General features: G+C 43.6%; 4 protein-coding genes and 1 pseudogene across 6 annotated transcripts; 3 read left to right on the top strand and 2 right to left on the bottom strand.

Moving 5' to 3' along the window:
* Positions 1-10,135: 10,135 nt before the first annotated feature.
* Positions 10,136-11,459, bottom strand: LOC121553254 (annotated as a pseudogene).
* A 30,366-nt stretch (positions 11,460-41,825) lies between these two features.
* LOC121553326 (TBC1 domain family member 12) lies at positions 41,826-63,287 on the bottom strand. 2 transcript variants are annotated; one of them, XM_041866355.1, is made up of 14 exons: positions 62,933-63,287; positions 61,540-62,674; positions 58,126-58,258; positions 52,398-52,519; positions 52,094-52,176; positions 49,879-49,996; positions 47,865-47,971; positions 46,491-46,571; positions 46,231-46,325; positions 44,350-44,421; positions 44,030-44,158; positions 43,826-43,935; positions 43,381-43,639; positions 41,826-42,385 (listed from the first exon to the last, which is right to left on the bottom strand). In XM_041866355.1, exons 1-14 carry the CDS (start codon positions 63,000-63,002, stop codon positions 42,317-42,319), a joined length of 2,583 nt encoding a protein of 860 aa, XP_041722289.1. In that variant the 5' UTR covers positions 63,003-63,287; the 3' UTR covers positions 41,826-42,316. The 2 variants fall into 2 exon arrangements, with proteins under 2 accessions (XP_041722289.1, XP_041722288.1); XM_041866354.1 differs by having other exon boundaries at positions 61,540-63,287.
* Positions 63,288-77,611: 14,324 nt separating this feature from the next.
* LOC121553748 (D(1C) dopamine receptor-like) lies at positions 77,612-78,949 on the top strand. Its single transcript, XM_041867112.1, has one exon. It carries the CDS (start codon positions 77,612-77,614, stop codon positions 78,947-78,949), a length of 1,338 nt encoding a protein of 445 aa, XP_041723046.1.
* A 9,191-nt stretch (positions 78,950-88,140) lies between these two features.
* On the top strand, positions 88,141-93,704 carry fgfbp3 (fibroblast growth factor binding protein 3). Of its 2 annotated transcripts, none has more exons than XM_041866463.1 (2): positions 88,141-88,226; positions 92,564-93,704. In XM_041866463.1, the coding sequence occupies exon 2, from the start codon at positions 92,671-92,673 to the stop codon at positions 93,307-93,309; it is 639 nt and encodes a 212-aa protein (XP_041722397.1). In that variant the 5' UTR covers positions 88,141-88,226; positions 92,564-92,670; the 3' UTR covers positions 93,310-93,704. The 2 variants fall into 2 exon arrangements, with proteins under 2 accessions (XP_041722397.1, XP_041722396.1); XM_041866462.1 differs by lacking the exon at positions 88,141-88,226 and adding an exon at positions 91,635-91,736.
* Positions 93,705-112,372: 18,668 nt separating this feature from the next.
* LOC121553406 (protein phosphatase 1 regulatory subunit 3C-B-like) lies at positions 112,373-115,080 on the top strand. The gene is made up of 2 exons (XM_041866485.2): positions 112,373-112,703; positions 113,120-115,080. The coding sequence occupies exons 1-2, from the start codon at positions 112,690-112,692 to the stop codon at positions 114,051-114,053; spliced, it is 948 nt and encodes a 315-aa protein (XP_041722419.1). The 5' UTR covers positions 112,373-112,689; the 3' UTR covers positions 114,054-115,080.
* The last annotated feature ends 29,099 nt before the right edge of the window (positions 115,081-144,179 follow it).

The following is a 144,179-nucleotide window of genomic DNA, read 5'->3' as shown; positions in this document are numbered from 1 at the left end:
TCTCTGGAAAGAAATCCTTGCCCGTAGTTCGTCGACTTTGTTAACCAAAGATTGAACATTAGCGAGTAGAATATTTGGAAGCGGTGGGTGGTGTGCGCGCCTCCTAAGTCGGACCAGCAGGCCGCTCCGAGTGCCTCTCCTCCGCCGGCGATGTTTTGGGTCAGCCACTGGAATCAGTTCAGTTGCCCTGGGGAGAGCAAACAAAGGATCTGCTTCGGGAAAGTCGTATTCCTGGTCGTAATGCTGGTGAGTTACCGCCGCTCTGATATCCAATAGTTTTTCCCGGCTGTATGTAATGATGCAAAACACTTTCTGTGCTAATAATGTAAAAAATAATACATAAAAAAACAAAATACTGCAAAGTTTCCTAAGAGGAGGCCGCCATCTTCGTCGGCGCCAGTACTAGTACAGAGTTCATTCAAATGTGTTCTAAAATGAAGATTAAACAAAGAACACTGGAATCTCCTTGGAAACTGCATAGATGGCTTGTCAATACTGTCACTATTCACAATAATTCACAATTACTTGTGAATACTGCAGAGTAAGGAAATCGGTGGTCCAAACTAAATTGACAGGAACAGATGAGCTGCTAAAAAGAAATGCCTGGAACAATGCAGGGTCAGCATGCATGGAGTACCCTTGGCTCCCCTTCATCTCATGGTAATTATATTGGGAGAGCCATGCCAGCACACCACCCAAGAGGGCCACCATCAATATGAAAGGAGAGAGGAAGTTTGGCCAGAGAAATAATGGGTGATTAAATGAGGAAGTAATAGGTTGGAGATACTTAATTAGACAATGTTGTCTTAATCTAATGGATGACATAGGGGTGCCCCTCTCTCCCTCACCTCTCTCTCTGTTCTGATTCATTCTGCCTCTCTGTAATGCAATAAGAGCACAGCCAGATTCATCGTCTGTCAGGGAGAGTTCAAACAACCATTACATCTGGGTGTATACACACACAGAAGTGTGCTTTAAAGGGATTGCTTGAAGTGGCCACGGGTGGTCAGTGTGTGTGTGCGTGTGTGTTTGTGTGTATGTGTGTTTTTCTATACCGAGTGGAGGACACATATTCCATCTTTCTGAAGTTATACTATAAATAAGAAATGAATACTTTAAAAAGTTTGATATTCATTAGGGTGGAGGTCATATAAAACTTAAAGAAAGGAACCCTGCCTTGTAGACCTTTGAGGTGACCTTTGTTTGAATGGATTCTGCAAGACGTAGGTATTAGATCTGGTGGAACTGGGACACTGACCACTAAGCATTTCCAGGGAGTTCCAAGCCTTCTTGAATTACCAGGGGCTACGCTCAAGACTTCACACTTTGCCATCAGCAATGTGCACGTTAACCCTTCGGCAGCAGCAGGCTACGTGAAGAAGAGAACCCCTTAGTAAACAACTTATATTTCAAAAGGAGATCTGCTGACACAGTCAATCCTTTCTTGGGCCTAGTGAAAAGCTTTTTAAAATGGAAGGACAATTGCAACAAAGATACATTTCGCTCTTGTGAAACATTCCCGGTGGGGTTAATCATACTTCCATTCAATGCATTCTTTCCTTTTTTTTGGTTTCTTGAGAAAACAAAGACGAACGAGCAGAAGACAGGTTTTCTGAACTGCCACAAGTTGAGCCTGACAGGGAGCTTTCATCATTGAGGGCAACGTCAGTCAGTATGATTTTACATCTTGCATTGGGAGAAGTGGGAGCTCCCTGAATGAGAAATATGACTACTATCTGCTCATTTCTTTAGCATTGATCCACTTAGGGAGAAAAGAGCGGCCACTCTGGGGCCTTGAAGCAGCGGCACCATAACCAAGCCCCTGTGACAGCTCCATCCATCCTCCTGCTCCGGCCATGCCAATCAAACCCAGCGTGAGGTGACATCAGCATGGTCAGGCCACTAGGCCCATTCTCCCAACCCCAGGCCAGAATGGACCCCTGATTGACATCCTTTCAAATTCACTGGTGGGGGATGTGACACGGGATAGTGGAGGGGGATGCTCTGTGTGTATGTGTGTGTGTGAGTGTGAGAGTGAGTGTGTGTGTGTAGGTGTGTGTGAGTGTGAGAGAGTAAGTGTGTGTGTGTGAGTGTGAGAGAGAGTAAGTGTGTGTGTGTGTGAGTGAGTGTGAGAGAGAGAGAGTGAGTGAGAGTGTGTGTGTGTGTGTGTGTGTGTGTGTGTGTGTGTGTGTGTGTGTGTGTGTGTGTGTGTGTGTGTGTGTGTGTGTGTGTGTGTGTGTGTGTGTGTGTGTGTGTGTGTGTGTGTGTGTGTGTGTGTGTGTGTGTGTGAGAGTGAGTGAGTGTGAAGCCAGGGGTTGTGGTGTGGGGGGACTCTCCTACGATGGCTACTTCAGTGCCAGCTGGTGTCCCGAACTGCCAATCACACCAACAACGAACAACAGTGCGCCCCCCCCCCCCCCCCATCCCTCCAGCTGAGTAATGGCCCCTCCTCCTCCTGCTCCACACACACTCACACAGATGTGCGCAAATGCATGCATGCAAATGCACTCTCTCAGGCACGCACACACATACTTTTAAATCAATTAAAATGTCTTGCTGATTTCTGGAGACAGTTGACAAAATAAGTATTCAAGTACTCAGATCCCAAATAGTTGAACGTAAAAAGCAAAAACTATAACAAGCAGGCAAACAAATGAAGACAGAGGACTGGGATCATAGGATGAGAAACCCTTTGAAACCAAACCCTGTAAAAACAATTTGTGATTAGCTGTGTTTGGTTCTTTAAGCCCTGTTTCTACCCTGTTTGGGCAGTTAAATCTGCTGCAGGAGCAGACCTGTGAAGTGAACCAGTCTAAATAAGTGTAATTGTCTCTTTCCCCTTTTCATGGAATTCAGTAATAGGATTAAATGCCACCTAGAAGGGCCATTGAACCGTTCAGTGAACTGCTACGGTACCTTCTGCAACCATAATCATATCAACCAGCAATGCTTCCTGTTCTGACCGAGGCTATTCAAATGAAACCGGTAACTGTCTTTCCGGGATAAATCAAAAATAACATTCTTATACATGTTTGACTTAACAAGCTGTTTGTGGAGTTTCTTTTTGTCTGTCTGTAAAAACATTGTTTTGGAAGGTACATGAACTGAAAACGTGTACTCTTACAGTGCAAGAAGTAGTTTCAGACTCATCCCACAAACATGGTTAGCGAGTACATGATTGGACTGAGTGTGACAAAAAGCTCTGGTTTCAGCCAATAGGCCTACATCTAACAGGCTTCTCTCATAATTTAAGTTGAAATGATCTCAGCTCAGACACAAGCATTCTGAACTTGATATGATAATTGCATAGAGCCATAATAACCCTATTGAATGATGTTATAAATTAAACAGGTGATGAATGAAGCATGATGACCTAATAGGACAGATAAACAGTATTCTACTGTAAGGGTATTAGATCTTCTCATGGTTCTTAGAGAACAGCCAGAGGATACCTTATGCAACATATGCCCAGCAGCACCTCAGTGCAGCCCACACCCCACCCCACCTCAAGCCTTTGTCTGAGCGATAGCAGACTTTTGACTGGATGCCAATGTCTCCGTTGAAGACCACAGACATTCACAACTACTTGGAGTTCAAAACACATCCTACGCACTCACTCCACCATTTAAATGTTCACCTTCACGCTGCACCATTTAATTGCAATAATTACAAACAATTACACAATGTATATTCACTCCCCCAGGCTTCAGCATCAGTTGATTTAAAGATTCCTTGAGGAGACATGGAGGTCCTGTCCTTTAATGAACACTAAAAACCCCTCCTTCTTATTCTTCGTCTTCGTCTTTGTCGGCACATCATTTCCAATATGCAAATGAATTTGACATAAGATCAAGTTCACCATAATTCATGTCTGTGTGGTTGTAATAACATTATTGTAAATCTAATACAAACGTTACCAGTAAGCAATTTAGATGGAAGTTCAGTTGTGTGAACATCCAAGAGTACAGTAGATTGTTTTTCTGGTTCAGTCAAAGGTTAAATCACAGGTTAAACCCCCTATCAACACAACTATCAATGATTTAAATTAGCTGCTAAATCACTTGATATAATCTAAACCATTATAAGTTGTTGTCTACTGACTTAATCTAATTAGTTTGTTTGTATTAGCAGTGGTTTAAACAAACACCAATTACCTGGCTAATGACCTGACTGTTAGAGAGCTGCCTGTGGTTGCTCTCTCCAGCTCAGTTGATTGACTCCTCTCACGGCCAGAGCCACTAAGCAGCTTCTACTGAGCTGCGTGGGGCAGACATTTGCGAATCAGCCTAGTCGTGATCAAATGTTGACACAACAAAGCAGCAATTAGCAGGCGACGAAAGGCTTATTTTCATTAATTGTCACTATGGGTGGTTAATGCGTTTGTAATAGATAGAGGATGTTTAGTTGATTAATACAACTTTTGTGCTTGAACCAAATATTTGAGTGCTTGGTCAATATTTGTGCGTCAACAAAAGGAAAATGTATGTTTCCTTTTTGTAAGCCAGTAATAGGAACATGAGGTGATTTAATGTACTGAGAATCCTTCTCATAACAAGAGAAAGAATGCGAAGGATTCTCTCACCGGTGTAAATCTCCTGTGTTACCCTCTAAAGATTTGTCCTTAGCTGTTCCTATTGCAGAAGACACATACTTAGTCTATGGCATGTATTTTGAAAACAGGTATACTTCAGCATGCTATACACACTGTGCTATTTACTCAATAGCGCTCCAAAACCACAGAATTTGTAGGCACATGCACAGTCATCATCAGGTTGAAATAACGGCAAATGCCTAGTAAAGACATCCGTCCACTGTGTCCGCAATGTGACCAGATTTCCTGGTCCCTCCCTGTATGCAAATGATTTGACAAAAATAATATGTATTTATTTAAGACACATCATGATGCCATAAGTCAATGGTGCGACCTGTCAATGATTTTAGGGGTGGGATAATAATTATTTAAATGGTTTCTCTGTCCAGATCCGTCTACACTTGTAAGATTTTCAGACTCAATGTGTACCTGACTAACTCCTGAGGTCACAATGAGTCTTTTAATCATCTACACTTGTCCAAAAATGTGTGCACAATCAGAATGTGGACAAGATCAGGACAAATAATGTATGTTAGCACCAGTTATACACAGGGCTAAGAACAAGCATGGTTCTCATCAGGTAAATTGAGCTGGAGCTACCTAGAGCCAGTAGCCTGATGACTCACACTAACTTTTTCCGGTGCTCTGTCGTTCGCTACATACTTTAGTCTGAGACTGCCCTCATTGAAGTCGTTTGTGGTGACGAGGGGCATGATGGGCGTTGTATAAAACAAAGTAATCAGCGATTGGATCGTCTGTAACCAATCAGAGTATCAAAGCCAATGACTAATTTTCAAAGATGGCCCCAAATGTGTTCGCATTCAGTGAAGGGTTGGGGAGGTACTCAGATGCATACTCATTGCAGAGAAGAAACTAACGTCCGTGGGCGTGACGTAGCGTTTGGCCGGCGCAAGGAGTCTGGGTAGCCAGGCAACAGAGCCAGGCTCCTGCACCTTGAATCAAAGGGAGAGCCAGGCAGAGCTGAGACCCAGAACCTTATGAGTCTAAAGAGAAAAGTAGAATAAAAGTAGGATAAATCAAGGTTAGGGTTAGGGTTAGGATTAGGGTTAGTGTTAGGGTTGAGCCTGGGTGTGGACATGAAGCAGTTTTGGGGAAGCTACTCTGAAAATATAGTTTTCCAAGCTACCAATTACTTCACACAGGAAGAAGTTGAGCTACAGTAAAGCTACACCTTAAGAGAAATATAGTTTGTTTAACTAAAGTTTCTTTGAAAAAGTAGTTCACTACATCAAAACTACAGTACCTCATGAAAAATGATCATATCTAAATCTGAAATGTCATATAATACAAAGTTAAGAAACATAACTGCAAGAACATCATTCTGGAGTCAGATGTTATCAGTGTATTGAGAGCTTTGTGACAGATAGAGAGTGTTATCAGTGTAGTGAGAGCTGTGTGACAGCTAGAGAGTGTTATCAGTGTATTGAGAGCTTTGTGACAGATAGAGAGTGTTATCAGTGTAGTGAGAGCTGTGTGACAGCTAGAGAGTGTTATCAGTGTAGTGAGAGCTGTGTGACAGCTAGAGAGTGTTATCAGTGTAGTGAGAGCTGTGTGACAGCTAGAGAGTGAGTGGGTCAGCTTAGCTCAGTGGTCAGGGAGCCCAAAAAATAACAGGGGGAGTTTTTTGCAAAGAAATGTTATATATACAGTATTTATATATATATATATATATATATATTTTTTTTTTATGTAGTTGGTAGTTCTAGTAGTTAGCTACACCACTACATGGCAAAAAAGTTATTAACTACTGAAAATCCTACTAAGATTTTAGTTGAGTTAAACTACCATCAAGCTACTTGCTAACCCTATTTGCTTGATAAACCTATTTGCTCCTGTAAATCGCAATAGATAAGAGCATCTGTTAAATGACTAAAATGTCTACATTCGTAATTTAACCCCAGGGTCCCTTGCTTACATGGGGAGAGAACATTGTGAAATGTACGGGCTGGGAAAAAAACCCTGTTTATATATCTGAAGGGATGAGTTTATTGACTAGAGGTTGTTTTTGGATGGAATTTAAGTAAACTTCATATGGACCTTCAGATAAACAACCAATGTCCTAAAGTCTCAGTACCTATTATAAACAATTTGGCAATGCTGCATGACCTGGTTTCTTTAGTTTTCATGCTAGAGTTGAATTGCCATCAGCACTTTTTTCTTAGCAATATGCAATTAGCGAAGGGGTCAAAGGTTAGACAAAATTTAAGCCTGAGCCTTACTAGTCACTCAACAGATCCTTCCACTCCCCCGGATTACAGAATGGAAACCCACTGATGATGGATTTGACCCCCCCCACCCACACCCCAACTCTTCGTCCTCCCTCTCCTCAGGGACCAGACTGCTGCTGTGTCATGTCTTCTGTCGTGTCTCCGTGTCTCCATCTCTCCTCTCCTCTGTGTAAAACACAAACATACGTCCATTTCCTGTCACTCTGCTGGGTATTATGCAATGACGGAGTACCTCAGTTCATGCCAAACGATTACCTGGTGCTGAAAGGTGCTCAACAACTGCATTGTAGTTGACGAAACAAACACCGGCCCCGCAAATTCCAACATGAAAGCTCACTGTGCCACACACCAGGCTCACAAACATGAAAGGCTATAGTTTGATCACCATAAAAAAGAGTCCACCTTGAGTTCAGCGCAGTTCAACAACACACCTTCCCTCCCTTTAAGTACTTGTAATACCTGACATAGTTCACTCAGGGGGCTTGATCTGTGGATGAAAACTAGGCAGTGAACCTGGGTCCATGTAGTCGAGGAGGCGGCCCCCAAACATTAAGTGTGTGATAGGTCAAGTCCCACGCAGTGTGTCCTAATAAGAAAGGCCCCATGAGCAGAGCAGACTACAGAGAGAGAAAGAGAAAGTCCTGCCTGTCAATTAGAATCTCCCTTCGACTATTCCGCACCAGTAATCTCCTGCGTTAATATAGAGTGGCTGGGTTCTGGGGCCACGTAACCGTAGAAACTTGTCCCAGGGACTGCTTAAGGCACTGCTTGGGTCCTTAGCATCAGGGGATGGTGCAAGAAGTCTAATGGGGCAGCTTCTGGGGTGTTTGGGACCTAATGTTCAAGGAGAAGACTCCACTACATGGCTGGGGCCATGCCCTATATACCTGGGTCATGGGGTGGAATTAAAAGTGGGGAAAGGGGGAATACCATAGAAGAACGGTTAGAAGGAAAGGGCTAGACAGAAGGAGGTAGAGGGGGGTATGAGTATGAAAGCAAATCTGTCATCAAACAGACCACATCATGAGAGTCTATGAACTTAGGTAGTGTGGGTATGTGACCAGTGATGACTCATTATAACAGGGCTTTCACATTGAACAAAAAGTACACCAAAATATTATTAAGGATTTTTGTGTTATCCTTCTGTTGAGAGAACACCTGTAATGATGATCTTCCTCACATATGTTTTATAACTTTTATTATGGCAATGTAACTATTTATAGTAGAATAAGTAATCTGACAGCATTATTAAAACAAGTAATTAAAACGGAATACTGCAGCACAAATGTATTAATAGAGTACATAGCACAGGTCTTAGAAATTAAACTTTGGAACTCAGTGTGTGTTTGAGGTTCTCAAACGAATCTCCAAAATAAGTTTATGGTCTGAACCAGTGTTCATTATTCTTAACACAGGGAGCAAAGCCTCCAATGTGTCCCAATCCTCAGTGATCACTTTCAAAAGAGAAAAGAACACAAAGAAAAACCCTAACAGGAGCAAGGATAAACAACGGGGAAGAGAGAGCGAGAGAGAGCAAGCAAGAGAGAAAGAGAGCGTGAAAGAGAGAAAGAAAGAGAAAGAGAGAAAGAGAAAGAGAGAAAGAAAGAAAGAGAGAAAGAGAGAGTGAAAGAGATTCTGGGGTGAGGGACACACACACACTGCTATCCTTTCCACTAGATACAGCCCACCCTCATCAATGCTGCAGCCCTCACTGCAACCCCTACAATATGCATACAAGCCATGGAGTTATTAATTAATGTAGAAGGAAGTAAAAACATATGTGGAAATGTTTTTCCAAACCTCCTGACATGATAGCTTCAATAAGCCAGTGCTCTTCCCACTGTCTCTGACAACGCTCCGCAAAAGCCTCCCTTTACCACAGAAGCGTCTGTGGGTTGATTTGCGACTGTGGGGCCTGTGTGTTTGTCTTGTTAAACATTGACACCCAGACCTGCTTTCTGCCCCCCTCCCCCCCACACACAACCTGCCTGGGAGGCAGACAGTGTGGGAGAGTGTGTAAATCACTGAGCTGAATAGGGAAAGGTCTGGCTGTGACAAGTCGCAGCAACTCTGGGCGTAGGTCTCTCCACTGACCGCAATCACTCCCACCGTTAACAGTCCACATGCTAAATTCTCACTAACACAGCATAGACTAGATTGGTATTCCCTATCCTGGATTTGAGCTATTGTTGGGGCCAGGGCATAGCCTTTGTGCAGCTTCCACACATTGGGGATCTGTATGACGCAGTGATCTTTTTACTGTATGTGATTAAATGTTCTTCATTAATAATAAATGTCAGGTAAACGTGATACCAGTTTCAAACATTTAGTTTTAAGGTCTCAGAACATTCTCCATTCAGATTCTCTTAATTATTTAAGTTGTATGAAATGACTTCTTACTTTAGTAACCATGAAACCATATGTTAATTAAAACAAAAAGCAAAAGAAGTGATCAGCCCAGCAGGAAGGCGGCCATTATATTTCCAGTTTCCATGGGCCTCTTCTCAATTAGATTTCGTTGACTCCTTGCGACCTCTTCTCCCGTCCTCTCATCGCTTCCTTTTGAAAAAGTCAGAAGAGGAAACATGGAAACAACTGAGCTTGTACGAAATGTATAGATGTGTGAAGTGGTGAAAATAAATGTAGGACTGGCAACAGCAGGGTTGGTAACAGTAGGGTTGGCAACAGGAGGAGTTTATTTTGTAAAAAATGTGTTTGGAGAACTTAATGAGCCAGCGGTGATCCATCCACAGAGATCTCCTGATCTAATAATGAGCTCAGTCAGACCCTTATGAACACTGACTACAACAATGATTGTATGTGAGTGCGTGCATTTCAAGGTTGGGGTCAATTGAATGTCATGTTTTTTAATGGCAGACGTGCATAAAGATGGCAGCCTCTATACACTTACCACAAATGCCTCGTTTGCTAAGTTTACTGTATTGTAGCTTGTTCTCTGTATTTTTGTATCTGTATTAGCACAGTATACATTATCCCAATTCTAGCTCCAAGCAACAATTTGAAAAAACTAAAATTAGATTCAACATGAACTTTAACTCAGGTCATACAATCAAAATAATACTTCTCGTAGCATAACCAAGGCATACAAAATAAATGCTACCTCTCAACACAAACGTCAGCTTCCGGGTCACCTGCACCTTCCCATGGGCGGCCGCACTTCAAACAAAGGAGTTTGGAATCAGGGAGCGCATCACATTTCTCAAAATAATACGCAATTAACAAGCTCTCAATTAGGAGCACATGGGCCAGCATACACACTCTGACCAGCGACCGCTCAGCCTGGCATAGCTGCAGCGATTTTAAGTGGCGGGGAAAACCTGGATGAGGTGGTTTCATTCCTCTGTATGTCCAGTAACTGCTCATCCAGGATGCTATAGAAACAGTGGTTCTGGGTGCCTGTAACCTCCTGAAAGAAGGCAACACTGGGGCCAGTGGAGGGGTCAGTAGGTGGGATGCCCAGGTGTTTCATACACTGTCCCATATAGACATCCTCTAAGAAGAGGGCTTGAACATGCCTGGACACCTCCACAAGCTTCCTGGGGAGGTCCATGGAGAAGATATAGCTGTGGCCCACAGTATTAGTTGGGAATAAGGCAGAGGAGGCTGGTGGGGGGAGTTAAAGGAGGACAGGCTCATTGTAAAGAAACGGTATCAAACATAGGGCCAGTAACCGAAAGGTTGCTGGATCGAATCCCCGAGCCGACAAGGTAAAAATCTGTTGTTCTGACCCTGAGCAAGGCAGTTAACCTCCAACAACAACTGCTCCCCGGGGGCCGATGACGTGGACGTCGATTAAGGCAGCCCCCCGCACCTCTCTGATTCAGAGGGGTTGGGTTAAATGCGGAAGACACATTTCAGTTGAGTGCATTCAGTTGTACAACTGACGAGGTATCCCCCTTTCCCTTCCCTTTGTTTGATTGTTCCATTTATTCCATTCCAGCCATTACAATGAACCTGTCCTCCTTTAGCTCCTCCCACCAGCCTCCTCTGATACACAGTCTCAAGAAAATCCTCCTTGGGAATGTATTATTTATAACAGGGTTTGAATAGATCACCTGTCCAGTCATGTAGTTCAGCTTTGAAGTGTTAAGCAGCATGTTGATCAGGTTGTGCACCTTGAGGAACACCACGGCGTCGATCTTCATGGCACAGGAGGTGTTGGGGCAGCAAGAGCTCAGCCACTCCAGCATCACCATGGCCTTGATGGTCAGGTTTTTGTAGCAGTTCTTGATATCGCTCTGCAGCAGATCCTAGTGCTCTTTGCTCTCTTGCTGCACTTTCTCCTGAAGCTGCCCCGTTCCCTCTCCATTGTGCATTCTCAGCAGGAAGAACAGACCCACCTCTTTTCCCAGTACCTGTCTAGCACTACCCCAAGTACTGCAGGCAATGTCAAGCGCCACCCTGTTGTAGGGTGCCACTGGCATTATCAGAACCAGAAAGGGGTTCTGCTCCAGGCATTTCTCCGGCTCATCCAGGATGAAGTGGTACTCATTTGGGTTTTCTACATGGTACAGTCCTGGGGACACATACTGGGCTGGAGTGGTCAGTACTGCCTTGATTTCTGAGGTCAGATTAGTGATGATGATCAGTGCTGTCATGATAGTTCTGGTTTCGTTATTTATGAAGTTTCTAAATTGAGGTTTCTGACCTGTTGAATGGCTGAGTGGAGTCGGTTGCACTGTTGAACTGGCCCATTCTGCAGAGAGATTGGTGTAGATGATGACAATCACTGTGGAGGAGTATGAGTAAATAATTGTGGAAGCGGGACAACCAATAGTATCTCCCACCTTCTGGCATCTCCTGACTGGGAGGAGAGTGGGAGATAGGGCTTAATGGATTATTGTTTTTTGGGAAGAGATTTTACACTTTAAAATGTATGTCAGACAAAAACCAATGATTGCAAAGTTAAACAAACCATACACCTATATGCACAAGGACTACTTTTAATAATTTTCACAGAGAATTTAACAAAAACACATTTACTTGAAGAACAGTGCAGATGCAAAGTTTGGTAACAGAATGACGACACAAACAGCACAAACTGTCATTCAGTTACCAAACTTTGCATCTGCACTGTTCAAGTAAATGTGTTTTTGTAACATTTTCAGTGTAAATTGTTAAAAGTAGTCATTGTGCATAGAGTTGTATGGTTTGTTTAACTTTGCAGTCATTGTTCTTTGTTTGACATACATTTTAAAGTGAAAAATCTGAGTTTGTCACTCTGTTACCGTGGAATTGCCCTCCTATGTGTGTGTCTGTTTTGTGCTGAACCACCAATGACCTCTTAATCTCTGCCTCAGGTGAGCTTTTCACAGGTAATGGGTTTTACATAGGGACATATTAATACTATAATTAACATGGAAACAAAGGGAAATAATATGTTAATAAAAGTAACAAATGCACCTGTCACACATTGACCTTAGTCACACGTACTGTGGAAAGACTACATCACACATTGATGAAGGCCTAATTAGGTGTGCTATGAACGGATAAATGATTATGAACTAAGCTAATGGCTAACAAAGGCAGTGGTAGGTGGAACACATGGCAAAACAAATCACACTAACAAAGGAAATACATACAGTAGGTAAAGGTCAAGATTGAAGGACTATAAATTACATATCAAAGATTTCTACAAACACTACACATTCACTAAGCATGCTTCCAGTCCATTAGGTAAACTGCTCCCCCTACACTGGTTTCCCTCCTCTTCTTAAACGTAGCAGTCACTGCATTGTGCCTCCCCCTTGATGCTTGTCATTTGCTCTAAGAGTTCATCTCGCTTTCTTTGGAAGTAGGCCTACAGCCGGCTTGAGTGGGCTGCTTTAACCTTGCCTTTGCTCTAGAAATCTCAGGGCTATAAACATACATTATTGGATACAGAGTGAGTGAAGCCCTTTACAATGGCTCTTAACCACATCAGCCTCTCTTTGAGGTCAACTGGGATCTGCCAACACAGGCAAGATATGTTGTCCTTCTCCTCTACTGAAACACATGGATGGGTACTGGAGAAGACAAAAACTTTGTTGAGCTGTATGTCCATGTTAGATTGAGTGGAATGATATGTATACCCAACATGCATACAAACGCACGATAACATACGCACTATACACACACACGTACACATGGATTTTGTGTTGTAGATATGTGGTAGTAGAGTAGGGGCCTGAGGGCACACACTTAATGTGTTCTGAAATCTGTTGTGAATGTATTGTAATGTTTTAAAAATTGTATAACTGCCTTAATTTTGCTGGACCCCAGGAAGAGTAGCTGCTGCCTTGGCATCCATAATAAATACAAATACAAATACACATATGATAATGTGCTCACAATTTCTAATGGTAAATCTAATCAAGTAATCTATCAAATCTTTCTCTATTTTCACCAGAAGCTTCTTTACCCTTACAGATACCCAACTCTAACCATTTGTTGCTTAGTAGCAAACACTTACATGTTAGATACTAAGCAACAAATGGAGCTTGGTATGGTACGGAAGCCAAACCATTCCTTCTCCTGCCTAGTGCTCTTTTTCCATAGAAGCGTAATTTACTATTTTTCGGCTTTGGGGTGAAAAGTTCCCAGACCTTGTTTGGCTTGGAACAGAGCCTGCTAATCGACAGGAAGTTTCACTTTTTACCATAGAGAGGGTGTGAGAGAAAGAGAGAGAGAGCGAGAGAGAGCGAGAGAGAGCGCGAGAGAGAGAGAGAGAGAGAGAGAGCGCGAGAGAGAGAGAGAGAGAGAGAGAGAGAGAGAGAGAGAGAGAGAGAGAGAGAGAGAGAGAGAGAGAAGAAGAAGAAGAAGCCTTGAGACTGAAGGAGAGGGTCAGGAGTTGACATTTGTCAGAGGTGGCTGAAATATAAACCCTAGTGCTGGACCACACCACACAGAATTTAAGGAAAGTCGTGAGGCCTCGGTCAGGCCATGATGTCTCTGACAGATGTCTGGAGCTCCATGTCTACCTTCAGGAGCCCTTTTAACCCTCAGCCATCAACAGAGTGAGGACAGACAGAAATGGGGCCTAAAAGTTACATTTCACCTCGGTTGGAATGAATTTTCTCTCTTGCAGAAATATTTTTTGCTGCAGAGTTCAAGTAGACTCACGTGAGAATCCAGGACCCAGCCATGCCCAGGGTGCAACAATGAGGAGAGTATTATTTGATGCACACTCCACAACAGCAGCTGTAATTAAACTGGTGTCATACTCTATCCATTACCTCATGGTTAATTAAAATTGATGAATAGTTAGACGTCTTTTCTGCCCAGATCTGGTATGAGTGTGGCTATTTGGGGAACAACAACTTTCTAAACCACAACAAAAGTAGTTTGCCACCTTGTAGATGCATGTCCAATATTTATCCGGTTGGTTTCTTGACTAGTCTAGTAAATGCAGTTTAACTCTCAGTAGGGGTGCCAGGGTTTTGTGTGTGGTGGCCTCTAGTGGTTTAAAATGAAGAGTAAACTCTGACCATCAACTTACTTCGTAAAGACAAGTGAAAACACAATTTTTTCCTAATCATTAGTATTTGTCTGTTGCAGCCTCGCCCAAATGTTACACTAGCAACAGGTATTATTTTATTACTTTTTTTGTAGTGGGTTGACTGCCACACCCTTACTTCAGGCTCATGTTGCTGACGGAATATAAATTGAGCAGGGTTTATTAAGCTTCAACCCAAAACAGACAGTGGTCATCACACCCTGCCCCTGTTTTGAGCATAGTTATACCTTAGTGCCACTTGAAATTATGTAAAAAATGTGATTTAACTTGTGACCTCCTTCTTCTTATTCACCTTTTCTACCTCATTGGTTTGTCCCAGACTTTCTCCTGTTCTTCCTTTCTCACTTTCTCCCTCTGTCTCCTATCTCCTTCAGTCGCTCTCTCATGCATTCTACTGGTCTCTTGAACTCTTTCCCTCTCTCGCTCTGTATTCTCATTAATGGCTCTATTGAGGGGAGCCCCCGCCCCTTCCCCTATTACCCCCTTTTTCACCGAAGCACAACGCTGACTCATCTGCCGCACAGTGCAGTTCGTGCACAAGATGAATACAGAAGCTTTTTTTTCATTCTTTATTTTTTACTGCCAGAGGTTACTGACGGGTCAAACCTATTAGACTCTGAACTGTTTGCAGTCTTAAAGAACACGTTTCAATAATTCACAACAGTCACTGGGCCTAGAGGATGGCATGAAACAAAGAGTAAAGTCCTGTGCTGAATAAAGGTTTTATTTCAGCCTTACAGCACAGTAAGGATGCTGAGACTTCTGTCAACACAGTGGAACGCCGCAACTTATGTAACGTAATGACCTTATACAATGTGCAAATCAAAAGGGGTCTTCTAAACAATGGCTGGTAATTATATTGATCGGGAAGAGTAAGGGGTCAACTGTAGTGTCAATGTATTTAGAAAATGTTCCATACCTATTTGAGAGTGTGACAGTGTTTTATTACTTTGGTAGAACAAAGAACTAGCTTGCCATGAAAGGTCTTGATTGTCATAAAACATATGGAATATGTGTTTTCAAAGGCATTGAAAACATATTTTACCTATATGATCTATTTAGTAAAAACAGCTACAGAAACTATTCTCTCCATACCTAGCAACACCTCTGAAGATTTTATACAATGTCTTTAGAGTGTAAATGTCACATGCATTTGCAATCTGATTTTTGCTGCTGACATACCTGACAACAAAGAAAAGGGGTCAATTGGAAACACCAGATGAAAAAATTTACCACTTTCTCTGGAAAGCGTGTCAGTGCTTTCCCACACAGGGCCTAAACCTTAAACCCACTTAGAGAAAAAAAAAAAGTTCACTCTGAACTTGCAGAGGATTTGATTCTGGTTGAACTGAAAGACTCTTATCCCTCACCAATGTAGGATGTAATACACCCGCCCCATGCCCACCCCTACCCCACCGCCCTCAGCCCCCGACCCAGACACCCCATGCCCACCCCTGCCCCACTGTCCTCAGCCCCTGACCCAGATGCCCCATGCCCACCCCTACCCCACCGCCCTCAGCCCCGACCCAGATGCCCCATGCCCACCCCTACCCCACCGCCCTCAGCCCCCAACCCAGAAGCCCCATGCCCACCCCTAACCCACCGCCCTCAGCCCCCGACCCAGACGCCCCATGCCCACCCCTACCCCACCGCCTCAGCCCCCGACCCAGACACCCCCATGCCCACCCCTGCCCCACTGTCCTCAGCCCCTGACCCAGATGCCCCATGACCACCCCTACCCCACCGCCCTCAGCCCCCGACCCAGACGTCCCATGCCCACCCCTACCTCATCGCCCTCAGCCCAAGACCCAGACGCCCCATGCCCACCCCTACACCACCGCCCTCAGCCCCCGACCCAGATGCCCCATGCCCATCCCTACCCCACCGCCCTCAGTCCCGACCCAGATGCCCCATGCCCACCCCTACACCACAGCCCCCGACCCAGAAGCCCCATGCCCACCTCTACCCCACCGCCCTCAGCCCCCGACCCAGACGCCCCATGCCTATCCCTACCCCACTGCCCTCAGCCCCCAACCCAGACACCCCATGCCCACCTCTACCCCACCGCCCTCAGCACCCGACCCAGACGCCCCATGTCCACCCCTACCCCATCGCCCTCAGCCCAAGACCCAGACGCCCCATGCCCACCCCTACCCCACCTCCCTCAGCCCCCGATCCAGACGCCCCATGCCCACCCCTACCCCACCGCCCTCAGCCCCCGACCAAGACGCCCCATGCCCACCCCTGCCCCACTGTCCTCAGCCCCTGACCCAGATGCCCCCATGACCACCCCCTACCCCACCGCCCTCAGCCCCCACCCAGATGCCCCATGCCCACCCCCTACCCCACCGCCCTCAGCCCCCAACCCAGAAGCCCCATGCCCACCCCTAACCCACGCCCTCAGCCCCCGACCCAGATGCCCCATGACCACCCCTACCCCACCGCCCTCAGCCCCCGACCCAGACGCCCCCATGCCCACCCCCTACCCCACCGCCCTCAGCCCCCGACCCAGACGCCCCATGCCCACCCCTACACCACCGCCCTCAGCCCCCACCCAGATGCCCCATGTCCACCCCTACCCCACTGCCCTCAGCCCCACCCAGATGCCCCCATGCCCACCCCTAAGCCCCCGACCCAGAAGCCCCATGCCCACCCCCTACCCCACCGCCCTAAGCCCCCACCCAGACGCCCCATGCCCACCCCTAGCCCCCGACCCAGAAGCCCCAAGCCCACCCCTACCCCACCGCCCTAAGCCCCCGACCCAGACGCCCCATGCCCACCCCTACCCCACCACCCTCAGCCCTCGACCCAGATGCCCCATGCCCACCCCTACCCCCACCGCCCTCAGCACCTGACCCAGACGCCCCATGCCCACCCCCTACCCCACCTCCCTCAGCCCCCGACACAGACGTCCCATGCCCACCCCTACCCCATCGCCCTCAGCCCCAAGACCCAGACGCCCCCATGCCCACCCCTACACCACCGCCTCAGCCCCCCGACCCAGATGCCCCATGCCCATCCCTACCACACCCCCCTCAGCCCCGACCCAGATGCCCCATGCCCACCCCTAAGCCCCCGACCCAGAACCCCCATGCCCACCCCTACCCCACCCCTAAGCCCCCGACCCAGACGCCCCATGCCCACCCCTAAGCCCCCCGACCCAGAGCCCCATGCCCACCCCTACCCCACCGCCCTGGCCCCCCATCCAGACGCCCCATGCCCACCCCTACCCCCACCGCCCTCAGCCCTCGACCCAGATGCCCCATGCCCACCCCTACCCCACCGCCCTCAGCCCCCGACCCAGACGTCCCATGCCCACCCCTACCCCATCGCCCTCAGCCCAAGACTCAGACCCAGACGCCCCATGCCCACCCCTAACCCAACGCCCTCAGCCCCCGACCCAGACGCCCCATGCCCACCCCTACCCCACCGCCCTCAGCCCCCGACCCAGACACCCCAAGCCCACCCCTACCCCACCTCCCTCAGCCTCCAACCCAGATGCCCCATGCCCACTCCTACCCCACAGCCCCCGACCCAGATGCCCCATGCCCACCCCTACCCCACCGCCCTCAGCCCCCGACCCAGATGCCCCATGCCCACCCCTACCCCACCGCCCTCAGCCCCCGACCCAGATGCCCCATGCCCACCCGTACCCCACCCCCTCAGCCCCCGACCCAGATGCCCCATGCCCACCCCCTACCCCACCACCCCTCAGCCCCCGTATTACTCTGCATACAGGTTGAGCTCTTATCGCTTCTTACAAAGACGCACAGCTGAAAGCGTTCCACAAGAGGAACTTTAAATCCGCAAGAAGGCATCATTTTCTTTATCAATATCAAAGGTTTTAATTTGAATGATACGGATGGGCTTATCTATGTGAGTTGTGTCAAGTAGGCTAATCAGTAGTATTATTATCCAGCTCAGATTCACAGTAATTATATCTATCTGAAGGCCGGGTCCTTGCCCAAAATATGTGGGTCAGCGATAGGTCAGGATTTAAACAGTGTACATTTTGCTAAATGCTTTTTTGGCTCTGAGTTTGAATTCTTAGCAATCGGATAATTCAATTAAAGCAGGCTGCTTAAGATTTAGTGAAAACATAAACTATAAATTAATCAATGCAATTAAAGACAAAAAAGTGTCTGAAAACATTACAGCTGATCATTCCTTTGAGGTTGATCTTGCGCTGCTTTATGTCACAACACTGAATATGCAATACTACAATATTTACAGCAAGTGAGTAATGCGCAATACCTGTCACAAAATACACCAAAATATCATTACATTGTGATATTTAAGGACGATAGTCTAATCATAAAGCCATGCTAATCAACATGTATCATAATGATTTTCTGTTTCACTACTACACAGATTTAGACTATGGCAACTAACAATCAAGTTCTAATAAGAGGGACTTGACTTGATTCACTGAGGCCAGTCCCTTATTGTCCCAGCCAGGTGTACCAGTGTCTATCTCTAAAGGGTGGAGTCATATATGGAGTTGTATTATGGTTGTTGTTAACCCCTACTCCTTCAGACATACAGGAGACAGTGGCGGTCCTACCCAGCAGGCAGAGGGGAACCTTACCTTGCCCCGACCTTGTTCCGCCCTTGTGGCCCAGACAGACAAATCCCCAAAGATTACATGTATAAAGCAAGAGGGTGTGTGCCTGGTTCAAAAGTACACCACCACACCAGATCACAAGAGTGTGAGGCCTACTGTCAAAGCAGTGTTTTTCAGCTGGGGTTTAATGACATATTTCCTTGGTTGGTTCATTCTTGGTTCATCCATTCTCTACACTTTGTCAACAGGATGCTCTCAGAAAAATTGTGGGAAAACACTGTTCCCAAACAATTTACATTAAACTGTGAATGACAAGACTTGAAAACTCATGGAGGCTACTGGCTCAGTAGCTAAACTAAATACAACTTAAAATGCCAAAAGTCCATTAGGGGCTCTTACACAAGCTTACAGCACTGAACTACTTGCTGCCCTGGCCTGAATGGGCTGGATGCTGTGAGAGCGGTATGCTTGGCCCCTCTCTCAGCCAGTCAGAGATGGTTGTGAACTCTGGGGGAATCCGAGACTGATTAGGCCATGTCCCGGCGCCGTCATTAGCGCACAGTGGAGACTCAGCTTAATGGAGAGACACATCGCCGCTAATTGCCTCAATTTGGATGAAGCCTTGTGACAGCTCTATGGTGAAGAAGGGCACACACAAGGTCAATTGTCTTGCGATGGAATAGTAAACTCATTTCTGATGTGTTATGATTGACTAAGCAGACGCTTATGAAGAAGGAAGGGTCATTATTTTAGAGTTCAGAGTGTACTTCACAACAGAAGGCTCTTTCCCCCTCAACGAACCATTTTAATTTATCAAATCATATCATTTCAACTTTCTCAATCTTGACGTCACGCTTTGTCAATTTGACTACATAAAACCTTGACAATCTTCTATACACATTAATTGTTTATGAACAAGCAACATGCAGAAAAGTACAAGATAAGCAATTTACGAGTTCACGATCAAACAAAAATACCGCCAACTCAACAAATGGAATAATAATGATTCCTTTAAACAATACATTTTTATACATAAAGAACACCAAATAAACTTCACCTCTAATACTACAGAAATATATATATATATATATATATATATATATATATATATATATATATATATATATATATATATATATTTATTATTAGAATACAAGATAGTAAGGTTATTATATATATATATATATATATATATATATATATATATATATATACACTACCAGTCAAAAGTTTGGACACACCTACTCATTCAAGGGTTTTCTTTATTTTTACTATATTTTACATTGTAGAATAATAGTGAAGACATCAAAACTATGAAATAACACATATGGAATCATGAGGTAACCAAAAAATTGTTAAACAAATCTAAATATATTTTACATTTAAGATTCTTCAAATAGCCACCCTTTGCCTTGATGACAGCTTTGCACACGCTTGGCGTTCTCTCAACCAGCTTCATGAGGTAGTCACCTGGAATGCATTTCAATTAACAGGTGTTCCTTCTTAAAAGTTATTTTGTGGGATTTCTTTCCTTCTTAATGCGTTTGAGCCAATCAGTTATGTTGTGACAAGGTAGGCGGGGTATACAGAAGATAGCCCTATTTGGTAAAATACCAAGTCCATATTATGGCAAGAACAGCTCAAAAAAGCAAAGGGAAACGACAGTCCATCGTTACTTTAAGACATGAGGGTCAGTCAATACGGAACATTTCAAGAACTTTGAACATTTCTTCAAGTGCAGTCGCAAAAACCATCAAGCGCTATGATGAAACTGGCTCTCATGAGGACCGCCACAGGAAAGGAAGACCCAGAGTTACCTCTGCTGCAGAGGATAAGTTCATTAGAGTTACCAGCCTCAGAAATTGCAGCCCAAATAAATGCTTCACAGAGTTCAAGTCACAGACACATCTCAACATCAACTGTTCAGAGGGGACTGTGTGAATCAGGCTTTCATGGTCGAATTGCTGCAAAGAAACCACTATTAAAGGACATCAATAAGAAGAAGAGACCTGCTTGGGCCAAGAAACACGAGCAATGGACATTAGACTGGTGGAAATTTGTCCTTTGGTCTGGAGTCCAAATATGAGATTTTTGGTTCCAACCACCGTGTCTTTGTGAGACGCTGTGTGGGTGAACGGATGATATCCGCATGTATAGTTCCCACCATAAACCATGGAGGAGGAGGTGTTATGGTGTGGGTGTGCTTTGCTGGTGACACTGTCTGTGATTTATTTAGAATTCAAGGCACACTTAACCAGCATGGCTACCACAGCATTCTGCAGCGATACGCCATCCCATCTGGTTTGGGCTTAGTGGGACTATCATATGTTTTTCAACAGGACAATGACCCAACACACCTCCAGGCTGTGTAAGGGCTATTTTACCAAGAAGGAGAGTGATGGAGTGCTGCATCAGATGACCTGGCCTCCACAATCCCACGACCTCAACCCAATTGAGATGGTTTGGGACGAGTCAGACGGCAGAGTGAAGGAAAAGCAGCCAACAAGTGCTCAGCATATGTGGGAACTCCTTCAAGACTGTTGGAAAAGCATTCCAGGTGAAGCTGGTTGAGTGAATGCCAAGAGTGTGCAAAGCTGTCATCAAGGCAAAGGGTGGCTATTTGAAGAATCTCAAATATAAAATATATTTTGATTTGTTTAACACTTTTTTGGTTACTAAATGATTCCATATGTGTTATTTCATAGTTTTGATGTCTTCACTACTATTCTACAATGTACAAAATAGTAAAAATAAATAAAAACCCTTGAATGAGTAGGTGTGTCCAAACTTTTGACTGGTACTGTATATAAATACACACACACAGTACCTTCAGAAAGTATTCATACCCATTTACTTATTCCACATTTTGTTGTGTTACACCCTGAATTCAAAATTGTGGCAATTGATTTTTTTCTCACCCATCTACACACAATGCCTCATAATGACAAATAAAAACATGTTTTTAGAAATGTTTGCAAATTAACTGAAAACGAATACAGAAATATCTAATTTAAATAAGTATTCACACCCCTGAGTCAATACTTTGTAGAAGCACCTTTGGCAGTGATTACAGCTGTGAGTATTTCTGGGTAAGTCTCTAAGAACTTTCCACACCTGGATTGTGCAACAGTTGACCATTATTATTTTCAAAATTCTTCAAGCTCTGACAAATTGGTTGTTGATCATTACTAGACTACCATTTTCAGGTCTTGCCATAGACTTTCAAGTAGATTTAAATCAACACTGTAACTCAGCCACTCAGGAACATTCACTGTCTTCTTGCTAAGCAACTCCAATTGTAGATTTGGCCTTGTGTTTTAGGTTATTGTCCTGCTGAAAGGGGATTTAATCTCCCAATGTCTGGTGGAAAGCAGCAGGTTTTCCTGTAGGATTTTGCCTGTGCTTAGCTCCATTCCATTAATTTTTTTATCCAGAAAACCTCCCCAGTCCTTAATGATTACAAGTATACCGATAACATGATGCAGCCTCCACTATGCTTGAAAGTATGGAGAGTGGTACTCAGTAATGTGTTGCATTTTATTGGCCCCAAACTTAACACTTTATATTCAGGACAAAACGTTAATTGCTTTGCCACATTTTTTGCAGGATTACTTTAGTTTCTTGTTGCAAACTGGATGCATGTTTTGCAATATTTGTATTCTGTACAGGCTTCCTTCTTTTCACTCTGTCAATTAGGTTAGTAACTACAATGTTGTTAATCCATCCTCAGTTTTCTTCTATCACAATCATTCAACTCTATAACTGTTTTAAAGTCACCATTGGCCTCATGGTGAAATCTCTGAGGGGTTTCCTTCCTCTCCGGCAACTGAGTTAGGAAGAATGCCTGTATTTTTGTTGTGACTGGGTGTATTGATACACCATCCATAAGGTAATGAATAACCTCCATGCTCAAAGGGATATCTATGTCTGCCAATAGTTGCCCTTCTTCGCGAGGCATTGGAAAACCTCCCTGTTCTTTGTGGTTGAATCTGTGTTTGAAATTCACTGCTCGACTGAGGGACCTTACAGATAATTGTACGTGTGGGTTACAGAGATGAGGTAGTCATTCAAAAATCATGTTAAACACTATTATTGCACACACACTGAGTCCATGCAACTTATTATGTGACTTGTTAAGCACATTTTTACTCCTAAACTTATTTAGGCTTGCCATAACAAAGGGGTTGAATACTTATTGACTCAAGACATTTCAGATTTTCATTTGTAATTGTTTTTGTAAACAAATTTGTTTAAAAAATATGTCAAAAAAAAGAAAAATATAATTCCACTTTGATATTATGGGGTATTGTGTGTAGGCCAGTGACAAAACATCTACATGTAATCCATTTTAAATTCAGGCTGTAACACAACAAAATGTGGAAAAGGTCAAGGGGTGTGAATAATTTCTGAAGGCACTGTACAGTATATGTTGAAGGAAAACACAAATATGACATATATCATTTCTCTCTTAGCCATCCTAAGTGGTAAAATGAGGAAACGACTGAGTTTGAGAAATACAAATGACAGCCATGTAAAAGAAAACTCTGTAGACTACAGTCCCTCCAAAAATGACAATTGAACAAATGTACATTTACTAAAATGTATTTAAGAAAATGCATGGTAATTTCATTAGTGTTCTTTTTTATGTATAATCCACCATTTAAAGGCTTTCTTGATTGTACCCAATACAATAATGTGATACATTTGCTGTAATTTAACCATAAATGTTAAATAATTATTGTCATTTTATTGTGTTACTTGTTTTTTATTTTATTTAGTAAATATTTTCTTAAAACTGCATTGTTGGTTAAGGGCTTGTAAGTAAGCATTTCACAGTAAGGTCTACACACCTGTTGTATTCGGCACATGTGACAAATACAATTTGATTTGAGTTGTGATGGGACTGGGGCTGGCCCTAGCCGTTTGGGGGCCCTATTCAAGATTTGGTTGGGGGCCCCACCACCTCGCGGGCAAAACATTTTATTTCCCCCCCTCTTGATGGTGAAGAGAACATTTTTAGGTTTTAAAGTTAATTTCCTGCAATTCTACAGATTTTGCCATGGGGCGTAGAGAAAATGTTGCCTTGGCACATGCTCTTTGTGTTCAGTCGGTAATTCGGTAATGATTACTATAAGTTTAGATAGCTGGCTAGACTCATTTATCAATCAACATTTCTGGTGCTGACATGGGCTAATTGAGTGACTGTCAGTGACTGACATAACTAGAAGAAAACTGCTGATGCACAACCAAATTTCGAAATTGCACCTTGTGTATTGTATTCTTACTCTCAACAGTAAGTTGAGACCCAGAGTGAGTTCCTAAAAAGTGGCCAGGGGGCCTAAGCTACGGCTTATGTGCTCTATTGCCTAGGGCCGGACCTGGATAGGACAAATCTGCTTTTTTCCCAGAAATGCGGTGGAAAGGACCATGGATAAGCTGTTTTCGCATGAGGAGCGCTGGAGGACCATGGAATGAGTGGATCTGACAACGGAGAGGAGGGCTGTATGTTTTTCTCTTCGGAGACACCAGTGGTGGCACGTTCAACCGCTGAACCTGCTGGCCAATCACCTCCTCCCGTTTGGCCTGTCACCCTACATCAGCAAGGTCAGAGGGCTAGGCGCCTCGCAATTAATGAGGCGGCACTGTCTCCGCTACGTAACAAACTCAACTAACTTCACTAAAAGTTAATGTCACATAAAAGAAAACTACATGTAAACCAATGTAAAGTGTATCTAACCATGCCCTCTGCTTTAGTGTTAATAGTTTTTTTAAACTTTGATTGGTATCTGTAACATGTCTCTAAAAAAATAAGATCAGTTTTATTAGACAAATAAGCACACAATTCCCTGTTGTAACTGTTCACCCTTGTAATCAGATCATGCTTCATGAGGAGTCAGGAACAAAGGGATGCAAATTCAAATTAAATCTGCAGCGGGGTACTTGGCCGTTTGATCGCTGGGCCCTTTCATGCACTTTAATCACTCCTGACAGCCCTTTCTAACAGATTCTGTGACAAACTTCTCAATTTTACTTGGGATTTTTGAACTTTACTTGCTCCTCCGGGTCTGTCAAACAATCCAAATCAATGACCCAATTGACCAGTGGGCCCCTTGTTGATAACCTCAATGAGCTCTATGTGCCATTCATTGTGTGAGGCAAAATGCTGATAGCCTTTTCTGGTAATTAAACATTCATTTCCCGCTGAATACAAACACTGGGTGGCTGATTCACATCAAATGTGGGGACCTCCACTGCACTGTAGCAGCGTGGAGCAGAGCTGCAGGTGCAGGGGGGACTGCGCGACCCCAGACTTTCCCACATACTGGACAACTCATTAGGTCATCGTAATAAGGAAGCACATTTTGTTTTATCAAAAAAATCTCATTATTTCTTCAACAAAGACGCCCAGTGACCTAATTGATGCCGTAGCTGCCCCCTTGTTATCTGAATATCCTTTATATAATGCCGTCTAATTGCAACTTTGAGCTAACTACATCCACGCCATTCTGTGCACATATTTTACCCGTGCAAGTGTAAGGGGAGCTAAAGAGAACTGGCCTGGACCTCACCCTCTCTTCTCCCCATGATATGTGTGCGAGTGAAGCAAATATTCCGCCATGTTTTGCTGCTCAGTGGTGCATTCTGTATTCCACAATAAAGTATGTATCTGAATACCAATTTTGTCAAGGAAATTATTTCTAAATGATGGATTTAAGGGGTTGCAACTGTGTTTACTTTTTTAAATCGTCCACACTTCCACCCGACAATGCCCCACCACTACCCCTTGTTCTCTGTCGGCAGTCTGCCTCTGTGCGTGTCAGCGTGATTTTGGGAGGACCCCCTCTCTCTCTCCCATGGTAATATGAATGCTAATCCTACGGAGGCCTTGGCTGGTCAACCCCGTCCTTGAGCAGGGGGTCAGGGGGAGCCGAGGGGGCAAGTGGACCCGTGTATGGGGAGGAATCTGATAGCACCTCTCTGGTAGGGGCTCAGGGTATTGAAGCAGGAGGATTAAGAGGGTTAGTCTGAGGAAAGATAGGGCACAGTGCCCCCCACCCTCAGCGTGAGAGGTATGCTGAGATCTCAAGTCTCACATGGTTACCATTCAGATTAGGGAAAGACTCCTAAAAGCGAGGATGGAAAGGGGGAGAAGAGAGGGGAGGAAGGGGAGGCTGTTCTGACCTCTAGGCCCTACAACAACCACCTCATCATCTGCTCTCTGATTCACACCAGTCAGTCCGTCAAAGCCCAGAGCTGGCCCAGAGAGCTGTCTGTCTGACTGTCTGTCTGACAGTCTGTCTGTCTGTCTGACTGTCTGATAGTCTGTCTGCCTGTCTGACAGTCTGTCAGGGCACAAAGAAGACTGATGGAACAAATAAAGACACAGAGGACATATACATAGAACTCCCCAACTAATGATGAATTGCATTGAAAACAATGCATAGAAAATTCCTTGTTGCACCAACTTTTGTGTTCAAACTTAACTGTGTGTGTGTGTCTGGTTGGTATGACAGAGAGTAAAGGATAAGCTGATTAAAGCCTTTAAAGCGGCAGGTCTGAGTGCTACTCGGCCGATGCCTCCTTGTCAGGAGTGGAGTGTAGTGGGATGTGGAATCACACGCAGGACACAGAGATATAAATCCAAAGCTCTTTAGTGAAGTCCTTAGTGCACGCCAAAACCGGCAACAGGCCACAGGCGAAAACAAACGCACACTAGACAGTCAAAGTACGTATGCACAAAGTGCAGGTCTCTCTATTACAACCCGAAAATGAGAGAGAGAACAAAATACAGAGGACAAACAACCACACGACAGCAGAACAATTACACACAACCCCTGACCTAACACAAGGAACTAAATAGGGTGCCTAATGAAACTAAACAACGAACAGGTGTGACAAACAGACAAAACCAATCAAACAAGAAACATCGAACGGTGGCAGCTAGTACTCCGGAGACGACGACCGCCGAAGCCTGCCCGAACAAGGAGAAGGGGCCGCCTCGGCCGAAACCGTGACAGTACCCCCCCCTTGACGCGCGGCTCCAGCCGTGCGCCGCCCCCGGCCTCGGGGACGACCAGGAGGATGCGGAGCAGGGCGCGTAGGATGACCACGATGGAATTCGGTCAGAAGAGACGGGTCCAGGATGTCCCTCCTCGGCACCCAGCACCGCTCCTCCGGGCCGTACCCCTCCCACTCCACGAGATATTGGAGACCCCCCATCCGGCGTCTCGAATCTAAGATGGCCCGAACAGTGTACGCCGGAGCCCCCTCGATGTCCAACGGGGGCAGAGGAGTCTCTTCTATCTCAAAGTCCTGGAGTGGACCAGCTACCACCGGCCTGAGGAGAGACACATGGAACGAGGGGTTAATATTTTTGTAATCAATGGGCAGTTGTAACCTGTAACACACCTCGTTCAATCTCCTCAGGACTTTAAAAGGCCCCACAAACCGCCGACCCAGCTTCCGGCAGGGCAGGCGGAGGGGCAGGTTTCTGGTTGAGAGCCAGACTCGATCTCCAGGTGCGTACACTGGCCCTTCACTGCGGTGGAGGTCGGCGCTCGTCTTCTGTCGACGGATGGCTCGCTGCAGATGGACGTGTGCAGCGTTCCACGTCTCCTCCGAGCGCCGCACCCACTCATCCACAGCAGGGGCCTCGATCTGGCTCTCATGCCAAGGTGCCAGAACCGGCTGGTACCCTAACACACACTGGAAAGGGGTTAGTTTAGTGGAGGAGTGGCGTAGAGAGTTCTGTGCCATCTCGGCCCAGGGCACATATCTCGCCCACTCCTCCGGCCGGCCCTGACAATATGACCTCAGAAACCTACCCACATCCTGGTTGACACGTTCGACCTGCCCATTACTCTCCGGGTGGTAACCCGAGGTAAGGCTCACCGAAACCCCCAACCGTTCCATAAACACTCTCCAGACTCTGGAGGTAAACTGGGGGCCTCGATCAGACACTATATCCTCGGGTACCCCGTAATGCCGGAAGACGTGAGTAAATAGAGCCTCAGCGGTCTGTAGGGCAGTAGGAAGACCCGGCATGGGAAGGAGACGACAGGCCTTCGAGAACCGATCCACAACGACCAGGATGGTGGTATTCCCCTGTGAGGAGGGGAAGGTCGGTAACAAAATCCACCGAGAGGTGAGACCAGGGTCGTTGTGGAACGGGCAGGGGTTGTAATTTACCCCTGGGCAAGTGTCTGGGCGCCTTACACTGGGCACACACTGAGCAGGAGGAGACATAAATCCTCACATCCCTGGCTAACGTTGGCCACCAGTACTTTGTACTAAGGCAGTGCACTGTCCGGCCAATACCTGGATGTCCAGAGGAGGGTGACGTGTGAGCCCAATAAATAAGCCGATCCCGGACCTCGAGCGGGACGTACGTCCGACCCACCGGACACTGTGGAGGGCTAGGGTCGGTGCGTAATGCCCGCTCGATCTCCACATCGACCTCCCATACCACCGGTGCAACCAGACAAGACTCAGGTAGTATGGGAGTGGGCTCCACGCACCTCTCCTCTGTGTCATACCGCAGAGACAGGGCATCTGCCTTCCCGTTCTGGGACCCAGGGATGTAAGTGATCTTAAACACAAACCGGGCGAGAAACATAGTCCATCGAGCCTGGCGAGGATTCAGTCTCCTAGCTGCCCGAATGTACTCCAGGTTACGGTGGTCAGTCAGAATGAGAAAAGGGTGTTGAGCCCCCTCAAGCCAATGCCTCCACACCTTTAGGGCCTGTACCACGGCTAACAGCTCCCTGTCCCCTACGTCATAATTCCGCTCCGCCGGACTGAGCTTCTTAGAATAAAAGGCACAGGGGCGGAGTTTAGGTGGTGTGCCGGACCGTTGTGAAAGAACAGCCCCGATACCGGCTTCCGACGCGTCCACCTCCACTTGGAATGGTAAAGTGGGATCCGGCACTGGAGCCGAGGTAAACAGGTCCTTCAGTCTCCCAAAAGCCCTGTCCGCCTCAGCTGACCACCGCAAGCGCACCGGACCCCCCTTCAGAAGGGACGTTATGGGAGCTGCCACCTGTCCAAAACCCCGGATAAACCTCCGGTAGTAATTCGCAAAACCCAAGAACTGCTGCACCTCTTTAACCATGGTTGGGGTTTGCCAATTACGCACGGCTGACACACGGTCAACCTCCATCCTCACCCCTGACGCAGACAACTGATAACCCAAAAAGGAGACCGACTCCTGGAAGAACAGACATTTCTCGGCTTTGACATACAGGTCATGCTCCAACAATCTCCTCAATACCCTGCGCACCAGGGCTACATGCTCGGCACGAGTAGAACTGTACACCAGAATATCGTCTATGTACACCACTACTCCCTGCGCCTGCATGTCCCGGAAAATCTCATCTACAAAAGATTGGAAGACTGATGGAGCATTCATTAACCCGTATGGCATGACGAGATACTCGTAATGACCGGAGGTAGTACTAAATGCTGTCTTCCACTCATCGCCCTCTCTAATGCGCACCAAGTTATATGCGCTCCTGAGGTCCAATTTTGGGAAGAACCGTGCCCCGTGTAATGACTCCGTCATAGTCGCAATCAGCGGGAGTGGATAACTATATTTCACAGTCACCTGATTGAGACCGCGGTAATCAATACACGGACGCAAACCTCCATCCTTTTTCTTCACAAAAAAGAAGCTCGAGGACGCGGGAGAAGTGGAGGGCCGTATGTATCCCTGTCTCAGAGACTCGGCAATGTATGTCTCCATTGCCCTCCTCTCCTCCTGTGACAAAGGATACACATGGCTCGCTGGGTGCGCAGCTCCTGCCTGGAGGTCTATCGCACAATCCCCCTGTCTATGAGGCGGCAACCGTTCCGCTCTAGTCTTGCTAAACACGAGTGCCAAATCCTCATACTCAGGTGGAATGTGCAGTGCGGCCATCTGGTTCGGACTCTCCACCGAGGTCGCCCCTACGGAAACACCCAGACATAGCCCCTCACATTGAGCAGACCACCCTTTAAGAGCCTTCTCTCGCCACGAAATCGTAGGATCATGGGTAATCAACCAGGGAAGCCCCAGTACCACCGGATACGCAGGAGAGTCGATCAGATAGAGTTGAATCGTCTCCTCATGACCCCCCTGCGTCTTCATCCTAAGTGGCGCTGTGACCTCCCTAATCAACCCAGATCCTAACAGACGACTATCTAGGGCATGTACAGGGAAAGGATTATCAACCGGAAGGAGGGGAATCCCTAACTCAACACAGAATTTACGATCTACAAAATTCCCAGCTGCGCCTGAATCTACTAGCGCCTTATGCTGGGAACGAGGTGCAACCTGTGGAAAACAAACAGGTATGGTTATGTGTACGACAGAAAGCTCTGGGTAAGTGGGGCGCCTACTCACCTGGGAGGACTCCCCAATGTGTGGTCTGCCGTCTCCTCCACCAGGGGACCCTCCCCAGCACCTAACCGCGGTGTGCCCTCCACGGCCACAGTTGGTGCAGGGGACGGCCCCCCTTGGGCTCCTTCTTCTCCCTCCTCTAGCGCCAGCACCTCCGAGCTCCATCGGGCTCGGCTCGGAGGCGCTGGAGGGTGAAATGGGCGACCCCCACCTGGGACGTCCGCGGTTAGCGAGCAGGGTGTCCAGCCGAATGGCCATGTCCACCAACTGGTCAAATGAGAGTGTAGTATCCCTGCACGCCAACTCTCTGCGGACGTCCTCCCTGAGGCTGCAACGAAAGTGGTCTATGAGGGCCCGCTCATTCCACCCTGCATCTGCCGCTAGAGTCCGGAACTCCAGCGCAAACTCTTGAGCGCTCCTCATCCCCTGCCGGAGGTAGAATAGACGCTCCCCCGCCGCCTTCCCCTCTGGTGGATGGTCGAAGACCGCACGGAAGCGGCGGGAGAACTCTGCATAGGTGATAGTGGCGGCGTCTATTCTCCTCCATTCGGCGTTGGCCCACTCCAACGCCTTGCCGGTGAGACAGGAGATGAGGGCGGAAACGCTCTCGTGTCCCGAGGGCGCCGGGTGTACGGTGGCAAGGTAGAGTTCCACTTGTAACAGGAACCCCTGACACCCGGCAGCGGTGCCGTCGTACGCCCTCGGGAGCGAGAGCCGAATCCCACTGGGTTCCGGTAGTTGGACGGGCGGGCTGACCGATGGTGATGGTGCGGTAGGTGGGGGTGTGGGTACCCCGCTGGTCTCCCATCGATGGAGGGTGTTCATCACTCGGTCCAGGGCGTGCCCGATTTGGTTAATCCGATCTTCTTGACCACGAAGGCGCTCCTCCATGATCTCGGTGGGTGCGGGTGCTCCTGCTGATTCCATCAGATGGTGTGTAATTCTGTCAGGAGTGGAGTGTAGTCGGATGTGGAATCACACGCAGGACACAGAGATATAAATCCAAAGCTCTTTAGTGAAGTCCTTAGTGCACGCCAAAACCGGCAACAGGCCACAGGCGAAAACAAACGCACACTAGACAGTCAAAGTACGTATGCACAAAGTGCAGGTCTCTCTATTACAACCCGAAAATGAGAGAGAGAACAAAATACAGAGGACAAACAACCACACGACAGCAGAACAATTACACACAACCCCTGACCTAACACAAGGAACTAAATAGGGTGCCTAATGAAACTAAACAACGAACAGGTGTGACAAACAGACAAAACCAATCAAACAAGAAACATCGAACGGTGGCAGCTAGTACTCCGGAGACGACGACCGCCGAAGCCTGCCCGAACAAGGAGAAGGGGCCGCCTCGGCCGAAACCGTGACACTCCTCTTAAACCGATGCCTCCTCTTAAGCCTCTGCCTCTCACTCAGCCTCATGCTCCTGAGCACAGAGGGAAGACATGCACCATCTCTGAATCATCTACCTATTGATCCCCCATCAGAGGAATAGAGGGGTATCCATGACAACTGAAATGCACACACAAACACACAGCAACCCTGTCTCATTTTCTTCAACCATTAACATCAGCGCTGACTACCAGCTTTGCGATGGTGTCAACAACAGCTTTGATGGCTGTGACATATTTCCTGCATTTGTGCGTCACACTGTGGATTGGTATCGTATGCATCAAGTTTCTCAATTAAACTGCGTGTTTGTACTGGAAAAGATGTCACTTATGACATAATAAAACAGGAAAGCGATTCACATAATAGAACTCATCGAACAAATTACACATGCAAAACCCTTGTCATAACAAGTGACATAGTTAAGTAATAGCCTAGTCAATGTAATGTCTACAGCCCAAATTGTGACATAAATAAAATACAAATTATAGTAGTGCAATGATCTTTGATTCTACAGGAAATTGAGAATCAGATTCTCAAACTATTCCACATTAGCCACATGGGTGGTTCCAAGAACAGACTTTATTTTTCAGTCATGGACATCAACTTGTCTGGTCTTTAACAAACACCTTGATGTCAACTCACAGGCCTTGGCTGGGGATCACCTCCACTCCTGGAGTTGACGTCCGACTTCAAAGTAATACACTGAAAGGCCAAACCTCTCAACCATGAGATACGACAATGAAGCTGATCACTGCATAAGTCAGACCACACACAACTATGTGAAGCCTGAGGAGGAGGAAAAGCCATTCCATTATGGGGGGCCTCAGCCAATATACCTACAGTGAGGGAAAAAAGTATTTGATCCCCTGCTGATTTTGTACGTTTGCCCACTGACAAAGAAATGATCAGTCTATAATTTTAATGGTAGGTTTTTTTGAACAGTGAGAGACAGAATAACAACTAAAAAATCCAGAAAAACGCATGTAAAAAATGTTATAAATTGATTTGCATTTTAATGAGGGAAATAAGTATTTGACCCCCTCTCAATCAGAAGGATTTCTGGCTCCCAGGTGTCTTTTATACAGGTAACGAGCTGAGATTAGGAGCACACTCTTAAAGGGAGTGCTCCTAATCTCAGTTTGTTACCTGTATAAAATACACCTGTCCACAGAAGCAATCAATCAATCAGATTCCAAACTCTCCACCATGGCCAAGACCAAAGAGCTCTCCAAGGATGTCAGGGACAAGATTGTAGACCTACACAAGGCTGGAATGGGCTACAAGACCATCGCCAAGCAGCTTGGTGAGAAGGTGACAACAGTTGGTGCGATTATTCAGAGGAGAACTGGGTGAAAGTGTTGTGGTCAGATGAGACCAAAATCGAGCTCTTTAGCATCAACTCAACTCGCCTTGTTTGGAGGAGGAGGAATGCTGCCTATGACCCCAAGAACACCATCCCCACTGTATATTCTGACTGTGTTCTTACTGTGTGTTGGAGTCGTCGGGTGAGGTTGTGTCTCTCTCTGGCGGGAGGTAAGCTTGGCTTATATGGTGTCGAGTAAAGCTTAAACCATGTATCTAGATTGTAGTTAGGTTTTGTAGGTAGTTTATCTAGGTAGTTATCGTAGGTTATTGTAGGTAATTATTGTAGGTAAGTATTGTATTCGACTGAGCCCGGTGAAGCACGAGGCTAGCTAACCCACTACCTGGACTAGCTAGCGGGTAGCTACTGGTAACTATTAGCAACTGTGGATAGTTGTTTCCAATGTTATTTCACGCTTAAGAGTACCTGTAATTATGCCAGCTAGCTGCCTACCATTCAGCTGTTTTTCTAACCTCATTATCTGAAGCGTTAACGTTAGGTAGTTAGTAGCTACTGTACTCGAAATGTAGCTAGCTTGTTGCTACCTGGATAGCTAACTAAACAATAGCTGGAACGACCTAGCGAACAGACGCGAACTGGCTGAATCGATTCAGTGGCTAGCTTTGCACTTAACTGGCTAACAGTAGCTACTAAGGGTAAGTTATAACCTACATTTGTGTTTTGTTTTTACATACTGGTAACCAGAGTCGTTCAAGGGTTAATTCGGGACATGGGTGACTAGTTAACGTTAGCTTGGCTCTCTCTGTGTGTTCGTGCCGTGGGAGGAGGGGTATTTCGTTGGCAGAGAGCAATGGCTAGCTAGTATGCTAACTATTCTAGCTAACTAACTGGCTGAATAAGTTGACGATGGACTCACTCAAACTGTCAAAACTAAACCAAAACTTTACACAACGTTAGACACGGACACGAATGATCTGCTTGGCGTGTTAACACACTGGTGGTTTGTTGTAACCGAGTATTGGTGCTAAACCGTGTTATTGGAGGCTGGCTAGTTGGCTATGGCGTCATAGGATTCGGTGCCCTGGACGGTTTTCACGGAAGAATACTGTACCAAGTTAGCTAGCTGAATAAACTAAGTTAGTCTATTCCTAGAAAACATTGAACCGCTGTAGTTTACAACAATTATAATTTCAAAACTGGAAGTTGGGAGACTTATATTTGAGTGTTTCAGTGAAACGTAAGTGAGGGAGGCCCCGCTCTCTCGCTTTCCCAGATGTTTAGTTCATTTCATTCCGATCTCCTTTGCATTATTGTAGCCATTTTCTGTAGCCTGTCAACTATGTGTCTGTCTATCCCTGTTCTCTCCTCTCCGCACAGGCTATACAAACGCATCACACCGCGTGGCTGCTGCCACTCTAACCTGGTGGTCCCTGTACGCACGACCCACGTGGAGTTCCAGGTCTCCGGCAGCCTCTGGAACTGCCGTTCTGCGGCCAACAAGGCAGAGTTCATCTCAGCCTATGCTACCCTCCAGTCCCTTGACTTCTTGGCGCTGACGGAAACATGGATTACCACTGAAAACACTGCTACTCCTACTGCTCTCTCCTCGTCTGACCACGTGTTCTCGCATACCCCGAGAGCATCTGGTCAGCGGGGTGGTGGCACAGGAATCCTCATCTCTCCCAAGTTGACATTGTCTCTTTCTCCCCTGACCCATCTGTCTATCTCCTCATTTGAATTCCATGCTGTCACAGTCACTAGCCCATTCAAGCTTAACATCCTTATCATTTATCGCCCTCCAGGTTCCCTTGGAGAGTTCATCAATGAGCTTGATGCCTTGATAAGTTCCTTTCCTGAGGATGGCTCACCCCTCATAGTTCTGGGTGACTTTAACCTCCTTATGTCTACCTTTGACTCATTTCTCTCTGCCTCCTTCTTTCCACTCCTCTCCTCTTTTGACCTCACCCTCTCACCGTCCCCCCTACTCACAAGGCATGCAATACGCTTGACCTCATCTTTACTAGATGCTGTTCTTCTACTAATCTCACTGCAACTCCCCTCCAAGTCTCCGACCACTACTTTGTATCCTTTTCTCTCTCGCTCTCCTCCAACACTACTCACTCTGCCCCTACTCAGATGGTAATGCGCCGTCGCAACCGTCGCTCTCTCTCTCCCGCTACTCTCTCCTCTTCCATCCTATCATCTCTTCCCTCTGCTCAATCCCTCTCCCTCCAATCTCCTGATTCTGCCTCCTCAACCCTCCTCTCCTCTCTTTCTGCATCCTTTGACTCTCTATGTCCCCTATCCTCCCGGCCGGCTCGGTCCTCCCCTCCCCTCCTGCTCCGTGACTTGACAACTCATTGCGAGCTCACAGAACAGGGCTCCGGGCAGCCGAGCGGAAATGGAGGAAAACTAGACTCCCTGCGGACCTGGCATCTTTTCACTCCCTCCTCTCTACATTTTCTTCCTCTGTTTCTGCTGCTAAAGCCACTTTCTACCACTCTAAATTCCAAGCATCTGCCTCTAACCCTAGGAAGCTCTTTGCCACCTTCTCCTCCTTGCTGAATCCTCCTCCCCCTCCCCCCCTCCTTCCTCTCTGTGGATGACTTCGTCAACCATTTTGAAAAGAAGGTTGACGACATCCGATCCTCGTTTGTTAAGTCAAATGACACCGCTGGTCCTGCTCACACTGCCCTACCCTATGCTTTGACTTCTTTCTCACCTCTCTCTCCAGATGAAATCTTGCGACTTGTGACGGCCGGCCGCCCAACAACCTGCCCGCTTGACCCTATCCCCTCCTCTCTTCTCCAGACCATTTCTGGAGACCTTCTCCCTTACCTCACCTCGCTCATCAACTCATCCTTGACCGCTGGCTATGTCCTTTCCGTCTTCAAGAGAGCGAGAGTTTCACCCCTTCTCAAAAAACCTACACTCGATCCCTCGATGTCAACAACTACAGACCAGTATACCTTCTTTCTTTTCTCTCCAAAACTCTTGAGCGTGCTGTCTTTAGCCAACTCTCTTGCTATCTCTCTCAGAATGACCTTCTTGATCCAAACCAGTCAGGTTTCAAGACTGGTCATTCAACTGAGACTGCTCTTCTCTGTGTCATGGAGGCTCTCCGCACTGCTAAAGCTAACTCTCTCTCCTCTGCTCTCGTCCTTCTAGACCTATCTGCTGCCTTTGATACTGTGAACCATCAGATCCTCCTCTCCACCCTCTCCGAGTTGGGCATCTCCGGCGCGGCTCACTCTTGGATTGCGTCCTACCTGACCGGTCGCTCCTACCAGGTGGCGTGGCGAGAATCTGTTTCCGCACCACGTGCTCTCACCACTGGTGTCCCCCAGGGCTCAGTTCTAGGCCCTCTCCTATTCTCGCTATACACCAAGTCACTTGGCTCTGTCATATCCTCACATGGCCTCTCCTATCATTGCTACGCAGACGACACACAATTCATCTTCTCCTTTCCCCCTTCTGATAACCAGGTGGCGAATCGCATCTCTGCATGTTTCAGCAGACATATCAGTGTGGATGACGGATCACCACCTCAAGCTGAACCTCGGCAAGACGGAGCTGCTCTTCCTCCCGGGGAAGGACTGCCCGTTCCATGATCTCGCCATCACGGTTGACAACTCTGTTGTGTCCTCCTCCCAGAGTGCAAAGAGCCTTGGCGTGACCCTGAACAACACGCTGTCGTTCTCCGCTAACATCAAGGCGGTGACCCGATCCTGTATGTTCATGCTCTACAATATTCGCTGAGTACAACCCTGCCTTACACAGGAAGCGGCACAGGTCCTAATCCAGGCACTTGTCATCTCCCGTCTGGATTAATGCAACTCACTGTTGGCTGGGCTCCCTGCCTGTGCCATTAAACCCTACAACTCATCCAGAACGCCACAGCCCGTCTGGTGTTCAACCTTCCCAAGTTCTCTCATGTCACCACGCTCCTCCGCACACTCCACTGGCTTCCAGTTGAAGCTCGCATCTGCTACAAGACCATGGTGCTTGCCTACGGAGCTGTGAGGGGAACGGCACCTCCGTACCTTCAGGCTCTGATCAGTCCCTACACCCAAACAAGGGCATTGCGTTCATCCACCTCTGGCCTGCTGGCCCCCCTACCTCTGCGGAAGCACAGTTCCCGCTCAGCCCAGTAAAAACTGTTCGCTGCTCTGGCACCCCAATGGTGGAACAAGCTCCCTCACGACGCCAGGACAGCGGAGTCACTCACCACCTTCCGGAGACACTTGAAACCCCACCTCTTTAAGGAATACCTGGGATCGGAGAAAGTAATCCTTCTACCCCACCCCCCCCAAAAAAATACATACATTGTAAAGTGGTTGTCCCACTGGCTATCACAAGGTGAACGCACCAATTTGTAAGTCACTCTGGATAAGAGCGTCTGCTAAATGACAAAAATGTAATGTCAAACATGGAGGTGGAAACATTATGCTTTGGGGGTGTTTTTCTGCTAAGGGGACAGGACAACTTCACCGCATCAAAGGGACGATGGACGGGGCCATGTACCGTCAAATCTTGGGTGAGAACCTCCTTCCCTCAGCCAGGGCATTGAAAATGGGTCGTGGATGGGTATTCCAGCATGACAATGACCCAAAACACACGGCCAAGGCAACAAAGGAGTGGCTCAAGAAGAAGCACATTAAGGTCCTGGAGTGGCCTAGCCAGTCTCTAGACCTTAATCCCATATAGAATCTGTGGAGGGAGCTGAAGGTTCGAGTTGCCAAACATCAGCCTCGAAACCTTAATGACTTGGAGAAGATCTGCAAAGAGGAGTGGGACAAAATCCCTCCTGAGATGTGTGCAAACCTGGTGGCCAACTACAAGAAACGTCTGACCTCTGTGATTGCCAACAAGGGTTTTGCCACCAAGTACTAAGTCATGTTTTGCAGAGGGGTCAAATACTTATTTCCCTCATTAAAATGCAAATCAATTTATAACATTTTTGACATGCGTTTTTCTGGATTTTTGTTGTTGTTATTCTGTCTCTTACTGTTCAAGTAAACCTACCATTAAAATTATAGACTGATCATGTCTTTGTCAGTGGGCAAACGTACAAAATCAACAGGGGATCAAATACTTTTTTCCCTTACTGTAAGCTCTATCTTACAGTATAGCTTATGGTACATGAGTCATGAATCTACACACCGTATACACACCAAATACAAAACCAAAACACATTTATATCAACAACAGATTGGTGGCTGGTCAGAGGTAGAAAAGAGAGCAGCAGTGTGTGAGAGAGAGAGAGAGAGAGAGAGAGAGAGAGAGAGAGAGAGAGAGAGAGAGAGAGAGAGAGAGAGAGAGAGAGAGAGAGAGAGAGAGAGAGAGAGAGAGAGAGAGAGAGAGAGAGAGAGAGAGAGAGAGAGAGAGAGCGAGAGAGAGAGAGAGAGAGAGAGAGAGAGAGAGAGAGAGAGAGAGAGAGTGGGGTAGCAGACTAACTGATGGTCAACATTCTCCTTCCTGTCCCCAGGGGTTGGGTGGATCACTCATCTCCAGGCTCTCCCCAGGGCAGGGCAGCGGGCTGTGACCTTGCCCCCCTACCCTACCCTAGTCTACCCCACCTCACTTGAGAGTGAGCGTATGACTGCTACTGTAAGAAAAAGAAAGAGGCTAACATTACACTGTACGTGGTATCACTTTATTTTCTATTTTATAGTGTACAGTTTTGCCAATTACATTTACTCAACTGAAAACCAACCACAGAGGGTAAGAAGTGCTGAGAGATAAGCGCGGGTATGCACATACAGTACCTTCAGAAAGTATTCACACCCCTTAACTTATTCCACATTTTGTTGTGTTACAGCCTGAATTCAAAATGTATTCAATTGATATTATTTCTCACCCATCTACACACAATACCCCATAATGACAAAGTGAAAACATGTTTTTAGATTGATTTCAAATGTATTGAAAATGAAATACAGAAATATTTAAATTACATAAGTATTCACACCCCCAAGTCAATATTTTGTAGAAGCACCTTTGGAAACGATTACAGCTGTCTTTCTGGGTAAGTCTCTAAGAGCTTTCCACACCTGGATTGTGCAACATTTGCCCTGTATTCTTTTCAAATTTCTTTAAGCTCTGTCAAATTTGTTGTTGATCATTGCTAGAAAACCATTTTCAGGTCTTGACATAGATTTTAGTAAAACCTGTAACTCGGCCACTCAGGAACATTCACTATCTTCTTGTTAAGCAACTCCAGTATAGATTTGGCCTTCTGTTTTAGGTTATTGTCCTGCTGAAAGGTGAAGTCATCTCAGAGTGTCTGGTGGAAAGCAGACTGAACCAGGTTTTCCTCTAGGATTTTGCCTCTGCTTAGCTCCATTCCGTTTCTTTTTTATCCTGAAAAACTCCCCAGTCCTTCACGATTACAAGCATACCCATAACATGATGCAGCCTCCACTATACTTGAAAATATGGAGAGTGGTACTCAGTAATGCGTTGTACTGGATGTGCCCCATGCATAACACTTTGTATTCAGGACAAAAAGTGAATTGCTTTGCCACATTTTTTGCAGTATTACTTTAGTGCCTTGTTGTATGTTTTGGAATATTTGTATTCTGTACAGGCTTCCATCTTTGCACTCTGTCAATTAGGTTAGTATTGTGGAGTAACTACAATGTTGTTGATCCATCCTCAGTTTTCTCCTATCACAGCCTTTAAACTCTGTAGCTGTTTTAAAGTCACCATTGGCCTCATGGTGAAATCCCTGAGCGGTTTCCTTCCTCTCCGGCAACTGAGTTATGAAGGATGCCTGTATCTTTGTAGTGACTTGGTGTATTGATACACCATCCAAAGTGCAATTAATAACTTCACCATGCTCAAAGGCATATTCAATATCTGCTTTTTTTATTTTTACCCATCTACCAATAGGTGCCCTTCTTTGCGAGGCATTGGAAAACCTCCCTGGAAATCATGTTTAACACTATTATTGCACACAGAGTGAATCCATGCAACTTATGTGACTTGTTAAGCAAATTTTTACTCGTAAACTAATTTAGGCTTGCCATAACAAAGGAGTTGAATACTTATTGACTCAAGACATTTCAGATTTTTCATTTTTGATTAATTTGGAAAAACATGATTCCACTTTTACATTATGGGGTATTGTGTGTAGGCCAGTGACCCAAAAAAAAAAAAAAATATTCTGTAACAAAATGTGGTGTGAATATGTCCTTCCTTTGGTCATGCAGGGGATGTTCAGTGATAGTGGCCGGCTCTTATGTTATACTCCCCCTGGTGGATGTATCCAAACCCTACATGGAATTGCCTTAATACCTTGTACTTACATGGCCTTTCCATTTCCTTGGCAACAGTAACCAGACCTGAGGAAAATGCATGGTCTAATACTCATGCAATTTCCTGTGTATTGGATTTTTTTTTCAAATAAATTAGATCAGATAGTGTAGTTCCTTCAGAAAAATATCATTTTGCAAAAAAAAAGTAAGTAAAAACAAACCCGACACAGCAATTCTGTTGCCCAGATATTTATTTACACATTTAACTAGTGGCCATTTACGAAATAGATCTTTTTTACATTACATATACAGTACCAGTAAGGCATATGAAAACTGTACAATTGTAAATTGGACAAAAACAAGCGGAATTATTATTTTACATGAAGCAATGCTACAACTCAAATAGTATGGATACAGACCAGTCAATCTTAAAATAAAGTAAATCATTACACATATCTGTAAAATAAACCAAACATCTTGCAAGAATTTTGTTCTCCTTCTCCACTACTTTCTAAATATTTCATCAAAGCACTGTACTGTTACTAGGCGAGACAATCAGACATCACCAACGCGTCAACTGTAGATTTAACAAAGCAGTTATTCAAACGTTTCTCCAAAAACACTGCATCATCATGTGGCCCTTGAGATTCATATTACACTTTTATTTCAAAATTATTTTTCCCCCTCCTCTTCAGGGTTTTATTTAAAGGCCCAGTGCAGTAAAGAAACTTGATTTTCCTGTGTTTCATATATATATATACACACACACACACACACATACTTCCACACTATGAGGTTGGAATAATATTGTGAAAATTATAATAACGCCCTTTTAGTGTAAGAGCTGTTTGAAAAGCCAGCCTGAAATGTCAGCCTGTTTTGGTGGGATGGAGTTGTGGCCTGCCTGGTGACATTACCAGGCAGTAAATTAGTTAATACACCAATAAGAAAGAGAGTTCCAAACCCCTCTGCCAATAACAGCTAGTTTTCAGTTTTCCCCTCCCCACTCAGACCACTCCCAGACACTGCTAGCAAAATTCTTGCTTGAAAAATTGCTCTTTGTTAAGAAGCTATTTTTTGTTTCTTTTTGACTATTTTAATTGAAAACAGGTACTTAATTGTTACCCAGAAATGATTTGATATAGAGATAAAAACGGCTGCATTGGACCTTTAAACTGACATAAGAGCGCTCAGATTCACTAGCTTTTCAAAAGATTTCACCAAGTCTCTCCTTGATTTACCGTTGGTATTTCTAATTCCAGAATCACTATATGCCAAGGGTCCTGTTGAATTAGTGTATACGAGGAAAATACTGTATGTGTATACCATACATTAATACATACAAATATAGGTACATATGTTTAAGTTCATATTTACAAACACTTAGTCGTGGAGGAATTTGGTATAACCTAAAAACAAAAAAGACAACAAGTACATTTAACAGCTGTACAATCTGATTGTATAACATATTTCTGACCAGACTGTATGGGTGAGTCAGTGGTTTCATGGTCCACCTAAGGCCTGTTTATAATGCTGTTATTTTGTGTGTGTGTATATATATATATATATATATATATATATATATATATATATATGGAGAGATATGTAGGGATGAAAATGGACATATAGTTAATGTGTGTAGTGTACACAAACCAATGGAGTGTTGATAGGAGTTTTGGGAACTCCTTATAGCCACTTGCCATATGCTCAATAACAGAACTCTCCCAGCCTAAAGTTTTTTCTACCCAAGCCAAGCGATGCACCAGATTTCATCATCCACAGTTGCTAATGGTTCTCTGATGCATCGACATTCATTTCAGTTACACTTCTGATGCAATCTTTAAGTGTATGTGTGTGTGTGTGAAGAGATATGTAGGGTGTGTTGCCACCTCCTAGTATTACATCCACTTGGTGTCCATTTCATTACCAAGCAAAGCATTCCTGTTGCCTTAGTAACAGTCTCCAGAGGAAATCCAAGTGGGCGTGCCATAGATTCAGAAACACATTGGGTACTGGGGTTAGCGTGTCTAAACCGTTAGCTTCTTGGAGCTGGACTGTGGTTGGCTATTTCCTTATTGCCATCTTTCATCAACGCAGAGAAGACCTAGAGGAAAGATGAACATGTAAAATGAAATACATACAGTAGTTCTACATGTCCAACAGAAGGCACTGTTGATACAAAAACACAGCAAAAAACTAAACATACTTCCCTCTCCTCATCCCTTGTTCTCCAAAACCACTGATCTTTAAAGACTTCAAGAGAAGAAGCAACGCGAAAAAAAAAACTACCCAGCGGTCCTCTCCCCTATAGAGCGCGCCAGCTTGTAATCCTAAAAAATTGAAATGAGTTACCTCTGGTTCGTTCAGCCATCCCTATGGGGGAAATTAAAATGTGGCAAGAATGGGGTTTTGGGATAAATGCCGAAAATAAGGTTTGAAGTTAACACAAGCTTAGGAGATCTTATACGTTTTGTTCTATGAGATAATATCAGTCAGTTATCATGACCTTTATGAATTATGACGCCTTTATGTGCTTGTTTTCATTACATCAATGCATAAAAATTCACAAAACGTAACGTTAGCTGATGAAGATTATCTCTAGAACCAAAACGTATAAGATCTCCTAAGCCTGTGTTTACCACAGACATTTTCTGCCTTTTTCCCAAAAACCCATTAATTTCCCCATAGACTTTGGCCAACAAGCCATGGCGGAGTTGGCCTCCGTTAGTGCCTACAAAAAGACGCCATTACTATTGCTCTCTATAGGTTGTCATGAAGGGAAGATGAAGGGGAAAGGAAGCCATTGGAGAGCACTGATACCACCCCCTGTCTTAGCGCTGATAAAACTCACTCCACAGCAGGGTTGAGTTCAAGTCGGGAAGTGATTTGAATATAAATCCCAAACAGAAAACTTCTGACATAATTAGCTTCTCCTTTTCAGTTTATTGATAAGTCATTGAAAATAGATGCCCACTTTTCAAATATTGAATTGGAATTACAGTTTACTTCCTGAATTGAATGCTTTCAATATGAATTCACCCCATCTCTGCTCCACAGGTCAGACCATAGAATCAGAATCATACAGTGGGTCTAACTGACCTGGCCCCACTTGCGGTTGCTGCTGAGCATCTGTGTGGCAGTGATGCAACTGAACAGGTTGTCAGCGGCCATGTCATCAGGCAGGCGGGTGAGGAACTGGGCCATATGGATGAAGTCCATCTGCAGTAGGACCTCCTGGTAGAGACGCAGGATGCCCAAGCCGGTCCGGAACAGACACTCCTCCCCGTCCCGACAGAACACATCCCACACGCGACACGCCACGTCCAACGGCAAAGACTTACTGTACAGGGTGAAGATCCTGCAGGAATGGACCGAGACACACTGAGGTCAACAAGGGTTCATTGGGGAGGTGAAGCGAATCACATGCAAAGGTCACTTTATGAACTGACAATGGAACAATGAATAGAAATTGAGAAAGTCTTGAACCATTTTACTTTAGTTCAATGAGGGCAAGCACTGAAGTCTCATGTTGTCCTGCACTCACCAGTCTATGAGATAGAGGTCAGGGGTGAGGTTGTTGATCTGAAAGTGATTGAACAGCCGCGGGAGGTTCTCTTCAAAGAACACCTCGAAAGCAGCGAAGTATTTCATCATCTGAAAACAAGAGGAAAAAGGTTTACAACATGGGTATAACATTTATTTATTAAGCATTCTTTCAGCACAAACGTGTGTGTGTGTGTGTCAGTACCAGGTGGTGGTCCACTCTAAAGAAGGCCATCTGACAGGGCTTGTTGAGCAGGTTGGCAAAGGCAATGAAGGCCTCAGCTTCCTCCAGATTCAGGATTAGCACTGCAGCGATGAAGGACATCCCCTGGACCTGGAAAAACACAGGGAACGCAGGTCTCAGATCAATTCATATTTCACCAAAAATCAACATTTCCATTTAGAACAGAATCCAATTTAATTGCAGACGTAGTGAGAAATCAGTTCATGAGACAAACATAGTCAACGTGGATTGAGAGAAAACACTTTAAATGATTTAGGATAAATGAAGGGTTTGCTACTTACATAGCCTACATCTGGTCTATAACACGTGTACGCCCCCAGAACACTGTGCAAGAGGTCATGATAGGGCCCACCCTATAAGGAGAGTATTACAGTCAAATTAACTTCTTATCTTTTTACTTGAGGTTTATATTGCTTTTGCATATATGAACCAAGATGTTCAAATAAACCTAAACCTAACATTGACCAAATAACAGTGGCACATTCAATGGCAAGACCAGCAGATCCAACAACACAATGAGAAGAATACATTGAAGAACAAAAGCTTCCACACACCACAGGTATATTTATAGTAACAACCACAGAGATATTAAGCCTCTGAGATCAGGTACTGTATTGGTGATGAGAGGAGAGACCTACAGTACCAGTTAAAAGTTTAGACACACCTACTCATTCAAGGGTTTTTCTTTATTTTTACTATTTTCTACATTGTAGAATAATAGTGAAAACATCAAAAACTATGAAATAACACATATGATATCATGTAGTAACCAAAAAAAGTGTTAAACAAATCAAAATCTATTTTATATTTGAGATTCTTCAAAGTAGCCACCCTTTGCCATGACAGCTTTGCACACTCTTGGCATTCTCTCAACCAGCTTCACCTGCAATGCTTTTCCAACAGTCTTGAAGGAGTTCCTACACTTTTCCTTCACTCTGCGGTCCAAACTCATCCCAAACCATCTCAATTGGGTTGAGGTCGGGTGATTGTGGAGGTCAGGTCGTCTGATGCAGCACTCCATCACTCTCCTTCTCGGTCAAATAGCCCTTATACAGCGTGGAGGTGTGTTGGGTCATTGTCCTGTTGAAAAACAAATGATTGTCCCACTAAGTGCAAACCAGACGGGATGGCGTATCGCTGCAGAATGCTGTGGAAGCCATACTGGTTAAGTGTGCCTTGAATTCAAAATAAATCACAGACAGTGTCACCAGCAAAGCACCCCCACTTCCATGTTGGGAACCACACATGCAGAGAACATCCGTTCACCTACTTCGCGTCTCACAAAGACACGGCGATTGGAACCAGAAATCTCAAATTTGGACTCATCAGACCAAAGGACAGATTTCCACCAGTCTAATGTCCATTGCTCGTGTTTCTTGGCCCAATCAGGTCTCTTCTTCTTATTGGTGTCCTTTAGTAGCGGTTTCTTTGCAGCAATTCGACCATGAAGGCCTGATTCACGCAGTCTCCTCTGAACAGTTGATGTTGAGATGTGTCTGTTACTTGAAGCATTTATTTGGGCTGCAATTTCTGAGGCAGGTAACTCTAATTAACTTATCCTCTGCAGCAGAGGTAACTCTGGGTCTTCCTTTCCTGTGGCAGTCCTCATGAGAGCCAGTTCCATCATAGCGCTTGATGGTTTTTGTGACTGCACTTGAAGGAACTTTCAAAGTTCTTCACATTTTCCGGATTGACTGACCTTTATGTCCTAAATTAATGATGGACTCTCGTTTCTCTTTGCTTATTTGAGCGGTTCTTGCCATAATATGGACTTGGTCTTTTACCAAATAGGGCTATCTTCTGTATACCACCCCTACCTTGTCACAACACAACTGATTGGCTCAAACGCATTAAGAAAGAAAGAAATACCACAAATTAACTTAACAAGGCACACCTGTTAATTGAAATGGATTACAGGTGACTACCTCATGAAGCTGGTTGAGATGCCAAGAGTGTGCAAAGCTGTCATCAAGACAAAGGGTAGCTACTTTGAATAATCATATTTTGATTTGTTGAACACTTTTTTGGTTACTACATGATTCCATATGTGTTATTTCATAGCTTTGATGTCTTCACTATTATTCTACAATGTAGAAAACAGTAAAAATAAAGAAAAACCCTGGAATGAGTAGGTTTGTCCAAACTTTTGACTGGTACTGTACCTTCTGAAAAATAAAGAGAGAGGGGAAGGTCCTGGAGATGTCCAGCTTAATCAGGTCCAGACTTGACTCTCTATCCGCCTGCAGTGATCCAGAGTCTGTTTTGGAAGAAAAAAATGACAAAATTGACTTTTTTCATGCAAACATACAATTAGCTGTTTTATAATGATCGATAAACAAAGCACAAAAAGTGCTTCTAAATTGTTTTAAATAATGATGGGGCTTATTCTTGCTCTGGGTCTTTGTGTTGCCATGGTACCTACCCTCTGTTTCGTTTTCAGAGCTGGTCTCACTGAAGGTCCTCCACCTCTCCTTGGCCCGAGACAGAAATATCTCAAACAACTCTACAGTAGCAGACACAATCAACAATACTAGGGTTAATTAGCTTAATTATAGCTTATCCAGATGAAATACTGCTACTGGTCGTTCAACAGACTGTGTGGGCAGTAGGATGGTCGTCATTGTTACAGTAGGCAACTGCTTTGATTGTATACAGTGCCTTGTAAAAGTATTCATCCCCCTTGGCGGTTTTCCTATTTTGTTGAATTACAACCTGTAATTTAAATTGATTTTTATTTGAATTTCATGTAATGGACATACACAAAATAGTCCAAATTGGTGAAGTGAAATGAAAAAAATAACTTGTTTCAAAAAATAAATAACGGAAAAGTGGTGCGTGCATATGTATTCACCCCCTATGCTATGAAGCCCCTAAATAAGATCTGGTGCAACCAATTACCTTCGCAAGTCACATAATTAGTATTATAATTATAATAATACATACACACACCTGTTCTGAAAGGCCCCAGAGTCTGCAACACCACTAAGCAAGGGGCACCATCAAGCAAGCGGCACCATGAAGACCAAGGAGCTCTCCAAACAGGTCAGGGACAAAGTTGTGGAGAAGTACAGGTCAGGGTTGGGTTATAAAAAAATATCAGAAACTTTGAACATCCCACGGAGCACCATTAAATCCATGGCACCACAACAAACCTGCCAAGAAAGGGCCTCACCAAAACTCACGGACCAGGCAAGGAGGGCATTAATCAGAGAGACAACAAAGAGACCAAAGATAACCCTGAAGGAGCTGCAAAGCTCCACAGCGGAGATTGGAGTCTGTCCATAGGACCACTTTAAGCCATACACTCCACAGCGCTGGGCTTTACGGAAGAGTGGGCAGAAAAAAGCCATTGCTTAAAGAAATAAATAAGCAAACACGTTTGGTGTTCGCAAAAGCCATGTGGGAGACTCCCCAAACATATGGAAGAACTACTCTGGTCAGATGAGACTAAAATTGAGCTTTTTGCCCGTCAAGGAAAACGCTATGTCTGGCGCAAACCCAACACCTCTCATCACCCCGAGAACACCATCAGTGAAGCATGGTGGTGGTAGCATCATGCTGTGGGGATGTTTTTCCATCGGCATGTTGCGTAAATGAAATGATACAAACCCCCCAAAAATCAATTTTAATTCCAGGTTGTAAGGCAACAAAATAGGAAAAATGTCAAGGGGGTGAATACTTTCACAAGCCACTGTACATTAAAAGCTGCTGTAATAGTGAATATCAGCAGACCGGCTGTGAGAACAGCGAGGGGGTTTGGATAGACAGTGTTAAGCAGAGTGTGATGTATTTTTACCGGGGGTGATGTTGAGCTCGTTGCCGATGGCCAGGCTCCAGACTCGTCCTCGGACGCTAGGAGGAAGGCCCTGCCACCACAGCTCTCTGACCCGACGCGTGTTATGCCTGCCAGGGGACACAACAACACACGCCACTTTAACAGTGTTAAAACTATGGTAGAGTATCTGAATAGTCTATATATGTCAGTGGAGGCTGCCGAGAGGAGGACGGCTCATAATAATTGCTGGAATGGAGAGCATGGAACGTTATCAAACACATGGAAACCATGGAAACCACGGAACCCACGTGTTTGATACCATTCCATTCCATCCATTACTATGAGCCGTCCTCCCCTCAGCAGCCTCCACTGATCTATGTACATTTGACACCACAACCTCTTTCAGCATCTGGTAGTCATTTGTCTCAAATGAAGATAATGTTCAGTAGGATTATTTGTGATAAATCAAGTGGTCTTCTGTAGCTCAGTTGGTAGAGCATGGCACTTTCAATGCCAGGATAGTGTGTTCGATTCCCGGGACCACCCATACGTAAAATGTATGCACACATTACTAAGTTGCTTTGTGTAAAAGCGTCTGCCAAATGGCATATATGATATAGTATCAATTGTTTGTGCTGGAAGATAAAAAAAAACATTAAAACGTTACTGAACCCCTCAGTGTAGTGAGCAGTGGCGGCTCCTGAAAAAATTCTCAGGGGGGGCAATTTTTCTGATGATTTAGGTGACCTACACACATTTTAAAAAAGATATGTCCAGCAACAACATGAAGACAGGGGCAGCATATAAGTCAATACCAGAAGCATTTATTGACTGATCTCAAAAGTGTTGGCTTACCAGGGTTGGTGGAGCCCTCAGTTTCATCTTTGCCTCGCAGCTAACTCAAACACTCCGCAAAAACTTCACACACTGGATTAGCCGGCTGAGGATGTGGCGGTTCTTGCTAATGTCGTAGTAAATATATTTGTTATAGTGAATATGGAATATGATATGTTGAGTAAAATGTTGTGCTAAGATCTATTTAGGTCAGGAGCTGGTTATAAGTTCTGTTCCTATCCAATAACAATGGACAAAAGGGTCCTATCTTGTCAGCCTTGTCAGTTTCAGTTCTCCAGTAAACTTGTGATTATCAACACTAACCTCATCGTTGTGGCGGCGGACAGCTAGCCTGTATCCCTCATCCAGTTGAGTGGGAATGTTCACTCTCCCCAAAGCAGACAATCTCAAACAGCTATCCATGTGGGTCTTTGACAGCTCATGTTTCTTAATCTTTCCTGAAAGATGGTGCATGTCCGTTACACACCAGTCGCTGTCCAAGCGGTGCTGTCTGCCGTGCCGCCTTCAGGGTGAAAGAGTAAGCAGGGGGTAGCAGAAGACTGCATTAGCTACATCGCAGCCTGCTAGCCAGGTTTTTCGTTCGTACCAATTTTTGGAAAATCCTCGGGTGTAGGACTTCCCCCTTTAGTAGAAACCTGTTGAATTATTAAATTTGGTCTGGGAGGTCCTAATTGTTTCGTTGCCAATTTATCTTGATTTGTTCGCCGACAAAAAGTAACTTATTTCAAAGAGACAATCGAGTTGCACTGAACGCTATAGCCATCTTGATAGTAGTACGTGAATTGATTGATGAGGCTACCCGCTCTTTTCTTAGTTACGTTCATGGTTACGTTACGTATGACGAAAGCGCGTAAGTGCAAGCCCTCAGAAACCCATAGAGATTGTATTGAAAGCTCTGATATTTGAAAAAATAGATTTTACATGGGAGTCTATGACAGACTTCTGGGCGATTTTCAACCTGACTGAAATCGCCCCCAAAAGGGGGGCATTTGAAGCACGACTTTAGCCTGATTGGACATTTAGTGGCACTGTGGCAGATCAGACGTCTAGATTACAACACTGATAACTACTGTTGCCGTGATATAATTGATTAGAAAAAAAATCCCTTCCTTTTCCCGTTTGGCAGTGCGTCGCCCATATCGCCCTATTGAACACACCGCCCCTGGTAGTGAGTACTGACATGCAGTCCCAGTTGGGCAGGACGTCATTGTTCCAGATGACCATGGCGTTGGCGATGATGTCCTCCTGTTTAAACCTCTCCTTCATCTGACGCTTCTTCCTCTGGGCCTCCTTCAGCTCTGACAGGGCAAAGAGAGAGAATGGGTTAAGTGTGTAAAGTTTAAGTTTAAACTTTATTGTCCCAATTGGTTTTGCAGCAAAGGAGCATAAAAACATTGAACATATAAAATCCACATGGATCACAATGACACAGTTCTAGTGAATACAATGAGCTAGCTAGTACATCAAGTCATAGGGCTGACAGCCATCAATACTAATATATACAGTACGTCTACTAGTGATTCACATTAGCAGCAGCAAAAAGTATAACAAGCCAAAGTTGCTTAATAAGTAAAGCACTGTGTGCATTCTTAGATAATCTCATCAACATATTATCAACGTGCTGACAAAAACATCAACAATATATTACCACCGCCATACTCATCCCTAGCCTACCTCAATCTCTTCCCTGTATTTAAAAGGGCAATGGCCATAGGGGTGAAGGAGTGCTTGTACCTGTTAGTCTTAACAGTGGGGCTCTAAATGGGAGCCAGAGGGTAGGACCTGGGCCCAGTTGCATAAAACATAAGTTAACGTCCCCCTTATCTTTTCCCTTAAAGTTTCCTTAACTTTAAGTCAGTTGCACAAAACATTTAAAGGTGAATTTCCCCCTTAATTTAAGTGAAAAAGTTAAGGGTGCCCATTAGGTCCCTTAAATGCTTCATTCAGTATGGATATCAATGTAAACAGCATTTGTGGAGGTGAATGTTGCTTTCATCTGCCCTGGTTACAAAAGGAAAACATCCACCAGCAAGCTAGCTACTTAGCTATACAATGGAAGGTGCGCAATCCATGGCTACCAAGCTAGCTAGCTACCTACCCTGTAAGTTAGCTTGCAATGCTAGAAAGTAATAAAACAACTTGAGAAAAAGGTAACTAAAAGAAACTTGCGTTATTATCTTCTGAATCAATTTGTTTCGCTTGTCTTAAATGTAGAAGTTCTATTTTTTCGATCTCCCATAGTAAATGCGATCTCTTCAATGAGACCTTCAGTCAGTGAATCAGGTCATCTCCATAGTAACCAGTGACTCTTTCTGCAGTACCTTCCTTCAAACTACCATAAATCCCTTAAGTTATGCTCTTACTTAAAGAAATGCTTGAGTGGCTCTATGCAACACCCTTACACAATTCCCTTAGGTAAGAGAAAATTATTCCTTAAGGTAAACCCTGTTTGAGTGGCTCTATCAAACACCCTTAAACAATTCCCTTAGGTAAGGGAAAATTATTCCTTAAGGTAAACCCTTAACCCTTACATCTGCATTGCTTGCTGTTTGGGGTATTAGGTTGGGTTTCTGTATACGCACTTTGTGACATCTGCTGATGTAAAAAGGGCTTTAAGTACATTTGATTTTGATTTCATGTTTTATGCAACTGGCCCCTGGAACTCATGGTGTGTGTGTGTGTGTGTGTGGGGGGGGGGGCACGGTCAGACAGGATGGATTCCGTCTTCCTCACCACTTGTCAGTTGTGCAGATCAGACTGACTACTCTGCTGGACTCCTGTCATCTTACTGCCCACTTTCACTATTCTAGCTAGATATTTTTTGCTTTTACACCAAGGTTGCCATACCAGCAAATCATAGAAAATGTTAAGACAGACTATGTATGAATTATAAAACAGAGTCATCAAGGTCCTGTCGACCGGGAACTTTTCCAGTTTCCTGAGACAAAAAATGCATTGCTGGCCTTTCTTACACAACATGTCAGTGTTACACTCAAAGTTACATGTATTATCAATCACTTTTCCAAGATAGTTGTAGTTGTCTACAGTGTCTACCACCTGGCACTTGATGATAGTGTTCTGAAATCAATACACATACTGTATCTTTGGTTGTCACATTCAGTTGTAAGAATGCACTGTCACAGCAATGTACTAAATCATCAACAACAGGGCCATGGGCAGTTTCATTGGCATGAAGGAGACTGACTATTACAGAATCATCTGCAAACTTCAGGATGTGTTGGTTCTCTATCTGGCTAGGACAATCAACAGTGTACAGGATATAGAGGAGCACTGAGAGGACACACCCCTGGGGTGTTGATGACAGCTCCACTGACAGGCACCCATTCACCCTCTGGGTGTGTGTGTAGACGGTTAAAACCGTGGTTAGCACATACCTCTCCTCTTGGCTCCTGCCACCATCTCTTCATACTCCTGTTTGTGACGCATGGCCTCCTCAACAGACTTGGCAGGAAGGTTCCTGAACAGACGGGACGAGATGGACGCCTTCAGAGAGAGGTGTGTGGTTTTGGGCATACACACTGGCCATACAGAGTACATTTGCACGGTGTTTAGATAAGAGTAGTGTGCATTCCAGGAAAACAGGCCAATCCCCCTGTATGAGGGCTCTGCACTACACACAAACAGATGGGATGTGTACCGAGGGAGCAGCCAACCAGAGTATTTTTTTAAGACACTCACGCTGGCCTGTCCTCTAGTATCAGAGCTGTGGTGGACAACGGCTCAAACTCCAGGTTCTTCCTCCGCGCTGCAGAGAGCTGGACCTGGGGGCCTGGAGCTGGTCCAACCTTTACCTGGTACTCCTTTACATAGAAACACAGGAAACAAGGGGACAAAAACATGTTTACAATGAGGTTTAAAACCCATGTGTAGGCTGTTCTTCACTGGAGTCTACAATCAAATCAAATTGTCACATGCTTCGTAAACAACAGGTGTAGACTAACAGTGAAAAGCTTACTTCCAACCCTTCCCAACAATGCAGAGAAAAAATATAAATAATTTAAACATTTTTAAAAATAACACGAAGAATGAGTAACGATAACTTGCCTATATACACAGGGTACCAGTACAGAGTCCGATGTGCAGGGGTACGAGGTAATTGAGGTAGATATGTACATATACAGTGGGGAGAACAAGTATTTGATACACTGCCGATTTTGCAGGTTTTCCTACTTACAAAGCATGTAGAGGTCTGTAATTTTTATCATAGGTACACTTCAACTGTGAGAGACGGAATCTAAAACAAAAATCCAGAAAATCACATTGTAAGATTTTTATGTAATTAATTTGCATTGTGATTTTCTGGATTTTTGTTTTAGATTCCATCTCTCACAGTTGAAGTGTACCTATGATAAAAATTACAGACCTCTACATGCTTTGTAAGTAGGAAAACCTGCAAAATCGGCAGTGTATCAAATACTTGTTCTCCCCACTGTAGGTAGTGATATAGTGACTAGGCAACAGGATAGACAAACTGTAACAGCAGCGTATGTGATGAGTCAAAAGAGTTAGTGCAAAAAGGATCAATGCAGATGGGTAGCTATTGATTAACTATTTAACTAATAGCTACCCCGGACTAACTATTTATTCCCACAGGTGGCCAGTATGAAAAATGTATGCACTCACAAATTGTAAGTCTGCTAAATGACTAAAATGTACATGTAAATTTAGCAGTCTTATGGCTTGGGAGTAGAAGCTGTCCAGGGTCCTGTTGGTTTCAGACTTGGTGCATCGGTACAGCTTGCCGTGCGGTAGCAGAGAACAGTCTATGACTTGGAGGAGGATCTTTAGACACTGTTTCATGCCTCTCTTCATGATAAATGTGTAACGTCTGATGGGCCTGATGCAGATCACAAGTATGATGGGAACAAAAGGTCTGGAATTCATGTAGTGAGATAATACCTGTGACTCCCCTGTAGCTGAGTTGGTAGAGCATGGCGCTTGCACCGCCAGGGTTGTGGGTTCGTTTCCCAGTATGAAAATGTATGCACTCACTAACTGTAAGTCGCTCTGGATAAGAGCATCTGCTAAATGACTAAAATATAAATGTATTTAGTCGTGTTTACTTAGTGAGTAGTGTATCAGATGGAATTTGATCGCCCCCTGTGTGTGTGTGTGTGTGTGCTAAAAACCGCATTCATAAACCCGGGATAACCATGGGACAACAGATATTTTATGGGGTTAGTCTGAATGAGACATGGTTATCAATCATCGCCCCCACCCCGATGGAGTTGGTTCATCTATGCGTGATGTTGTCCCTCTCCCACCCTCCACAGTTAGTGTAGTCATGGATCATGTTTCTATGGTCATGTGAAGCAGGTAGGCAGAAGTACAGCTGGTGGACTGATGGGTGAAACATATTTTCTATAGTTCCATGCAAACAGATGGATTAGGTGTCGATTCAGGCTCAAGACTGTTGTTTTTGTTTAATCAGGATCATAATCCAGACAATCTCCTTTTGTCAGTGTATTGCAGTTTACTACTTCACGACTGAGAATAGTCTAAGTGTAACATCCTACTGCTTGCCCTCATCATTATTCTTCATTGAGCTTCAGTCTCAGTTGACCGCTGCTATAAACAAGTGCCCAGTGTGTCTGTCTCCATCTCCTTTAGAGGAGCATAGACAGAGCAGCTCAGAGTCCCACCTAACAAGAGCATGGTAGGAATGCTAACCCACTCAGCGCAGTGCCGTGGTGCACCTCCTCCATAACAGCCAGAGGAAGAGGGCCAGTGAGGAGTGGGGGGCGAGCTGTCAGAGACAACGCCACACAGCATGCAGAAGTGGGGGTGGGGGGCAGAGAAGCCAGCTGGGGCCTCAGCTGCAGACTGCAACAGCAGAGCAGAGGGTCAGCTACACACCGTCCCCCGCCACCCCCAGCGGTTTAACCAATAACACCAACCGCCCTTTCATCCAGACACCCACTCCTGTTTCTTTGGCTCAATTCCAACCTGTTGCAGACATATACACCATCACCAGAAGCAGCATCATCACCACACAGACATTACATTGACATTTCCATCCCATTAGTTTGAGTTGGCAGTTCCTACAATGTTAGAGTTCCAGAGTTTGGATACCAGATCATTTACATGACACCAGATCAACACAAATACCGCTACGGAAAAAATGAAGAGACCACTGCAAAATTATCCGTTATTCTGGTTTTACTATTTATAGGTATGTGTTTGGGTAAAAATAACATTTTTGTTTTATTCTATAAACTACTGACAACATTTCTCCCAAATTCCAAATAGAAATATTGTCATTTAGAGCATTTATTTGCAGAAAATGACAACTGGTCAAAACAACAAAAAAGATGCAGTGTTGTCAGACCTTGAATAATGCAAAGAAAATAAAGTTCATGTTCATTTTTAAACACAATAGTAATGTTTTAACTTAGGAAGGGTTCAGAAATCAATATTTGGTGGAATAACCCTGATTTTCCAATCACAGCTTTCATGCGTCTTGGCACGCTCTCCACCAGTCTTTCACATCGATGTTGGGTGACTTTATGCCACTCCTGGCGCAAAAATTCAAGCAGCTCGGCTTTGTTTGATGGCTTGTGACCATCCATCTTCCTCTTGATCACATTCCAGAAATTTTCAATGGGGGTCAGGTCTGGAGATTGGGCTGGCCATGACAGGATCTTGATCTGGTGGTCCTCCATCCACACCTTGATTGACCTGGCTGTGTGGCATGGCACATTGTCCTGCTGGAAAAACCAATCCTCAGAGTTGGGGAACAATGTCAGAGCAAAAGGAAGCAAGTTTTCTTCCAGGACAACCTTGTACGTGGCTTGATTCATGCGTCCTTCACAAAGACAAATCTGCCCAAATTCCAGCCTTGCTGAAGCACCCCCAGATCATCACCGATCCTCCACCAAATTTCACAGTGGGTGCGAGACACTGTGGCTTATAGGCCTCTCCAGGTCTCTGTCTAACCATTAGACGACCAGGTGTTGGGCAAAGCTGAAAATTGGACTCATCAGAGAAGATTACCTTACTCCAGTCCAATCCTTATGGTATTTTGCAAACCTCAGCCTGGCTCTTCTTTGCTTCTCATTGATGAAGGGCTTTTTTCTAGCTTTGCACGACTTCAGCCCTGCCCCTATGAGCCTGTTTCGAACCATCCTCGCCGTGCACTTCACCCCAGCTGCCGTTTGCAATTCTTTTTGTAGGTCACTTGATGTCATCCTACAGTTGTTGAGTGACATTCAAATGAGTTGGTGGTCATCCCGGTCAGTAGAGTCGTTTTCGCCCTCTGCCGGTCTGTAGCTTTGTTGTCCCCAATGTCTGCTGCTTGACCTTGTACTTATGAACTGCCGTCTTTGAAATTTTAAGGATGGAAGCAACCTGACGCTCACTGTATCACTCTGCCAGTAAAGACAGAATTGAACCCTTCTTTTCTTCACTAAAAAATGTTGGCATGGTCAACAGTTATTTTTTGATTAATATTACTTTTGAGGTACTATTAGCACTGTTTTTGCCATCCAGCTGGTCCTATTGCAAGCGGATAGTGATGACCACAGCAGTGGTTTTTATACTTTTCCTCGTTAAATAAGATTAGGTTAATGTGATCACCTAATCAGTACCTAATTCAGTAGAATGAGGTGTGCCTGTGTTGGAATTCAACAGACACTGGAATGGAATGGCTGTCATACATGTAGAGATGCTGATTTAAGAAATATTTGCAGTGGTCTCTTAATTTTTTCCGCAGCTGTACAGTGGGGAAAAAAAGTATTTAGTCAGCCACCAATTGTGCAAGTTCTCCCACTTAAAAAGATGAGAGAGGCCTGTAATTTTCATCATAGGTACACGTCAACTATGACAGACAAATTGAGAATTTTTTTTCCAGAAAATCACATTGTAGGATTTTTTATGAATTTATTTGCAAATTATGGTGGAAAATAAGTATTTGGTCACCTACAAACAAGCAAGATTTCTGGCTCTCACAGACCTGTAAATTCTTCTTTAAGAGGCTCCTCTGTCCTCCACTCGTTACCTGTATTAATGGCACCTGTTTGAACTTGTTATCAGTATAAAAGACACCTGTCCACAACCTCAAACAGTCACACTCCAAACTCCACTATGGCCAAGACCAAAGAGCTGTCAAAGGACACCAGAAACAAAATTGTAGACCTGCACCAGGCTGGGAAGACTGAATCTGCAATAGGTAAGCAGCTTGGTTTGAAGAAATCAACATTTCCTAATAACTGGGAGCAATTATTAGGAAATGGAAGACATACAAGACCACTGATAATCTCCCTCGATCTGGGGCTCCACGCAAGATCTCACCCCGTGGGGTCAAAATGATCACAAGAACGGTGAGCAAAAATCCCAGAACCACACGGGGGGACCTAGTGAATGACCTGCAGAGAGCTGGGACCAAAGTAACAAAGCCTACCATCAGTAACACAATACGCCACCAGGGACTCAAATCCTGCAGTGCCAGACGTGTCCCCCTGCTTAAGCCAGTACATGTCCAGGCCCGTCTGAAGTTTGCTACAGTGCATTTGGATGATCCAGAAGAGGATTGGGAGAATGTCATATGGTCAGATGAAACCAAAATAGAACTTTTTGGTAAAAACTCAACTCGTCGAGTTTGGAGGACAAAGAATGCTGAGTTGCATCCAAAGAACACCATACCTACTGTGAAGCATGGGGGTGGAAACATCATGCTTTGGGGCTGTTTTTCTGCAAAGGGACCAGGACGACTGATCCATGTAAAGGAAAGAATGAATGGGGCCATGTATCGTGAGATTTTGAGTGAAAACCTCCTTCCATCAGCAAGGGCATTGAAGATGAAACGTGGCTGGGTCTTTCAGCATGACAATGATCCCAAACACACCGCCCGGGCAACGAAGGAGTGGCTTCGTAAGAAGCATTTCAAGGTCCTGGAGTGGCCTAGCCAGTCTCCAGATCTCAACCCCATAGAAAATCTTTGGAGGGAGTTGAAAGTCCATGTTTCCCAGTGACAGCCCCAAAACATCACTGCTCTAGAGGAGATCTGCATGGAGGAATGGGCCAAAATACCAGCAACAGTGTGTGAAAACCTTGTGAAGACTTACAGAAAACTTTTGACCTGTGTCATTGCCAACAAAGGGTATATAACAAAGTATTGAGAAACTTTTGTTATTGACCAAATACTTATTTTCCACCATAATTTGCAAATAAATTCATAACAAATCCTACAATGTGATTTTCTGGATTTTTTTTCTCATTTTGTCTGTCATAGTTGACGTGTACCTATTATGAAAATTACAGGCCTCTCATCTTTTTAAGTGGGAGAACTTGCACAATTGGTGGTTGACTAAATACTTTTTTTCCCCCACTGTATATCCTTATCTTCATTCATTTCTATGGGTAGAACTCAAAAAGGTTGTGGTTGAGTCCGATTTAGAGTGATACTAACCTGCTGGATGGTGAAGGAGTCTTTGGGATCTTTAGTAGTGTTCTCCCTCAGGGGGACCTTTCCAAACAACCTCCACCCAGGAGCATTCTGGGAAGGTGGCTTGGGCTCTTTGGGCTTCCTAGAAAACAGGTTCCTGGAGAGGGAGAGAGAGATAAACATTTAAAAGAAGAGACAGACAGAGAGAGAGATCTGGAAGGAAAATGTACATGGTGAAAGAGGGTGGTACAAATCTCAGGGGAAGTAGAGCGGATGGAAAGATGAGTGTTGAGCAATGAAAAGATAACATGTACACACACACACGCTCGCACAAACACACAGTCCCCTGAGGTTCCCAGGCTTTTATCCTGCCCTGTGTACCGTAGGTGTGTGAAGAGGACTGGGAGATGAGGAAATGTTGGACGGACAAGGAGGCATGGCTGAGTCAAATAGGAATCCTGACTTAATGAAGTGGTGATTAAAGAGCTCAGCCATGTGTTCTTTGTCATTAACAACCATATCAACATTAAGGGACACGGGCAGCTGTGAGGAGGAGGGTTTATTCTCCAGGTCTTTAACCGTTTTCCAGAACTTCTTGGGGTTAGACCCACAGAGAGAGAACTGCTCCTTAAAGTAACTAGCTTTAGCCTTCTGGATAGCCTGGGTGCACGTATTTCTAATTTGCCTGAACGAGAGCCAGTCAGCCTGAGTAAGCGTGTGCCGATCCTTTCGCCAAATGGAATTCTTGAGTTGGAGTAACTCTGCCAGATCACGGTCGAACCAGGGGCTGAACCTGTTTTTAATTCTCATTTTCTTTATGGGGGCGTGTTTGTTAACAATACCACTGAAAATATCAAAAAATAATGTCCAAGCATCTTCAGAGGGGATCAAGCTGATTCTATAACAATTTACATAGGCCAGGTCATGAAGGAAGGCTTGCTCACTAAAGTTTTTTAGCGTCTATGACAAATCAGGACAGGTCGTTTCACAGAGTAGCCATTACGAACACAGGCTGTAAAACAGTGATCACTAAGGTCATTTCAGAAAACACTAGACTGATACCTATCAGGATTATTTGTGAGGATAACATCAAGGAGAGTTGCCTTTTCTGAGTGTTTGGAGTCATACCTTGGGGGATTGGTAGTAATAATCTGAGAAAGATTTAGGGAGTCCCTTTGCTTTAGGACTTGGTCAGGTGGTTTAAGCATTTCCCAGTTTAGGTCACCTAACAGGACAAATTCAGACTTCGTGTAAGGGGCCAGGAGAGAGCTTAGGGCAGGTAGGGTACAGGCCGGTGCGGATGGTGGACGATAACACACAGCAACAGTCAATAAAGAGCTGTTTGAAGGTTTAATGCTTAAAACCATCAAATCAAATTGTTTATGTTAAGACTTGGTGGAGACAACCGAGCACTGAAGGCGTTCCTTGGTTAAGATTGCTTCTCCACCACCTTTGGAAGATCTGTCTTGCCCAAAACAGGTTATAACCAGAAAGGTTAACATTGGTGTTCAAAACACTCTTTCTTAACCATGTCTCAGTAATGACCAACACATCTGGATTGGAGCTGTGAACACACACTTTCAATTGATCCATTTTAGGTAATAAGCTTCTTGTGTTAACATGCAGAAAGTCCAGGCTTTCACGAGACCAGAAATCAGTGAAGCAAATATCAGAGCACAAGTCAGAATTGGGGCTAGCAACAGTAGATGGGCCAGGGTGTACATGCACATTTCCAGACATCATCAGCAGTAATACAATCAGGGCATGGCCGAGGACAGGGAGTGTTGATTTTTTATGACATTTGAACGTGCATCAGATGGCAACAAGATCATATTGTACAGCAATTTCATCAGGTAACATGAATAAAAAGCAGGTGAGTAAGCTTTAATGGAGAACTGCTACAAAGGCCTATCCTATATAGCTAGGCCTAGCAGTGTGACTTTCTAGAATAAGAGTCTGTGTCCCCGGCATTGCAACCAACTCAAAATCAATGCCCTGAAATTGAATTGACTCAGCTCCAATCGTACAGTACTTTTACAGGGGTGAGAGTGGGGTAGGCAGGGGGAGTAGCAGAGAGAAAGAGACAGATAGAAAACATTTTCTCTGTAGTCTCATTGCTTGTTGAAGTATGAAATCCAGGCAATAAAAGGGAGAACACTGCAATTCTCTCCACATTACCCTGGGCTGCAGGAGAAACTGGAGGCCTGCAAATCTCATTAAGTCAACACAGGGAGGGAATAGTGTTACAGGTAGACTTTGTGTTGTACAGGATGACTTATCCAGCTGTTAGACTTCAGATGGTATTTATCCTAGCTGACATTAAAATGCATTCTGCATTTAAAACCTCTTTGCTGTTCAAGCATGTTTTCTTTAATGGAACTGAAGTAACAGAACAATGAACCAGCTGCCTTGTGCTTAATCAACCTGTTCATCTGTAGAAGTTGGATGACATGGGCTAATCTAATTGACAAGCTACATATCCACCCTCCTGTCAAACCCACATTAGCAGGATGATGATCACGAGTCATGGTGAGTGCTTTCTCCAGTCTGCTGTCTTGCACTGTAACTAACATGAAGACGCACCAGATAAACAATGACATTGACCAGGCCTGCAGGTGCTTGAATAGATACTCACAGTAATCACGCATTGGCCTAAGGATGCAATATTCCAGTAACTTTCCAAAAATATGGGATTTCCTGCTTATTCCCTCGTAATTCCAGGAATCTTCACACCAGGATTTCTGGAAAACCGGTTATCTGGGGAAAGTTAACAGAATTTTGCAACCCTACAGTCAAATCAAATCCAATTGTATTTTTCACATGCGCCGAATACAACAGGTGTAGACCTTACAGTGAAATGCTTACTTACAAGCCCTTCAGCAACAATGCAGTAGCTATTTGATTTGATGTTCAGGAGTCTTATGGCTTGGGGGTAGAAGCTGTTTAGAAGCCTCTTGGATCTAGACTTGGCGCTCCGGTACCGCTTGCCGTGCGGTAGCGGAGAGAACAGTCTATGACTAGGGTGGCTGGAGTCTTTGACAATATGGGCGTAGTCACTACAAAACATGGTCATTATGGATAACCAGCTACAGTAATGAGCTGCTAGAATAAGGTAGCTGGCTGCTAGTAGGGTAGCCCATCAGTCTCATGATTAACTATAAATGGCACTGTGGATGCCATTGGAAGTTTAACCACTAAGGAGATAGACTAAGCAATAGTTCAGTGAGACCTACAATATCCCTTACTACCACAATAACTGACTAATAGCCATTAGTAATCACAACACATGCTCACTGTGGGAATTCTGCATGGAGCATTGACAAAGGAGAGGGTTTCCAACACGTGTATGCGTGGGTTGGTTGTAGTGGTGGTGAAGGAGTGTGTGTGTGTGTGTGTGAGCGTGAGGAAATGCAGTGATGGTTATGCTTTTCATATTACCTGGTGAAAAAATCTGAGATTCCAAACTTCTTAGAAGAGGAGGACAGAGCTGTCGACCCGTCTGGGAGTTTTTCTGGGGCACTTTGACGACGACCGATATCATAAGTGTTTCTAGAGCCGCCAGCGCCCCCCTCATCTCCGAAAAACATGTCCCCATCTTCCGGGCTGAGAGGGGTGGCGTCACAGCTGAGAGAGACTGTGATGTTTGGGTTGGTCCTGAGGCTGAGAGGCCTAGCTGTGAGACTGCACTCACTCAAATCCTCTCTCGTGCTGGGCTCTGTGTTTGGACTTTTGCTGGTGTTTTCAGAAAGTGTTGATGGACAGGGAGATGGGAGTTTGGCACTAGATTCTGAGGGGACACCCTCAGAGTCCGGAACACTGCTCGCTGCGTCGGGGGGCTTGGCAGCACCTGGGGGAGCTCCCTCTGGGCTGCCATGCCTCAACCCCCCGCTGTTTCTCTCACATACCGCAGGTGATGACTGGGTGTTTTGGCGCTGCAAATTAGAAGCGTGCACCACAACGACATCGAAAGGAACATTTGTGGTTCTTTCTGAGGAAACAGCATCAAAATCACATGTTGCTTCACTGTTTAGCAAATGGTGGCCTGCATATTGTACACTTACTTCCGTGACAGAGCAGTCAAGTCCTTGGCATAACAGTCTGTTGGATGTGTCCATCTGGCTACAATAATCAGTATCCACATCTGTAGACCAATCATCATTTGATAAATAACAATCCATATCCCCGTTGGCCATCTTCATGTCCGAATCAGCAGAGTCTGTGCAAGTGTAATTATGTTGATGGTTGTCTGTAGGCCTACATGACAATGGAGAGAGAGATTGAGGCTGTGGCCCTGGCTCCAAATTAGAATATCCCTCCTTCGGTGTACCCGAGTTGGAATCTTGAGTTTCTGACACATAATCCAGGAGTTTTCCCCGCTGTGAAACATGACCCAGTTGCAGTAACATTCCGTTCCCCTCCTCGTGTCTGTAGGCTCTTGCAGCTGTGTCTGAGCAGGAAAAGGGCCCCCAGCTCCCCCCTCCGTCAGCTTCCGACCCGACCATCAGCTGAACCGATGACTCAGTAAATCCATTAGGTCTGTGGTCGTTCGGGTGTGGTGGGTCGTTGCACAAGTCTGAAATTACACAGCTTTCATTCATCTGAGTGGGAAGACACTCTGCAACCAAATCCCGCATTATTGTATTCCCAACTCGGACGTTCTGCGATGGTAACACGACACAGTCTACGATTGGATTCTTCCCAGTGCTGGCTATATAAACATAACCCTTCCCCGTTCGACAATCATCCGCCGTGCATACTCGGCTTCTGTTGTCGTCCAATGGGCGAGACGTTGCTATTATATTACAGTCGGCATGTGAACCGTAAGATTTACCTGCGTCTTCATTTTCGTTGACATCAACCGGCAAAACAAGAACCACATCTCCATGTTCTGCTGTTTCCATTTCATTTACCCTCCGCGAAGCTAGTTACAGCTTCCGACATAAAATCCTGCAGCGTCGCCACCTCGGACGTCTGAGCTCCCAGTCTTCGTTGTTCTTTGAGAGCGTGACCATGTTTTGTAGTCTGTAGCTTTTAATCTGGCAGACCCACAAAAACAGCATACTGTTTTGAGGAAGGTTTGGTCAAAATAACATTTAAATCGGGCCTGTGCTGTAGCTGTAACAGATTAATGCAATCCCTCTGTACCAGTCAGCAGCATTCTTACCCCAGCCAGTAGCCATTTTGAAGTGTTCATGACGTCATGTCTTTCCCGACTCGCTAAACCCAAAAGTCAGATGTCTTGGATACGAAGTGACATCTTCTTTTGAGAAAGCGTATTTACATAGAGGGAATAAACCATATGCTACATACTCTGTAGAATAAACTTGAATGATATTTTTCTGTGATAGCCTATTGATATAGCTAGCCTACCTTTTTCAATAGTTGAACCAAAGACAATAACCCTTTGGTTGAATAGTGGCCATATTTAGGCTGGATTGTATTTTCCTTTTATGGAGGGAAAATGAAGTTATTTGAGTGTGTTATCATTTCATCGTCTGAAAGTTGCCCATGTTTGCTCCGTCTCTCTAGTGCTCAAGTTCTCGGTGAAACTGCCAGAGGACGTTGTGATCACGCGTGAAACACGACTTTAATTTTTAGGACCATTCTATTCACAAAATACAGTAGGCCTAGGCCATATAGAAGGGATCATCAACTAGATTCAGCCGCGGGCCGATTTTTTCTTGAGCGAATGGACGAGGGGCCAGAATATAATTACAAATTACAATTATAAACTGGGTGGTTCGAGCCCTGAATGCTGATTGGCTGACAACCATGGTATAATAGACCATATACGATGGGTATGACAAAACATTTATTTTTACTGGTCTAATTACGTTGGTAACTAGTTTATAATAGCAATATGGCAACTCGGGGGTTTGTGATATATGGCCAATATACCACCGCTAAGGGCTGTGTCCAGGCACTCCGCGTTGCGTCGTACATAAGAACAGCCCTTAGCTGTGGTATATTGGCCATATACCACACCTCCTCGGGCCATATTGCTTAAATAATTTGTAGACAGCAAATTGACCGCAAGAAGCCCAAACAGATATAATGTTTTCCAAAAACAATCATTTCAAACCTTGCTTCCATTTGTTTACGTGGGAATACTTGGGAACAGTTACATTAAAATCACTTGGAGCTGATTTCCTGGTGTTTTACAGTCTTTTATGTAAAAACATATTTATTTTATTGTTGCTCAGAACACATTGGGGGCCAAATACAACCACGGGCAGCCAGTTGGGGAACCCTGCCATATAGCATTCTAAATGTTAGGCATATGTAAGGGTGTACTTATCTGAGTACATCAATACAAGGGTTTCGAGGTTCTCACAGTATCTTGGTTTATTTACTCTTGTTTTCATGAGCCCCTTTTTGTTTTTGGAATTAATAGAACGGTTAGAGTTGATAATAACAATTTAATCACAATACTGTGGGTCCCTTTTACACAAAATAAACCCCTTTTTAAAGTAAAAAATTGCAATGTATACAATAAATTCAAATATGAATGAACCTTGACTCTGTTGCCTACTTTTAGTAACATAGAAAATAAACACCAAGACAATAATATTGAAGCAAAATCCTGTACACAATGAGTATATGACTTAACCTATGGAACTGGTTCCGTAAACATAGAAAAAAATTGTTTACCAAAATAAAATAGGTCACTTTGCTTCAGCAATAAGAAGGCTTCACTATTATCATAGAGTTTCTACTATTGTTTTGGTTGCCTCCCGTTTTCTCAACTCGTCACTCTACCCGTCATCTCGTTACCACACCCCAAATTCTAGTTCACCCCATCAAAGAGGCTGTCTGCAATCCTCAATTTACTATCCTCAGTAATCGGTTGACTTTTATCCAAAAGCTTACACGTAGGTTAGGCTTATTCTATATATAGGATAAAAATGAAAATCTTTCCCAGCCAGTAGGGGTCACCAAGTGCATTTGAAACAGGGGGCCATTTTAACCCCTTGAATTTCTCCAAACAGAAACAAGCTGTGATGAAACTCATTGTCCATTTAGGTTCTCTACCTGCTTGAAAGTGGTCAGCCAAATATCTCACTATTCACACGTTTTATGGGCAAATATGTATTTTTTAGTGAAAGTAACTTTTTCCACCGGCTGCATTTTTCTTATTAGGCTACTTGGCAGAGCATTAATGTCCAATCATTTACATTTACATTTATGGCATTTAGCAGACGCGCTTATCCAAAGCGACTTACAAATTGGTGCATTCACCTTATAGCCAGTGGGATAACCACTTTACAATATGTCTTTTTTATTTTTTTCTTTCTTTGGGGTGGCGTAAGGGTGGGTAGAAGGATGACATTATCCTATCCTAGGTATTCCTTAAAGAGGTGGGGTTTCAAGTGTCTCCGGAAGGTGGTGAGTGACTCCGCTGTCCTAGCGTCGTGAGGGAGCTTGTTCCACCATTGGGGTGCCAGAGCAGCGAACAGTTTTGACTGGGCTGAGCGGGAACTGTGCTTCCGCAGAGGTAGGGGGGCCAGCAGGCCAGAGGTGGATGAACGCAATGCCCTCGTTTGGGTGTAGGGACTGATCAGAGCCTGAAGGTACGGAGGTGCTGTTCCCCTCACAGCTCCGTAGGCAAGCACCATGGTCTTGTAGCAGATGCGAGCTTCAACTGGAAGCCAGTGGAGTGTGCGGAGGAGCGGGGTGACGTGAGAGAACTTGGGAAGGTTGAACACCAGACGGGCTGCGGCATTCTGGATGAGTTGTAGGGGTTTAATGGCACAGGCAGGGAGCCCAGCCAACAGCGAGTTGCAGTAATCCAGACGGGAGATGACAAAGTGCCTGGATTAGGACCTGTGCCGCTTCCTGTGTAAGGCAGGGTCGTACTCCGAATGTTGTAGAGCATGAACCTACAGGATCGGGTCACCGCCTTGATGTTAGCGGAGAACGACAGGGTGTTGTCCAGGGTCACGCCAAGGCTCTTCGCACTCTGGGAGGAGGACACAACAGAGTTGTCAACCGTGAGGGCGAGATCATGGAATGGGCAGTCCTTCCCCGGGAGGAAGAGCAGCTCCGTCTTGCCGAGGTTCAGCTTGAGGTGGTGATCCGTCATCCACACTGATATGTCTGCCAGACATGCAGAGATGCGATTCACCACCTGGTTATCAGAAGGGGGAAAGGAGAAGATTAGTTGTGTGTCGTCTGCGTAGCAATGATAGGAGAGGCCATGTGAGGATATGACAGAGCCAAGTGACTTGGTGTATAGCGAGAATAGGAGAGGGCCTAGAACTGAGCCCTGGAGTGGTGAGAGCACGTGGTGCGGAGACAGATTCTCGCCACGCCACTTGGTAGGATCGACCGGTCAGGTAGGACGCAATCCAAGAGTGAGCCGCGCCGGAGATGCCCAACTCGGAGAGGGTGGAGAGGAGGATCTGATGGTTCACAGTATCAAAGGCAGCAGACAGGTCTAGAAGGACAAGAGCAGAGGAGAGAGAGTTAGCTTTAGCAGTGCGGAGAGGCTCCGTGACACAGAGAAGAGCAGTCTCAGTTGAATGACCAGTCTTGAAACCTGACTGGTTTGGATCAAGAAGGTCATTCTGAGAGAGATAGCAAGAGAGTTGGCTAAAGATGGCATGCTCAAGAGTTTGGGAGAGAAAAGAAAGAAGGTATACTGGTCTGTAGTTGTTGACATCGGAGGGATCGAGTGTAGGTTTTTTGAGAAGGGGTGCAACTCTCGCTCTCTTGAAGACGAAAGGGACATAGCCAGCGGTCAAGGATGAGTTGATGAGCAAGGTGAGGTAAGGGAGAAGGTCACCGGAGATGGTCTGGAGAAGAGAGGAGGGGATAGGGTCAAGCGGGCAGGTTGTTGTGTGGCCGGCCGCCACAAGTCGCAAGATTTCATCTGGAGAGAGAGGGGAGAAAGAAGTCAAAGCATAGGGTAGGGCAGTGTGAGCAGGACCAGCAGTGTCATTTGACTTAACAAACGAGGATCGGATGTCGTCAACCTTCTTTTCAAAATGGTTGACGAAGTCATCCACAGAGAGGGAGGAGGGGGGGGAGGGGGAGGAGGATTCAGCAGGGAGGAGAAGGTGGCAAAGAGCTTCCTAGGGTTAGAGGCAGATGCTTGGAATTTAGAGTGGTAGAAAGTGGCTTTAGCAGCAGAAACAGAGGAAGAAAATGTAGAGAGGAGGGAGTAAAAAGATGCCAGGTCCGTAGGGAGTCTAGTTTTCCTCCATTTCCGCTCGGCTGCCCGGAGCCCTGTTCTGTGAGCTCGCAATGAGTCGTCAAGCCACGGAGCAGGAGGGGAGGACCGAGCCGGCCGGGAGGATAGGGGACATAGAGAGTCAAGGGATGCAGAAAGGGAGGAGAGGAGGGTTGAGGAGGCAGAATCAGGAGATTGGAGGGAGAAGGATTGAGCAGAAGGAAGAGATGATAGGATGGAAGAGGAGAGAGTAGCGGGAGAGAGAGAGCGAAGGTTGCGACGGCGCATTACCATCTGAGTAGGGGCAGAGTGAGTAGTGTTGGAGGAGAGCGAGAGAGAAAAGGATACAAAGTAGTGGTCGGAGACATGGAGGGGAGTTGCAGTGAGATTAGTAGAAGAACAGCATCTAGTAAAGATGAGGTCAAGCGTATTGCCTGCCTTGTGAGTAGGGGGGGACGGTGAGAGGGTGAGGTCAAAAGAGGAGAGGAGTGGAAAGAAGGAGGCAGAGAGAAATGAGTCAAAGTTAGACGTAGGGAGGTTAAAGTCACCCAAAACTGTGAGGGGTGAGCCATCCTCAGGAAAGGAACTTATCAAGGTGTCAAGCTCATTGATGAACTCTCCAAGGGAACCTGGAGGGCGATAAATGACAAGGATGTTAAGCTTGAATGGGCTAGTGACTGTGACAGCATGGAATTCAAATGAGGAGATAGACAGATGGGTCAGGGGGAAAAGAGAGAATGTCCACTTGGGAGAGATGAGGATTCCTGTGCCACCACCCCGCTGACCAGATGCTCTCGGGGTATGCGAGAACACATGGTCAGACGAGGAGAGAGCAGTAGGAGTAGCAGTGTTTTCAGTGGTAATCCATGTTTCCATCAGCGCCAAGAAGTCGAGGGACTGGAGGGTAGCATAGGCTGAGATTAACTCTATAATGTTCATCACTAGGCCTACAGTTGAAGTCGGAAGTTTACATACACTTAGGTTGGAGTCATTAAAACTTGTTTTACAACCACTCCACATATTTCTTGTTAACAAACTATAGTTTTGGCAAGTCGGTTAAGACATCTACTTTGTGCATGACACAAGTAATTTTTCCAACAATTGTTTACAGACAGATTATTTCACTTATAAATCACTGTATCTCAATTCCAGTGGGTCAGAAGTTTACATACACTAAGTTGACTCTGCCTTTAAACAGCTTGGAAAATTCCAGAAAATGATGTCATGGTTTTAGAAGCTTCTGATAGGCTAATTGATATCATTTGAGTCAATTGGAGGTGTACCTGTGGATGTATTTCAAGGCCTACCTTCAAACTCAGTGACTCTTTGCTTGACATCATGGGAAAATCAAAATAAATCAGCCAAGACCTCAGAAAACAAATTGTAGACCTCCACAAGCCTGGTTAATCCTTGGAAGCAATTTCCAAACGCCTGAAGGTACCACGTTCATCTGTACAAACAATAGTATGCAAGTATAAACACCATGGGACCACGCAGCCGTCAGACCGCTCAGGAAGGAGACGCGTTCTGTCTCCTAGAGATGAACGTACTTTGGTACGAAAAGTGCAAATCAATCCCAGAACAACAGCAAAGGACCTTGTGAAGATGCTGGAGGAAACAGGCACAAAATTATCTATATCCACAGTAAAACAAGTCCTATATTGATATAACCTCAAAGGCCGCTCAGCAAGGAAGAAGCCACTGCTCCAAAACCGCCATAAAAAAGCCAGACTACGGTTTGCAACTGCACATGGGGAGAAAGATCGTACTTTTTGGAGAAATGTCCTCTGGTCTGATGAAACAAAAATAGAACTGTTTGGCCATAATGACCATCGTTATGTTTGGAGGAAAAGGGGGGAAATGCTTGCAAGCCGAAGCACACCATCCCAACCGTGAAGCACGGGGGTGGCAGCATCATACTGTGGGGGTGCTTTGCTGCAGGAGGGACTGGTGCACTTCACGAAATAGATGGCATCATGAGGAAGGAAAATTATGTGGATATATTGAAGCAACATCTCAAGACATCAGTCAGAAAGTTAAAGCTTGGTCGCAAATGGGTCTTCCAAATGTACAATGACCCCAAGCATACATCCAAAGTTGGGGCAAAATGGCTTAAGGACAACAAAGTCAAGGTATTGGAGTGGCCATCACAAAGCCCTGACCTCAATCCTATAGAACATTTGTGGGCAGAACTGAAAAAGCGTGTGCGAGCAAGAAGGCCTACAAACCTGACTCAGTTACACCAGCTCTGTCAGGAGGAATGGGCCAAAATTCACCCAACTTATTGTGGGAAGCTTGTGGAAGGCTACCCAAAACATTTGACCCAAGTTAAACAATTTAAAGGCAATGCTACCAAATACTAATTGAGTGTATGTAAACTTCTGACCCACTGGGAATGTGATGAAAGAAATAAAAGTTGAAATAAATAATTCTCTCTACAATTATTCTGACATTTCACATTCTTAAAATAAAGTGGTGATCCTAACTGACCTAAAACAGGGAATTTTTACTAGGATTAAATGTCAGGAATTATGAAGAACTGAGTGTAAATGTATTTGGCTAAGGTGTATGTAAACTTCTGACTTAAATTGTATACAGTGGGGAGAACAAGTATTTGATACACTGCCGATTTTGCAGGTTTTCCTACTTACAAAGCATGTAGAGGTCTGTAATTTTTATCATAGGTTCACTTCAACTGTGAGAGATGGAATCTAAAACAAAAATCCAGAAAATCACATTGTATGATTTTTAAGTAATTAATTTGCATTTTATTGCATGACATAAGTATTTGATACATCAGAAAAGCAGAACTTTAATATTTGGTACAGAAACCTTTGTTTGCAATTACAGAGATCATACGTTTCCTGTAGGTCTTGACCAGGTTTGCACACACTGCAGCAGGGATTTTGGCCCACTCCTCCATACAGACCTTCTCCAGATCCTTCAGGTTTTGGGGCTGTCGCTGGGCAATACGGACTTTCAGCTCCCTCCAAAGATTTTCTATTGGGTTCAGGTCTGGAGACTGGCTAGGCCACTCCAGGACCTTGAGATGCTTCTTACGGAGCCACTCCTTAGTTGCCCTGGCTGTCGTTGTCATGCTGGAAGACCCAGCCACGACCCATCTTCAATGCTCTTACTGAGGGAAGGAGGTTGTTGGCCAAGATCTCGCGATACATGGCCCCATCCATCCTCCCCTCAATACGGTGCAGTCGTCCTGTCCCCTTCGCAGAAAAACATCCCCAAAGAATGATGTTTCCACCTCCATGCTTCACGGTTGGGATGGTGTTCTTGGGGTTGTACTCATCCTTCTTCTTCCTCCAAACACGGCGAGTGGAGTTTAGACCAAAAAGCTCTATTTATGTCTCATTAGACCACATGACCTTCTCCCATTCCTCCTCTGGATCATCCAGATGGTCATTGGCAAACTTCAGACGGGCCTGGACATGCGCTGGCTTGAGCAGGGGGACCTTGCGTGCGCGGCAGGATTTTAATCCATGACAGCGTAGTGTGTTACTAATGGTTTTCTTTGAGACTGTGGTCCCAGCTCTCTTCAGGTCATTGACCAGGTCCTGCCGTGTAGTTCTGGGCTGATCCCTCACCTTCCTCATGATCATTGATACCCCACGAGGTGAGATCTTGCATGGAGCCCCAGACCGAGGGTGATTGACCGTCATCTTGAACTTCTTCCATTTTCTAATAATTGCGCCAACAGTTGTTGCCTTCTCACCAAGCTGCTTGCCTATTGTCCTGTAGCCCATCCCAGCCTTGTGCAGGCCTACAATTGTATCCCTGATGTCCTTACACAGCTCTCTGGTCTTGGCCATTGTGGAGAGGTTGGAGTCTGTATGATTGAGTGTGTGGACAGGTGTCTTTTATACAGGTAACGAGTTCAAACAGGTGCAGTTAATACAGATAATGAGTGGAGAACAGGAGGGCTTCTTAAAGAAAAACTAACAGGTCTGTGAGAGCCGGAATTCTTACTGGTTGGTAGGTGATCAAATACTTATGTCATGCAATAAAATTCAAATTAATTACTTAAAAATCATACAATGTGATTTTCTGGATTTTTGTTTTAGATTCTGTCTCTCACAGTTGAAGTGTACCTATGATAAAAATTACAGACCTCTACATGCTTTGTAAGTAGGAAAACCTGCAAAATCGGCAGTGTATCAAATACTTGTTCTCCCCACTGTATGTTGGCTAAACATTGACATGATTGACGTTACTGTTGTTGTCTCTTGCTATAGGCACATGAGGTTTTGTCATGTCTGCTAGGGTTGGAGGCAATTGTAACCTAGTGTTAAAAGATCCCGGAGCCAAGCTAGTCTGGCTGAGCTAACTCGAAACCAGCCTAGAGCCAAGCAGCCAAATGATGAAAACAAGTGATTTTAACTTTGAGATGGTATGATTTATACAAAAACTAACTTTAAGCCAAATAAGTTTTAAACAGATATAAACTGGGCACCAGACTATTCAAGATGTTTTGAGAGGAACCGAATGGCCATGCAAAACCAGGCGTGTAGCCAGGCCTACTGTAAATATTGGTTACATACTGTACATAAAAATACTTTATTTCTTGCAAAATCATAAAGTATGTCTAGCATAAGCTAGCCTACTGAAGACACAAGCATATACAGTAATGATTTCAAAATATGTCATATGGTGTTGGCCCTAGGTCTAATAGGTATACTATTGCCTATTTACTACTATATTACCATTTGTTTATCGCTTTGGTTTAATTTTCACAAGGATGTGGTACATTTTCCCAACTCTTAGTACAAAACTAAAAACAGATCATCAAAAAGGCAGTTGTTTCAAAACTCGAAGCACATTTTCAATTAAGTAAGTGCAACACACAAAATCACAGTAATTTGTTCACCAAACTTAATCAGTGTTTCATCTAGAAATACGTTTCACATTGCAATACATGTTCATATAAATTAATTGCCTTTCACAATGCAATGCTCTCTTTTACTTTTCATAGGATTCTCTTCTCATTTGTTAAAATACATTTTACTATTACTTAATTGCTCTTAATTGATAAACCTATAGATTTTAAACTGGTTTGTCTACTACAGATTTGGAAAACAACATAATGAAAAGGTATGTCTCTACCAGCCTTCTAACCACTGCCGCATCACATCTCATCATTCCATTTGTTTTGTCTTGTCTATTACACATACCTGGTTCATAACCCCTCATTAGTATGTGTATAAGTGTTCCCTTGTCCTTGTGGGTGATTGTTTAGTGTGAGGAGAGTGTAGCTCCGTGTATTTTGTATTTTCCCCGTGTGCCTGTTTTGTTCCAGTGTGCCTGTTTTGTGCACTGGACTGTTTGACGCTATCCTGCGTAACTTTGTATTCCGGAATAAACTCTGCATTCTGTTATTTACCCTCCTGCGCCTGACTCCTTCAAATCACCCATCACAGAATCACTCACCAATTATGGAGTCAGCGGGAGAGGAGTGCATGCCTGGAGTCGTGGGACGGGTCCAGGAGCATTCGACGATGCTAGCCAGCTTGGGAGAAGCGATGGATCGGGTTCTCCAGGTCGTCCAACGCCTGGAGAGGAGAAGACCCGATCTGTCGAGACCAGCTTGGCGACCGGATCCAGCCACCCACACCCCGGCACCCAGAGGGATCCATATATCCCGACCAAGGGATTTCGACGGCACAGCTGCTCTCTGCCAGGGATTCCTCCTCTAACTGGAGCTCTATTATTCCAGCATCAGCCCGGCCCCATCGGAGCGGGAGAAGGTGTCCGCCCTCGTCTCCTGCCTCTCGGGGAAAGCCCTGGAGTGGGCCAACGCAGTCTGGAATGAAGGAGGAGCCGCGTTGGACAACTACAGGGAGTTCGCTCGCTTCTTTCGGGCTGTCTTCGATCATCCGCCTGAGGGTCGAGAGGCGGGCGAGCAGTTGGTCCACCTGAGGCAGGGGACGAGGACGGCGCAGGACTTCGCCCTGGAGTTCCGGACTCTAGCAGCTGGGTCCGGGTGGAACGAGCGGGCCCTCATCGACCACTTCCGGTGCCATCTGCGGGAGGACGTCTGAAGGGAGCTAGCCTGCCGGGACACCATGTTGTCCTTCACTCAACTGGTGGACATGGCCATCCGCTTGGACAACCTGCTGGCGGCCAGAGGATGTCTGGAGGCGGCTGGCAGGGCACTCTCGCGTCACCCCAGGTATCGAACACCCACACTCATTCAGAGCCCTCTGCTGCGGACTGTACCCTACCCATCCACTTTCCTGATCACATTGTAGTTCCCCAGTGTAAGTCGCTAGTCGATTCAGGCGCAGCTGGGAACTTTATGGACAGGTCATTCTCACACAGTCTAGGCATTTCATTGGTTCCCCTATCCATTCCCCTCCCCATCAGAGCACTTGACAGTCGACCATTAGGGTCCGGGTTTGTTAGGGAAGTTACAGCACCAGTCACTATGGTTACCCACGAGACTCATCGGGAGCAAGTCACTTTTTTCATTATTGTGTCTCCTGCTTTCCCTGTTGTATTAGGTATTCCTTGGTTAGCACTCCACAACCCCACCTTCTCATGGCCGCAGAGGGTTCTCACGGGGTGGTCGCGAGAGTGTCAGGGTAGGCGTCTCGGTGTTTCCGTTGGTGCAACCACGGTGGAAAGTCCAGACAGTACCTCCACCGTGCGCATTCCCCCCGAATACCTTGATTTGGCGCACGCGTTTCCCAAAACGCAGGCGACCAAGTTACCACCTCATCGGGCGGGGGATTGTGTGATAAACCTCCGGGTAGACGCTGTGCCTCCCAGGTGTCATGTTTATCCCCTGTCACAGGCTGAAATGGAGGCTATGGAGACATACGTCACCGAGTCCCTGCGCCAGGGGTTTATACGTCCCTCCACTTTGCCCGGCTCTTTCCTCGTCTGGACGGACCACCGTAACCTGGAGTACATCCGGGCAGCGAGGAGGCTGAACCCTCACCAGGCCAGGTGGGCCCTATTCTTCACCCGGTTTGATTTCACTCTATCATACATCATGGGTACGAAGAACGTGAAGGCAGATGCACTGTCACGGCTGTACGACACAGAGGAGAGGCCCAGAGATAACACCCCCAAGTTACAGCCTTTACCAGTTCCACAACGGCCATGGTCTCACCTAAGTATTGATTTCCTGACTGATCTTCCCCTCTCTCAAGGTAACACCACCATCCTGGTCATTGTGGACCGCTTTTCCAAGGCCTGCCGCCTCCTTCCTCTGCCCGGTCTCCCCACGGCCCTGCAGACTGCGGAGGCCCTGTTTACACATGTCTTCCGGCACTATGGGGTACCAGAGGACATAGTGTCTGACCGGGGTCCCCAGTTCACATCCAAGGTCTGGAAGGCGTTCATGGAACGTTCATGGAACGTCTGTGAGTCTCGGTCCACCCTGAGTCTAATGGGCAGGTGGAACGGGTAAATCAGGATGTGGGTAGGTTCCTGCGGTCCTACTGCCAGCACTGGCCGGGGGAGTGGTCGGTGTTCTTGCCATGGGCCGAATATGCCCAGAACTCTCTCCGTTACTCCTCCACTAACCTAACACCATTCCAATGTGTTTTAGGTTACCAACCGGTTCTGGCACCGTGGCACCAGAGCCAGACCGAGGCTCCTGCGGTGGATGACTGGTTTCGGCATGCGGAGGAGACGTGGGAACGCTGCTCACGTCCACCTCCAACGCGCCATGCGTCGTCAGAAGGCCAACGCTGACCGCCACCGCAGTGAGGCCCCGGTCTTCGTACCGGGTGATCGGGTCTGGGTCTCAACCCGAAATCTGCCCCTCCGCCTGCCCTGCCGGAAGCTGAGCCCGCGGTTTGTGGGGCCGTTTAAAGTCCTGACGAGGATCAATGAGGTTACTTATAGGTTATTACTTCCCCATGATTATCGTATTAACCCCTCGTTTCATGTGTCTCTCCTCAGGCCGGTGGTGGCTGGTCCACTCCAGGAGTCTGAGGTGCGGGAGGTCCCTCCGCCTCCTCTGGACATCGAGGGGGCCCCGGCATACTCCGTCCGTTCCATCCTGGATTCGAGGTGTCGGGTGGGAGGCCTTCAGTACCTCGTGGAGTGGGAGGGGTACAGTCCGGAGGAACGGTGCTGGGTCCCGGTGAGGGATATCCTCGATCCCTCCCTGTTGCGGGATTTCCACCGTCGCCATCCGGCTCACCCTGCTCCGCATCCTCCTGGCCGTCCCAGAGGCCGGTGTCGGCGCGCTGCTGGAGCTGCACGTCAAGAGGGCGGGGGTACTGTCACGACTTCCTCCGAAGCTGCCTCCTCTCCTTGTTCGGGCAGGCTTAGGTGTTCGTTGTCACTGGCCTTCTAACCACTGCTGCATCACATCTCATCATTCCATATGTTTTGTCTTGTCTATTACACACACCTGGTTCATATCGCCTCATTAGTACGTGTATAAGTGTTCCCTCTGCCCCCTTGTCCTTGTGGGTGATTGTTTAATGTGAGGAGAGAGTAGCTCGGTTGAGCTCCGTGTATTATGTATTGCCGGGGTATATTTTCCCTGTGTGCCTGTTTTGTTCCAGTGCGCCTGTTTTGCGCACTGGACTGTTTGACTCTATCCTGCGTAACTTTGTATTCCGGAATAAACTCTGTATTCTGTGATTTACTCTCCTGCGCCTGACTCCTTCAAATCACTCATCACACCATGAGTGTACCTCTTCCACAAACAGTGTATTGTACTGTAACATAATACATTCAAAAGGGACATTTTGAAACATGCACCTTGCATTTTTTGGATTAACTGGTTGTTAAAATAACTAAATTCAGAAGATATCATTGTGTTGTGTATTGGTGATTAAGTCAATGTTCTCATGGTATTTCTCCGTAAAATTATATTTTTGGATCAATGGTTGTGTGGTGAAAGATGTATTCAAACTAAATGAATGCACTATAAAGGGTTTTGAACATGAGACTTGCTGCATTACAAGTGTTACCAGTTTGGAGTTATTATGAAAAATATTTATAACATTCCAACCATGAGGCCAAAGAGGGTGCTTTTGGTCATGGACTGCAGGAAAGGGCTATGAAATAAGAGATATACCTGTTTGACAGACGATTTTAGGCTACAGGCTGCTATATCCACAGATTTGTCAGTCAATTTCTCCACCCACAATGCACTCTTTAAATAGTCTACCTCCATGTCAGTGAAGGGCTGTTTTATTTATTTATAACAAAGACTCGAATTGAGGGGGTATGCATAGGCCTATCTTTTATTAAAGAAAATGGCAAAAAGCACAGGCCTACCCCTTGTTAGCTTCAGATTTTGAAAAAAATAAAACAGATCTGATTATAGAAAGTGATCTATAACAGCACTTTTGTCCGTGGCGCTAGAAACAAGCTGTAAAATACCCGGGAAAGATGTGACTCCGATTCATATGGGGATATCATTGTTTTGTTTCTTTGACATTCAGAGGCTGAGCTACAACCTTCTATAACCGAGGAGACAAAGAAAATGACTTTGCTTGGGAAGTCATCTAATTCTGTCACTATCAATTGATTAAGCTATTCACTTTGTGTACAATAGAAGATGTTTAAACCCAGACAGCTTTTAGGGAAACGTGTGACCTTCTCTCATTGGGCTAAGCCACAGAAGAAGATTAGCCAGCAGGTAAAGCTTATATATTTTCTGCATCGGTAGGCCTACTCTGTCTGGGGTGAAAAGGTAGGCCTAACTTTTGAAAGTAAACAAGACACACTGATTTGGCATTGGAGAAATATGATAAGATGAACACATTGGCCTATCTCTCTGTCCATTCTTAGCCTGTAATTTCGGTAATTAGTGTGGTATTAAAAAATATTCTGCTACTATGTAAAATTATGTAGAATTGCATGACATTTTTATAAAAAGGCAATTTCTTCTCGGACCTTCAAATAGGATGATAGATTCATGCAATGCTTTTAATATAAAGGAGATCTTTCCACCGCTACTCTTTCAATTTACTGGATGAGCTGACCACTGGTGCTAATATTGTCTCACGGTTAGTGCTATTCGGTATCCATGGGACGTCCATACCCTAAAACCTAACCCTTACCCAACCCTAACCGTTACCGTTTTACATTTCAACTTCAATGGGGTGACGTCAATGGGGTGACGTTCCAAGGATCCCATTTAGACTTTTCCATTGTCTCACCTGCTATGAGTCATAGCCTATCAGGAGAGAGGGAAGCATCGGATAGTTTTGGACCGTTTTCTGTAGCCTCCTTTAGTCCAGTTGAATTGATAGGGGGTTGGAAGCTGTCCGCTACATGAAAATAAAGACAGTGAACAAATACGTGGTTCAATGTGAAATCGAAGCGTTTTTACCCAAAGACAGAAAAGTGCAAATGGAAAACTATACTGGAAATGAAACGCAAGTTCGTTCGGAATCGGACGGCACAGACAAGGAGACCGGCGGGAATGGCGTGCGCGCGCTAATTGGATGCATTTTGTTTCTCCTCATTGTGTCGACACTGCTGGGGAACATGCTCGTGTGCGCCGCCGTCGTTAAGTTCAGGCACCTCCGGTCCAAGGTAACCAACTTTTTCGTGATTTCTCTGGCGGTGTCTGACCTCTTCGTTGCCGTCCTCGTGATGCCATGGGAGGCTATTTCTGAGGTGACTGGCACCTGGCTGTTTGGTGGATTTTGTGGCATCTGGATAGCTTTTGACATAATGTGCTCGACGGCATCTATTCTTAATCTGTGTATCATAAGCGTGGACAGATACTGGGCTATAGCTAGTCCTTTTAGATATGAACGGAAAATGACCCACAGAGTTGCATTTATCATGATTGGAGTTGCGTGGACGCTGTCAATTCTCATCTCCTTCATACCTGTCCAACTGAACTGGCACATGGCCGAGGAGGAGACGTCAGAGGGAAACTTTAGCAACCAGTCTGAGAACTGCATAGCAAACTTGAACAAGACCTATGCTATTTCCTCATCACTGATCAGTTTCTATATCCCAGTGGTTATCATGGTTGCCACTTACACGAGGATTTACCGTATTGCGCAAACGCAGATACGGAGGATATCCTCCTTGGAGAGAGCCGCAGAACAAGCGCAAAATAACCAACACCCAAACGTTTGCGCGCACGAAAACGCATTAAAAACTGCTTTTAAAAAGGAAACAAAAGTGCTAAAGACTCTCTCCATTATCATGGGAGTTTTTGTGTTTTGCTGGCTGCCTTTCTTTGTCCTAAACTGCATGGTACCTTTCTGTGACCCTCCGTGCGTAAGCGACACCACGTTTACCATTTTCGTTTGGTTTGGTTGGGCCAACTCTTCGTTAAACCCTGTCATTTACGCATTTAACGCGGATTTCAGAAAAGCCTTTACAACTATTCTAGGCTGCAATAAAATTTGCTCAAGCAATACAGTGGAGGCTGTTAATTTCAGCAATGAATTGGTGTCCTATCACCACGACACAACGCTCCAAAAAGACGCACAAGTCTTGATGGCTACACAGCATCCTCACGCAATACCAAACGTGGGAGAGGACACAACCCCACTGTCCGACAAAGTTTCTCTTATCTCAAACGCATCTCGCAATGACAAGAACACGTTGCTGCCAGCTATCGTCCAATTCCAGTGTGACGGGGAAATTTCACTGGATACCATAACGCCATTTACTTCAGCCGGAGCCATGGAATGCGATTCAATCCCTGGTCAAATCCACGATTAGAATCTTGCCCAATTAATTGTAGGTTATGATTCATTTAAGTATTGCTTTCTTGATTTGTTTATTTATTTAAATAATTATATTTTATTGTAAGATCATTCACTTATTTTATGCCGTGCGGAAGGCCGTGCGTAATGTTATAATTGCTTTATTATCTCACTGATCGTGATCAATACATTTATGCTGTGATTCTTTTAAATAGGCATGTCTTGATTAATGAAGGATATCACAAAGAAATTATAGCCTAGTTTTAGTCTTGCCACTACACACATTTCAAATTAATGGGACACAATTGAACGAATAAACAATGTTGTGTATTGTATAATGAGAGGATATCCATTACATTTTGTTTGTGAATGCTTTTTATATTCATGCCAAAATACTTGCTTTAATTCAATGAGGATGGTGGTAGTATTTCTGTAGTCAAGTAGCTCTCAAACAACATGGGAGTAATCTATTTATCAGCAATGTTGGTAAAATAATTATTAATGAAAAGGCAATGATTTTGGTATAAGTTAAAATGTTTAATCAGATATATAATAATGGAACCATAACTTGACATTATTATGTTATGTGAAAATAGCTGTAGAAATCTTGCAATCTCTTTGCCACCTTTTTACCTCTTACTAAAGTCAAGTAAAGTCACATTTTATTTAAAGTGTATTTCACAATGTCTCAAAACACTTTACAGAGAACATTTGAATGACAAAATATTAAATATACTCAACCATTTGTGAATTAATAAAATTAGAAAAATATGTAGAACTGATTATGTTCTTGCCAAGTCACTTCACTATAATTGTATGATGCATCTGTCTTCTGTATAGTTCCTGACAAAGCCATGTAACCCATGGTAACTGAACCACATCTTCCCCTCTGATAATTGCATCTATTTTTATTTTATGATTATTTTAGTGTCTAAAGCTGCTCTGCAGTATTGGGAGATAGAAAATAGTATAGTGAGCCCTGGTCCAAACTCCAATGTCCCCAAATGTTCTCATAATCAGCTTTGGAACATGATCTAAATGATCTCCCCTCAAAGGCATTGCCCCCTATGAATCTAATATCCATACATAGGAAGATATAGGTCTATCTTTTATAGGCGTTGTAGCCTACTGTTCCAAAATGAATACATTTCACACAAAAAATACTTCCGATTCCTGAGAGTGGGGTGCATCAAATTACACCAGCGCCCCTTTCATCTTCAAAGGACAAAGAAAAACAAGAGTAGCAGTATCCAGGACACTGAGGGGGCTGACCTGGTGAACCGCATGGCAGGTGTGTGGAGTGGACTGGACACACAAGTGTGTTTCATAGATACACAAGCCGGCCAGGGTAGTGGTGGTGGTGGAGTGGAGTGGGGGGTTGGGTGGGGGCTAGTCTCTGTGTGCATGCCTGTATTTCCCCCCCCAAAGAAGCCTCAGCTGCTGTAATGTCATACTATCTTCTCATGTTATTAGTGATGGTATTTCAGCATATTAATATGACATTATCCTCCTCTCACCTCCCCTTCATTTAGTTTTCCAACTGGCTGCAGACATTTCATTAGACATTTCAGAGACTGTAATTAGATTTACCATTTTGCAGTTTGACATTTTAGCATGGACTCATGCAGTGACTTGATAAAAATATTACATTTTAAATCATACTTTTTTTTGGTTTTGAATTAACATTGATATTTATATCTTTAGGAAGAGCATGTGGGAAATGAACTTAGGCAAAAGAGAACCAGCTTCTGCATATAAGTAAATTAGTTATATTGACATTTTAAATAGATCAAACATGTATACTTGAGCATATACACCCCCAAACACACAGGCATAGTGGTTAGATCATTGGGCCAGTAACTGTGGATTGATGAGGAATTGAAAAATTTTATGGTTGAGGGGGATGAGGCAAAAGGAATGGCAAATAAGTCTGGCTGCACAACCGATTGGCAAACGTATTGCAAATTGAGAAATCATGTGACTAAACTGAAGAAAAATAAGAAAAAACTACACTATGAAACAAAGATAAATGACATAAAGAATGATAGTAAAAAGCTTTGGAGCACCTTAAATCAAATTTTGGGGAAAAAAGCAAACTCAGCTCCATCTTTCATTGAATCAGATGGCTCATTCATCACAAAACCGACTGATAGTGTAAATGTAAATGATATTGCCAACTACTTTAGCAAACTTAGGCATGACATGCCAGCAACAATTGCTGACACTACATATCCAAGTATACAGTGCCTTGCAAAAGTATTCATCCCCCTTGGTGTTTTTCCTATTTTGTTGCATTACAACCTGTAATTTAAATGGATTTTTATTTGGATTTCATGTAATGGACATACACAAAATAGTCCAAATTGGTGAATTGAAATGAAAAAAATAACTTGTTTCAAAAAGTATACAAAATAAATAACGGAAAAGTGGTGTGTGCATATGTATTCACCCCCTTTGCTATGAAGCCCCTAAATAAGATCTGGTGCAACCATTTACCTTCAGAAGTCACATAATTAGTTAAATAAAGTCCACCTGTGTGCAATCTAAGTGTCACATGATCTCAGTATATATACACCTGTTCTGAAAGGCCCCAGAGTCTGCAACACCACTAAGCAAGGTGCACCACCAAGCAAGCGGCACCATGAAGACCATGGAGCTCTCCAAACAGGTCAGGGACAATGTTGTGGAGAAGTACAGATCAGGGTTGGGTTATAAAATAATATCAAAAACTTTGAACATCCCACGGAGCTCCATTAAATCCATTATTTAAAAATGGAAAGAATATGGCACCACAACAAACCTGACAAGAGAGGGCCGCCCACCAAAACCCACGGACCAGGCAAGGAGGGTATTAATCAGAGAGGCAACAAAGAGACCAAAGATAACCCTGAAGGAGCTGCAAAGCGCCACAGCGGAGATTGGAGTATCTGTCCATAGGACCACTTTAAGCTGTATACTCCACAGAGCTGGGCTTTACAGAAGAGTGGCCATAAAAAAGCCATTGCTTAAAGAAAAAAATAAGCAAACACCTTTCGTGTTCGCCAAAAGCCATGTGAGAGACTCCCCAAACATATGGAAGAAGGTACTCTGGTCAGATGAGACTAAAATTGAGCTTTTTGGCTATCAAGGAAAACGCTATGTCTGGTGCAAACCCAACACCTATCATCACCCCGAGAACACCCTCCCCACAGTTTCCCAGTGAAGCATGGTGGTGGCAGCATCATGCTGTGGGGATGTTTTGCACCGGCAGGGACTGGGAAACTGGTCAGAATTGAAAGAATGATGGATGGCGCTAAATACAGGGAAATTCTTGAGGGAAACCTGTTTCAGTCTTCCAGAGATTTGATACTGGGATGGAGGTTCACCTTCCAGCATGACATACTGCTAAAGCAACACTCGAGTGGTTTAAGGGGAAACATTAAAATGTCTTGGAATGGCCTAGTCAAAGCCCAGACCTCAATCCAATTGAGAATCTGTGGTATGACTTAAAGATTGCTGTACACCAGCGGAACCCATCCAACTTGAAGGAGCTGGAGCAGTTTTGCCTTGAAGAATGGGCAAAAATCCCAGTGGCTAGATGTGCCAAGCTTATAGAGACATACCCCAAGAGACTTGCAGCTGTAATTGCTGCAAAAGGTGGCTCTACAAAGTATTGACTTTGGGGGGATGAATAGTTATGCACACTCAAGTTCATTTTTTTGGGTCTTATTTCTTGTTTGTTTCACACACAAAAATATTTTGCATCTTCAAAGTGGTAGGCATGTTGTGTAAATCAAATGATACAAACCCCCCCAAAATCCATTTTAATTCCAGGTTGTAAGGCAACAAAATAGGAAAAATGCCAAGGGGGGGTGAATACTTTTGCAAGCCACTGTATCTGACTAAATTATGAAAGACAAGCATTGTAATTTTGAATTCCGTAAAGTGAGTGTCGAAGAGGTGAACATTTTTTTGTCTCTCAACAATGACAAGCCACTGGGGTCTGACAACTTGGATGGAAAATTACTGAGTGTAATAGCGGACGATATTGCCACCTCTATTTGCCATATTTTCAATTTAAGCCTACTAGAAAGTGTGTGCCCCCAGGCCTGGAGGGAAGCAAAAGTCATTCCGCTACCTAAGAATAGTAAAGCCCCCTTTACTGGCTCAAATAGCCGACCAATCAGCCTGTTACTAACCCTTAGTAAACTTTTGGAAAAAATGGTGTTTGACCAGATACAATGCTATTTTGCAGTAAACAAATTGACAACAGACTTTCAGCACGCTTATAGGGAAGGACATTCAACAAGCACAGCACTTACACAAATGACTGATGATTGGCTGAGAGAAATTGATGATAAAAAGATTGTGGGGGCTGTTTTGGTAGACTTCAGTACGGCTTTTGACATTATCGATCATAGTCTGCTGCTGGACAAACGTATGTGTTATGGATTTACACCCCCTGCTATATTGTGGATAAAGAGTTACCTGTCTAACAGAACACATAGGGTGTTCTTTAATGGAAGCCTCTCCAACATAATCCAGGTAGAATCATGAATTCCCCAGAGCAGCTGTCTAGGCTCCTTATATTTTTCAATCTTTACTAACGACATGCCACTGGCTTTGAGTAATGCCAGTGTGTCTATGTATGTGGATGACTCAACACTATACACGTCAGCTACTACAGCGACTGAAATGACTGCAACACTTAACAAAGAGCGGCAGTTAGTTTCAGAGTGGGTGGCAAGGAATAAGTTAGCCCTAAATATTTCTACAACTAAAAGCATTGTATTTGGGACAAATCATTCACTAAACCCTAAACCTCAACTAAATCCTGTAATAAATAATGTGGAAATTTAGCAAGTTGAGTTGACTAAACTGCTTGGAGTAACCCTGGATTGTAAACTGTCATGGTCAAAACATATTGATACAACAGTAGCTAAGATGGGGAGAAGTCTGTCCATAATAAAGCACTGCTCTACCTTCTTAACAGCACTATCAACAAGGCAGGTCCTACAGGCCCTAGTTTTGTCGCACCTGGACTACTGTTCAGTTGTGTGGTCAGGTGCCACAAAAAGGGACTTAGGAAAATTGCAATTGGCTCAGAACAGGGCAGCACGGCTGGCCCTTGGATGTACACAGAGAGCTAACAATAATATGCATGTCAATCTCTCCTGGCTCGAAGAGGAGGAGAGATTGACTTCATCACTACTTGTATTAATGAGAGGTATTGACATGTTGAATGCACCGAGCTGTCTGTTTGAACTACTGGCGCACAGCTCGGACACCCATGCATACCCCACAAGACATCCCACAAGAGGTCTCTTCACAGTCCCCAAGTCAAGAACAGACTATGGGAGGTGCACAGTACTACATAGAGCCATGACTACATGGAACTCTATTCCACATCAGTTAACTGATGCAAGCCGTAAAATTAGATTTAAAAAACAGATAAAAATACATCTTATGGAACAGCGGGGACTGTGAAGCAACACAAACATAGGCATGACACATGCACACACACACATAATAACATACGCACTATACACACACGTACACATGGATTTCGTATTGTAGATATGTGGTAGTGGTGGAGTAGGGGCCTGAGGGCACACAGCGTGTTGTGAAATCTGTGAATGTATTGTAATGTTTAAAATTGGATAACTGCCTTAAATTTTGCTGGACCCCAGGAAGAGTAGCTGCTGCCTTGGCAGCAGCTAATGGGGATCCATAATAAATACAAAACTGAAAGGTTGCTAGTTTGAATCCCGAGCCGACAAGTTGAAAAAGCTGTCGATGTGCCCTTGAGCAAGACACTTAACCCAAATTGCTCCAGGGTCGCTGTTGATAATGGCTAACCCTGGCCGTGATCCCACTCTCCGAATGTGTCTCAGGGAGAGTTGGGATATGCAAAAAACACATTTCCATTTCACACATGCATATAACACACACTTGTACGTGTGAAACAGGACAAATATAAGCAACCACCAAAGTATTATTATTATTATTATTATTATTATTATTATACACACTTCTCTCTTTGCCCCTTTGTGTCTAACGAATCCCTACACACACATAATTTGTAAAAACATTTGCAAAATAATCCAGATCCAATGTATGTTTGTTATAATAAACCTGAATATTTCACAAATCTAAAATTAACCAGTCCTTTGTATGATTTTAACGGTTACTCTCACTCCCTTTTCTTCATTGACTGTAAATATGTGATATTTCTATCTTTTCACAAGAACACTGACCTTTAAGACACAGCTCACATGGTACCTGTCTAAGGTTTACTATACTATAGCACAGGATGTCTGCCTGCATCAGAAAAGGTGACCCCCCACCACCCCACCCCGAAACGACACACAGATCAATGAGCTGAAATTCTGCCTGAGGATAGAAACTAAAGTGCTATGTGCTGCAAAGGTTCATCAGCTGTAGAGTTACATTCTGAAAGTGTCTGTGCTTTTGAACAATGTTACATTTATTTGGTGAAACATCTCAGGCCAGTCATGAATGCAAAGAATTTATCATGTCTCTGAATGAGGTTGTGTCAATTTACATTTTTTACATTTTAGTCATATAGCAGACGCTCTTATCCAGAGCGACTTACAGTTTTAGACAGTCCATCACAATGGTGCACAGCCACAATGTTATTTTCAGTTTGGCTGTATGGGAGATGACTAAAATACAATTAAGATTACTCTTGTCCAGAAGTATTATTTTATCTTGTAATCAACAAGACTATTGACTGTCTGTATGAAATAATTATTTAATTTCCGTTTTCAAGGTGGAAAATGTTTTAGACACGCATGCACACACATGCTTACTCATACCTGAGGGAGAGTAAGGATTCAACATAGTCCAATTACAGATTATTATGGCTTTCTTATGACTGAATCCAGAAATTGCCATGTGTGAGAGGGTCCCTATTGAGACCAAAAACAGCTAATACTGGGTGACATTATTTCAGCCCGAGGAGAGACTTGCACACGTTGCCTCATCAGATAATTTAGTTCTGTAAAATACCATAGATACTATACTTTAGATGTGCAAACTTTTAAAATGAAGTTATTGTTGTAACCAATTGTTGGTGCATTCCAGTCTGTGTCAGAATGGGGAGGGGCATTAACCCCTTTCCTAGCCAAAAGAACCCGACTAGACAATCATTACTTCTCTCTAGTTGGAACGGTGCTATGCCAGAATGTGGACACCGCGGAGCCGGGGCGAGACATGGCTCAGAAAACGTACCTCAATCCAGGGATGGGAGATGGCGCTGTACTCCTAATTATCCCAAAATGATTAATGATGAATCCAGAAGATTGAAATACTACTAGTTTTCTATTAACCTGACTTTTTCGTCCGCATGCTAGGCTAGCTAATGCTAAAGCGACCCATTGGATTCGACAACACTTCCGGTAGCTAGGCCATACTCACCCCAATTTTTATGGAATCCAATGGGAATTAGCTATAGCATTGGTGCCTATGGTAGAGCCACCTGTTAAGTAGACTGGAATTGTCACCATTGTTTTCAATGGTAAAAAAAACATTTAGAGTAATCTTTATAATCCACAATCTTTGACTTCAGTCATGTTTATTTGACCTCCTGCAGAGGCTGTTAGTCACTAATTATGGCCTGCCTCGTTCTGTTTCCATCATGATGACAAATTGTTTCTCAGGTACAAGAGATAGTGGGTGTGGTTGATTATATCAGCAGCCTTAATCGACGTCATTGGTGCCCGGGTATCAGTTGTTGGGGGTTATCTGCCTTGCTCAAGGACAGAACAGCAGTTTTATCCGCCTTGCCAGCTCGGGGATTTGAACCAGCGGCCTTTTCAGTTACTGACCTAATGCTCTTAACCGCTAGGCCACTCATCCTCCCCGACTAAAATTCCTACTTTCGTTTCTGTCTTATGTAGCCAGGGCCCGGTTTCCCGATACCGATTGAATTTAGGCTTACGAGTGTTTTAATGATGCATCGTTCTTACAACGGCCGAAGATGAAACATGTGTTTCCCAAAATACCACGCAGAGAGAACGTTATTTAAGTGCGCCATTGAAGCGTGTGTTGATACTGATAGGATCGAAAGGAAAGCAGCGCTGCTCTTCACCATTCAAGTCTTACTTTAACATTATAATTGTTTCACAATACTGACGATGGATCAGCTCCAACAATTAGCAAAATATAACTACATTGATTGAACATTAAATTGATTTCAATATTATTGAAATAGGCCTATAAAGCCTATTATCCTACTGTATATTTTAATGCAGTCATCTAGGGTTTCATTTCAAGCATATTTTTATACTTCGCTTGTTTGTAACAATTGCAAAGGAATTGGCAACTTTGTATTTGTAGTCAACTTTGTTCTGAGGTTATCAGTGGTCACAAAGAGACAAATAAACCATTTGATTCTATATTTAGTGAGATCTACTGTGAGTAAAATGACGCGGGAGGGCAAAAAAGCATCTAATGACGCACTTGCTGTTCTACGAGTGGTCTGAGGCAGTCTGTAAATAACAAGCGTTTTCAAGTGCAACTTTTGTAACAGTGGTTATGGGAGACAGCTCAGACATTTAACCATGCTCCTATGAAGGTTTCAATGATGAACTTAACTTTAAGATGATTTGGGGAAACCGTGCCCAGACCATTAGTAGGCTACATATCATATCTTGGAGGTACACGAACATATGTATAATAATATCCTTCATATGGCTCTGAACTAAAGAGGATGCTCAATGGAGAATCTCTTTGTCCTTTAGTAGTCCTGTAATAATACATAATCTGGGTCCGGGAAAACAAGTCTGTTTTATATTCATCAGATAAATAACAATCCCTAAATAAAGTAAAGACACTTCATTAATTTAGTAACATTTCACCCCAAGCTTAACTCGACAAAATCCTGTGATTATGCCAAGTTCAATGCTTCTATTTGCACTCAGGAACGCCAATCATAAAACCCCAATGATACATCGAAGTTCAATGCTTCTATTTGCACTCAGGAACTCCAATCATAAAACCCCAATGATACATCGAACCTGAAATGAACACAGATCCCGCTTTCAGAACCCCCCCTTTGAACCTGAAAATGAACACAGATCCCGTTTTCAGAACCCCCCTCTTTAAAAAAATTCTAACAGAAATGGGGTGTGCTTTTGGTGGTTCATCGATGTCTTTCTGGTCATGCGCGCCGCGACCGACGTAGCTAGTTCATTAGCTAAGCTAGCCACTTGTAGCTAGCCAGCAACTCCTCCAGTATGTGTTGAAGTCATTTGACTGGACTTGTTTTTGGACGGAAGCTGTAGAGATCGGTAAGAAATGTCACTTCTGTAGCCAAATATCTTATTCAGCATTTTTTTTTGTTGCGTTAAATGACCTGTATGATGGCGCATTGATCAGTTATACAGTTTAAAGACGTTCTTTTAGCGTTTTTGCCGAAAGTTGATCTTTAAAGCAACTGTCCAGTGTTTCCAGATTTCTATGAAATATGACCTATAATTAATTAGAACATGAGTGAAATAGTTTTCCTTCCCACGTTTTTATTAAGTATGTTAAAAAGCAGCTTTTCTGTGTTGGAATGCATACCGGTCATTAAAAATATTAATGCAAGTACACTGCTGTTTGGCCAGCTCATCCTCTTCAGGAGGATGACATCATCCTCTATGAGGAAATAGCAAGCATTTGTGAAACGGTCTATTTGAGAAGTTTGAGGTGGTTTTTTTTAAGTTTTCTTTTTTTTCTCCAATTTATGCTTTGGCCACAAATACGAGTATAGGATGAGTCAAGAACATTATTTGGGTATGAGTTAACAGAATATTACCTTTTAAAATTGAGATTTTCACTGGACAGGTACTTTAAAACTGCAACATTTTCTCTCAGCCTAGTGGCAAAATGTGTAGAGTAGCACGAAATTATACTGAAATATAATTTATATATATATATATATATATATATGTAACAATTTCAAAGATTTTGCTGAGTTACAGTTCATATAAGGAAATCAGCCAAATGAAATAAATGTATTAGGCCCTAATCTATGGATTTCACATGACTGGGCAGGGGCTCAGCCAGGGATGGGCTTGGGAGGGCATAGGCCCACCCACTTGGGAGCCAGGCCCAGCCAATCAGAATGAGTTTTTCCCCACAAAAGGGCTTTATTACAGACAGAAATAATCCTCCGCCCCATCTGTGACATTGTGTTGTGACAAAACTGCACATTTTAGAGTGGTCTTTTGTTCCCAGCACAAGGTGCACCTGTGTAAGGATCATGCTGTTTAATCAGTTTCTTGATATGCCACACCTGTCAGGTGAATGGATTATCTTGACAAAGGATACAATTCTCACTAACTGGGATGTAAACAAATTTGTGCACAAAATCTGAAAGAAATAAGCATTTTGTGCGTATGGAACATTTCTGGGATCTTTTATTTCAGCTCATGAAACATGGGATCAGCACTTTAAAACTGCAAAATGTTCTCTCATCCTCATGGCAAAATGTGAAAAATAGCATGAGATGAGCTATAAAAAACAGCAAATGTTTCTCTCTGCCCAATGGCAAAATGTGTAGAATTGCAGGAAATTGGCTTTAGAACTGCAACATTTTCTCTCAGACTCATGACAAAATGTGTAGAACAGCATTAGAAAACTGCAAATGTTTCTCTCTGCCCCATGCAAAATGTTAGCTGGGGGTCTTCCACTTATCCTTCCACTTATACAGTTTCTTCCAAATACCCCTCCATAGAGGTATAATAAGTAATGTCAAACTGTGTAGAATTGCAGGAAATGCGTTTATTTTTTATTCGCCCTTGACACACACACACAGCTCAAAAATAACAAAGTGAAGTGTCTCATGTTATGAGCTTAGAATGGATTGACAGTGGCACCATACCATACCACTTTTGTCTAGACGCGTGACAGGATAGCAACGCCAGGCCATCAGTCAGAATGTCTGTGTTCTTCCTTATGCAATTCAATGAAGCACTGATTACTAGGTGTCGCCATGGAAATTTGTGCTGAGGGCAATCTTCATTGTATTTACATACACTATGGTAACTTTGCTGCAGAGCACGGTGCTTCTCCTCTGCTTCACAATTAGATTCCCTCTGTCATTATGGTCCGAGGGGTGACGACAGAGGGACCGCTCGGCACCTCAATCAGTGTCTAATCACAGTCAATGGTATCTTAAAGGCAGTCAGCTAGCAGCACATTGATTGCGAACATCTCTCGACAACAATTTAATGGAGATTGGTCTTCTCAAACCTCCCGCCTCTTCAAGGACTCTCTCAGTGTCATCAGCAGAGTGAAGGGAAAGATTACGCTTGAAGGAAGGACAGAAAAAAGCAAATAGAATCACATTTCTAGAGAGACGTAACTTGTAGGCCAACTTAAAACCCTGTTCATACATAGATTTTCTAAGAATTCTGCCGACGTGTGACCGTGAGAATGCAGTAATGCCGTCTGCAATTTCACTCCTCAAACCGACACATGTAGGCCTAGCTGTCTTCCTGTTATAGGGACCATCTGCTGTGTGTCAACGAGCGGTGGCTGTTTTCCCCCATTCAATATGGTGTCTTGATTGGGAATATTGAGACACTGAATCCCATTCACCTTTCAGGAATAAACACACCACTAGAGGGGGTGAGTGTTGCTCTGTCGTCAGCTGCCTTCTCATACTGCTATCCCCTATCCCCCACTATCCCTCGATAAAAGACTGACTATTGGTTGTTGACACATACAGGAAAAGAGTCTTGGGGAAAGTCAATAGCCTATGTTACATATGAATGATGAATTAGAATGTGTAAAATGATTTATGAGAAGGCTGAGGGGAAGGAAGGGCACAGGGACGTATAAACAAGTTGTTGTTGTGTACATTTGGCCCCCTAGAAAAACAATTGGACTTAGACACTGTATGGGGCACACACACACATTATCATGTACCATACATGCTAGTGTCCACGCATGCACGGAGACATACACAAAATAACTCACCCTCTCATTCTGTGCCAGCACAGAGGGGAGCACAAAGTATACAGAGAGTACCACCGAGGGCCTAGGTTGGCATGGACTCAGCCTCTGGCAGTGGAGTGGAACACATTATCATTTAGTGTGAGCTTTTAAGCTTTTGGCCATTCATTTGCCAAGTCCCCACAAGTGACTTTTTCTCACCAGGTTAATCTGGATGCACACTGATGAACAGAGAATATCCTCTTGTTAAAAGACCTGGAATAAAGTCCTGGAATAAAATCATATATACAGTATGCTGGCAGAGTGGGCTCTGCCGACATACTGTATATATTCAAGTATACTGAATTATTGTAAAAAATAAAATGCCATTATCACGGTGCAGTCACCATGGTCTTCGATGCTCTTGAAAATACAATATGTTTAACATAATCAAACAAATGAATTCTCTACATTCTCTCTTTAACAAATTGTTCACTGCACTGTCACTCAATGTGAGGGCTGCTTAAGAAGTCTGTGTGTTGCGAGGAAACGTTGGCAAGTGTGTATATTGTCTTCTTAGCTGTGAAGAGGGGGTGTGTTGGGTATTGGTGTGTGTGAGGCAACACGCCATGACCCAAACCCCACCTCCCACCTCAGCCCCACACACAGATAATAGAGTCTTTAGGCAGGGGGTCGCGAGGGGGATTGTTACAGTTGGAGGGGGCCTGCTTAAGGGAGGTCTGGGTAGACCCATTTATGCCCTGAACACTCCCCTCGCCACCCCTCCCCATTCTCCTTCATCCTTCTATAAGCCCTTTTTATGCAAGCGTCCCGGGCCCCGCATTCTCAATAGCAGCAAACACTAGGGTCTCCACATGGTAAGTGCAACCTTTAGATACCAAATACCAAATGTTGAAACTGGAAATAATTTGATTAGTACATTTTGGTTTTTTGCAACCAGGTGTACTGTATGCTTGCTGTGTATGCATATCTTGTTCATGTTACCTGTAAGTGAGGACATTCTGAGCCGACTTGGGGGTGTTTGTTGTGGTGCATGTCTTTGCTATGTAGCAGTATATTGGATCACTCCAATATGGTTTCTTTTGCGGGGCAGGATACACTCAGAGTAAGGATTTTCCGATTATTCCTGTGTAAAAAGCATGAGCTGATTCATATCCAAAAATGTTTGTAGAGGTGATTTTTATACGGATTAGTCCCATGTACCAGGTAGCGCTGCAGGTTTGGGCTACCCCCTCTAAAATAGCTGCGGCGGCACTACTTCCACCTCTCCCTTTTCTTGTCTCGCTCCGGAGAGGATTCCCTTGGTAAGAGCTCTATGTTGCAGTGTACCCACAACTATCTATAGCTTAGAGCTGAAGCTTTCCTCCCTTATTGATTTAATGCGATGTGAAAAAAGGAACAAATTGTAATATCATTCATTTAACTGGTGCACTGAAAACAAACATCATACATGTTGTAAATGTGCTGTACAATTGGTAAACATAACATCTGTTATTAATTGTTTTTTTTAACTCATTTTTGTGCAGCTTTTTGGGGTATTCTAAACAGGGAACATAACAAAATGTAGTGAAACTTCTCATGTGTTTTTATGAAAAGAAAGAGAATGGGTTAAGTAACTATGTAAGGTGTTTTTAATTCACTCATGTTTCACTCTGTTTTGCCTCTCCTTTTTCACTCCCTGCAGCTATTTTGATCGCGGCGCGTCAGGTTTTCATTACATTCGGGCGTCCTACTGATGCTTGGCTGCATTTGAATAAAGAACCCTTCAAGTATCTGTAGTCACCCCCAGCCATGAGGTTACTGGGGCTCCTGTTCTTCCTCCTGTGCCTCCCTGTCCTGCCCAGCACTGAGGCCAAACGCCAGAGTTCCGACGACAAGACGTCGCAGCCCCCACCACCACCAGCGGCAGGCAAGAAGCCCAAGAACTCTGTCCCCAGCTCAGGAGGGTTCAGCACAAAGGTTGGCCACAACTGTACCTGGGATACGTCTGGGGAGGGCGTGGTGAACTTGCTGGTCAGCTGTAGCTCTGGTGAGCAGACCTACTGGTGCCGCTACGCTGGACAGCCAGACCTGTGCCAAGCCTACAGTGACAGGAAAGCACAGGTCAGGCATTGGAAACAAATGGTGGGCAAGCTGAAGAAGAGGAGGAATGCGTGCGACGGGGAGAAGGTGCTGAAGACCCGCACCTGCAAGGCCCCCATGGAGTCCCACATGAAGCTCAAAGAGAAGGGCAAAGGCGGAGGAAAGAAGGATCCAGTGCCCCTGGTTCCTGAAATGGTAGAGAAGGAGGAGAAGAAGGAGGATAGGATCCCGTTGTTAGAGGAGAGGGATGGGGATAGGGAGGTGAACGACATGGAGCAAGTGGAGAATTACTGTGCCGAGGGATGGCATTCTGTCTGCTCTTTCTTTGTAAGGTTTTTTGAAGGTTGAAGTCTCTGTAAGGTTTTTCTAAGGTTAAAAAAATGACAAAGCTGATGAACTCACTTCTGCATCCGGGCTTACTTCTTTGCTAGGTAAACAAAAATGGTTTTGTATAACGCGATATAGAGCCTAAAAATAGGCTGCAGATATTTTTATTTTATTATGAAACTAATCTTATTTTCTACAGACAGAGATTTTTGTGTGTTTATTTTGTTATGAAACTAATCTTATTTTCTACAGACAGAGATTTTTGTGTGTTTATTTTATTATGAAACTAATCTTGTTTTCTACAGACAATATTTTAAATTGTTCATTTGTAATCACTAGACTTAGATCAGATTTATATTTTGAACTTTAACACAGCATACAAACTTCTACCTGTGAATAAACATACCGTACTATATAACCATTGAACAGTTGTTTGACTCATTTAATAAATCAACACAGCATACATGGTTATTTTTTTACAAGCCGTTAATTAGGAGGACTATATGGATTTATATTGTCAAGTGCTATTCCAGTAGCTGGGGAAATACGGTAATACTATATTCAAAATCGCAATAGTATTGACAAGATCTTTGTTCTGTAGTGTCTACACTTGATGATAACAAATCAATGGTAATCAGCATGACTAGGATAATCATGAGAACCTCATGTATTTTCCACCTAGTTTATCCCTTGAAATTGTTGCAATCACAGCTACATTTTAGTTGCCAGAAAATAAATCATCTCTCGAGCCATAGTTTATTTTTCTTAACCAAAACTATGTCAACATAACACAGGAAATGCAGTTCTTAAAAATTGCCAACCCTGATAATCAACAGATTATTTTCATGTCTTTGTAAGAAGTGATGCGTAGGGTCACCTCTGTGAGAACTTAGAATAGACATAATGAAAGGGTTAATTGAAAATATATTGTGGAAACCTGTTGTGATCCATTTCTGAGGTGATACTGACATGTCTCCTCTTGTGACACATTGAATATCCACATTTTCACAATTGATTGCATGCTCTCCGTGAAATAAAGCAGTATAGTGACTACAGTAATAAGTGGATGTTTAGAAATAGTTCCCCCCAAAAATCTAAAAGTACAATCTTATTTATCTGTGGTTCTATCGTCACTTTCTTATCCCATGGTTGGATTGAGATTATCTTCATGAGATAACTCTGTGTGGTAATCAATTTAAATACTGTCTGTCTGGTCCAGAATTGCTATGTGTGTAAGGCATTGTGTTATGTGGTAGCCAGTGGCCACAGTCCACAGACAACACACATCCCATTGTGATAGCAGGGGGTACCTCCTGGCACTATTTTGGGTCCCACACTATTTTCACATTAGACTCAGTTACAAACAATTCAATGAAAGAGACTAATCGTTGTTTGTGTTGTGACAGGGATAGAAGTCCAGCTAAGCTGTTTAAGTGTCCTATTTTGATCAGGTTAGCAACGCAAACAAAACAAAACAACTTGGACTGATTATACCAACCAGAGCCACAGAGTCCTGCCTAAAAGTCTCACTGTGCACGTGTGTGTGCGTCCATGTGTGGTCTCCGTGAAATGTGGGTGATGATGACCAATTCGAAGGTGGGTTTGTGAATAGAAAGAGGATGGGCTGACAGTCATGGTGTGATTCGTCCCGCCTGAACCAGACTTTTCCTACAGGGGATTGATGCTCTTCCCTGTCTCTGTGTCTTTCTGTGACTAAAACTTCCTCCATAACTCTCTACCTGTCTCTCAGTAACATACTGATTATGCACCTCAGAGTAGTACAACTCAATTCCAATCCTAATCAACTCACACTAGAGATATAACCGTTTGTTCCTCAGACCTACTCTATAATCATCTGCAAAACGTGATGATCTTCCTTCGAAAGCGCAGCCCAGCATGCCTCCAACCTCTCTAAGCCCTTCATTTACATCTGCAGCACCAGTGGTGTAGTGGAGGGTTATTTGCAGGTATATGCCGCATACTCACTTCTTAATCCCCACTGATACGTATCAAAGTAGTGTAATGGAGATACATGCCGTATCAATTAATACACTCTTAGAAAAAAGCTACTATCTACGAACCTAAAAGGGTTATTCGGCTGTCCCCATAGGAGAACCCTTTGAAGAACCCTTTTTGGTTCCAGGTAGAAACCTTTTCCACAGAGGGTTCTACATGGAACCAAAAAGGGTTCTACCTGGAACCAAAAAGGGTGCTCCTCTGGGGACAGGCGAAAAACCCTTCTGGAACCCTTTTTTCTAAGAGTGTAGGGCTGATGGAACAGATCTGAATGTTTAGCTTAAAATGTTGATAAACTATTATTTATTCACATGTTAGGAGCAGCAATGGACACACGGCAGTAGGCCTATGCGTGCATGTTCCTAAATGCAATTTGTGGGAAAACACCATTCTAAAATGCGCACCGCACATGGTTTCATGGCGTGAGATGGAGGTGGGATTTAAACACTCAACAACTATCATGGGTTGCTAATATGATTAGGATAATGCCTTTTTTTATGTATCCTTTATTTAACTAGGCAAGTCAGTTAAGAACAAATTCTTATTTACAATGACTGCCTACCCCGGACAACGCTGGGCCAATTGTGCGCCGCCCTATGGGACTCCCAATCACGGCCGGATTGTAATACAGCCTGGAATCGAACCAGGGACGCATCTAACACTGTGATGCAGTGCCTTTGACCGCTGAGCCACTCGGGACCACTGAGACACTTTGGCAGCTAGACAATGAAATAAAGTGTAAAGAAAACCTTTATAAAAAATAATTGCCTCCACATTTCTATGGTGGGATTTTGTCAATAGGCTGCTTTGATGCAGGGTTAGACATGCCTCATAATATGAAGTAAAACGTCCAGCTTTCAAACAATGAAGGAACAGGAAAGATATAGCAATGCTAATGATAGGCCTAACCCTCTTCTGGTAGATGGAAAGGCTTTCCCCAAAACCTTCTCTATTAAATGTTAACTAGTTACAAAGTAGCCCATGCCAACCTGTCAGAATCAAATCAAATCCAATTTTATTTGTCACATACATGTATTTAGCAGATGTTATTGCAGGTGTAGCGAAATGCTTGTGCTTCTAGCTCCGACAGTGCAGTAATATCTAACAAGTAATATCTAACAATTTCACAACATATACCCAATACACACAAATCTAGTAAGGAATGGAATATAAGAATATATACATATATGGACAAGCAATGACAGAGCGGCATGGACTAAGATACAGTATAATATTATAGAATAGAATACAGTATATACATATGAGATGAGTAGTGCAAGATATGTAAACATTATTAAAGTGACTAGTGTTCCATTTCTTAAAGTGGCCAGTGATTTCAATAGGCAGCAGCAGCCTCTAATGTGCTATTGATGGCTATTTAACAGTCTGATGGCCTTGGGATAGAAGCTGTTTTTCATTCTCTCGGTCCCAGCTTTGATGCACCTGTACTGACCTCGCCTTCTGGATGATAGCGGGGTGACCAGGCAGTGGCTCGGGTGGTTGATGTCTTTGATGATCTTTTTGGCCTTCCTGTGACATTGGGTGCTGTAGGTGTCTTGGAGGGCGGGTAGTTTGCCCCCGGTGATGCGTTCGGCAGACTGCACCACCCTCTGGAGAGCCCTGCGGTTGCGGGCGGTGCAGTTGCCGTACCAAGCGATGATACAGCCCGACAGGATGCTCTCAATTGTGGATCTGTAAAAGTTTGTGAGGGTTTTAGGTGCCAAGCCAAATTTCTTCAGCCTCCTGAGGTTGAAGAGGCTCTGTTGCGTCTTCTTTACCACACTGTCTGCGTGGGTGGACCATATGCCTACCTGTCAGAATGATATCATGATTATTTGCGTCAATCCAGTGGCCATTTCTTTTGCAAACTCCATCTCATGTGCTACAGAAACACTGCTAATCAAACAATAGGGCTAGGTGCCTGCACACTTGACTTAAAGGGTAACTACTCTCAAAAATAAAATATAATCTAAGATTTTTCCCAGACCTCAAAAGTGGTCTCCTGATGTGGTTTAAGCATTGTTATGGACTTAGAACATACAATTGTGTTGTTTTCTGTTAACAAAAAGTGTGACTTTGAGAACGAAAAGGTAAAAAAAAAGGGCAAATCTGAAACCTGTGAATTTCAGACTCAGTTTATCTGTTTCAATAATAGACCTACTATTAGCCTACTGCACAGTACAGCTTGGGTTGGCCTGACTGTGAAAGACCAATATGGGATTTATCATTTTAAGACATTCAGAGTGTATGACACTGTTTCTCATAGAATTTTTCAGACCAGGTGCCTTTCTTCGCTGGGCGGGCCGTTTGGAAAAATGTTGGCAAAATTAGAGTATACTCACTTCTCCAGGTACCACTACACCACTGTGCAGCACATATATCATTAGGACAAACACACACACATACGCCCCTGTCTCAACCTAGGGTCCTGTCTTCAGACTCCTCTCCAGGGTGGCTCTTCTCCTCTCCACAGTCGCTCCATTGTCCCTCAGACAAAATAGAGCAGAGATGACTTGCATGCCTCTGCCGTGGCAGTGGGGCCACCCCCAGAAGCAGGAATAAGGAAGAACTTGCATACACTACTATGAGTGACTTGGTGTGCAGACAAACAGTGAACTTCAAATAATAAATGAAAGTCGCACACTCCATTCTTAATTGTAATGTTATTGAAGTTGAGCCAAAGGGTTAGTTGAGCCACCCCTTGTTTCTAGGAAACCAAACACAAAATGTATGATGTGACCAAATATTTAGGACGATGTAATAATTTCATGGTGTCTGTGAAGGAAGAAACCACATGAAAAAAGTGGTAAGCAAGTTAGGTCCAAAAAGCTGATTTTTTTACAAAGTAAAATGTGTTATTTATATTTTAGTCATTTAGCAGATGCTCTTATCCAGAGAGACTTACAGTTAGTGAGTGCATACATTTTTCATACTGCCCCCCCGTGGGAAACAAACCCACAACCCTGGCGTTGCAAGCGCCATGCTCTACCAACTGAGCTACAGGGGTTATGTATATTGTGTTATAGGTTTCATAATGCTTGTATCCAAACCAAGGTACAGTTGAAGTCGGAAGTTTACATACACCTTAGCCAAATACATTTAAACTCAGTTTTTCACAATTCCTGACATTTAATCCTAGTAAAGATTCCCTGTCTTAGTTCAGTTAGGATCACCACTTTATTTTAAGAATGTGAAATGTCAGAATAATAGTAGCGAGAATGATTTATTTCAGCTTTTATTTCTTTCATCACATTCCCAGTGGGTCAGAAGTTTACATACACTCAATTAGTATTTGGTAGCATTGCCTTTAAATTGTTGAACTTGGGTCAAATGTTTCAGGTAGCCTTCCACAAGCTTCCCACAATAAGTTGGGTGAATTTTGGCCCATTCCTCCTGACAGAGCTGGTGTAACTGAGTCAGGTTTGTAGGCCTCCTTGCTCGCACACGCTTTTTCAGTTCTGCCACACATTTTCTATAGGATTGAGGTCAGGGCTTTGTGATGGCCACTCCAATACCTTTACTTTGTTGTCCTTAAGACATTTTGCCCCAACTTTGGAAGTATGCTTGGAGTCATTGTCCATTTGGAAGACCCATTTGAGACCAAGCTTTAACTTCCTGACTGATGTCTTGAGATGTTGCTTCAATATATCCACATAATTTTCCTTCCTCATGATGCCATCTATTTTGTGAAGTGCACCAGTCCCTCCTGCAGCAAAGCACCCCCACAGCATGATGCTGCCACCCCTGTGCTTCACGGTTGGGATGGTGTTCTTCGGCTTGCAAGCCACCCCCTTATTCCTCCAAACATAACGATGGTCATTATGGCTAAACAGTTCTATTTTTGTTTCATCAGACCAGAGGACATTTCTCCAAAAAGTAAGATCTTTGTCCCCATGTGCAGTTGCAAACCATAATCTGGCTTTTTTATGGTGGTTTTGGAGCAGTGGCTTCTTCCTTGCTGAGCGGCCTTTCAGGTTATGTCGATATAGGACTAGTTTTACTGTGGATATAGATACTTTTGTACCTGTTTCCTCCAGCATCTTCACAAGGTCCTTTGCTGTTGTTCTGGGATTGATTTGCACGTTTCGCACCGAATACGTTCATCTCTAGGCGACAGAACGCGTCTCCTTCCTGAGTGGTATGACGGCTGCGTGGTCCCATGGTGTTTATACTTGAGTACTATTGTTTGTACAGATGAACGTGGTACCTTCAGGCATTTGGAAATTGCTCCCAAGGATGAACCAGACTTGTGGAGTTCTACAATTTTCTTTCTGAGGTCTTGGCTGATTTATTTGGATTTTCCCATGATGTCAAGCAAAGAGGCACTGAGTTTTAAGGTAGGCCTTGAAATACATCCACAGGTACACCTCCAATTCACTCAAATGATATAAATTAGCCTAGCAGAAGCTTCTAAAGCCATGACATCATTTTCTGGAATTTTCCAAGATGTTTAAAGGCACAGTCAACTTAGTGTATGTAAACTTCTGACCCACTGGAATTGTGATACAGTGAATCATAAGTGAAATAATCTGTCTGTAAACAATTGTTGGAAAAATTACTTGTGTCATGCACAAAGTAGATGTCCTAACCGACTTGCCAGAACTATAGTTTGTTAACAAGAAATTTGTGGAGTGGTTGAAAAACGAGTTTTAATGACTCCAACCTAAGTGTATGTAAACTTCCGACTTCAACTGTAGATATTTTTAACATTGTTTTATACATCAGTTGGGGTCTCTATAAGCTACAATATGAGGTCCTAAACTTAGCATGAAAGTGCATCCTTGTAACTGTGTGGGCTAATATATTCAAAATGTTTGCCTTGGGGTAAGTTGAGCCAATCGCCATGGGGTAAGTTGATCCAATGGCCCTTACAAATGATGATTACATTTTGCCTGTTTTATGCATAATATATATAGTATTTTTCCAATGTGTCATGCATTTGAACTCAATATAGTGTATTTTTATTGTTACAGAGTAGACATCATCATGCCTGTGTCTACAAATGTAAAAACAAGCAAGGGTCTAGCCTCCCTTGAGGTTCTTGAGAGAGCAGCCAAGGAAGTGAGAGAAGGGAAGAAGTCCATTGGAGCAACAGCAAGGGATGAATAAATAGACTGAATGACACTGAAGAGGTACATTGACAGAAAAATTAAACAAACATGTACCTGTGAGACTATAATAGAGTAGCAGAGGCACACAAGGTCTTATCTGATGATATGGAGTCTGAGCTTGCTAAACATATCAAGAATCTTGTGGACTAGTTTCATGAGCTTAGTAGCCTCAAATGCAGAGAACTTACCTATGAATTGGCACATCGAAACAACATCCCTGTCCGAAACAACTGGTCAAGTAATGGAAGGGTAAGTGGTATTGAACAGAGAGATACATTTGAAGACATCCACCAGTGATTTTTGATCTTTTACTGTTGAAAAGTGATATCCCAAGTATAAATACAGTAAAGTACACACACTAAAGGGTACAACAATACAAAATAGTGGTTTTTTAGAGACAACTGCAAACTTCAAGGAGTAGGGCATGTCATCTGCCTCCCCCCTTGCTTGAGGAACAAAAGAGGAGCAATAGAGAACACAAGAGGAAAGGCCCACCCCCCCTTGTGCTATGTCATGACTTACCTGGACCACCTATTGAGATGTTCCTTTTAAGTCGCTCTGGATAAGAGCGTCTGCTAAATGACTAAAATAAAATAAAATAAAAAATAAAGTAAATCAGGTGTTACATGAGGTGAAAAGGAAACTGGAGTTCCACTTTAAGATATACAATATACCACACCTCCATTCATGAATTAAATTTTGACCAACAAGCATCATCACCCACTGTTACAGGACAGGACTTTCCCTGTCCCTATGCTTAATTTACCTCAAGAGACCACTTTTTTGGACAAGCTATGTTTTCAAAACTGTTATGTTGACATTAATTCAAATAATTTCCAGGGATAATCAGCATCCTGAAATATATGTTGATGTATTTGTTAGAAATAATACTATATTTCCCTTGATGGAGTGATGCTGAAAGTAAAAAATTGCTCTCCCCTACAAGCTTGATTGACAATCTGAAGGTTGTCGTTGGTGACAAAGTGGTGGCCAAGGTGATTTCTAGTCCCTTTATTTCTGTGTCAGGCTGTGTTTTGTCGAGTTGATCACATCTAGCAGGTGCTGCCATTAGTTTTTTAAATTATCATTTTAATAAACTATGGTTATTGCTGATGCCCGGGGACGTGACTGGGAATTTTAAGTGGTGGCCATGTGATGATGTGGGATGCAGCTTTTTTTAAAGAAGATGATCAAGGAGACTTGCAGGGAAGTAATGAAAATTCTGTAGTCTACAGTCTTGTAAGAGTGTACAACAAAATACAGGCTTTGCTGTAATTTGATGTTGTGCATATTAAATTTTTGCAATGAATGAAATACAGTAAATGTAAGACAAACATAAACGTATTGCTATTTTATTTAAAGTAATTTTCAAATATATGATAATATAGTTATTCAAAATAAATGCTGAGTGTTCTCCAAACCTTTCTAAGCTTCACTTTGTGTGACTGCAGTGGCACTATAGACTATAGTGAGAGAGCCCTATTTGGAGAGCCACATCACGTTGGATGGAGATAGGACACCACATGCAAATGAGTTATAGGCCTATATCTCCCAAAAGTTTAATCTTCCCCCATGCCTCTGGTCTCTTAAAGTCCTCTCCCATCCCCCTGTCCAATGCAATTCATAGGGTGTTAATTCGGCCGTCATTCAGTGCTCGTAAATGAAGTGCCCAACAGGCATGCTGCCAGTGTCCTGTTGCCCCCTACCCCACACTCAGCATCTCCATGGTGGGCCTCTTTCTAAATGTCCTTCTCCTTCAAACATTCAGTTAGTCCTGCCAGTATTCCGGAATCGCATTTTTTTTGGGTGCCAAGTCAATAATTCCCCGCATATTATGCGAGAGCTTGCAAATTTGACCTGTCACTGCACTATTTCCACAAAAAACAGTCAAATCAGTGACAGGATTTTATTAATCTGGCCCAGGCAGGCGTGTTTTGCACCGGGTAAAAGTTGACCGCATTCGTTTTGGAACCGGGCTGCCTTCTGGGCGTGAGCCGGGTTCCTGTTCAAAGCCCACAGCGAAGTCGGCTCAAAACAAAAGTTAGGTAACTAAGCACGTGGAGTAATGAGTAGGTTTTTGTGTTTTCACGTGCAAAAGTGATTGTTTTTTAAAATATAAAAACGCTTTATCTGAAAACTAGTTTGAAAATTCTGACATATTTGATGGAAAATAGTATATTTTATTTGTATGTTTCTGGACAATCCACCATAATGCCGTGTTGACAACATGGCGGAGCAGCGAAGATTGCTGTTTGATTTGAATAGTGCGCTCCTCCCTCACCGCTTTTGCCTGTTTACGTCACGGGCCATAGACCGGTGCTCCGCGGTTCAGCATAGTCGAATCCGACCCAATATTATCGCATAAAACTGACCCATCACCGCAGTACAAAAAGAGCGCTCGCAATTTCAACCGATCAATCAATGCACATTTACCGCATAATATGGTTAGATCAAGCCTCACGTCAACAAACTCTTTCCCTCGTCAGCATATTTTGGGGACAAATTGGACAAATTGCATACTGCCATGCAAAATGTCAGAATTGCTGCAGCTAAATCAAGCATTTTTGCTGGCAAATATCACAAAAATCTCCGCAACATCCTGGAGGGACTGTTCAGTAGGACAGAGCAGTATGGGTAACATATTTGATAGATCTGGGAAAAAGCTCCAATAAAATATACTGGATGGCTTCCCACATAAAGCAAAGTGGACAGCATATAGTTTAATATACTCACCCAGCAGTATGGTACATTTGAAAACGTTTCTTTATTAATCCTTTATTTGCCTTCAAGAATGTCAATACTCGTGTTTTAGTGTTACCTGCTAGACATTGAACTGCCCATGAAGATGTTGCCATCTGCTGGAGGATATTACTCCCTACAGGTGTCTGTCCATCACCACTTTCCTAAAAAAGGAGTGGATTTCAACACAGTGCCTTCTGAAAGTATTCACACCCCTTTACTTTTTCCACATTTTCTTGTGTTACAAAGTGGGATTCAAATGGATTGAATTGTCAATTTTTGTCAACGATCTACACAAAATACTATGTAATGTCAAAGTTGATGAACAATTATTTTCTTTTTTTTATTTAAATGGAAAATAAGTTGTTGATCATTGCTAGACAGCCATTTTCAAGTCTTGCCATTTTGCCAAGCTGATTTAAGTCAAAACTGTAACTAGACAGGAACATTCAAAGTAATCTTGGTAAACAACTCCCGTTGTAGGTGTGCTCTAGGTTAATGTCCTGCTGAAAGGGGAATTTTTCTCCCAGTGTCTGTTGGAGAGTAGACTGAACCAGGTTTTCCTCTAGGATTTTGCCTGTGCTTAGCTCTATTCAGTTTCCCTTTATCCAACAACAAAAAACTCCCTAGCCCTTGCTGATGACAAGCATACCTATAACATGATGCAGCCACCACCATTCCTGAAAATATGAAGAGTAATACTTAGTGATGTGTTATGTTGGATTTGCCCAAAACATAACGCTTTGTATTTGTCTTTTGTCTGTAATGTCTTCTTTGATATGTGTCGGACCCCAGTAAGACTAGCTGTCGCCATTGGTGTCGGCTATTGGGGATCCTAATAAAATACTTTTTTTTTTTTTTTATCGACAAAATATATTTTACACATATTTTCGTTTCTTTGCCACATTTTATGCAGTATTACTTTAGTGCCTTGTTGCAAACAGGATGCATGTTTTGGAATCTTTTTTATTTTTTACAGGCTTCCTTTTCACTCTGTCATTTAGGTTAATATTGTGGAGTAACTACAATGTCCTCAGTTATCTCCTATCACAGCCATTCAACTCTGTAACTGCTTTAAAATCACTATTGGCCTCAGGGTGAAGTCCCTGAGCGGTTTCCTTCCTCTCTGGCAACTGATTTAGAAAGGGCGCCTGTATCTTTGTAGTGACTGGGTGTATTGATACACCATCCAAAGTGTAAAATTAATAACTACACCATGATCAAGGGGATATTCAATGTCAGCTGTTTTTTTAACCCATCAAACAATAGGTGCCCTTCTTTGCTGTCACGCCCTGGCCTTGAGAGGCCGGTTGTCTTTAGTTGGTTTGGTCAGGAAGTGAGTATCTATGTTAGAATTTCTATGTTTAGATTCTAGTTTTCTACTTCTATGTCTGGCTGGGTATGATTCCCAATCAGAGGCAGCTGTCGCTCATTGTCTCTGATTGGGGATCATACTTATGTAGCCTATTGCCTACTGTGTATTGTGGGATCTTGTTCCTGTTAGGCTGGTGTGTATAGCCCTTTGGACTTCACGGTACATTGTTTCTTGTTTTGTTGAATGTTTATTTAGTTACTAAACGTGTATGCTTTTCACGCTGCACCTTGGTCCGACACGTCTCTCAACGTTCGTGACATTTGCGAACCATAGGAAAACATCCCTGGTCTTTGTGGTTGAATCTGTGCTTGAAATTCACTGCTTGACTTTGGGACCTTACAGATAATTGTATGTGTGTGGTACAGAGATGGGGTAGTCATTTAAAAATCACGTTAAACGCTATTAATGCACACAGAGGGATTCCATTCAACTTATGTGACTTGTTAAGCACATTTTTACTCCTTAACTTAGTCTTGCCATAACAAAAGGGTTGAATACTTATTGACTCAAGACATTTCAGCTTTTAATTTTTTATTAATTTGTAAACATTTCTAAAAACACAATTCCACTTTGACATTATGGGGTATTGTGTGTAGATCAGTGACACAATCTCAATTTAATCCATTTTAAATTCAGGCTGTAACACAACAAAATGTGGAAAAAGTCAAGGGGTGTGAATACTTTCTGAAGGCCCTGTAGTTGCTATGTAGGGACATTTTACCACTTTTCAACCCCAACATCATCCAAAAACACTGACATCATCTATGAGTAGACCGAGGTTAGGAAAGTAACTTGTGCCGCTCAGTTGGTTAAAATAACATCAGTGTTTCCGGATGATTACTACCAAACATAGAAACCCGCCATTTTCACGTATGTTGATGTTGGGGTGGTGCTGAAAAGTACTTACAGTATTCCCATTCTTATGTTGCTGAATGAAGGAAATAACAGGAAAGAAGCAATACAGAAGCGTTTACTCTTTACCCAGCACCTAAGTATTGCTAGGTAGCACTATTTTCCACCCACAAAGAAATTCAAACTTTCTACTAAGCTAGATAAGTTACCCATCGATAACACCTCTAGATTGATTTTCAAAGGTTCTTGACATATCCTTGTCTGCCCCTGCAAGTAGAAATTATTCATAAATCACACATCAATCAGCCTGCCATGCTATGGAATGTCTCTCTGTCAATTTTTTGCCTAACTGCACCTGTGGAGCTTCCACACTCAAAGCCATGGCACCTGCCCAGCCCCACCCAGCCCTGACCTACTTTCCTTGGACTTGATCGGCCGTGCCAGCAGTGGGGTCAGCAGACGAGCAGAGAATAGAAACTGATACGACATGGTCCTGTTGACAGCCTGCTGGTGCTATCATGGTGCTTGATAACTGCCCTGTAGAGAGGAGAAGACATGTTGGAGAGAGAGGGGGAAGGAGGGAGGAAGGGAGAGATAAAGTGTGAGATGTGGAGAGCACAGGAGGTTGGTGGCACCTTAATTGGGGAGAATGGGCTCGGTTGGCTGATAGAGGCGGGGGAAGGGTTGGGAAGTAACTGATTACATGTCATCAGTCACATGTAATCTGATTACAACAAAAAATGTAACTGTAAATCAGTTATGTAACCAGAAAAAAATATTGTAATCAGATTACAGATACGTTTGAAAAAATAGATGATTACTTCTTGGAGCGGGTGTTGTTGGCTGATGGCCTCTTCTACTAAAATATAATTTTTTTCCCTCAGCCAATGTGGTAGTAAGTGTCAGCCTACGTTACATTAGGGTGTGAATAACCTAGATTCAGTGTGTCTGTATGGGATTGACAGTGCAGTCAATCATAACCCTCGTATACCTTATCTGCAATGCTGAGAATTCAATAGGACTGCACATGATTGTGTACTAACCTTTTACAGTGTTTACTGAATTGCTGCATTGTCTTTACCAAATGATCTTACAATATCAAAACATAATTCATAAATCATAGCATACTTTGCATACACTATTTATCTGCATTGCAGATATATACAGTGCCTTGCAAAAGTATTCATCCCCCTTGGCATTTTTCCTATTTTGTTGCATTACAACATGTAATTTAAATGGATTTTTATTTGGATTTCTTGTAATGGACAAACACAAATTAGTACAAATTGGTTAAAAAAATAAAATAAAAAATAACTAAGGAAAAGTGGTGCGTGCATATACAGTGAGGGAAAAAAGTATTTGATCCCCTGCTGATTTTGTACGTTTGCCCACTGACAAAGACATGATCAGTCTATAATTTTAATGGTAGGTTTATTTGAACAGTGAGAGACAGAATAACAACAACAAAAATCCAGAAAAACGCATGTCAAAAATGTTATAAATTGAGTTGCATTTTAATGAGGGAAATAAGTATTTGACCCCTCTGCAAAACATGACTTAGTACTTGGTGGCAAAACCCTTGTTGGCAATCACAGAGGTCAGATGTTTCTTGTAGTTGGCCACCAGGTTTGCACACATCTCAGGAGGGATTTTGTCCCACTCCTCTTTGCAGATCTTCTCCAAGTCATTAAGGTTTCGAGGCTGACGTTTGGCAACTCTAACCTACAGCTCCCTCCACAGATTTTCTATGGGATTAAGGTCTGGAGACTGGCTAGGCCACTCCAGGACCTTAATGTGCTCTTCTTGAGCCACTCCTTTGTTGCCTTGGCCATGTGTTTTGGGTCATTGTCATGCTGGAATACCCATCCACGACCCATTTTCAATGCCCTGGTTGAGGAAAGGAGGTTCTCACCCAAGATTTGACGGTACATGGCCCTGTCCATCGTCCCTTTGATGCGGTGAAGTTGTCCTATCCCCTTAGCAGAAAAACACCCCCAAAGCATAATGTTTCCACCTCCATGTTTGACGGTGGGGATGGTGTTCTTGGGGTCATAGGCAGCATTCCTCCTCCTCCAAACACGGCGAGTTGAGTTGATGCCAAAGAGCTCGATTTTGGTCTCATCTGACCACCACTTTCACCCAGTTCTCCTCTGAATCATTCAGATGTTCATTGGCAAACTTCAGACAGGCCTGTATATGTGCTTTCTTGAGCAGGGGGACTTTGCGGGCGTTGCAGGATTTCAGTCCTTCACGGCGTAGTGTGTTACCAATTATTTTCTTGGTGACTATGGTCCCAGCTGCCTTGAGATCATTGACAAGATCCTCCTGTGTAGTTCTGGGCTGATTCCTCACCGTTCTCATGATCATTGCAACTCCACGAGGTGAGATCTTGCATGGAGCCCCAGGCCGAGGGAGATTGACAGTTCTTTTTTGTTTCTTCCATTTGCGAATAATCGCACCAACTGTTGTCACCTTCTCACCAAGCTGCTTGCCGATGGTCTTGTAGCCCATTCCAGCCTTGTGTAGGTCTACAATCTTGTCCCTGACATCTTTGGAGAGCTCTTTGGTCTTGGCCATGGTGGAGAGTTTGGAATCTGATTGATTGATTGCTTCTGTGGACAGGTGTCTTTTATACAGGTAACACGCTGAGATTAGGAGCACTCCCTTTAAGAGTGTGATCCTAATCTCAGCTCGTTACCTGTATAAAAGACACCTGGGAGCCAGAAATCTTTCTGATTGAGAGGGGGTCAAATACTTATTTCCCTCATTAAAATGCAAATCAATTTATAACATTTTTGACATGCGTTTTTCTGGATTATTTTGTTGTTATTCTGTCTCTCACTGTTCAAATAAACCTACCATTAAAATTATAGACTGATAATTTCTTTGTCAGTGGGCAAACGTACAAAATCAGCAGTGGATGAAATACTTTTTTCCCTCACTGTATATTCACCCCCTTTGCTATGAAACCCCTAAATAAGATCTGTCAGGACAAAGAAAGAGACGTTTCATCAGCCAAGCATATAATAGCGTTCAGCCAATCAGCAAGAGTGATCCTCTCCTGACCACCAGGCCACGAAGCACTGTAAGGGCAGTGCGTGGGCAGGCAGTAACCTGACCATGCAAACTGGCCTGTCGGAAAATCCATAAGTCATTGACTGGACTTTCAGGGTTTCACAACAAGGAGCATACAGTATTACAAAAATCTCACATTCATCTCTGGTTGGGACACACATCTCTGAATGCTCAGGGCCAACTCTCAGCACCACCAACTCCCAAATGGCCGTTATACTCTGGATCTTCAGCCAGGTCCTCCAAAATGGTTGTGTCCTTTCAATTCTTCTTTTTGTATTAAATTCATTTATATTAATGATTATAAAGCATTTAATGAACGTAATTACCTTAGCTATTAGCATGACATAATTCATACAGAAACCTTTGCACTATTTCTGACATACTGGTATTCCTAGATATTCTTTATTTTACTTTGCTTTCAGAATTGTTTTTGTTTTTGCCATATCTGTACAAGCGTGTATTTTTTTAACCACGAGTAAAAGATAACTACCATGACCATGAGCATTATAATGAGCAAAAAAGCGGCAACTACAACGCATTCACTATACATGTTTTAAGTGAGAAGTAGGCATTGGTCTGAAGCCGAAAAATAAAGGAAATTCACGTCACGCCTGCTCCCGCTCCCCCTCCCTGGCGCTCGAGGGCGCCAGACTGCCCATCATTATGCACACCTGTCACCATCGTTACGTGCATCTGCGCTTCATTGGACTCACCTGGACTTCATCACTGTTATATTACCTCCCCTATATCTGTCTGTTCCTCAGTTGTGATCCCCGTGTCAGCATTAATGTCGTTATGTTTCCCCTGTCTAGACGCTGTCCGTGTTTTGTTTCATGCCTGTATATATTAAATGTTCACTCCCTGTACTTGCTTCTCGTCTCCCAGCGTCTGTCCTCACACATGAGCACCACAATGCCTACTCCACCCATGCTCTACCAAGGTTTTCCAGTGCACATCCGTTGACCTACTACAGTAGCTACACTACTGTTTAAAAGATTGTGCTGTTCTGTGAAGGGAGTAGTACACAGCTTTGTACGAGATCTTCAGTTTCTTAGCAATTTTCGCATGGAATAGCCTTCATTTCTCAGAACAAGAATAGACTGATGAGTTTCAGAAGAAAGTTATTTGTTTCTGGCCATTTTGATCCTGTAATCGAACCCACAATTACTGATGCTCCAGATACTCAACTAGTCTCAAGAAGGCCATTTTTATTGCTTCTTTAATCAGCACAACAGTTTTCAGCTGTGCTAACATAATTGCAAAAGGGTTTTCTAATGATCAACTAGTCTTTTAAAATGATAAACTTGGATTTGCAAACACAACATGCCATTGTAACACAGGACTGATGGTTGCTGATAATGGGCCTCTGTACGCCTATGTAGATATTCCATTTTAAAAAATCAGCCATTTCCAGCTACAATAGCCATTTACAACATTAACAATGTCTACACTGTATTTCTGATCAATTTGATGTTATTTTAATGGACAAAAAAATGGCTTTTCTTTCGGAAACAAGGACATTTCTAAGTGACCCCAAACTTTTGAATGGTATGTTTGAAGTACAGGTTGTCTAGGATTCAAACCTTCGTATTCAGGTTGCTTAGGAGTCAAACCTTCTCAAATAGCCTAATTCATACTCTTCAGATGAATAATGGACTTTACAGTGTCCTGCAATTAAAATAATATATAAATTAGGACCAGTTGGCCAGCCAGATAGGGTCATTCGGCCGGCCGGCGAGATAGGTTCTCGAAATCTCTGATCTAGAAACACTTGGACGAACAAAAAAAACAACTAATGTTAGGCAATTGTGCCATTATTATGTGCCATGGTTTGCTTAGCTAGATGCAGGGAGCCTATAGCCCCTGATAGGCCTACATCTCATTTCAGATAGTCTGCAAGATGTAGCCAAGATTTAGCAGCTTGCTTAGTTCAAATTGACAAGATGAATTTATTCAACATGAATAGCGAGGTGATTTCGAGGTAAGAAGTGCTTCTCTTCCCATTTACATTTTAGTCATTTAGCAGATGCTCTTATCCAGAGCGACTTACAGTTAGTGAATACATATTCTTTTTTTTTTTTCTTTTTTTTTTACTGGCCCCCCGTGGGAATCGAACCCACAACCCTGGCGTTGCAAACGCCATGCTCTATCAACTGAGCTACATCCCTGCCGGCCATTCCCTCCCCTACCCTGGACGACGCTGGGCCAATTGTGCGCCACCCATGAGTCTCCCGGCTGCGACAGAGCCTAGATTTGAACCAGGATCTCTAGTGGCACAGTTAGCACTGCGATGCAGTGCCTTAGACCACTGCGCCACTCAGGAGTACAGCCTGCTTGAAGGGGCTACTGAGGATGGGGTCATAATTTAAATCACAGAATCTAATATTAATAATATGTATATGAACTGAATATGGGTGTCAACCTGTAGCCTAATCTGACTGACTGTTATCGTCAATCTAATGCATTCTAACAACTGATTGGCAATTGCGATAGAGCTTTGATAACTGCCAATTTAATTAATTCAACATGGCCATTAATAATTGCATAATAACACAAGGCTACAACAACAAACTGAAGTTATAGGCTTTTTATTAAATCCGTTTGCCAGCTCCAGGTAGGCTACACAAGTGGCACGAATGGATTTACAATGACTCCAGTGATATCGTCATTTAAACATATTTATTGTATCAAAAGGTAGCCTACAGTAGCCTACAATGGCATACAGTATACATTACTACTTGATGGCCAACAGATGCAAATGTATCATTATCCACATTTAATGTCAGTTTCATAACAGAATGTCAAATGTCAATTTGCGCAGGCCCGAGACCCAAGAACTGAGCATGCGTAAAACACTTTGCTTGATACCGTTTTCCATAAGCAAAGTAGACATTAGAATGGAGTTTAAACCACGTCCAAGCAAATGTATCTAATGTGCCCGAAGTCGTTTTCCAGTGCTTTGTCGCCTTTATTTCTTGATGCGCATCAGTTCTAGCGTGTTAATATGTTTTATGGAAAAAGGTTTGGAAGAAAATAGGTGTTTCCATAATGACGATCTAAATAGCCTATTTACACTGGACTTGCGGAGTGCTGCTCTGGCTTCTCTCACTCACGTGACTCAGCCAATAGTGGACTGAGCTGCAGTGCTTTCGCAACATACAGACACACCCACCCCTTAGGCCCTCCCCACCACTCACTCGCTCACTCAGCAACAGCCTGCCACACTGCATGATAGTCAGCAGCAGCAGGTCACAGTGAAATCGATCAAAAAAAAAGAGAAATGCCAATGGCGGCCGCAGTGCAACATAAAAGTAGCCTCAAAACCCGCTTACCAATACATTTTCACCTGTGAAATTTGCAGGAACACTGCGTACATGGCAACCCTGCTTTATGGACACTGTAGCCTCGTTTTAATCCGATTTCTATAATTTGAGGTAGGTTTGGCGACCGGCGCAACCATAATATTATCTGTTTACTGTTAGAAAGTGGCTTTAGATCTTATATCAAAGAGATTCAAATGGATTAATTTGGTCTTAGAGGATGTATAATAATTAACTTATGACCATGGCCCAAAACCAATTGAGCCAATAAATACACTTTAAAATAGCACTCTTGTAAACAATTGATTTAAAAAAATCCCCATATGACCTTTCAAAATGCCCTTGATTTTATCTCTAGGGGGAGATAAAATCATTAAACTGAGATTTGCTAAATGTATATGTTTTTTCCATTAAAATACATTCCTCACTTCTGTCACGCATTCATATTTTTTCCTTTTTAAGGAAATGAGAACATAAACCAGAAATAATGAATTGGCTGTAGCACATCAATACCAGCAGAGGTCTACAATGATGCTCAAATAGAAAGTGTGTCAGTTTGAGGTATCCAAACTGGACCTGCCATACTCAAAACCCAATGTGGATTGGCTAGAGTCCAAGACATATTTGCTCTGATTGGTTAACGCTAAACTCCTCAGATCTTTCATTGGTTGTTTGAGAAACTATGTGAGCAAAATATGCAAATTGGCTCGATGTGGCAGTTGAAATCACTGGCTCTCATGCATTGGGAGACTGAACTGCAGAGAGAGCAAGGTGGGCGTGCCTGCTCAACACTACTGACTGCAAGTTATGAATTCATGACAAGATATTTGAACAAAACTAGTTATTACAGCACATTTTAAAGCATATCTTGTTCAATCATCTTTGTCTTGGAACCTCTCTCTTTATTTTTCAAATGAGTGTCACCAGGTAAGGATTATTGTTTTGTTTTTTAATGTAACCTTACAGTAGATGTTTGCAGTTTAAGGCAATAACTCATTTGGATGGGTTCTACATTTGTAAGCAGAATAATATATTGTATTGATCATTTCAACGTTTTTGGTTTTCATTTAGATTATAGGAATAGCACGATCATGTGAGCTGAACAAAAATCTATGCTTGTCTGGGGAAGTAGATGTTTTCCAAAAATGTTGACTGCCATGTAATGTCACAAGACTAAAAAAACATACATTTAGTAGTAGACATTGACATGTAAATTATAATATAGTGAAGTAAAGTGCATAATGAACACATTTAGATGAACACATTCGGTAAGAGGACCTCAAAAGACCTGAAAAAAATATTTAAGGACTTTAAACGCTTTTTGTTTGTTCCCCTTTCCTCAGGGTCCTCCACGTATTAAATTCATCAGCAATGCCGGTTCCTGTTATGCCTGCAGACATCAATATGCGGATGTACATCACACACTCGCCACCTCTCCGGAGCTTCCTCAGTTCCTATGAGGACTTGAGGGCCAGGAACCGGGCAAACCACTACAAGCCCCTCCGGCCCTGCATCAGCTCCCAGAGGGCCCTGGAGGCCCCCAGTCTGGCCTGGAAGACCACCATGAAGACCCCAAAGGGCAAGAAGAGAGTGGTCTTCGCCGACTCCAAAGGCATGTCCCTCACAGCCATCCACGTCTTTTCAAAGTTTGATGAGGAGCCCGCGCTGTCCAACTTTCAATTTGACCTCATAGACCTGGAGAATACCACTGTGGAGCTGAAGATCAGAACCATGCAAAGCCTGGTGCTGGACTTCCCCCAACCCGCTTCAGACTATCTGGCCTTCCGGAACCGGCTGTTGAAGAACTCTGTGTGCCTGGAAAACTGCACACTGCAGGAGAAGTCACTCACAGGCACCGTGAAAGTCAGAAACCTTGGCTTTCAGAAATCTGTCCAGGTCCGGGTGACCGTTGACTCATGGAAAACCTACACAGACGTTGACTGCACCTTTATGAACAACGTCTACAGTTGCCAGGTAACAGACACATTTGCCTTCATCTTCAAACTGCCCAGTTACGTACCCCCTTCTAACAGAGTCGAATTCTGCATATGCTTCAAGAGCAAAGACCAGGTTTTCTGGGACAATAATGATGGGAAAAACTACATTCTCAAACCAATTGGTTGGAATGTTGAGCTTAAGAAACCAGCAGAGCACAAGAACTCCAGTAAACTACTGGAGATGGGGTGTGACCAGTTTGGAAGTCCCCGCTCATCAAGTGGACTCTTTCGTGGGTTGCAAAGCTGGGGACGAATTGAGAATGGTGCCAACTACTGGTGAAATTAGGGAAGACTTTCAGCTACCGTGAAGAAGTATAACAGGGATGGACTAGGAGCAGAGGGATAGCAGTAGTAGTGACATAACTTATCTTAAAATGTCAGAATCTGCTTTGAATGCAATGAAGCACATCAAGAAATAAAAACTGTATGGAAATATGGACCATGGCTAGATTCTACTACTACCATAGAGATAGATACTTTCTGAATATGATCAGAGAGACGGAGGCAATAGATTTTAATTTTATTTTACATGTGATTCTTGTGTAAAGTAGTTTAGTGCCTTCTCAATATCCTGCCTGTTATAAAACAAAAGTCCATTGAAATTTAAGTTTGACAATCTGTAACCTTGTATGAGCCCATTTTCATTGTTGGAACTTACCGTAAGCAAATGCACTGATTGAGATGAACTTTCTGATTTCCATACATACAGTATGTGGTGGGATTGGACCAATGGGATGTCCTTCATATTGAAGGGTTAGAGTGTTACCATCTATCTTTGAAAAAATCAAAGTTAAATATGAATTTCTCAGTAAATAAAACAAATGATAAAATGCACCTTCAAAATAGTTTTTTTTAGTCAAGACTCGTGTCATTTGATTTATCAACATTGCTGTCTCGTGTATCTCATTTCAAATGCTTATTATTGTATTTTATGCAATATGAAGTTGTATTGATAAGATACAATCAGGAAACGGAATTATCATGGCCTGTTGTCTGTTGTCTCATATAGGAGTATGCTGGTGTGTTTTTCTTTCCCAATAAGTGCCATGATACTGTTATGTCAGTAGGACATAACTGTGCCTTGTGGTGGACCTATTCTAAGTTTAACTGGGCTCTATTAATAGTGATTGTTCTTCTAATTTCTATAAGTGCAATTCTGGTGCGAGTGTTGAGCAGTGGTGTGGCTGAAGTATGTATGTACACTTTTATTTTCTTACTGTGAAGAAAGGTCAGTCATTGTGCTCTTGTATGTGTGCTTAAAGTGTATGTGATCCTTCTAGAAATAAAATGTTATATTGTGCAAAACATTCATGATCCCTAGTCACTTTTTCATCACCTCTTGAGGGGTATGCCTCAATGTAGTGCCTAATAATGGCAAAGCTCTCTTCGTGTCACTGACGCATTGTAAACAGCTGGCTTTGACTGTGAGACATTGGAGAGGGTTGAAGTCATCCCCCTACTACAGACTCCATTTTACACTTTGGTCAGCAGCATGACAAATAGTTGGCTGTTGATCGCTCATGCCAGAGGAGTGCTGAAAGGAAACTTCAGTTTTGCGACACCTTGGTGTTAGAGCTGTGTGGATACATACAGCTGGATATTACATAGCTAGTTCATACGATAGTGGAGCCTTCAAGTTGCAGTGTGCCATTGGTTATTACATAAATAACTTCATACATTTACAGGGGAGAAGGTGAACCGAGTTATATTCTCATCCTTCTCTTCTTTCAGAGGTAGTGATATGCCCAGGCATTATTCTGTCAGTGGAATGTAAATGAAAGTGTTCTCTGACTCCAGTCAGTTTCCTGTAATCTGTTCAGAATCATACCCAGCAGGACACATAACTCCTTTGCCTCAAACAGGAAGAGCCCCCAGGATAAGACCTCTCACCAGCCCCTGAATGATACCAATATCCTGAAACCTCCTGATAAACAACAGTCTCTGCATTATGGATGATGACAATAAAATATCTTCATGCAAGAGGCATTACTGAAAAAACGCTAGAAGCATTCACTACTGTATATCATATCAGACTTGCCTTGAAACAGCCAGTAAACCTCACGTGCCAGTCGGTCAAAGTGAAATATTAACGGAGCACTGACGACTACTTCAGGTTAACATGATAGAAATCATGCAATAAGAACGCAAAAGCAATGGACACCTCCCATGTACAGATGTAGGATCTTAATTTGATCACCCTGTTGCAGTAGAACTTTCGTGCAATACAGGGCATTTTAAACTTGTAGTGTATTTGAGGTTTAAAAAGGCTTCTGAAGTCTGTAATTTCCTCTTTGAAATTTCAGACTTGAATCCACATTTCATGTTGCTGCAAGAAAATGTTCCTGCTGTAGCTAACTGGTTCAGATTATGATCCTACATCTGTAGTATAATATGCTCATAAAAACAGACCCTTTTAAGGTCATCTTTCCCCGGGACTAGGTGCATGAAAACAAATAGTTGTGTGTTTTGAACAGAGGTCCACAACCTATACAAATACAACCTACATTTTCAACTGGTGAAGGTTTGTTGTCCTGTGGGTGCAGGAGACAGTCGTTTTATTGATAAAAACAGTTTTCAGGCAATATTTAATGCAGCTAGTTTAATTTGTCAATTGTATTTTTGCACTGTTCCAGCTATACAGTTGGCCATCATTTGTTTCATCATACTGTGAATCAAGGAGCCTTTGCATGCTTTACTCAGTGTTATCTATGATACAGGTTAGTTAATGATAATCTCACAAGGCACATGAGCCCACACACACCATTCAATTGCATATACAATAGAAACATATATAATAAAACTCTATTTTAGTGCTCTGAAACTAACCCTGAATATTGTGTTACTTGCAAAGTACTTTCAACATTCACTGACGCCATTATGAAGGTGATATGCTTGGCTGAAGGCAGCTCTTTAACATAAACATCCTACCGATGAAGAGGTTTACAAATGGATCACACCTACATAATGTACCTAGACCAGGTGTGGATGTTGGCATTTATGGTGTGTTTTGACATCATCCAGACATAAAAATGGCATTGTGGTGGTTCATAATAAGGGGTGGGAGGTTGAAAAGAAGAGATTAAATATTTTCTCTGAAATTCTGGTGGAACCAAAATACTATTTTGTTTAATAAATTCTCAAAAAAATAATTGAGTTGAACAGAGAACTCACTTCTGACAATAATAGGCAAGGAATTATATCCAGACACGTTGTCGACCTGGAATTAAAATTGATTTTTGGGGGGTTTGTATCTGATGTATGTATTTGATTTACACAACGTGTCTATCACTTTGAAGATGCAAAATATTTTTGTGTGTGAAACAAACAAGAAATAAGACAAAAAAATAATAATCTTGAGCGTGCATAACTATTCACCCACCCCAAAGTCAATACTTTGTAGAGCCACCTTTTGCAGCAATTACAGCTGCAAGTCTCTTGGGGTATGTCTCTATAAGCTTGGCACATCTAGCCACTGGGATTTTTGCCCATTCTTCAAGGCAAAACTGCTCCAGCTCCTTCAAGTTGGATGGGTTCCGCTGGTGTACAGCAATCTTTAAGTCATACCACAGATTCTCAATTGGATTGAGGTCTGGGCTTTGACTAGGCCATTCCAAGACATTGAAATGTTTCCCCTTAAACCACTCAAGTGTTGCTTTAGCAGTATGCTTAGGGTCATTGTCCTGCTGGAAGGTGAACCTCCGTGCCAGTCTCAAATCTCTGGAAGACTGAAACAGGTTTCCCTCAAGAATTTCCCTGTATTTAGCGCCATCCATCATTCCTTAAATTCTGACCAGTTTCCCAGTCCCTGCCGATGAAAAACATCCCCACAGCATGATGCTGCCACCACCATGCTTCACTGTGGGGATGGTGTTCTCGGGGTGATGAGAGGTGTTGGGTTTGTGCCAGACATAGCGTTTTCCTTGATGGCCAAAAAGCTAAATTTTAGTCTCATCTGACCAGAGTACCTTCTTCCATATGTTTGGGGAGTCTCCCACATGCCTTTTGGCGAACACCAAACGTGTTTGCTTATTTTTTTCATTAAGCAATGGCTTTTTTTATGGCCACTCTTCTATAAAGCCCAGCACTGTGGAGGGTACGGCATAAAGTGGTCCTATGGACAGATACTCCGATCTCCGCTGTGGAGCTTTGCAGCTCCTTCAGGGTTATCTTTGGTCTCTTTGTTGTCTCTCTGATTAATGCCCACCTTGCCTGGTCCATTGGTTTTGGTGGGCGGCCCTCTCTTGGCAGGTTTGTTGTGGTGCCATATTCTTTCCATTTTTTAATAATGGATTTAAAATGGTGCTCCGTGGGATGTTCAAAGTTTCGGATATTTTTTTATAACCCAACCCTGATCTGTACTTCTCCACAACTTTGTCCCTGACCTGTTTGGAGAGCTCCTTGGTCTTCATGGTGCCGCTTGCTTGGTGGTGCCGCTTGCTTAGTGGTGTTGCAGACTCTGGGGCCTTTCAGAACAGGTATATATATATACTGAGATCATGTGACAGATCATGTGACACTTGCACACAGGTGGACTTTATTTAACTAATTATGTGACTTCTGAAGGTAATTGGTTGCACCAGATCTTATTTTGGGGCTTCATAGCAAAGGGGGTGAATACATATGCACGCACCACTTTTACATTATTTATTTTGTACATTTCTTTGAAAAAAGTTATTTTTTCATTTCACTTCACCAATTTGGACTATTTTGTGTATGTCCATTACATGACATCCAAATAAAAATCCATTTAAATTACAGGTTGTAATGCAACAAAATAGGAAAAACACCAAGGGGGATGAATACTTTTGCAAGGCACTGTAAATGTGATCTCTGACGAAAGACAGGCTCTCCTCCATCTTGCGTTACAAACACTACACTTAGTAGCAGGGCAAAACTCTGAAGATGATGTACGGCGTAATGAAACACGTCACGATGTAAATTAGGTGAAAACAGTGAAATGATTTCCATCAGAGAGAAAATAGAAAAAGAATAGACACATAACACAAGGAATAAATACACAATGATGATAACTTGGCTATACACACGGGGTACCAGTACCGAGTTGATGTGCAGTGGTACGAGGTAATTGAGGTATATATATATACACACTACATGACCAAATGTATGTGGACACCTGCTTGTCGAACATCTCATTCCAATATCATGGGCATTAATATGGAGTTGGTCCCCCCTTTGCTGCTATAACAGCCTCCACTCTTCTTTGAAGGCTTTCCACTAGATGTTTGAACGTTGCTGCGGAGACTTGCTTCCATTCAACCACAAGCGCATTAGTGAGGTCGGGCACTGATGTTGGGCGATTAGGCCTGGCTCGCAGTCGGCGTTCCAATTCATCCCAAAGGTGTTCGATGGGGTTGAGGTCAGGGCTCTGTGCACGCCAGTCAAGTTCTTCCATACTGATCTCGACAAACCATTTCTGTATGGACCTCGCTTTGTGCAGCGGGGCATTGTCATGCTGAAACAGGAAAAGGCCTTCCCCAAACTGTTGCCACAAAGTTGGAAGCACAGAATCGTCTAGAATGTCATTGTATGCTGTAGCGTTAACATTTCCCTTCACTGGAACTAAGAGGCCTAGCCCGAACCATGAAAAACAGCCCCAGACCATTATTCGTCCTCCACCCAACTTTACAGTTGGCACTATGCATTGGGGCAGGTAACGTTCTCCTGGCATCCGCCAAACCCAGATTAGTCCGTCGGACTGCCAGATGGTGAAGCGTGATTCATCACTCCAGAGAACACGTTTCCACTGCTCCAGAGTTCAATGGCGACGAGCTTTACACTACTCCAGCCGACACTTGGCATTGCGCATGGTGAACTTAGGCTTGTGTGAAGCTGCTCGGCCATGGAAACCCATTTCATGAAGCTACCGACGAACAGTTCTTGTGCTGACGTTGCTTCCAGAGGCAGTTTGGAACTCAGTAGTGAGTGTTGCAACCGAGGACAGACAATTTTTACGCGCTATACGCTTCAGCACCAGGCAGTCCCGTTCTGTGAGCTTGTGTGGCCTACCACTTCGTGACCGGGGCAGCTCTAGCAGGGCAGAAATGTGACGAAGTGACTTGTTGGAAAGGTGGCATCCTATGACAGTGCCACGTTGAAAGTCACTGAGCTCTTCAGTAAGGCCATTCTACTGCCAATGTGTCTATGGAGATTGCATGGCTGTGTGCTCGATTTTATACACCTGTCAGCAGCGGGTGTGGCTGAAATAGCCGAATCCACTAATTTGAAGGGGTGTCCACATACTTTTGTATATACAGTGTATGTACATTTGGGTAGTGGTAAAGCAACTAGGCAACAGGATAGATTTTATTTATTTATTTTATTTTTATTTCACCTTTATTTAACCAGGTAAGCCAGTTGAGAACAAGTTCTCATTTACAACTGCGACCTGGCCAAGATAAAGCAAAGCAGTGCGATAAAAACAACAACACAGAGTTACATATGGGGTAAAACAAAACATAAAGTCAAAAAATACAACAGAAAATATATATACAGTGTGTGCAAATGTAGCAAGTTATGGAGGTAAGGCAATAAATAGGCTATAGTGCAAAATATTTACAATTAGTATTAACACTGGAATGATAGATGTGCAAGAGATTATGTGCAAATAGAGATACTGGGGTGCAAATGAGCAAAATAATTAACAATATAGGGATGAGGTAGTTGGGTGGGCTAATTTCAGATGGGCTGTGTACAGGTGCAGTGATCGGTAAGGTGCTCTGACAACTGATGCTTAAAGTTAGTGAGGGAGATAAGAGTCTCCAGCTTCAGAGATTTTTGCAATTCGTTCCAGTCATTGGCAGCAGAGAACTGGAAGGAATGGCAGCCAAAGGAGGTGTTGGCTTTGGGGATGACCAGTGAGATATACCTGCTGAAGCGCATACTACGGGTGGGTGTTGCTATGGTGACCAATGAGCTAAGATAAGGCGGGGATTTGCCTAGCAGTGATTTATAGATGGCCTGGAGCCAGTGGGTTTGACGACGAACAGGTAATGAGGACCAGCCAACAAGAGCGTACAGGTCACAGTGGTGGGTAGTGTATGGGGCTTTGGAGACAAAACGGATGACACTGTGATAGATTACATCCAATTTGCTGAGTAGAGTGTTGGAGGCTATTTTGTAAATGACATCACCGAAGTCAAGGATCGGTAGGATAGTCCGTTTTACGAGGGCATGTTTGGCAGCATGAGTGAAGGAGGCTTTGTTGCGAAATAGGAAGCCGATTCTGGATTTAACTTTGGATTGGAGATTCTTAATGTGAGTCTGGAAGGAGAGTTTACAGTCTAACTAGACACCTAGGTATTTGTAGTTGTCCACATACTCTAGGTCAGACCCGTCGAGAGTAGTGATTCTAGTCGGGTGGACGGGTGCCAGCAGCGTTCGATTGAAGAGCATGTATTTAGTTTTACTAGTGTTTAAGAGCAGTTGGAGGCTACTGAAGGAGTGTTGTATGGCATTGAAGCTCGTTTGGAGGTTTGTTAACACAGTGTCCAATGAAGGGCCAGATGTATACAAAATGGTGTCGTCTGCGTAGAGGTGGATCTGAGAGTCACCAGCAGCAAGAGCGACATCATTGATATACACAGAGAAAAGAGTTGAACCCCGTGGCACCCCCATAGAGACTGCCATAGGTCCAGACAACAGGCCCTCCGATTTGACACATTGAACTCTATCTGAGAAGTAGTTGGTGAACCAAGCGAGGCAGTCATTTGAAAAACCAAGGCTATTTAGTCTGCCAATAAGAATGCGGTGGTTGACAGAGTCGAAAGCCTTGGCCAGGTCGATGAAGACGGCTGCACAGTACTGTCTATTATCGATTGCGGTTATAATATCGTTTAGGACCTTGAGCGTGGCTGAAGTGCACCCATGACCAGCTCGGAAACCGGATTGCATACCGGAGAAGGTACGGTGGGATTCGAAATGGTCGGTGATCTGTTAGTTAACTTGGCTTTCAAAAACTTTCGAAAGGCAGGGCAGGATGGATATAGGTCTGTAACAGTTTGGATCTAGAGTGTTACCCCCTTTGAAGAGGGGGATGACCGCGGCAGCTTTCCAATCTCTGGGGATCTCAGACGTTACGAAAGAGAGGTTGAACAGGCTAGTAATAGGGGTTGCGGGGGGGATGGACAAGTTGCAGCGGAGGGTGCAGAGCTGGTGGCCGGGGTAGTGGTAGCCAGGTGGAACACATGGCCAGCCGTAGCAAAATGCTTGTTGAAATTCTCGATTATTGTAGATTTATCAGTGGTGATAGTGTTTCCTAGCCTCAGTGCAGTGGGCAGCTGGGAGGAAGTGCTCTTATTCTCCATGGACTTTACAGTGTCCCAAAACTTTTTGGAGTTAGTGCTACAGGATGCAAAATTCTGTTTGAAAAAGTTAGCCTTTGCTTTCCTAACTGCTTGTGTATATTGGTTCCTAACTAAAAGTTGCATATCGTGGGGGCTATTTGATGCTAATGCAGTACGCCACAGGATGTTTTTGTGCTGGTCAAGGGCAGTCAAGTCTGAGGAGAACCAGGGGCTATATCTGTTCTTAGTTCTGTATTTTTTGAACGGGGCATGTTTATTTAAGATTGAGAGGAAATTACTTTTAAAGAACAACCAGGCATCCTCTACTGACGGAATGAGATCTAAATCCATCCAGGATACCTGGGCCAGGTCAATTAGGAAGGCCTGCTCGCTAAAGTGTTTTAGGGAGCGTTTGACAGTGATGAGGGGTGGTCGTTTGACCGCGGACCCGTTACGGACGCAGGCAATAAGGCAGTGATCGCTGAGATCCTGGTTGAAGACAGCAAAGGTGTATTTAGAGGGTAAGTTAGTCAGGATAATATCTATGAGGGTACCCATGTTTACGGATTTAGGGTTGTACCTGGTAGGTTTGTTGATAATTTGTGTGAGATTGAGGGCATCTAGTTTGGATTGTAGGTGTTAAGCATATCCCAATTTAGGTCACCAAGCAGTACGAACTCTGAGGATAAATGGGGGGCAATCAATTCACATATGGTGTCCAGGGCACAGCTGGGGGCTGAGGGGGGTCTGTATGAAGCGGCAACAGTGAGAGACTTATTTCTGGAAAGGTGGATTTTTAGAAGTAGAAGCTCAAACTGTTTGGGCACAGACCTGGATAGTATGATAGAGCTCTGCAGGCTATCTCTACAGTAGATTGCAACTCCACCCCCTTTGGCAGTTCTATCTAGACGGAAAATGTTATAGTTGGGGATGGAAATTTCAGAATTTTTGGTGGCCTTCCTAAGCCAGGATTCAGACACTGCTAGAACATCAGGGTTGGCGGAGTGTGCTAACGCAGTGAATAACTCAAACTTAGGAAGGAGACTTCTGATATTAACATGCAAGAAACCAAGGCTTTTACGGTTACAGAAGTCAACAAATGATAGCGCCTGGGGAGTAGGAGTGATACTGGGGGCTGTAGGGCCTGGGTTAGCCTCTACATCACCAGAGGAACAGAGGAGGACTAGAATAAGGATACGGCTAAAGGCTTTAAGAACTGGTCTTCTAGTGCGTTGGGTACAGAGAATAAAGGGGGCAGATTTCCGGCCGTTGTAGAAAAGATTCAGGGCATTATGTACAGACAAGGATATGGAAGGATATGAGTACAGTGGAGGTAAACCTAAGCGTTGGGTAACAATGAAAGAGATAGCATCACTGGAGGCACCGATTGAGTCGGTCTCCACGTGTATGGGGGGTGGGACAAAGGAGCTATCTAAGGCAGGTTTATCTGGGCTGGGGGATCTACAGTGAAATAGTACAATAAGAAATAACCGAAACAGCAATAAGCAAACCATATTGACATGGGAGAGAGGCATAAAGCAATCACAGGTGTAATTTGAGAGAGCTAAGACAACGCTGGTAATGGCGACACAGTTTGGGCTGAGGCTAAACATAAACAGGATGCGGTACCGTAAAAAGGAACAGTCCAGCAGGCATCAGCTGTATAGCTGAGTTATCATAAGGTCCGGTGAACAGCGATAGGATAGTTCGGAGGTAGTTCGGGGGCTGCTAAAGCACTAGCGAGCAAGAGGCCACGGCTAGCGTGTGCTAGCGGGCCGGGGCTAGCAGATGGAATCTTCGTGGTCGACGTCGTAACGGGAAGCCTGTTGTAACCACATCAGACGATTTCGTCGGCAGACCAGTCGTGTTGGATCGGCGGGGCTCCGTGTCAACACTAGGTGGTCCCGTCCGGTTGACAGAGAGGTAGATAGCCGGGAGATGGGCCTGGCTCATCTCATGGGCCTGGCTCAAAGCTAGCTCAGGCTGATTAGCCAAACCACAACGGCAATTTTGTTGCAGCTAGCTGGTAGCGATGAATCCGGTGTTAAAGGTCCAGTGATTCAGTGATTCCGGCAGAAAAACAATATGTTCTGGGTCGATAACGCGCTGTGCAGACAGTGCAGACTGGCTGAATAATAGTCCAGGCTAGAGCTGGCTGGTAGGTGGTGCAGGCCACAGACAATGGTGAAAAACCGCTAACGGTAGCTAATAGCAAGTAGCTAGTTACCTGGCTACTCCCGTCCGGTAGACCGAGAGGTAGATAGCCGGGATATGGGCCTGGCTCTAGGCTAGCTCGAGGCTAACTGGTGCTTGCATCGGGGGCAGTGGTGATTAGCCAAACAGCAACATCCATTCGGTTGCGGCTAGCTAGTTGCCATCCGGTGATTAATGTCTAGTGATTAAATCATTCCGGGCAGAAAAATCCAATGTTCTGGGTGAAATACCACTAACTGTGGCTAATAGCAAGTAGCTAGTTAGCTGGCTAGCTAGTTTCACCTGGAGATTCTAGATAAAAGGTAAGTCAATAATAGAATCCGTTCCACATTGAGTGAGGCGGATTGCAGGAAAGTATATTTTGTAGAAGGATGAAAAGTCTGATAGGGAAATATGTACGAAAAATACAAAAAAACAGGGTATTTACAGGCTATTTACAGACACACGACAAAAACACGACTGCACTGCTACGCCATCTTGGAACTTCACTAAAGTACTAGTATTAGATAATAAGCAGTAGCAGTGTATGTGATCAGTCAAAAGAGTTAGTGCAAAGGGGGGTCAATGCAGATAGTCTGAGTAGCTATTTGGTTAACTATTTAGCAGTTTTATGACTTGGTGTTAGAAGCTGTTCAAGGTCCTGTTGGTTCCAAACTTGGGGCATTGGTACCGCTTGCCATGCGGCAGCAGAGAGAATAGTTTATGACTTGGGTGGCTGGAGTCTTTGCCAATGTTTAGGGCATTCTTCTGACACTGCCTGGTATAGAGGTCCTGGATGGCAGGGAGCTCGGCCCCAGTGATGTACTGGACTGTACTACCTTCTGTAACGCCTTGCGCTCAGATGCCAAGCAGTTGCCATACCAAGCGGTGATGCAGCCAGTCAATATGCTCTCAATGGTGCAGCTGTATATTCTTTTGAGGATCTGAGGGCCCATGCCAAATATTTTCAGCCTCCTGAGCGGGAAGAGGCATTGTCGTGCCTTCTTCACAACTGTGTTGATGTGTGTGGACCGTGTTAATTCCTTAATGATGTGGACACAGAGGAACTTGAAGCACTCAACCTGCTTCACTACAGCTCCGTCGATGTGGATGGGGGGGGTGCTCGGCCCTCCGTTTCCTGTAGTCAACGATCAGCTCTTTTGTCTTGCTGACGTGAGGGAAAGGTTGTTCTCCTGGCACCACACTGCCAGGTCACTGACCTCCTCCCTATAGGCTGTCTCATCATCGTTGGTGATCAGGCCTACCACCGTTGTGTTGTCAGCGAACTTAATGATGGTTTTGGACTAAGCACGCACCTCTGAGGGGCCCCCAGGTTGAGAGTCAGCGTGGCGGAAGCATTGTTGCCTACCCTCAGCACCTGAGCACGGCCCGTCAGGAAGTCCAGGATCCAGTTGCAGAGGGAGGTGTTCAGTCCCAGGGTCCTGGGCTTAGTGATGAGCTTGGAGCGATAGTAATTTGGACAGGTTACCTTGGCGTTCTTGACACAGGGACTATGGTGGTCTGCTTTAAACAAGTAGGCATTACAGACATGGTCAGGGAGAGGTTGAAAATGTCAGTGAAGACACTTACCAGCTGATCAGTGCATGCTCTGAGTATGCATCCTGGTAATCCACCTGGCTCCGCGGCCTTGTGAATGTTGACCTGTTTAAAAGGTCTTACTTACATCGGCTACGGCGAGCGAGATCACACAGTTGTCCGCAACAGCTGGTGCTCTCGTGCATGGTTCAGTGTTGACTGCCTCGAAGTGAGCATAGAAGGCATTTACAGTGCCTTCAGAAAGTATTCATACCTCTTGACTTATTCCACATTTCGTTGTGTTACAGCCTGAATTTTAAATGGATTAAATAGATTCATTTTCTCACCCATCTACACACAATACCCCATAATGATAAAGTGAAAACATGTTTTTAGAAATAATACAGAAATATCAAATTTACATAAGTATTCACACCCCTGAGTCAATACTTTGTAGAAGCACCTTCGGCAGAGATTACAGCTGTGGATCTTTCTTGGTGAGTCTCGAAGAGCTTTCCATACCTGGATTGTGCAACATTTGCCCAGTATTATTTTCAAAATTCTTCAAGCTCTGTCAAATGTGTTGTTGATCATTGCTAGACAACCATTTTCAGGTCTTGCCATAGATTTTCAAGTAGATTTAACTCAAAACTGTAACTCAGCCAATTCAAGAACATTCACTGTCTTCTTGGTAAGCAACTCCAGTGTAGATTTGGCCTTGTGTCTTAGGTTATTGTCCTGCTGAAAGGTGAATTCATCTCTCAGTGTCTGGTGGAAAGCAGACTGAACCAGGTTTTTTCTCTAGGATTTTTCCTGTGCTTAGCTCCATTCGGTTTGTTTTTTATCCTGAAAAACTCCCCAGTCCTTAATGATTACAAGCATAACCATAACATGATTCAGCCACCACTATGCTTGAAAATATGGAGAGTGGTACTCAGTTATATGTTATATTGGATTTGCCCCAAACATAACACTTTGTATCAGTGGAAGCTACTGAGGGGAGGACGGCTCATAATAATGGCTGGAACTGAGAAAATGGAATGGCATCAAACACATAGAAACCATGTGTTTGATACCATTCCACCTAAGCCGCCCCAGCCACCAACTTCCTGTGCTTTGTATTCAGAAAAGTTCATTATTTTGCCACATTTTTTGCAGTAGTACTTTAGTGCCTTGTTGCAAACAGGTGCATGTTTGGGAATATTTTTGTTCTGTATAGGCTTCCTTCTTTTCACTCTGTCAATTAAGTTAGTATTGAGGAGTAACTATAATGTTGTTGATCCGTCCTCAGTTTAGTCCTATCACAGCCATTAAAAACTATTTTATAGCCATATTACATCCATTAAACTCTGTTTTAAAGTCTCCTTTAAAACTCCTCCTCTGGACGTATCTCAGCAAAAAGAGTGGAGAGGGAAACATCTTTATTCTGTTCAGCAATCAACTGCTTCCTACACATTGAAGTTTCAACTGTAGGAACCCTCTCCTCCTTCAGTGGTCCTACAAACATGCTCACCTTTGGAGTTTTCAAAGGAGAGGTCAACTCAGGAAGTTTAGCGAAATCAGGATCACCCATAAACATCTCGGACAGATTGACCATGGTGGGATCGCTGACATCCTCCTCAACACTAGACCTGCTCCCGGTGACTTTCTTCGACATAGCATGTGTAACGGCACAAGCGGAGAACACTAGGGTACTTTTCCTCTACTCTGGGTTCCTTACAAATGACAGGATTTGGCACGACCTTCCCTCCAGAAAAATCGTTTCACAAAATAAATGAGACCCCCTTCACCGGTAGGCTAGGCCTCACACCAATGACAATGAAACCAGAAATAAGATCAGACTTGAGTTCCACATTATACAAAGGAACTTCCATGCGACCCAACTCCACGCCTTTTACTAACACACTGTAACCAGTTGCTGAAATGTCTGACAAAGGCAAAACACCCTCCAAAATGAAGGATTGGGCTGCCCCAGTGTCTCGCAGTATCTTCACCGGCTGCTTAAAAGCATCGCCACTCTGCAGAGACAATAGCCTGTCTGAAAAAAAAGGGTTCATACACATCTGATCCAAAATCTTGTTTATGAGATAACCCAGTCCAAACCAGAAACTTAACGGGCTGGAGTGCTCCCACAAGAAGAAACAGCTTTTTCTCACTATAATTTTTCTGTTTCAACTTAGGACACTGAGAGACAATGTGTCCTTTCTCACGGCAATAATGACAAACTGGCAGATACGAAAAACCAGTCTTCTGCCGATCTTTATCTTTGGGCACTGTAGAAAAAGACTGAAACCTCACAGTAGGAGGTGACTTCTTTGGATTGCTTTTTGCGTAGGGATAACTACTGGGTGCTTTGTTTGTGAAGGTAGTTTTGTGTCAACGCAAACTCATCTGCCGGAAATGCAGCTTTCTCAAGATTGATATCCATAAATGTAGGTAGCAACTTTTTCATGAAGGCAATTCTTGAACTGCTCGAGAAGTATGAGAGTCTTTAAATCCTCAAGGTCCTTGATCTCTTGAGAACCACACCACCGATCAAAAAGACATGCTTGTTCCCGTGCAAACTCAACATGGCTTTGTGATTTTGGCTTTCGTAATTTACGGAACTGTTGTCTGTATGCCTCTGGGACCAACTCGTAAACCCGAAGGATAACAGCTTTAACAGTGTCATAATCTGAACTCTGGTCAAGAGATAAAGTGGCGTACACTTTCTGAGATTTTCCCACAAGAACACTTTGGAGGAGCAGTGACCAAATGTCTCGCAGCCATTTTAGGGATGTCGCCATCCGCTCAAACAAAGTAAACTATACATCCACCTCTTTTTTGTCATCCTCCCTCTCCGGAAGGATTTCCTCCTCCACCAAAGCAGTATAAACTAACTCTTTGACTACCGCTTTCGAATCGGCATTTGCAACTTTGATGTCATAATGCTTTGCAATGAGCAGATTCGCCTTCGTACTTTTATGTAGCATCTCCCATGTAGGGTTTTCCACAAATGCTTCCAACTTAAAGACATGGCTTTATATATATATATATATATATATATATATATATATATATATATATATATATATATATATATATATATATATATATATATATATATATATTTAAATATATAAGCCTGTGTGTTTATGCAACTTTCAAAATGATTCCACCAATCTTATAACCCCTTTGGGTGAATGTCAGTGACAAACACTCAAATATCTGGGCACAGCAGAGTTTCAAAGTTGGTGATTAGAGCGACTATCATACTCATCATGGGAAACAATTATCCCGGACGAGCCCCCATTTTGTTACGTTCCCACTAGACAAACTCAAAATATCGCTAAAAAGGAAAATCTCTGACAACCAAAGCAAAACAGAAAGGGGTTCAAAAGGGGTTCTGAAAGGCCCACTGAATGTTGGCAAAGCCACTAGTAAGGGGTTCTAAAAGACACCCACAATGGACGCCCAACTAGGTTTGCCTCTGAAAAGACAAACTAAAAGAAAAACCCACAACAATTTAAGATAGGGAGTAAAAATAATATGGATCAAAACAAACAGGGGGAAACAAAAAAAATCAGGCTTCTTTCAAACTTAAATAGGTTGCGCTCAAACTCGCACCTCAGCTGACGTGAGGTGTAGCTCTCCCAACATCTCTCAAGCTCAACTGGAGCACTGGGCCAGCCACTCTTAAATATCACCTGGGCTAGCACAGGTGAAACACCTTCCGACTAATGAGATGGACAAGCCAGCACAGGTGTAACACTTACTTACTAACGAGGTGACACCAATCGTTGAGCCCTACGTGCTAACGTGTTACCTTGAAATACAAATGGCAACCAAAACCGGTAACATGTTGTTGATCCATCCTCAGTTTTCTCCTATCACACCCATTAAAGTTTTTTACAGCCATATTACATCCATTAAACTCTGTTTTAAAGTCACCATTGCCCTCATGGTGAAATCCCAGAGTGGTTTCCTTCCTATCTGGCAACTGAGTTAGGAAGGACACCTTTATCTTCGTAGTGACTGGGTGTATTGATAAACTATCCATGTTCAAAGGGATATTCAATGTTTGCTTTTTTTTTTACCCATCTACCAATAGGTGCCCTACTTTGCGAAGCATTGGAAAACTTCCCTGGTCATTGTGGTTGAATCTGTGTTTGAAATTCTCTGCTCGACTGAGGGACCTTATAGATAATTGTATGTGTGGGGTAAAGAGATGAGGTAGTCATTCAAAAATCATATTAAACACAATTTTTGCACATAGAGTGAGTCCATGCAACTTATTGTGACTTGTTAAGCAAATTTTTTTATCCTGAACTTTTTTAGGCTTGCCATAACAAAGGGGTTGAATGCTTATTGATTCAAGACATTTAAGAGTTTCATTTTAAATTCATTTGTAAACATTTTGAAAAACATAATTACACTTTGACATTATGGGGTATTGTGTGTAGGCCAGTAACACAAAATCTAAATTTAATCCATTTTAAATTTAGGCTGTAAGTGAAGGGGTGTGAATACTTTCTGAAGGCACTGTAGCTCGTCTGGTAGGCTCGCGTCACTGGGCAGCTCGCGGCTTTGTTTCCTTTTGTAATCCGTGATAGTTTGCAAGCCCGGCCACATCCGACAAGCATCAGAGCTGGCATAGTAGGATTCGATTTTAGTCCTGTATTGACGGTTTGCCTGTTTAATGGCTCGTTGGAGGTCACAGTGGGATTTCTTATAAGCATCCGGATTAGTGTCCCGCTCCTTGAAAGTGGCAGCCTTTAGCTCAGTGCGGATGTTGCCTGTAATCCATGGCTTCTGGTTGGGGTACGTATGGTCACTATGGGGATGACGTCTTCAATGCACTTATTAAGGAAGCCAGTGACTGATGTGGTAAACTTCTCAATGTTATCGGATGAATCCCACAACATATTCCAGTCTGTGCTAGCAGAACAGTCCTGTAGCTTAGCATCCACTTCATCGGACCACTTCCATATTGAGTGCGACGCTGGTACTTCTTGTTTTGAGTTTTTGCTTGTAAGCAGGAATCAGAGTTATGGTCAGATTTGCCATAGCAAGGGCGAGCCTTTTATTCGTTTCTGTGTGTGGAGAAAGGTGATCAAGAGTTTTGTCGCCTCTAGTTGCACAGGTGACAATGAGGTAAAACGGATTTCAGTTTCCCTGCATTAAAATCACCTGCCACAAGAAGCGCTGGCTCTGGATGTGCATTTTCTTGTTTGCTAATGGCTCATTACAGCTCGTTGAGTGTGGTCTTAGTGCCAGCATCGGTTTGTGATGGTAAATAAACAGCTACAAAAAATATAGATTAAAACTCTCTTGGTAAATAGTATGGTCTGCAGCTTACCATGAGGTATTCTAATTCAGGCAAGCAAAAACTTGAGACTTTCTTAACATTAGAGATCACGCACCAGCTGCTGTTAACCAAAGAGACACACCCCTCCCCCCTAGCCTTACCCGAAGCTGCCGTCCTGTCTAGACGATGCATGGAGAAACCCGCAAGATATACAGCTGTGGAAAAAATTAAGAGACCACTGCAAATATTTCTTAAATCAGCATCTCTACATGTATGACAGCCATTCCATTCCAGTGACTGTTGAATTCCAACACAGGCACACCTCATTCTACTGAATTAGGTACTGATTAGGTGATCACATGAACCAAATCTTATTTAACGAGGAAAAGTATAAAAACCACTGCTGTGGTCATCACTATCCTCTTGCAATAGGACCAGCTGGATGGCAAAAACAGTGCTAATAGTACCTCAAAAGTAATATTAATCAAAAAATAACTATTGACCATGCCAAAAGAGTTGAAAAGGAAAGTTTTGAGTGAGGAAAAGAAGGGTTCAATTCTGGCTTTACTGGCAGAGTGATACAGTGAGCGTCAGGTTGCTTCCATCCTTAAAATTTCAAAGACGGCGGTTCATAAGAACAAGGTCAAGCAGCAGACATTGGGGACAACAAAGCTACAGACTGGCAGAGGGCGAAAACAACTCTCTACTGACCGGGATGACCGCCAACTCATTCGAATGTCACTCAACAACCGTAGGATGACATCAAGTGACCTACAAAAAGAATGGCAAATGGCAGCTGGGGTGAAGTGCACGGCGAGGACGGTTCAAAACAGGCTTCTAGGGGCAGGGCTGAAGTTGTGCAAAGCTAGAAAAAAGCCCTTCATCAATGAGAAGCAAAGAAGAGCCAGGCTGAGGTTTGCAAAAGACCATAAGGATTGGACCATAGTGGACTGGAGTAAGGTCATCTTCTCTGATGAGTCCAATTTTCAGCTTTGCCCAACATCTGGTCATCTAATGGTTAGACGGCGACCTGGAGAGGCCTACAAGCCACAGTGTCTCGCACCCACTGTGAAATTTGGTGGAGGATCTGTGATGATATGGGGGTGCTTCAGCAAGGCTGAAATCGGGCAGATTTGTCTTTGTGAAGGACGCATGAATCAAGCCACGTACAAGGTTGTCCTGGAAGAAAACTTGCTTCCTTTTGCTCTGACATTGTTCCCCAACTCTGAGGACTGGTTTTTCCAGCAGGACAATGCGCCATGCCACACAGCCAGGTCAATCAAGGTGTGGATGGAGGACCACCAGATCAAGACCCTGTCATGGCCAGCCCAATCTCTTGACCTGAACCCCATTGAAAACTTCTGGAATGTGATCAAGAGGAAGATGGATGGTCACAAGATATCAAACAAAGCTGAGCTGCTTGAATTTTTGCGCCAGGAGTGGCATAAAGTCACCCAACATCAATGTGAAAGACTGGTGGAGAGCATGCCAAGACGCATGAAAGCTGTGATTGAAAATCAGGGTTATTCCATCAAATATTGATTTCTGAACTCTTCCTAAGTTAAAACATTACTATTGTGTTGTTTAAAAATGAACATGAACTTATTTTCTTTGCATTATTCGAGGTCTGACAACACTGCATCTTTTTTGTTATTTTGACCAGTTGTCATTTTCTGCAAATAAATACTCTAAATGACAATATTTTTATTTAGAATTTGGGAGAAATGTTGTCAGTAGTTTATAGAATAAAACAAAAATGTTATTTTTACCCAAACGCATACCTATAAATAGTAAAACCAGAGAAACTGATAATTTTGCAGTGGTCTCTTAATTTGTTCCGCAGCTGTATATTATCTATTATCTGTCATATCCTCACATGGTCTCTCCTATCATTGCTATGCAGACGACACCCAATTAATTTTCTCCTTTCCCCCTTCTGATAACCAGGTGGCGAATCGCATCTCTGCATGTCTGGCAGACATATCAGTGTGAACCTCGGCATGATGGAGCTGCTCTTCCTCCCGGGGAAGGACTGCCCGCTCCATGATCTCGCCCTCATGGTTGACAACTCCATTGTGTCCTCCTCCCAGAGTGCAAAGAGCCTTGGCGTGACCCTGGACAACACCCTGTTGTTCTCCGCTAACATCAAAGCGGTGACCCGATCCTGCAGGTTCATGCTCTACAACATTCGCAGAGGACGACCCTACCTTACACAGAAAGTGGCACAGGTCCTAATCCAGGCACTTGTCATCTCCCGTCTGGATTACTGCAACTCGCTGTTGGCTGGGCTCCCTGCCTGTGCCATTAAACCCCTACAACTTATCCAGAACGCAGCCGCCCGTCTGGTGTTCGACCTTCCCATGTTCTCTCATGTCACCCCGCTCCTCCGCACACTCCACTGGCTTCCAGTTGAGGCTCGCATCTACAACAAGACCATGGTGCTTGCCTACGGAGCTGTGAGGGGAACGGCACCTCCTTACCTTCAGGCTCTGATCAGACCCTACATCCAAATGAGGGCACTACGTTCATCCACCTCTGGCCTGCTAGCTCTCCTACCTCTACAGAAGCACAGTTCCCGCTCAGCCCAGTCAAAGCTATTTGCTGCTCTGATACCCCAATGGTGGAACAAGCTCCCCCACGACGCCAGGACAGCGGAGTCACTGACCACCTTCCGGAGACACTTGAAACCCTACCTCTTTAAAGAAATAATAATAATAATAATAATAATATGCCATTTAGCAGACGCTTTTATCCAAAGCGACTTACAGTCATGTGCGCATACATTTTTTACGTATGGGTGGTCCCGGGGATCAAACCCACTACCCTGGTGTTACAAGCGCCGCGCTCTACCAGCTGAGAGTAGAGGTGGAATACCTGGAATAGTATCAAGTAATCCTTCTACCCCCCCCCCCCCCCCCCCCCCCCCATTAAAAAAAAGAAGAAAAAAGTGGTTGTCCCACTGGGTATCATAAGTTGAATGCACCAATTTGTAAATCGCTCTGGATAAGAGCGTCTGCTAAATGATGTAAATGTAAATGTAAAATCTATGTCCTTATTCAGCCAAGACTCTGAGAAACATAGGATATTACAGTTCTTCAAGTCCCATTGATAGGATAGTCTCGAATTGAGTTCATCCAGTTTGTTCTCCAGTAACTGTACTTTCGCCAACAGAACAGAGGGCAATGTAATCTTGTTAGGAGGCCACCTCGCCTGCCTCTTTTTCGCCGCTGCTTCCTCTTTCGAGTCCAGGGAATTAGGGGTTGGTCCGTAGTCAGCAGAATGCCTAGATCTGCCGACTCGTTGAAGTAGAAATCTTCATCCAAATCGAGGTTAGTGATCGCTGTTCCGATGTCCAGAAGCCATTTTTGGTCATAGGAGACATTGTGTACAAAAAAAGTTATCCACTGCTATCCACTGCAGCGCCATATCATCTTAACCACAGTCATCTCCACAGTCTCTTAAGAGCACACTTATGTGATATTATGGTATTTCTTTCATTACTGCAAAAAAGGGCTCTGCACCATGAGAAATAGGGACACTGCACCATGAGAACGGAATGCCACAACTAATCTACCTACATACAGAGTCGGTTGAAATTTACAGAAGGGGTCCATGCTGTTAAGTACATGGAAGGCCTGCCTCCACACTGGTGAATAGCAGTCAATCTAAAGCAAGATACATTACAATAATGGAGTGATACAGCTGTATTATGATGAAGCATTCCATACTTCAAATCTTAAAAGCGTGAACCTAACCCATCACTCTTTTAGGTTAGATTTACAGGTTTACCTTGCATTTACATTTTATTATCCAAAAATGGAGACACTGCGAATACCAATAATTTAACATTGGTTAACCTTGCAAACACACTGGAAATATCCTGGGACAAGCTTCAATGTTGTCTATTGGAGCCTGTTTGGGTTTATAACCCAACAGTAAAAAATAGGTCAACTTTGAGTAGGAATAAGGTTGTAGGGGGTTGTTTGCTCAACCATGTCACTCCCTCCCCAGTCTCCAGTCCCTAGGCTGAAACTATTAGACAAAAGAGGTGTTGTTTCAGTAGTTGGTTCTGGCTTTGACAGTATTTCGCCTGGAGCTTTTGGTTGCCGCATTTCCTTTTACCTGGCCAAAACAGTAAAATGTGTTCAGGGTCCTCTGTGTATCTGATAGGTACCAGTTTAACAAGCCCGATGGAAACTAGTTCCTCTTGCCTTGAGACAAATACATCTTTGAAAGAGTTATTCTGAAAGTAACATTACGTCATGGTGTTCACTTACATTAATGTGCTGTGTAAATGACTTCCCTGGCCATTTAGACCAATTTTATGAGGTGTCATTCTAGCCACTTCAGCACCGAGGAGTCCAATACTGTTCTTATAGGCAGATCATAAACCTGGTTTCAGTGACAGTTGATCTGAATAATCTAACTTCACCAAAAACTGCATGCAAACCAACATATGTTGTTAAGAAGAAGGAAAACATACAGCTACAGTGAGTTAGCTATGTAGTGCAGCTACCAGTCAATCTGCCAGGCAGTTTAGATGTTACATTCCTGAGTGATAAACTCAGATAGATAAACTGCGGGGGAGTCCTGTGAAGACGAGTTAATTTCATATACTGTAACTTCAAGAAAACATGCCAACAATGTTGCATACAGTATGACATGGCATACATAAGAAATGATAACAATTATCATGACGACGGTGTTAGTAATGGTTGATCTGGGCTGTACTGCCATTGAATTCAACCAGTTCAATCTAACCCTGTAAAGGCCATTGAACTGAAGGTGTCTTGGGTGTTTATGGCCTCACATTCCACTTGACCTGAAGTTGATGCTAAAAATAGATGTTGTTACTGGTCTTTTCCAGGGTAATCCCTGACACTAAGGTAAAACAATCCTTCATTGACGTCTGCTTGACCTCCATGACTCTTCCACATTCTCTGGATGCATGTCATGCACCTTCAATGGGAAGCTCACTGCCAGAGTCCACAGTCTCAGGATCCAGATGGGTAATTATAGAAATGTCTGCCAAAGTGTGTAAAAGTAGCCTAAGAATGTAATTAGTGCCAAGAATGTAAGAAGCTTATCCTGTTTCGTGCACTAGACACTTGTGAGCCTGGGAACAAGGTTAACCCTGATGCAACTGACAGTCACAAATTCTTTATTTTCCAATACAATGCTATGGAAGTAGTAATTACTTACAGTGGGGAGAACAAGTATTTGATACACTGCCGATTTTGCAGGTTTTCCTACTTACAAAGCATGTAGAGGTCTGTAATCTTTATCATAGGTACACTTCAACTGTGAGAGACGGAATCTAAAACAAAAATCCAGAAAATCACATTGTATGATTTTTAAGTAATTAATTTGCATTTTATTGCATGACATAAGTATTTGATCACCTACCAACCAGTAAGAATTCCAGCTCTCACAGACCTGTTCGTTTTTCTTTAAGAAGCCCTCCTGTTCTCCACTCATTACCTGTATTAACTGCACCTGTTTGAACTCGTTACCTGTATAAAAGACACCTGTCCACACACTCAATCAAACAGACTCCAACCTCTCCACAATGGCCAAGACCAGAGAGCTGTGTAAGGACATCAGGGATAAAATTGTAGACCTGCACAAGGCTGGGATGGGCTACAGGACAATAGGCAAGCAGCTTGGTGAGAAGGCAACAACTGTTGGCGCAATTATTAGAAAATGGAAGAAGTTCAAGATGACGGTCAATCACCCTCGGTCTGGGGCTCCATGCAAGATCTCACCTCGTGGGGCATCAATGATCATGAGGAAGGTGAGGGATCAGCCCAGAACTACACGGCAGGACCTGGTCAATGTCCAACCGGCTTCACAACCGCAGACCACGTGTAATCACGCCAGCCCAGGACCTCCACATCCGGCTTCTTCACCTGTCTGATCAGCCCCCCGGACAGCTGATGAAACTGTATATTTCCACAAACTGTATTTCTGTCTGTAATAAAGCCCTTTTGTGGGGAAACCTAATATGGATTGACTGGGCCTGGCTCCCAAGTGGGTGGGCCTATGCCCTCCCAGGCCAATCCATGGCTGCACCCCTGCCCAGTCATGTGAAATCCATAGATTAGGGCCTAATGAATTTATTAAAATTGACTGATTTCCATATATGTATCGTAACTCAGTACAATTGTTGAAATTGTCGCATGTTGCGTTTATATTTTTGTTCAGTATAGCTGCTTAGGAATTGGCAAAGGTGGTAGTCAGAAATAGAGTCATTAGGGTCGTTTCACCAATTAGGTGCCTTTTGAGTAACGTAACACCTCATTTTAACATTCTGTCATAAAGAGCACATGTTCAACTTAATGAAAAACATGTTTTCCCATCTCAAGAGTATAGTAAGTGCCTATTAAGTAACAGGGTTGACGACTTAAATCATCCATAAATCCCCTTTTGACAGGGGGAAGTTTGTTGTGTGCAACAGGGTGGGGCAATTGAATGCAACCTTCACTAAGTCATTGAAATTGTTAAAACATTTTTAGATGGTCTATCTATGGGTAACAGGGATGACTGGTTAATGCTCGACCCGCTCAGTTTTCCACCACAAAACACCCCAAAATTGCCAAGAGTAGAACCAGCTCACCTGCTTTTACACAATGATTAGAAATAGTTTCACCATATTAAAACAAGAGTTCAGTTCATGTAACAGGAAATGACAGACAGGTTTTGTTTTTACCTTAAAATGAATCACTAATCACACAAAATAAATAATCTTCAGAAATGACTTTGTCAAAGGAACAAAATAACTAGGGCTTTACAATGATAGTGAAAACTTGGAAAATGTTGTGGTTAAGTGGGTTAAAATCTTCCAAGAAGTCACAGAGGATGCACAGAGGAACATGCTACATTTGGGCACTTTAGCAAGTCTTTATCCTTATTAAAATGTGGTCTATATTAAAGGGCACTTCATTTAATATAACAGGCTTTTCAAATTCAATATTGGTGCACAATTTCTACATTAAATATCAAAGGGACGCAAAAGACACTCATTTGGTGGAACGACCCATTACAAAGGACAAAGTCGACTGACATACAGTGGGGAAAAAAAGTATTTAGTCAGCCACCAATTGTGCAAGTTCTCCCACTTAAAAAGATGAGAGAGGCCTGTAATTTTCATCATAGGTACACGTCAACTATGACAGACAAATTGAGATTTTGTTCTCTCCAGAAAATCACATTGTAGGATTTTTAATGAATTTATTTGCAAATTATGGTGGAAAATAAGTATTTGGTCACCTACAAACAAGCAAGATTTCTGGCTCTCACAGACCTGTAACTTCTTCTTTAAGAGGCTCCTCTGTCCTCCACTCGTTACCTGTATTAATGGCACCTGTTTGAACTTGTTATCAGTATAAAAGACACCTGATCACAACCTCAAACAGTCACACTCCAAACTCCACTATGGCCAAGACCAAAGAGCTGTCAAAGGACACCAGAAACAAAATTGTAGACCTGCACCAGGCTGGGAAGACTGAATCTGCAATAGGTAACCAGCTTGGTTTGAAGAAATCAACTGTGGGAGCAATTATTAGGAAATGGAAGACATACAAGACCACTGATAATCTCCCTCGATCTGGGGCTCCATGCAAGATCTCACCCCGTGGGGTCAAAATGATCACAAGAACGGTAAGCAAAAATCCCAGAACCACACGGGGGGACCTAGTGAATGACCTGCAGAGAGCTGGGACCAAAGTAACAAAGCCTACCATCAGTAACACACTACGCCGCCAGGGGCTCAAATCCTGCAGTGCCAGACGTGTCCCCCTGCTTAAGCCAGTACATGTCCAGGCCCGTCTGAAGTTTGCTAGAGTGCATTTGGATGATTTTGCGTGAAAACCTCCTTCCATCAGCAAGGGCATTGAAGATGAAACGTGGCTGGGTCTTTCAGCATGACAATGATCCCAAACACACCGCCCGGGCAACGAAGGAGTGGCTTCGAAGAAGCATTTCAAGGTCCTGGAGTGGCCTAGCCAGTCTCCAGATCTCAACCCCATAGAAAATCTTTGGAGGGAGTTGAAAGTCCGTGTTGCCCAGCGACAGCCCCAAAACATCACTGCTCTAGAGGAGATCTGCATGGAGGAATGGGCCAAAATACCAGCAACAGTGTGTGAAAACCTTGTGAAGACTTACAGAAAACGTTTGACCTGTGTCATTGCCTACAAAGGGTATATAACAAAGTATTGAGAAACTTTTGTTATTGACCAAATACTTATTTTCCACCATAATTTGCAAATAAATTCATTAAAAATCCTACAATGTGATTTTCTGGATTTTTTTCCCTCAATTTGTCTGTCATAGTTGACGTGTACCTATGATGAAAATTACAGGCCTCTCTCATCTTTTTAAGTGGGAGAACTTGCACAATTGGTGGCTGACTAAATACTTTTTTCCCCCACTGTAAATCAGTGTTGAATCAAGTGTAAATCAATTAAGGTCCCAAAGGTCACAACAAATATCACATGCATGTGCACATGGCTTCTCAAAAGGCCAATATATAGACAGAAGCCAAAATCCATCAAGCTGCTGTTAGCTTATACTGTATTACTGGTATAAGTCTTCAAATCAAATGTTATTGGTCCCATACGCATTTAGCTGATGTGTTGGGTTTGCGCCAGACATAGCGTTTTCCTTGATGGCCAAAAAGCTCCATTTTAGTCTCATCTGACCAGAGTACCTTCTTCCATGTGTTTGGGGAGTCTCCCACATGGCTTTTGGCGAACACCAAACGTGTTCTGCCCACTCTCCCGTAAAGCCCAGCACTGTGGAGTGTACAGCTTAAATGGTCCTATGGACAGATACTCCAATCTCTGCTGTGGAGCTTTGTAGCTCCTTCAGGGTTATTTTGGTCTCTTTGTTGCCTATGATTAATGCCCTCCTTGCCTGGTCCGTGAGTTTTGGTGGGCGGCCCTCTCTTGGCAGGTTTGTTGTGGTGCCATATTCTTTCCATTTATTAATAATGGATTCAAATGTGCTCCGTGGGACGTTCAAAGTTTCAGATATTTTTTTATAACCCAACCCTGACCTGTACTTCTCCACAACTTTGTCCTTGACCTGTTTGAAGAGCTCCTTGGTCTTCATGGTGCCGCTTGCTTGGTGGTGCCCCTTGCTTAGTGGTGTTGCAGACTCTGGGGCCTTTCAGAACAGGTGTGTATATATACTGAGATCATGTGACAGATCATGTGACACTTAGATTGCACAGGTGGACTTTATTTAACTAATTATGCGACTTCTGAAGGTAATTGGTTGCACTAGATCTTATTTAGGGGCTTCATAGCAAAGGGGGTGAATACATATGCACGTACCACTTTTTTGAAACAAGTTATTTTTTTCATTTCACTTCACTAATTTTGACTATTTTGTGTATGTCCATTACATGAAATCCAAATAAAAATCAATTTAAATTATAGGTTGTAATGCAACAAAATAGGAAAAATGCCAAGGGGGATGAATACTTTTGCAAGGCACTGTATATAGTCGTGGTCAAAGGTTTTGAGAATGACACAAATACTAATTTTCACAAAGTCTGCTGCCTCAGTTTTGATTATTGCAATTTGCATATACTCCAGAATGTCATGAAGAGTGATCAGATGAATTGCAAAGTCCCTCTTTGCCATGAAAATGAACTTAATACCCCAAAAACATTTCCACTGCATTTCAGCCCTGCCACAAAAGCACCAGCTGCCATCATGTCAGTGATTCTCTAATTAACACATATGAGAGTGTTGACGAGGACAAGGCTGGAGATCACTCTGTCATGCTGATTGAGTTAGAATAACAGACTGGAAGCTTTAAAAGGAGGGTGGTGCTTGAAATCATTGTTCTTCCTCTATTAACCATGGTTACCTGCAAGGAAACACGTGCCGTCATCATTGCTTTGCACAAAAAGGGCTTCACAGGCAAGGATATTGCTGCTAGTAAGATTGCACCTAAATCAACCATTTATCGGATCATCAAGAACTTCAATTGTTGTGAAGAAGGTTTCAGGGTGCCCAAGAAAGTCCAGCAAGCGCCAGGACCGTCTCCTAAAGTTGATTCAGCTGCGGGATCGGGGCACCACCAGTGCAGAGCTTGCTCAGGCATGGCAGCAGGCAGGTGTGAGTGCATCTGCACGCACAGTGAGGCAAAGACTTTTGGAGGATGGCCTGGTCTCCAGGAAAGACATCAGGGACAGACTGATATTCTGCAAAAGGTACAGGGATTGGACTGCTGAGGACTGGGGTAAAGTCATTTTCTCTGATGAATCCCCTTTCCGATTGTTTGGGGCATCCAGAAAACACCTTGTCCGGAGAAGACAAGGTGAGCGCTACCATCAGTCCTGTGTCATGCCAACAGTAAAGCATCCTGAGACCATTCATGTGTGGGGTTGCTTCTCAGCCAAGGGAGTGGGCTCACTCACAATTTTGCCTAAGAACACAGCCATGAATAAAGAATGGTACCAACACATCCTCTGAGAGCAACTTCTCCCAACCATCCAAGAACAGTTTGGTGACGACCAATGCCTCTTCCAGCATGATGGAGCACCTTGCCATAAGGCAAAAGTGATAACTAAGTGGCTAGGGGAACAAAACATTTACATTTTGGGTCCATGGCCAGGAAACTCCCCAGACCTTAATCCCATTGAGAACTTGTGGTCAATCCTCAAGAGGCGGGTGGACAAACAAAACCCCACAAATTCTGACAAACTCCAAGCATTGATTATGCAAGAATGGGCTGCCATCAGTCAGGATGTGGCCCAGAAGTTAATTGACAGCATGCCAGGGCGGATTGCAGAGGTCTTGAAAAAGAAGGGACAACACTGCAAATATTGACTCTTTGCATAAACTTAATGTAATTGTCAATAAAAGCCTTTGACACTTCTGGAATGCTTGTAATTATACTTCAGTATACCATAGTAACATCTGACAAAAATATCTCATAACACTGAAGCAGCGAAATTTGTGAAGACCAATATTTGTGTCATTCTCAAAACTTTTGACCACGACTGTGTGTATATATATATATATATATATATATATATATATATATATATATATATATATATATATATATATATATATATATATATATATATAGTACCAGTCAAAAGTTTGGACACACCTACTCATTCAAGGGGTTTTCTTTATGTTTTACTAATTTCTACATTGTAGAATAATAGTGAAGACATCAAAACTATGAAATAACACATATGGAATCATGCAGTAGCCAAAAAAGTGTTAAGCAAATCAAAATATATTTTATATTTTAGATTCTTCAAAGTAGCCACCCTTTGCCTTGATGACAGCTTTGCACACTCTTGGCATTTTCTCAACCAGCTTCACCTGGAATGCTTTTCCAACAGTCTTGAAGGAGTTCCCACATATGCTGAGCACTTGTTGGCTGCTTTTCCTTAACTCTGCAGTGCAACTCATCCCAAACCATCTCAATTGGGTTGAGGTCGGGTGATTGTGGAGGCCAGGTCATCTGATGAAGCACACCATCACTCTCCTTCTTGGTCAAATAGCCCTTACACAGCCTCTAGGTGTGTTTTGGGTCATTGTCCTGTTGAAAAACAAATGATAGTCCCGCTAAGCCCAAATCAGATGGGATGGCGTATCCCTGCAGAATGCTGTGGTAGCCATGCTTGTTAAGTGTGCCTTGAATTCTAAATAAATCACAGAAAGTGCCACCAGCAAAGCACCCCCACACCATCACACCTCCTCCTACATGCTTCATGGAGGGAACCACACATGCGGAGATCATCCGTTCACCTACTCTGTGTCTCACAAAGACACGGCGGTTGGAACTAAAAATCTCAAATTTGGACTCATCAGATCAAAAGGACAGATTTTCACCGGTCTAATGTTCATTGCTTGTGTTTCTTGGCCCAAGCAAGTATTTTCTTCTTATTGGTGTCCTTTAGTAGTGGTTTCTTTGCAGCAATTCGACCAAGCAAGCCTGATTCACGCAGTCTCCTCTGAACAGTTGATGTTGAGATGTGTCTGTTACTTGAACTCTGTGAAGCATTTATTTGGAGCAATCTGCAATCTGAGGTGCAGTCAACTCTAATGAACTTATCCTCTGCAGCAGAGGTAACTCTGGGTCTTCCTTTCCTGTTGCGGTCCTCATGAGAGCCAGTTTCATCACAGCACTTGATGGTTTTTGCTACTGCATTTGAAGAAACTTTCAAAGTTCTTGACATTTTCCGGGTTGACTGACCTTCATGTCTTAAAGTAATGATGGACTGTCGTTTGTCTTTGCTTATTTGAGCTGTTCTTGCCATAATATGGACTTGGTATTTTACCAAATAGGGCTATCTTCTGTATACCACCCCTACCTTGTCACAACACAACTGATTGGCTGAAATGCATTAAGAAGGAAATAAATTCCACAAAAGGCACACCTGTTAATTGAAATGCATTCCAGGTGACTACCTCATGAAGCTGGTTGAGAGAATGCCAAGAGTGTGCAAAGCTGTCATCAAGGCAAAGGGTGGCTACTTTGAAGAATCTCAAATATATAATATATTTTGATTTGTTTAACACTTTTTTGGTTACTACATGATTCCATATGTGTTATTTCATAGTTTTGATGTCTTCACTATTATTCTACAATGTAGAATATAGTAAAAATAAAGAAAAACCCTGGAATGAGTAGGTGTGTCCAAATGTTTGACTAGTACTGTGTATATATATATATATATATATATATATATATATATATATATATATATATATATATATATATATATTAGTACTAGTCAAACATTTGGACACACCTACTAATTTCAGGGTTTTTTCTTTATTTTTACTATTTTCTACATTGTATATATATATATATATATATATATATATATATATATATATATATATATATACATACACAGTTCATTCGGAAAGTATTCAGACCCATTGACTATTTCCACATTTTGTTACGTTACAGCCTCATTCTAAAATTGATTAAATTAAATGTTTTCATCAATCTACACACAATACCCCATAATGACAAAGCAAAAATAGGTTTTTATATTCTTTTACAAATTCATAATAATAAAAAAAACAGAAATACCTTATTTACA

This window comes from Coregonus clupeaformis, chromosome 37 (assembly GCF_020615455.1).
Source record: "Coregonus clupeaformis isolate EN_2021a chromosome 37, ASM2061545v1, whole genome shotgun sequence".
NCBI lineage: Eukaryota > Metazoa > Chordata > Actinopteri > Salmoniformes > Salmonidae > Coregonus > Coregonus clupeaformis.
Note: the sequence above shows the minus strand (reverse complement) of the source record. Positions and strands in the feature narration are given on the sequence as shown.

Bases quoted from the DNA above. Each gene is read 5' to 3' on its own strand.
- LOC121553748 (XM_041867112.1), top strand. From the start codon at position 77,612: ATGGAAAACTATACTGGAAATGAAACGCAAGTTCGTTCGGAATCGGAC.
- LOC121553326 (XM_041866354.1), bottom strand. From the start codon at position 63,002: ATGGAAACAGCAGAACATGGAGATGTGGTTCTTGTTTTGCCGGTTGAT. The intron at 58,259-61,539 runs GTAATATGAAAA...CTCCCTCTCCAG, and splicing joins ATCTCAGATTTTTTCACCAG to GAACCTGTTTTCTAGGAAGC. The intron at 52,177-52,397 runs GTGAGTGTCTTA...CCGTCTGTTCAG, and splicing joins ATACTAGAGGACAGGCCAGC to GAACCTTCCTGCCAAGTCTG.
- fgfbp3 (XM_041866463.1), top strand. From the start codon at position 92,671: ATGAGGTTACTGGGGCTCCTGTTCTTCCTCCTGTGCCTCCCTGTCCTG.